This window comes from Symphalangus syndactylus, chromosome 5 (assembly GCF_028878055.3).
Source record: "Symphalangus syndactylus isolate Jambi chromosome 5, NHGRI_mSymSyn1-v2.1_pri, whole genome shotgun sequence".
Lineage (NCBI taxonomy): Eukaryota > Metazoa > Chordata > Mammalia > Primates > Hylobatidae > Symphalangus > Symphalangus syndactylus.
In genome coordinates, this window is record NC_072427.2 from 4,836,555 (window position 1) to 4,980,733 (window position 144,179).

Here is a 144,179-nt window from a genome sequence, read left to right on the forward strand (position 1 = left end):
GATTTCAGTTAATTTATTTTTATAACTTTTAAAATATGGTTTTGAGGGGTTTCGGTCCAGAGTAACAACACGTATTTTGTTTTGCTTATGCTGAAGTTTACTAGACAAATACTAACCTAATAGAATGAGCTCCTAAATCTAGTTGCAGTTTCTTTAGCCAAAAAAAAAAAAAAAACCCAAAACTAAACCCGTAAAAATGGTCCATAGGGTGTATTCCCAATGCCTGTTGAAGAATTTGAAGAAGAAAATGCAGTACTCAGTAAGTGGTGTTCTTTATGAATAGGGCTAATTCCGAAGAGTTTCTTTTAGCCTGTAAAGAGATTTGGGACATAGTAAGAGAGGAATGAGAAGAATGAGAGTAGTAAAATAAACCATTATTGAAGAGATACACTGTTAATGATGTCCTCCTTCCATACAACTTGTTTTTCTTTTTTCTTTTTTTTGGGGGGGTGGACAGAGTCTTTCTCTGTCACCAGGCTGGAGTGCAGTGGTGCAATCTCAGGTCACTGCAACCTCTGCTTCCCTGGTTCAAGCGATTCCCCTGCACCAGCCTCCTGAGTAGCTGGGACTACAGGCACGTGCCATCACGCCCGGCTAATTTTTTTTTTTTTTTATTTTAATAGAGACAGGGTTTCACCATGTTGGCCAGGATGGTCTTGATCTCCTGACCTCGTGATCCACCCACCTCGGCCTCTCAGAATGCTGGGATTACAGGCATGAGCCACAGCGCCTGGCCAACTTGTTTTTCTTAAAAGAACCTTTGGTAAATAATTGGTTTCTGTGGCTTCAGCTATAATTCAGATTACGGTTTTCAAAGCAGTATTTCCTAAAGTTGTTGGTGCAAAATTGTTTTCCATGACTTGAACCTAGTTGTTCTGAAGCTAATATATAATAATAATGGCTTCTCCCCAATTTATAGTAGAAAACAGTACAAAGTAACAGAGTAAATATCTGTTAGTGGGTAAAAGCACATAATGCTTAGTTCATTAGCTTTTTTAAAAAAATCACATGTAATTGTGTTCCAAAAATACATGTATAGTAATGGCATTTCTTGGTATTACTTGGTTTGTGCGATAGAATAAAATATTAGAATTTTATGGTGTTTGAATTAGTTATCTATTGCTCTGTAATAAATTTAGCAGCTTAAAACAACAAACATTATCTCACAGTTTCTGTGGGTCAGGATTCTGTGCAGTTAACCTTGGGTCCACTTGCTCGGCCTCTCACCAGGCAGTGAAGGTGTTTGTAGTGGCTATGATCATCCCAAGGCAGGATAGGGAGGGAATCCATCTCCAGGCTCACTCACGTATATGTTGTTAGGATTTATCTCTCAGGCTGTTGTACTGGGCCTCCGTTTCTAGATGGCCATTGGTCAGACTCACGTATATGTTGGCAGGATTTATCTCTCAGGCTGTTGTACTGGGCCTCCGTTTCTAGATGGCCGTTGGTCAGACTCACGTATATGTTGGCAGGATTTATCTCTCAGGCTGTTGGACTGGGCCTCCGTTTCTAGATGGCTGTTGGTCAGAGCCATATCTTGTCATGTGGGCCTCTCCATAGGGCACCTCATCACATGGCAACTGGCTTCCATCAGAGGGAGCAATGGAAAGAGCAGAAGGGTGACCAAGGCAGGCATCGTTTTGTCCTTGTAGCCTCATCTCAGAAGTGATGTTATTACTTTTGTCGCATTCTCTGTGTTAGAAGTGAGTCACTAGGTCCAGAGGCGGGAATTTTACAAGGGTGTGAATGGCAGGAGGTGAGGGTGATTGGGGCCATTTAGAGGCTGCCTACCAGTGCTGAAGAAAATTATTGACTTCTATGAGCTGTAGCAGCAGACAGTGCTATGCAAGGAGAATGGCTGTCTCAGAAGTCCAACTCCTCACATGGGTTTTAATGTGTTGCCTTTTCCCCCCATACATTTTGTTTAAATCCATGTTAATCTTGCCATTTAGTGGTGTGGTTTAATTGCATATTTGGGTTAGTCTGTATGTAAATGTTTAATATAGGTGTCTCTGTGCTAAACAGGAATCCTATTCATCTTCCTCACCAATATGGTTTGTGGACTCTGATAAGCCAAATCTGACATCAGTTCTGGAACATCTAGAAGATACTAAGAGCAACCATTCGGTGAAGAGAGAAGCCAAGCTATTTTCTCTTTTCCTCGTGAACATTATATTTAGAAATTAAATGTTAGATAATAGGATATAAAAGCATGATTAATGACTATAATCTTAGAGGAATTAAAGTCTGCGTATTTTAAGTCCTTCGAATCTTATTTACTACCTGGTTTCTCTTTATTATTTCCCACATGTATAACTTTAGTTTAGATTAGGAATTCAAGATCTCCTTTTCCCTGAATTCTAACCATTAAGCCAAGCAAGCATTTTGGGTAGAGATGACTAGCCAAGGTGGGAGGTAGAAAAAAGACCAAGGTGGAAGTGAAGGGAGAGATGGGTAGAGTCACACCAGAACTAGTGTGAGGGAATTGCCTTTTCTTTCAAGAGTCTGTAAGTCTGCAGTAAAAGTCAAAGGTATTTAAATAGAAAGTTTTGTTTTTGTTTTTAGTATATAAAGAACTATAACTTTCCATGTTGCAAAAATTTTAAAAACCTTTATTATAAAACTTATAAGCAGCCATAGGCTTATAAAACTCATAAGCAATCAGTAGTAAAATATAGAAAAAAAAGAAAAAAAAGTCTCTGATAATTTTTCTACCTAATATAATCACGGTTGACATGATGGCTATTTTCTACCAGTGTATATTTTTTCTTTGCTAGTAAAATACATAACCCTTATACATATGTTTAAATAGTTGAGGTCATATTCTCTATAGTTTTATATTATTTTAAAAAGCATTTACTAGGCCGGGCATGGTGGCTCACGTCTGTAATCCCAGCACTTTGGGAGGCCGAGGCAGGCAGATCATGAGGTCAGAAGATCGAAACCATCCTGGCTAACACGGTGAAACCCTGTCTGTACTAAAAATACGAAAATTAGCCGGGCATGGTGGCAGGTGCACCTGTAGTCCCAGCTACTCGGGAGATTGAGGCAGGAGAATGGTGTGAACCTGGGAAACGGAGCTGGCAGTGAGCCGAGATCATGCCACTGCACTCCAGCCTGGGGGACAGAGTGAGACTCCATCTCTAAAAAAAATTAAAAATTAAAAATTAGAAAAAAGCATTTACTGTATTTTCCCATGATGTCATAATCTTTATAGAAAAAAATCATTATTTTAAGTTGACATAATTGTTTACCTAAAAATATCCAAAGGAACCAACTGAAAACAATTTTTAAGATTGCTGGTGAAAAGCTCTGTTACTGAAAAATCAATAGCCTACCCGAATATTAGCTATAATCACATAGGAGATATAGTGATAAAGTATTTTTTCAAGTATTTCAGCAAAACTTAAATACCTAGGAATAAACTTCAATGTGCAGGACTTTTATCAAGAACATGACAAAATTTTGCTGAGTGGAATGAAAGATTTGCATTCTATGTCCCTGGATGAGCAGATTTCATATTATAAATATGTTATCACCATGTCTTCATATTAATTTATAAATATAATTTCTGCTGGGCACAGTGGCTCACACTAGTAATCCCAAAAGTTTGGGAAGCGGAGGCGGGTAGATGACAATTAGCTGGGTGTGGTGGCACACACTTGTAGTCCAACTACTCAGGAGGCTGAGGTGGGAAGATCACTTGAGCCTTGGAAACAAAGATTGCAGTGATCTGAGATCATGCCTCTGAACTCCAGCCTAGGTGACAGAGTGAGACCCTGTCAAAAAAAAAAAAATCCCAGCAGATTTATTTTTGGAACTTGAAAAAATGACTCTAAAGTTTGTGTAGAAGAGTAAATAATAAAAAATAATAAAGAAGAGACTTGTTCAACCAGATATTAAATAAAATATTGTGGAATAACCCTGGGCCACACAGATAAAGGCAATAGAAGTTTAGAACCAGAGTCATGCTAATGAGAATTTTAGAAGACAAAGGTGGTATTTTAACTTCATAGGGAAAAGATAGATTATTCTGTAAATAGTCTTAGGAGAACTGACCATTTGAGGAAGTTTGAGTCTTAACTCCAATTTTTGTCAAAATAAGTTATAGTTGGTTTAAACACATATATTCTTAAGAAATGAAGAACAGGGGTTTGAAGATATTTTAAGAGTTAAGGCTGAGGCTAGGCACAGTGGTTCATGCCTGTAATCCCAGCACTTTGCAAGGCCAAGGTGGAAGGATTGCTTGAGCCCAGGAGTTTGAGATCAGCCTGGGCAACATGGCAAGACCCCCTCTTCTCTCTCTAGTTATAGATATACATATACATATACAAAAAAAGAGTTAAGGTTTATATGGAGAGCCATGAAGACAAGAGGTAAAAATTAATTAAAAGCTAGATGGACACATGTTTACATCTCCAGCAAGGGGGTTGATGGGAAAGAATGATAGACATAGCTCCGTTACTGCTACCTCCTTTTAGGAAGTTGCTTCTGAACATCTAAAGATAACAGTTTTATAATAGCAAAAATAAGTTTTTTTTTTACTGTCTAAAACATTACATAAACATGTTCTTAAAGTTAAATGAAGTAGGATATAAAATTGGGCCTAGTGTTTTTAAAAATAAATATATTTGCATGAAGGAGAAACAACTCACCTCCCACTCTTACAGCCTCTGCCAGTTTACCATAGCTAGTTTCTTGAGCAAATAATCTACGTCTGCACCTTTTTTCACTGAATTCATTCATCCAGATTCTGCCTTCATCATTGCACTAAAATTTATCTCCTAGTTGCCAAATCCAGTGGCTCCCCTCTTAGTCCCCAAATTGACCCCTCTGCAGTACTTCCATACTGTTGATTGTTCCCTTGTTGAAACATTCCTCCATTCTTAATGTCCACCAATAAACAGTTGGTTAAATAAAAATTATAGTCTATAGTTTTATCATAGAGTATTCTGTTATAGACCAAAAAAAGGCAGCCAGTCCTTCCATAAGCATGTGCAAACTTCTAAGACATATTAAGTAAAGAAGTAAGGCATAAAATACTGTGTATAATCTGGCCCCTTTAGTATACAGTGTAAAAAAATCCATATCTGTGCTTGTTTATACTTACTTTTTTCTCCCCTGGTGGATACAGCAAACTGTGAATAGTAGAACCCAATTAAAAAAAAAATTGAGTGGCTTCTGTGCCAGGCCCTGTGATAATTGGGTATAAAAGACAAAAAAGGTATGTCCCTGTCGTCTGGGAAGGGACATGATAATCTAATGGGACTTCCATCAGATTCCTTTCTCCTGTTTTGATCTTATCACCCTGCCTTGGTCTCCTCCAATCTCTTCCTCCTTGGCCTACTTCTTTCTTCTCTTCTCATTCTGTGCTTTCTCTGAGTAGTCTTTGACTCCTGTTACTGAAGTCATGACCTGTGTTCCAGGGATTCCTAAATTCATATTTACCTCTAGAGTTTCAAACTCATGTATCTGTCTGTATATCATATATGTTAGGGAATCTCACTTGGAGTGCCATGGGTGTTCAAAATGATGACATTTACATTTTCATGTATCCATCTCTTAGCACTCCATCAGCCCCATCATGTGTTCCCTCAATAATTCTCCTTGTCATTGTGAGTGGGACAAAATGATATAATCAAACTAGTCACCCGTGCCTAAACCTGGGAACTGTCTTAGCGTTCTTTTATATGCTACTGTTCTCTGACCTCCCCAAACTAGTAAATTTCTAAGACCTGCCCTTCTGAATGTCTCTTACTATTTTCCCTGTGATCTCAGTTTCTTCCTCCCATTCCTTCAAATGATTTTTGTGTGTGTGTGTGGTGAGGGAAGGGAGTAAAATTGAAATTTATGGAAAATGTACTACCTTGTCTTTCTTGTTGCTTAGTATGACTCCACCACCCTGCTGCCTCTCTCCCCCAGCACTCCTGTAGCCCCTTCTGTGCCAGAGATCAGTGTCCACGTCTGTGTCCAGATCACCCCGCCTCATCTTCATTATGTAGTTAGCACAAACCGCGTATTGGGTGCATAACAAATCCACACTGGGGCTCGGAGCTTCCTTTTAAGCATGAGGATTTTTGGTGGATCCAAATTTACTGTTCAACCTTCCTTGTTTCCACTTGCTTCATTGCTCACTTTGGGAAGGCTTATTCTTTGCTTTGTCAACCCATTCTAATCCTGTGTCTTCTTTCTTTGTCCTTTGTAAACCTGCTTCTTTCTCTTCATCTCTTTTCTTGATCAGAGACACCCAGGAAATTGTTCCTGACCAAGTGAAGTGAGTGCCTTATTAGATCCCATTTGAGTCACCTTATACATTGAAAATCATTTTAAACAATGAAAACCACACTTGTGCACATAGTTTACCTTGCTTACTTGCTTAAAGTAAATATGCTTACAACACAATTTGGACTTGAATATGGAAATTTACAGTTATTCTTTGCAGTTTCCTAGTGAATCATTATTTTTTAGACAGACAATTACAAGCCTACTAAGTATCCAGTGTTTTCACAGGTTTCATTTAATCTTTACCATTCTGGGAAAGTTTTCATTTCCTTGTTTTACAGATGGGGAGACTCAAACTCAGGGAATTAGATATGATATCCGAGGTCATCTAGATTCCTAGGCTCTGTCTGCTAGATCACATTTGCTTATGTACTTTTAACTGACTATGACTGGAATATATAATTGTATAATCCATGTGTAGAAACACTGCCTATGTGTTTTTTTTCTTTTTTGGGGGGGAGCCTCATTAATGCATTAATGTTCTCTTGTTTGAAGTTGTAAGTTTCTAAGAAAACAAGGTAGCAATGAGAAATTGGACAATGTCTGGAACTTCTTCCTCTGCCTTAATTGTTGTCATTCTGCTAGGTATCAGTTGTAGTGATTGTACACCCAAGCCATAGTAACTTTCTTAAACTAGAGGCTCCTGAAAATATTTTGAAGAGTATTTCTTTAACTGTAAGCTGCAATTGAGCAGTAACAAACATTTTTATTTCCTACTGGATTGATTACAGTAGTCATAACATTATTGATGTCTTCTAAGGGCTCTTTAACATGCTTATTTACTGAAATGTGTTTTGTAGCTTCGTCAGCAATTGAAATGGTTGATACGTGAACTCTGCAGATTCTATAACCTTCCTAAGCACCTGGATGTTGGGTAACAGTTACAATATAGTAGAAAAGGATACCGAGAGAATGGGGGCAGGCCTACCTTAAATAGAGTGGGGAGGTGGCACTAAGCTAAAACTGCCAGGATGAAAAGAAGTCAGACATTAAGAGTAGACAGAGGATATTATCAAGGCAAGACACCGAATGTGTAAAATCCCAGAGGCAGGAGAGAGGGGTGTTTCCGAGGATCTGAGAGCTCCATGAACCAGCACAGGGGTTGCAGGGTTTGGGGGTCATGGTATAATCTAAGAGAGGCCATCAGAGGCTCGATCTTGCTGGCCTGGTAGGTCCTGATAAAGAATTTGGATTTTACTTTATTTGCAGTAGAAAGCTCCTGATGGTTTTACCCAGGGGAGTAAGCATAATCTTACGGATGTTTTAAGAAGCTTACGTTTGAGGCAAACATTTTATCCTTTAACATTTGTTCTCTCTCCTTCTATAATTTTTTTCTGAACCATTTGAACATGAGTTACATCCATCATAACTAAATACTTTGGCTTATTTTTACGAAGAGTGGAGATCTCATATAGCTTTAGAACAATTATCAACTTCATAAATTTACATGAACAATGCTTTCATCAAATGTACCATCAGTATTCCAATTTTGTCAGTTTGTCTAATAGTGTTCTTTATAGCAATTTTACCCCTTCCAGGATCCAATCTGGGGTAAGGTATTGCATTTAATCATCATGACTTTAGTATCATTTAATCTGGAGCATTCCAGATTTTGTCTTTCATTATATAAATATTTTTGAAGAAGAATTCAGTTTCTCCCCTCCATCATTAAAAACAAATGTTCCTCATTTTGTGTTTATGTGCTGTTTCCTTGTGATTAGATTGGGGTTATGTATTCTTGGTATAAATTCTGTACAGGGATGTTATACCTTCTTTAGAATATCACATCTAGAGGTACATAAAGTCCACCTGTTCCTCATAGGTGATGTTCATTCTGATCACCTGATCAAGATACTGCCTGATTTCTCCATTGTATAATTACTTTTTGTTTTCTCCCTTGCAACTGGTTAACAGCCTGTAGGGGAACATTTTATGTCCATGCCAGTATCCTACTGCTTTTCAGCACTGCCCCCTAGATTGAGCATGATGATTCTTGTCTGATCCAGTCCTTACTATGAAGGTGGGCGAAGTGATGGCTTTCTAATTTCCCATTTACCTGCGTTTGCCATTTAGTCCTTGGCATAGACTATAAACTGAGCTCTGGCTTCTCTCCCATTTTTTTCTATTATTGGTTGGACTTGTGAGTTCCCATATTTTTTAATGGTTTACAATTCATTACTTAATTATTTTTGAAGTTCAATTGGTTTGGCTGGTGGGATCCCTTCAAGCTGGTTCCTATGCCCTTGTATCATGTTCCCATCATTTTTGTGGAGAGCGCTTCATTAATTTCCAGCAAAACAAAGTGCTCTAGGCTTATCTTGAACTCACATGTCTGATATCATTTGGATATTTGTCCCCTCCAAATCTCATGTTGAAATTTCACCCCCAGTGTTGCAGGTGGGGCCTAGTGGGAGGTGTCTGGTTCATGAGGACAGATCCCTTATGAATGGCTTGGTGCTGTACTCACAGTAATGGTTGAGTTCTCGCTCTTAGCACCTGTGAGAACTAATTATTTAAAAGAGCCTAGCATCTCTGTCCCCTCTCTCTTGCTTCTGGTCTCCTGTCATGTGACCTTTGTACATGTGGGCTCCCCTTTGCCTTCTGCCATGAGTGGAAGATTCCTGAAACCCTCACCAGATGCAGATGCTGGCACCATGCTTCTTGTACAGCCTGCAGAAGTGTGAGCTAAATATACCTCTTTTCTTTATAAATTATCCAGCCTCAGGTATTTCTTTGTAGCAACATAAATGGACTAAGTCAATGTCCCAGCTCTGGAATAGGCCTTTCTGCCAGGAGCCCTTTAATGGGGAAAGGTATTAGAGGTCAGGACCTTTATCTCTTGGTTATCTACTTGTAGATAACCAAATTCACTGTTTTCTAGTTTATTTTCTGTTTCTTTTTGTGATGATAAGCAGATATATGCATGTTTTCTATTTTCTCTTTTTCCTTATACAACATGTAACATACTACATGTGTACATTACTGTTTTGTTTTGTTTTTTTTTTGACGGAGTCTCACTCTGTTGCCAGGCTGGAGTGCAGTGGCATGATCTTGGCTCACTCCAACCTCCACCTCCCTGGTTCGAGCGATTCTCCTGCCTCAGTCTCCTGCATAGCTGGGACTATAGGCGTGCACCACCACGCCCAGCTAATTTTTGTATTTTTAGCAGAGACGGGGTTTCACCATGTTGGTCAGGATGGTCTCAATCTCTTGACCTTGTGATCTGCCTGCCTTGGCCTCCCAAAGTGCTGGGATTACTTGCATGAGCCACCGTGCCCAGCCTGAACATTACTTTTTTTGCTTCATAAAATCTCCTGGAAATCGTTCCATATCAGTTCAGAGATCCTCTTAATTATTTTTTTAACAGCTTCATAGTGCTGCATTTTGTGTGTGTACTATAGCTTATTGAACCAATCTCCTATGAGGTACTTTACAATCACAACTCTTACATTGAATTTGTGTGCATATGCATTTTTGCATTCTTGTATCTTCGGAATAAATTTCTAGAAGTGGGATTGCTGGGTTGGAAAAGAAATGTATATTTAGTGTTATTAGAACTTTGTCATTGCTTTATTTTGCTGTCATTTTTCTCAATTTTTCAGTTGAGAATTTATTTCCATTCTTTTGTTTTTATCAATATAGGTGTTAGAGTTATGAATTTTTTTCTGATTACTGATCTGTGTATTGCATAGATTTGTAGTATTTTCATTATCACTATTTTAAAGAAAGTCTGTACTTTCCTTTTTCATTTCTCCTTTCAATAAAGAGATGCTTAAGGGTTTTAAAATTTCCATGTGAAAAGGCTTTTTGTTGTTGTTTTATTTTTAATTTCTAATTTTATTGCATTGGGGGCTGAGAGTGTTGTACCTAATGTTTCTACTTTATGAAACCTACTGAGGTCTTTCTTGAGCTCTACAAATGATTAATTTATATGAAGAATCTATACATTTGTTTAAGAGGAAGGTGCATCTTCCATTTTCAGAGTACAGTTTATATAGATAGGTATTTATATATACATATTGATAATGTGAATATATTCAAAATATCTACTTTTTAATTATATTGTTTGGGTCTTTTACATCCTTTTTTGTGGGGGCACTTGAATGTACTCAGAGAGTGGTTTGTTATTTTCCTTTCTTTTTTTTTTTTTTTTTTTTTTGAGATGAAGTTTTGCTCTTGTTGCCCAAGCTGGAGTGCGATGGCATGATCTCAGCTCACCACAACCTCCACCTCCTAGGTTCGAGCGATTCTCCTGCCTCAGCCTCCCAAGTAGCTGGGATTACAGGCATGCGCCACCACACCCAGCTAATTTTTTGTATTTTTAGTAGAGATGGGACTTCTCTATGTTGGTCAGGCTGGTCTCGAACTTCTGACCTCAGGTGAACTGCCCACTTCGGCATCCCAAAGTGCTGGGATTACAGGCATGAGCCACCATGCCCAGCCTTGTTATTTTCCTTTTATTAGTGTGTTTCTCTTTCTCCTTTAGTTTCCTGTAGTTTTTTTCAAATTACAGGTGTATAGCTATTCGTAATTGCTATATTTTCATTGTGGAATGTGGCATTTAACATTACAAAATGTCCTTTGTCTTATTTAATGCTTTTTGGCTTGAATAATTTTTTAGTATATGTCTCAAATATTGCATTGGACATATTTATATAAACATTATTTTTTGTTTATCTGAAGTTCAAATGTAAATGTGCACTGTGTATTTTATCTGACAATCCTAAATACAGAAAAGTCCTAGAAACAAAGACTGCTGCCAGGACCCACATTGTGTGATTTAAATTACAATTCCCATTAAAATGGACTAGGCCACCTTGGAGAAATAATAGATTCCTTGAATATAAGGTGCTGGAACATTTTATCAAACCAAAAATCAAGGAAGCAATTAAATTCTCAGGAGTCAACTTAAAGAAGCTTCTGCTCCACAAGAGTGCAGAACCATCTGTAAATCATGGCCAAATTTTACCTTCCTCAGTCAACTGGTCATATAAAACTTTTCATGAGGCCACAGGAGTTGTGATCATCGGGTGACTTGTTTATGCCAAAAACTCATACATAATCTGTTTGAGCCTGATCTGGCCTACACCTCTTTTATTTAATGATAGGATGCTGCTGTATATACCCAACCTTATGGCTTGATGGGTCAAATAACATTCAATTCATGGAGGGAAACTTGGGTAGCATGGTAATTTGATGGTGCCTGATGAAGCACTCAATCTCTACTATGGCCCAGTAGCAAACCAGAAGCTGCTTCTCAAAAGCAGAATAGTTAATCCCAACACTTTGGGAGGCAAAGGTGGGAAGATCTCTTAAGGCCAGGAGTTCAAGACCAGCCTGGGCAATGTAGCAAGACCCTATCACTACAAAAATTTTTTTAATTAGCTGGGCATGGTGGTATGCACCTGTAGTCCCAGTTACTCAGGAGGCTGAGGTGGGAGAGTTGCTTGAGCCCAGCAGGTCGAGGTTGCAATGAACCAAGAGCTTACCACTGCACTCTAGGTTGGGTAACTCTTATCTGCCACAGACATTTCAAGCACCATCAGATCTGTTGTTCATGTGGCCCACATAGAAAAGTAGCTTGCATAGCAGCATTACCTGTTTCAGAATCTTCTTAGGTTCTCAGTCTTACTTAACACTGGCAGTCTTGAGTTACATAGTAATTGGTTTAGAAAAATATGTCCAAATGAGGTATATGTTGCCTCCAAAAAGGCCCAAGTAGGCCTTATGCCTTTTAGTAAAAGGGACTAATTATCCTCCACCTTGGAACTGACATCTCTGAATGCTCTGAACTACTTAATGCCTGGAAATTTCGCTGAGGTGACAGCCCTCTGAATTTTTACATTTGGGGATATATTTCCTTCTCTATGACCTCCACGTGCCTTATCAAGTTGACTATAGTATTTGCTATTTCCTGCTCATCAGGGAAAATCAGCATGCTATCATCAATGATAGGACACCAGCATGATATCCTATGGAATACAGCAGCAATCAAAGTCCTTGTGGACTAGATTATCACATAAAACTAAAGAGTTTATATTGTCTTGAGGTGCTACCCTGTGAAGGTGTATTGCCAGCCTTGTCAGCTGAAATAAAATGGTGCTTGATAGCCCTTAACTAATAGATATAAAGAAAAAAGTATTAGCCAGCTCAATAGGTGCATATTAGGTGCTAGGGGTTATGCTGATTTACTCCAACAATGAAATCATATCTGGAAGAGCAGCTGCAACTGGAATCACCATCTAATTAAATTTATATTAATCTACTATAATTCTCTAACATCCATTTGTCTTCTACATAGGCTAAACGTAAATGGGATGGTAAGGTAAGGTAAATGGGGTGTGATGAGAATCCCCACCCCTGCATCTTTCAAGTTCTTGAGGGCAGCAGTAATCTGTGCAATTCCTTCAGGAATGCAGTTTTGCTTTTGATTTACTATTTATGTATGTTGATAAAGTTCTCGTGGTTTCTGCTTGGCCTTTCCTACCAGAATAATAGCCTTATGTCCGAGGGTCAGGGAAACATTGTAGGGATTCTGCCAGTTTGGAGTATATCTATTCGAACTCTGCATTCTGGAACTGAGGAAATAACTACAATGTGAGTTTGGAAACCCAGTGGGCTCACTGGGTATTGTGTGATCCTAGCTAAAACCTGGAAATAACCCAAATTTTCCATCAACAAGTGAATAAGCAAATTATGGTATATCCATACAATGAAATACTACTCAGAAAAAAAGAAATAACAATAGATACACACAAACATAGGTAAATATCAAAATTATTGTGCTGAGTGAAAGTAGCTAAACCAAAGGAGGACACACTGTGTGGTTCCATTTGTAGAAAATCAAGAAAATGCAAACTAACCTATAGTGACAGGAAGCAGACTGGTGGTTGCGTAGGGATTGGGAGCGGAGACCCAAGAGAGACAAATTCCAAAGGGTCCCAAGGAAATTCTGGGGTGGCTTAAGTGGGTCCACGACATTCAGTGATGTGTTGGTCATGACAGAATGGCAGAAGCAGAAACTCCATGGCAGTGGATTGAGAAATGATGAATAATGAGGAGCCAGTGGGTCCTGTGTAACTGTATCCAGAGGCTTCCTGAGGAAGGACTAAAAAAGATACAGTGATATTGGTTAGCAACATACTTCATGGAATCTCCTCCTGGGTGCTGTTTGGGATTCCACTTAGCTTAATCCAATGAGCTTGTCCCCCCCGCTCCTTCTCCTGCACTGATTCTGCTCCTGGAGTGGAATTTACCTGCCTTTCCTCCTTGCTAACATCTCCCAACCTTTATTTTCCAGAGCAATTTCTCCCTTTCTCAAACCACACCAGTCCAAGCTAAGCTTTTCGACTTCAGGACTCTTAGGGCATTATTACCTGTATCACATTATATGACATGCTCGATTAAATTCTGCCAAAGTTGAAACGTACCAGTGTTAAGTGCGTAGAAACTGGCATCAGACTATCTGAGTTGGATTCCACCTTTGTCATGCAGTGGCTGTGGGACTTTAGTCAAGTGACACAGTCTCACTGTGCTTCAATTTCTCCAGCTATAAGCAGATATAACAGTATCTCTTGTTACGAGGATTAAAGGAGTTACTACTATTACAGAGTTTAGAACAGTGTTTGTCACATCTAGGCCCTAAGAATAGTGATAAAAATCAACTTGTGTTCCTGCTCCAGGAAGTTTCACGCTGATGGTTAAGAGGGATACAAAGATATATGTGGCATTTGCCCTAGACTCAAGAAGCCAGCAATTTCGTGCTGGTCAGATTTAGATTTCACAGCGATTTTCTATATGCCCTGGCCCAGCGGCCTCAGTACTTGGGCAACTTTGGCATGAAAGGCCAGAAAGTCCATTTATAATAAATGGCCACTTTTTCGAACCTGTTTGCAAGGCAAAAGAATGGTGACTGCTAGAATTCAAGAGGAGGAAAGGGTGAAGCCTTTTTGGAGAACGCAGATGATGGCCTTTTTACAAGGTTTTGGAAGATTTTCTTTTCAACGGACTAAAAACTACTACCAATAGCCTCTAGACAGGCCTCGAAGGGCAGGGGAGGCCCTTCAGACCCCATTTCCCCACTGCCCCTAACCCTACGGTGGGCCTGGCCTCAGGCCCAGTCCCGCGCCTGCAGGGTATCTGGCCTAAGCCCTGCCCCTCCCCTCCCAGCGCCCCTCCCCTCCCCGCCCGACGCCCCTCCCCTCCCCGCCCGACGCCCCTCCCCTCCCCGCCGGGCGCCCCGCCCCTCCCCGCCGGGCGCCCCGCCCCTCCCCGCCGGGCGCCCCGCCCCTCCCCGCCGGGCGCCCCGCCCCCCCGCCCGGCGCCCCGCCACTGCAACGTGTAGGCCTCCGCTCCATCGCCGCCCCATGGTTCCGTCGCCGCCGCATCGCCCCGCCCCTCCCGGGAGCCCTGTCTTCTGCCCTGCGCTGAGTGTCCGCGTCGCACTCGCCGCAGTCGCGGGCACCCCGCTCGGCGTCGGTGCCTGAGGGAGGCCGCGATGGCGGCCGAGGCCCTGGCGGCGGAGGCCGTGGCGTCGCGCCTGGAGCGGCAGGAGGAGGACATCCGCTGGCTGTGGTCGGAGGTCCAGCGCCTGAGGGACGAGCAGCTGAACGCGCCCTGCAGCTGCCAGGCGGAGGGGCCGTGCCTCACGCGGGAGGTGGCGCAGCTCCGGGCCGAGAACCGCGACCTGCGCCACCGCCTGTGCAGCCTGCGGCTGTGCCTCGCCGAGGAGCGGAGCCGCCAGGCCACGGTGGAGGCCGGCGCACAGGTAACCGGGCGGTGGGGACACAGGAGAGGACGCGGCGGGGCGGACCGAGACGGTGCGCACCGAACGGTTTTCAACCCCGGGGGCAGGGGCGGGGGCGCCCCGGGAGAGTGCCCGCCCAGTGCCCTGCCCTGCTCGGTGCTCCCGTGTGACCTGGGGAGCCGCTGGGTTTCCAGCAGTCGCCAGACTTAACCAAATGCTGTTGATTTCTGAATTCGTCCATTAAAGAGCCTGCCACACATCTTCTTCAGTAGCAGAAATAGGGTTTTCATTTGTTTGAAAAAATGCTGGAGTGTTTAAAACTCGTTAGTCCTTCCTTGGGCAGAATAACAGCTGCGTACGTAAACTCTTTCATTCCCTCTGGTTCTTTTTTGTTGTTGGGTTTTTTTTGGACGAGAAGTTTTAGCTCTTTGTGCTCTTGTTTTGGTAGTTTATCTTGAGAGGATAGCTGTATATTTAACATTTTTATTTAATACGGTATTTTATGATTTGTAGAAAGGATAAATTATCTTCTTTTAACATCATAAACTTCTGAGTCCTGAAACTTCTCAGGCTGTGAGATGTTCTGCAGTCCTTTAGGAAGGACAGCTGCGGTGAACTAGCAACATCTTCAGGAAATAGTGCATTTGATGTGGTGGGCAGCAACCACACATTTTCCAGCCACATTATTTGTTTAAAGTTCAGGACAAAAAGTTTTCAAGAGCACGATATATTAAATGTGCTTAGCAACAGTGTGACAGGAAGGACTGAACCCTGGAGGATGACTTGCCCACTGAGAGTTGTAGCTGTTGGTCAGGAGAGCCCAGCTATGAGCTTCTAAATACGGGGCACTTGCAGCCTGCTGGCATGACTCTCTTCTTAAGATGTGTTGCTTTTTCTTGCCATTGATGTGAGTCATTTGTAATTTATCTTTCAGCCTCCTTCTAGTCAAAGCCAAGACAAGGACATGAAAAAGAAGAAAATGAAGGAAAGCGAGGCTGACAGCGAGGTAAGTTGCTGCTGTGGAAACAATATGAAATACTACCTGTAATTTTAAATATGTGTATATAGTTAATTACCTAGGATTTCCAATAAAAATTACTGATTAAATTATTATTTGGGTCACATTAGTGTATTTAAAACTTTTCAAGCCTTAAATATGAGATGTCTTGAGAAATGAGCTGCCCATATTTTATAAACACGTGTATTTAATCTATTTAAGTTGTGCTAGCAGAGTTTTGTTTTTTTTTTTTTTTTTTTTTTTTTTAAGACGGAGATTTGCTCTTGTTGCCCAGGCTAGAGTGCAATGGCATGATCTTGGTCACTGCAGCCTCCACTTCCCGGGTTCAAGAGATTCTCCTGCCTCAGCCTTCTGAGTAGCTGGGACTACAGGTGCATGCCACCAAGCCTGGCTAATTTTTTGTATTTTTTTTTTTTTTTAGTAGAGATGGGGTTTTACCGTGTTAGCCAGGAGGATGTCGATCTCCTGACCTCATGATCCGCCCGCCTCGCCTTCCCAAAGTGCTGGGATTACAGGCATGAGCCACTGCGCCCGGCTTTTTTTTTTTTTTTTTTGTATTCAGGAAACTAGCTACTTTGCTTTTGTATATAAAGCATTAAAACAACCAGTAAGTATTTATCTAGCATCAACATTTGGTAGGAGTGGAGGAGGAATACCTGGGCCCACAGAAATTAGTTTGGTTGAGGAATTCAGGCAGACTCAGGACAAACAACTTGTGAACAGAGTACGATGGTGTACAAGTAAGTGCTGTAATGTGTGACTGTGTACACATTCTGTAAACAGTAGAAAAGGGAGGTGTCATGGGGGCTGGGCGTGCGGCTGTCTCAAAGCAAAAAAAAAGGGGGGAGGTGCCAGCGAGTAAAATAGGTAGAGGAGGCAGGCTTTGAGGTGGACCTTTAGAGCTAAGGAGAAATTAGATAGGCAGAGAGGAGCCTTTTGGAGGTGGGAAGTACACATGCTCTTAGTCTTACACTGGGGTTATGTCCCAATAAAACCAATGTGAGTTAAAAATGTATTTAATACACCTAAGCTAGTGATCATCATAGCTTAGCCTAGCCTACATTAAAAGTGCTCAGAACACTTAGATTAGCTTACAGTTGGGCAAAATCCTCTAACACAAAGCCTATTTTATTATGAAGTGTTGAATATCTCATGTAATTTATTGAATACTGTACTGAGTGAAAAACAGAATAGTTATATGGATACTGAAAGTACAGTTTCTACTGAGTGCATATGACTTTCACATCATTAAAGTTGAAAAATTGTGGCTGGGTATGGTGACTCACACCTGTAATCCCAGCATTTTGGGAGGCCAAGGCAGGTAAATCATTTGAGGTCAGGAGTTCAAGACCAGCCTGGCCAACGTGGCGAAACCCCATCTCTACTACAAATACAAAAATTAGTCTGGCGGGGTGGTGTGTGCCTGTAATCCCAGCTACTCAGGAGGCTGAGGCAGGAAAATCACTTGAACCTGGGAGGCAGAGGCTGCAGTGAGCTGACTTCGTGCCCCTGCACTCCAGCCTGGGTGACAAAGCAAAACTCCATCTCAAAACAGCAGCAACAACAACAACAACAAACCAAAAAACAACAAAAAAATAAAAATCGTAATTCAAACCATGGTAAGTTTGGGACCATCTGTAGAACTGAGAAGGCAGTGAGGGGGTGAGGCTGATTCAGAGTTGAGCAACTGGAAAACAGTAGGCTGTATATATTAATCTCATTATGTTCTAATAATTTCCAGGTGAAACATCAACCAATTTTCATAAAGGAAAGATTGAAGCTTTTTGAAATACTGAAGAAAGACCATCAGCTCTTACTTGCCATTTATGGAAAAAAGGGGGATACAAGCAATATCATCACAGTAAGAGTGGCTGGTGGGCAAACAGTGCAAGGGGAAGTCTGGAAAACAACGCCTTACCAAGTGGCTGCTGAAATTAGGTAAACCATAGTGTGGAAAAGATATTCAATATTAAGTAATTATACTGGAGCCTGGTGAAAATGTTTTCTTAGGGACCGCTAATGTGTTACTTCATTCTCACAATACTAAAAGGACATATCCGAGACTGGGTTATTTATAAAGGAAGAAGATTTAATTGACTCACAGTTCTGCAGGGCTGGGGAGGCTTCCGAAAACTTACAGTCGTGGCAGAAGGGGAAGCAAGCATGTCCTTCTTCACATGGCAGCAGCAAGGAGAAGTGCAAAGCAAAGTAGGGGGAAAATCCCTTGTGAAACCATCAGATCTCATGAGAACACACTCACTATCAAAGAACAGCATGGAGGTAACAGCCCCTGTGATTCAATCACCTCCCACTGGGTCCCTTCCACAAAACGTGGAGGTTATGGGGACTACAGTTCAAGATGAGGTTTGGATGGGCACACAGCCAAACCGTATCAGCTAAATTTTTTTTTCTTATTCAGTTGAATACATTAAATGTATTTAATTTTTTCCTCTGGCTTCTCCAAGGGCCATGTAAATAAGTAGTTGAATATCAGAACACAATCATTTCCTGTTCTAATAAAAATATATAGGAGAGAAAAAAATCTGTAATTCTTGACGGGCCATTTTACACTGAGTTTATTCATCAATCAAGTAATTTCCATGAGTTTTTACAGTCTTAATTATAGATTGAAGATATATGTGTTAGACTTATTATCAGTCTTGGAAAGTGCTTTGACCTTTCTAGAAATTAGATATGTTAGTGAACTTATATTGTTTTGACTAATGTTAATTCTTAGCATTAAATGCCATTGTATAGAAGCTATTATATAAATACAATTATATAGCTTCTATACAATTGTATTAATGCCATGTAAATAAATGTTTATCTTTTAAAAAGCAAACTGTTTCAACAACTGAAATTCTCAGATTTTCTTTGAAAACTATGGCTAAGATTGTATTTCTGAGTCATCCTATTATATTGTTAAATGCTCTCTCAACCTATTTTCATTTTTTCCAGGAGGAATGATGTGCTAGGAGAAAACAGGTTTCGAGGCAAGAATAAGTTTGTTTTCTCATGGAGAGTCAGGTTGCATGTTAAATGTGTTGGGTCAGTATTTCTCAAAGTGTAGTCCCCAGACCAGCAGCATGGGCATCACCTGGAAACTTGTTAGAAAAGCAAATTTGGGGGTCCCACCTCAAACCCCCTGAACTGATCAGCCATCAGTGTTTTTATGAGCCCTCCAGGGGCTTCTAATGCAAGCTAACCATCTAGAAGTGACCAGTCCAGCCTAGTGGACATTTCTGGTCCATGCAGTTATTTATGGACCCAGCCTCCTCCCATCTTGTTGATCTGCTGTCCCCTAGGTAGGGTTTCTTTGTGTCTAGTGGTGGAAGCTGGGTCCTTGCATGGGCCTGCCTACAGTCAGGAGGAAGAGAAGCTGCAGAACAATGATGCTTTGAGGCCAAGACCCCATAGTGGCTGGCTTCAATTTCCACTTACATCCTCTTAGCTCACATTTAGTCACATGGCTATGCCTAGCTGTAAGAGAGAATGGGAATATAGCTCCATCGGCCGCCCAGCCACATGTCCAGCTAAAGCATTCATACCATGGAAGAGAGGAATGGTTTATGGAACAACAGAGTCTGCCACAGTCTGCCCCTCTGACATCCAGATATCTGTGGGTACTCTTCTTTCAACGTCTGACACACTCACTCCCCAAGTGAGACAACTTTTATGTTCCGTAGCTCAAAGCCTGGGATTTCTGAGTGATGTACAGAACAACCCCATCAGGCAGACCACTTGTATTCTAGCAACAAATAAACTAATAGACAAGTCTGCTCACACCACACGTGCATGCAGTACACAGAAGAGAATCACAAAGCGTGTGCTTGGAAAGGAGGAGAAATGTAGCAGGGACTGGTATAGAGAAGTCATCAGATTCTGCTTGAAGCCACTGTGAGGCCCCACAGCCTGGCAGTGGTTAGTGCTTGTGTCAGCCCACCTGTTCATCCTTTGTTCTCTGGAAGCAGCTGTCTTATCCATGATCCCCCATGGGCTCTGATTTTGCACTTTGGGAAGTTCGGAGTTGTCCATTGCCCTCATTTGTCACATCTGAAGTGCACGACAGTTTGTCCTCTTGGGATCTGTGCAGTTTCCACAGCTCAGTTCTGTGGTGCACACTTGGGGCCTGAGGGTTCCTTGAAGGATCACATAGTCACAGATATTTGTGAGCTGGGCTTATAATTTGTTTGGCAATATAATTTCTATGATCAGTTGGCCATAGTAGGCTTCTGGTCTGTTTGCAGCTAATCCGTTCCACGTGAAAGTAATCTCACTTAGACTCTTCTGGGTAGAGACTTCTCACCCTGTTGTTTCATGGCTTTTTTGTTTGGCTCACTCCTGTCTCCTTGTTTAATGGACTGAGATCATATGAAGCAAAGGCTTGTGGGAGGGAGGCACTCTTGCTCTCATCCTTGCAGTTCCACTGGCCTCTGTTGTCTGGATTTATGTGTGGCCTTTGAGAAGGGCTGTCAATGCCTGTCCCTCCTGCGTTTTGGGAAAGAAGATTGTCTTCCCCATCTTGCATAGCTCCATGTTTCTGAACTTTTAGTCAATTGAATTACAGGACACGGGCAGAGGGAGCCTCCCTACCGCTACCATCTCTGCTAGCAAACTAGATTGTTTTCATCTGAGATAACTCATTCTTGTAGCTTCTTGCTGCAAGCAACAAGAGTTACCCAGGGTATACCAACACTGTCCCCCCACTCCCACCCTTCCCCTTTTTTTGATCTTGGCTCACCACAACCTCCACCCTCCAGTTTCAAGTGATTCTCCTGCCTCAGCCTCCCGAGTTGCTGAGATTACAGGCATGTGCCACCACACTCAGCTAATTTTGTATTTTTAGTAGAGATGGGGTTTCTCCATGTTGGTCAGGCTGGTCTCAAACTCCCAGCCTCAGGTGATCTGCCCACCTCAGCCTCCCAAAATGCTGGGATTACAGGCGTGAACCACCACACCCGGCCCTACTCTCCCCTTTTATATCTGCTTGTGTGCTGCAAGCACTGTGACACATAGTTTGCCTGCAAGTTTTATCAAATATTTTGTTATACTATCACAAAGGTTATTGGCTCTCCATATGTTACAATCTGTTTCCTTGTTACTCACTGCCAGTCTGCTAAGCCAGTGCCACTTATTTTGGGTATTTACTTCCAGGTCCTTATTTCTGTATTTCTTAAGATATATACTAAGCTGCTACAACAAACATCACAAAAAACTCAGTTGCTTGAATATGGTCAAAGTCTGTTTTTCATATGGCAGTCTAGACGTGGGTGGTCAGGTTGACTGGGTGACATGTCTCCATATGGTCTTTTGGGGACCCAGATTTTTCCCATCTTGTTGCTGATCTGTCTGTACAATGTTGCCCTTGTCTACATGGTCCAGAAAGAATAGCACATGCGTTCCCATCTACAGAAGGTGGAGAGAGGATGGAGAAGTGCCCTCCGCTGTTTTAATGGTGAGACACAGAAGTGTTACACATGACTTCTCCTTCTATCCATTGGCTCCAAACCTGGCCACATGGCCACATCTAGCTGCAAGGAAGGCTGGAAAACTCTTTGCGTAGAAGAAGGGCAGAATGGGTTTGTGGAACACTAGCCATCTATGACAGCCAGTAAAAATGAAAAGAAAGTTCTACTTTGTTAGTAACATCTAACATTCATTAAGTTCTTGTTATCATATGTACACATTATGTAATCCTGAGTATAAATGAATGAGGAAGGTCCTATAATCCCCATTTCGTAGATAAGAAAACTGAGGCCTAAAGAAGCTGAGTAAATTGTCCAGTATTTAAACCCAGGTTGGCCTCTCACCTGTGTGCTCCTAACCACAATGCTGTACTGCTGCTCAAGTTAATCACAGAAATGTAAATTAAAAGATTCCATTGTAGGCTGGGCACGGTGGCTCCCATCTGTAACCCCAGCACTTTGGGAGGTGAAGGTGGGCAGATCACTTGGGGTCAGGATTTTGAGACCAGCCTGGCCAACAGGGTGAAACCATGTCTCTACTACAAATACAAAAAGTAGCCGGACGTGGTGGCATGTGCCTGTAATCCCAGCTACTCGGGAGGTCGAGTCAGGAGAATCACTTGAACCCGGAAGGCAGAGGTTGCCGTGAGCCTACATTGCACCACTGCACTCCAGCCTGGGCGGCAGGGTGAGACCCTGTCTCAAAAAAAAAAAAAAAAATTATGTTGCAGAGTTGATACAATTTAATGGTACCTAACATTATGAGAACTCAGAGACAAGATGCTCTTGCAACTCTGCTGGTAGGAAAATTTTGCAATATATTCTGACAGAAATCCCTGAAAATGCATTTCCCTTGACCTAGCAGTAGGAAAATTTTGCAATATATTCTGACAGAAATCCCTGAAAATGCATTTCCCTTGACCTAGCAGTAGGAAAATTTTGCAATATATTCTGACAGAAATCCCTGAAAATGCATTTCCCTTGACCTAGCAGTTTTACTTCCAGAATTTTTCCTGAGCAAATAATTGAGTAAGATATATGTTCAAGAATGTTCATTGCAGCATTGTTTTTCATTGCTACTCATCCCCCAAAGTACCCATAAAAAATAATTAAAATGCCTAGCAAATATTAGTTCCTCCGTGACTATTAAATATCATGTTTTGGAAATCTGTCTCCTGTTAGGGAAAATGCTGTGATTTATTGTTAAGTTTAAGAAGTAGATTATAAAATAACATAATTATGATACTATTAAATATTTTTTATTCCTATAAAATAACATGGAAAGATATAAACAAAACATCAATGGTAATTTCTTGGCGGTGGAATTATAGGTGATTTTGTGTGTGTGTGTGTTTCTGTGCTTTCCAGGTTTCCTTTCTTAACTTGTAATTTTGTCAACAATTTTCAAACAATAAATGTTATTTTAAAAATACCCAAAAAAAAGAGAAAGAAAGAGATCAACACCTCACTAGAAGACCATCCTGGCCAATATGGTGAAACCCTATCTCTACTAAAAATACAAAAGTTAGCTGAGCATGGTGGCGTGCGCCTGTAGTCCCAGCTACTCGGGAGGCGGAGGCAGGAGAATCGCTTGAACCCAGGAGGCAGGGGTTGCAGTGAGCCAAGATTGCAGCACTGCACTCCAGCCTGGCGACAAAGTGAGACTCTGTCTCAAAAAAAAAAAGAAAATAGACAAAGGAAGCGGATAGTTCATAAAAGTAAAAATAGCTTGTAAGCTTGAACCAAAATTAATAATTAAATCAAAACAACAATTTTCAATGTCACATTGACAAAGATTTTAAAAATCCGGGTACATGGAAGTGATGTGTTCAAATGACATCAGAAATCTGTCAAACGTACATCCCCTTTGATCTAGTAATTCCAATTCTGTGGATGTATTCCCAGAAAACAGTCACAGAAGTCGCAAGATGCCTGTGTACAGATGTCTGTGCGATGTACTCTGTGAGAGCAAAACTTAGGCGACTTCAGTGTGCAGCAGTGGAGGCTTCATTAATAAATACAATACTTCTAGACTGCTTTGGAAGGCAATCTGAGTCATGACAGAGAAAACGCAAGCTCTACAACTATGTTGGCAACTGCTTTTAAAGACAGCACATATGTGTGCGTGGGGTGGATGGAGGTAGAAAAACCACTGGATAGAAATGTACCAAAATGTTATAAGTAGTGATTTATGATATTTATGTGTGATTTTTATTTTATCCTGTGGGCTTTCTCAGTTTTCCAAGATTTTTTTTAAACAGTGAATGTATATTACTTTTCTACATAAAATAAATATTGCAAAACAAGAAATATCTATCCTATTAGTTTACGTTTGTACTTTTTATACACTTCAAAAAAAAACCCTAGAAATTCTTTTAATCTTTTAAGGAATCATTGTAACAATGATAAAGTTAACTTCCAAGTGGCTTTTGTCTTCCTAGTCAGGAACTGGCTGAAAGCACAGTAATAGCCAAAGTCAATGGTGAGCTGTGGGACCTGGACCGCCCATTGGAAGGGGACTCCTCTCTAGAGCTGCTTACATTTGATAATGAGGAAGCTCAAGCTGTGAGTATTTAAAAACCAGACAGCCAAACTTTGGGTAGTTATGTTGTAAACTACATTATATAAGAGGCCACATACTGAAGTCATGAATGTTGAGTCTTTTGGGGGTTTCTAAGATTTAAAATTTGAATATTGATGTTTAATAAATATTTGTGGCATGAATGTATACAAATACATGTCAGTTTTTAAAATAGCCCATATTTATAATTTCTTTCTTTCTTTCTTTCTTTCTTTCTTTCTTTCTTTCTTTTTTTTTTTTTTGAGATGGGGTCTTACTCTGTCACCCAGACTGGAGTGTAGTGGCGCAATCACGGCTCACTGCAGCCTCAACCTCCCCTGGCTCAGGTGATCCTCCCACCTCAGCCTCCCAGCCACCTGGGACTACAGGTGCACACCACCACACTCAGTTAATTTTTCATATTTTTTGTAGAGACAGGGTTTTGCTATGTTGCCCAGGCTGTTCTCAAACTCCTGGGCTCAAGCAGTATGCCTCCCTCAGCCTCCCGTAGTGCTAGGATTACAGGTGTGGGCCACTGTGCCCAGCCTTATCATTTCTTACAATAATCATTTCCTTAAGTTAGAATGCTTTGGTTATTAAATCAACATGTGTTTGAAATGAATTGTTAAGAGGCCATTAAAAATGGGTCTACTTTATAATTTAATATGTATAGGAGAATTGGAAGAAATTACAAGACTCAAATATCCTTTAAATACTTAATATAATTTTGTATAAAATACCACATTTTTCACATATGCATGTGATACATGATTTCTGATATACATTGTCACCTGAACATTGCAGTCGCCCTTCAAGCTGTCCATTATCTTCATAAAACCTAATTTATGATTAGCTTAGGTTACAATAATTGCAAGGCTTATGCTAAATTTCTTTAAACTATAAGAACCATATTATAATTTCTGTTTAAAATATGCAAAGTATAACCATTAAATATGTAAACAGTACACTATTAATAAAACCATGTTTAAATGTGATTTTCAGAAAGTTCAGTACTGTAAACTGAATTCACAACTCTCCAGCCATAGCTAGCCATGCCTCAGTTTTTATGCAGTACTGTCTATGTGATATCTGCATGTAGATATTGTACAAGAATCTTCAGTACATTCACCATGAAATTTTGGATTTTAACCCCAAAACTTACTTCTTCCTGTTTGCCTAAGTCAGTGCATTACTCCACCACATACCCAATAGCTCAACCCAGAACCTTGGAGGTTTTGTGTGATTCCTCCCCATCCCTCAACTCCATCTCCAGTGATGGGTAAGCCCAGTAGATTTTACTTCCTAACATATCTAGAATCTGTCCACTTCTCTCCCTCTCCATTGCCACTGCCTGAGCATCTGCACTCACCTTGTTATAGAACCACCCAAGAAACTGCCTACTTGCTGTTTTGTCCCCTGAAATTCATTCCCATCAAGCTATCAAATGATGTGTGTAAATGTGAATTTAATCATTTTGCTTAAAACCCTTTAATGCACCCCATTGCATTTGGAGTAAAATGCAAGCTTCTCCCCAGGGCCTGCGTGGTCTCTGGCCCTTCCTTACCTCTCTAACCTTTCTCAAGCTATGCTTTGTCACATCCCCTACGTGTTAGTCACACAGGCCTTCCTGAGTCCCCATGAATGCAGGACACTCACCATTTTTCTGTAGTACAGAGCCCTGTTCATCTCCTTTTAAACACCCTTCTCATCTTAGAATTATGCACGTCCAGGTTTGTTTATTGCCTGTGTCTTCGCCAATAGGATGTACCTGTGTGGGGGCTGTGACTATGTCTGTTTCTTTCACTATTGTATACCCAGCACAGTGTTTGACTCAACAAATACGTAGGTGTGGACAGTGCACCACATGGGAGATTTGGGCTGATGCTAGCAGTCAACCTGCCATCCTAGCAGCATCCAAAGGAGAAGTGCTGTGCCCTAAGGACTGACCCTCTGGGTCTGTCTGCAGATCATATCCCAGCCTATTGCTGTGGGCTGGGATTGCACATAGTGCTCCATTATCTAACTCCTTCTGCTCTGATTCATTTTATCAAACAGCTATTTAATTGTAACTTGCTTTCTATTTAATAAAAAGAAAGTGCTGAAAGATGAGTTGATTATCTTACTCCTTTGGTACCTATATTTATTTGGTGACTTTGGTTAGTTTCAGTTTATCCATAAACTAAAATGAATTCCTTGGGAACTCAAAACAGTATCAACTTTTTGAACTTGGAGGACTGACAAGCGGGCTCTGGACTGTGGCTAATGAACCCATATATACACTTCTCGGGGGTCTCAGGCAGCCAGCAGACGTTCCCTGGCAACACTTTTTTCTTCCTGAGGCATCTTTCAAACTTCCACAGTCACATGCTATTCAATACCCGAAGACTGCTGTGGAGATGCAGGATCTCGTTAACTCTAGTGGTGTCAGGAACACTTCAGTGCTCTGTGTCCAGCTCAGAGAGGGTGCCCCTGGAGAAAAAGAAGACAGCTAGCACCTGGCACTCCTCGGCCTTCCTCCCACTCTGGGCTTCAGTCAGGTTTGCACACAGCTGCTCTGCTGGCTGTTCTGAGGTGTTCATCCCTCGTGGCTGACATGCACAGAGGAAATGGGGTTGTAGCCGAGCTCTAGCTGCCACTCTCAGCAGAGCAGCTTCACACGGGCACTGAGCAAGTGGCTCTGGTGGAATGTCAGGGAGGGCTCAGAAAGCATTCTCTTCTAAGTGGGCATTGAAGATTTTCCTTTCAAGTTGATGTTGCTGCCCTTGGTCTTGCCATTTATCTCCTTAAAATTTTCTACTTGTTTACCTCATTTTACTACTAATTTTCCATGACATACTTTTGGTAGCTAATGGCCTCTCTGTCCATGCCATGCAGGTGTACTGGCACTCCAGTGCTCACATTCTTGGGGAGGCCATGGAGCTTTACTACGGAGGCCACCTGTGCTACGGTCCGCCCATCGAAAATGGGTTTTATTATGACATGTTCATTGAAGACAGGTAACACACTGAATACTAGCTTGTGAATGCATGTGTTTCAATTGTATTGTTTTGTAATGGTTACATACTAACTTAGTAACTATATACTGTTGGCCCTTACATAATGTGGGGTTAGGGGCACCGACGCCCATGCAGTTGAAAATCCAAGTTCAACTTGTGATTCCTCCTAAACTTAACTAATAGCCTGTTGTTAGCTAGACGCCATAATGAAAACATAAACAGTTGAGTACCACAAACTTTGTATCTTATGTGTATTATATGCTGTATTCTTAAAATAAGCTAGAGAAAAGAGATGTTAAAATCATAAGGAAGAGAAAGTGTATTTACCATTCATTTGGAAGTGGATCAGTATAAAGCTCTTCATCTTCACGTTGAGTAGGCTGATGAGGGAGTGGAAGGGTTGGTCTTGTTGTCTCTGGGTGGCAGAGGCAGAAGAAAATCCATATATAAGTGGACCCATGCAGTTCTAACCTTTTTTTGTTCAAGGGTCAACTGTATTGCATAATATGATTATAGATTGGTTGACCGATTTTGAAAATTATTTTTAGTTTAGAAATGGTCTAAGGCATTTAACTAAAAATTATTTTTAGTCAAATCTAGTTTAGATTCAAGAGATACTTCTAAGATTGTTTTCTTATTTGTCCCCAGAAGAATATGATCTGCTATTTATCTAATCTTGGACGTGCTAGAGCATGGTATTAATTACGACCAGAATTGAAAGCTTAATTCCTAGAGAGAGGCTAGTTTAATTCGCTCCATGATAATCAAGGACATCATTAACCTCAGCCAAACATCTCACATAGTTGAGTGCCGGACAGGGATGTTTCACAGACGCTTCACATTCCATAGGCCTATGCTTGAATCGTTAGCAAACAGCCAGCCCCGTCCACCTCCTGCCCTGAATTCCTCATAGCTCTTAAGGGTACCTCCAGCTGCCACAACCAAAACCTCTGATCCTTCTACTTCCTCCCTCCTCTTCACCACCACCCCACCATCCAGTTGTTTCATCCAGTTCTGCCAATTTTATCTCCTAAATAGTTCTCCCACCCGCCTCTCCTTCTCTCACTTCTGCCTTAAGTTAGCCCCATGGCATCTCTAGCCTGGATGACTATGGTGCATTTTGTCTTTACCTTCTCCTGCACACAGCTTAATGACCTCCCCAACCAAGCACCCAACGCTCTGTAGCTACTTACAGACTTGTCCAGTCTGAACCACTATTACTTACAACCGTGAAACTGTGTTTACCTACAACACTTCTGATCTCAAAGGTGTGGGTTTTTTTCCACATCAACGGCCAGCGCTCCAACTCTCTGGACACCAACGAGGTGTCTAATGATTGAACTCAATTCTGACACTATATACCGTGAGTTAGTGCAGATCCCCCAGGTCAAGGGCTCAGTCCCACAAGACTGCCCCCAATTCAGATGCCAGCTGGAAGTCTGGGCCTTCCATACTTTTGACCTACAGGCTACAAATCGGGAGTTCCCATGACCCCATCCTTGGGTTCAGTAATTTGCTAGACTGGCTCACAGAACTCAAGAAGGCACTTTACTTACCTTACTAGTGTATTATAATGGATGTTACCAAGGATAGAGATGAACAGCCTGATGAAAGAGATGCTTATGGTGAGGTATGTGGGGGGGCACAGAGATGCCGTGTGTCTCTGGGCACCATGCCTCAAGCACCTGGATGTGTTCAATAGCCTGGAAGCTCTGTGAGTCTCGTCGTTTAGGGATTTTTATGGAGGTTTCGTTATAGAGGCACAATTGATTAAATCATTGACCATTGGTGATAACCCAATCTCTAGCCCCTCTCCTCTCCCCGAAGGAGGCGGGTGGGGGTGCTGAAAGTCCCAACCCTTTAATCATGCCTTGGTCTTTCTGGTGATCAGTTCCCATTCTGAAGCTACCTAGGAGACCTAGCCACCAGTCATCTCATCAGCACACAAAAGACACTCGTATCACTCCGGAGATTTCAGGATCTTAAAAACCCTGTGCCAGAAATCTGGACGAAGACCAAATATATGTTTCTTATTGTATCACAGTATCACATCCAGTTCATCTCTTGTTAACACGGCTCCAGTATTCGTTCAACAAGGTGTTTTTGCTGCCTGCTGTGTGCTCTGTGCTGGGTGCTGGTGATTCAGCAGTGAAGGAACCAGTCTATCCTCATGGAGCTAACAGTGTTTGGGGGAAGACAGCAAATGCACAAGCAGCCATCTGCTGCCTGGTAGTGATGACTATAGGAACATCAGCCAGGTGTGGGAGGTGTGTGCCATGACAGGCAGGTGGGCAGGAAGGAGCAGGTGGCATTGAAGCAGACCGGAGTGGAGGGAGGGAGCAAGCCCTGAGGATGGGGATACTTATGACATCTCCAGGGAGAAGGTTCCAGGCCTCTGTGGGACTGTCCTGGTGTGGGAATATGTGTGGCTTGTTTGAGGAGTGGCAAGGAAGCTAGTGTGGCGGGAGGGAGTGAGCACTGACCAGGGGGTGACTGAAAGGAAGTTAGTCCGTGCATAGTGGAGGCTGAGTGCCGCTGGGAGCACCCGCTACCCTGCAGTCCACACAGATCTCTCCCCGCCTTGGTTCCATAGCGAGTGAGGGCAGGGACTTGGTGAGCACTCCATTTAGCTCTTGAGCAAAACTAAAGTATGTGAAGGGTAAGGAAGACCACACAAAAGAACAGGCCTCAGAGGAGCTCACAGTCCACCTGGGTGTCTCCTAGCAGGGCTTCCTGCTCCCCTTGCAGCAGAGGAGAAATGAGGCAGGTCATGGCACTTGTTGATGCCCCAGTCTCCCTCATTGAGACACAAGAGTAGTGACTGTATGAACGTGTGACTTTCTGAAGTCCTGGAACAGTAAGACAGCAGATTCAAATGTGTCACTGCTGAGGCTCCAGGACAAAGGAAAGAGGGAATGCATAATATCTGGAAGATGTATGTCAGTTCTCTGCTCTTCTTTTTAGAGCAGTGTCCAGCACAGAATTGTCAGCCCTGGAGAATATATGTAAAGCCATCATCAAAGAAAAGCAACCTTTTGAAAGACTAGAAGTCAGCAAGGAAATCCTCCTCGAAATGTTTAAGGTAACTTGGGGAAACTCCTAAACCTCTTACTAGGAATATTAAAAATCAACGTAGACTAGCTTCCCCACCTTCCCCCAAATAATTAGCTGTTGCTAACCAAATTGTTCTAATTCTGTTAAGCTACTGTGAGGTTGTTACCAGTTACTTGCTGTGACATTTCCCTCCCCATCTATTTCCTGAACATTTGAGGGGAGACATAGGTAGGTAAAGGGCCAGGTGAATAATTTTCACATGTGTGTTTATAAATCTGATTAATTCTGAGTATTGTGAATATCTGTCCCCTAAATTCAACAATATTTATAATCCCATACAAAATGCTGCCTTTTTCTCTTTTCTGTGGGAGTTTTCTATTAACTTTTGTTTCAGATTTTAACCTAGTGTAACCTGTGTAAAACAGTAACTTTCTCTTTATATTTTTTTACCAACATACTTAAATATATTCCTGATTTTATGTTTTAAAACATACATATTGGAGAAAACATACATTTTTTTTTTTTATTTTGGGTTTTTTTTTTTTTTTTTTTTGAGACAGAGTCTCTCTCTGCCTCCCAGGCTAGAGTGCAGTGGCACTATCTTGGCTCACTACTATCTTGGCTCACTGCAACCTCCGCCTCCTGGGTTCAAGCAATTATCCTGTCTCAGTCCCTCAGCTGGGACTACAGGCATGTGCCACCATGCCTGGCTAATTTTTCTATCCTTTTAGTAGAGACGAAGTTTTGCCATGTTGGCCAGGCTGGTCTTGAATTCCTGACCTCAAGTGATCTACCCGCCTCAGCCTCCTAAAGTGCTGGGATTACAGGCGTGAGCCACCGCGCCCAACCAAAAACACGTATTTTGAAAACACAGTATTATTAGTTTTGTGGGCTTGAATAAAAAAATAGAGTTGGTTTTGTAAAAAGTTGCAGTATTCTTTTTTGTGCAGTAAAATATATAACATATAAAATTCACCATTTAATCCTTTGTAAGTATACAGTTCTGTGGCATTAAGTACATTGACAATGTTGTCAATCCATCACCACCATCCATCTCCAAAGCTTTTTATCTTGCCAGTCAGAAGTACCCATTAAACATTAGCTCCCCATTCCCTCCCTGCCCCCAGCCCCTGGCCACCACCATTCTTCTCTGTCTCTGAATTTGGTTCCTCTAGGCACTTCATATCAGTGGAATCAGGACAATATTTATCCTTTTGTGACTGGCTTGTTTCACTCAGCAAAAAGTCCTCAAGATTCATCCATATTTTAATGTGTGTCAGAATCTCCTTCCTTTATAAGGTTGAATAATATTCCATTGTACAGATAGACCACATTTTGTTTATCCATTCATCCACCTATAGACACTTGGGTTGCTTCTACCTTTTGGCTACTATTGGGAACAGTGCTGCTGTGAACATGGGTGTGTAAAGTTCAGTTTGAGTCTCTATTTTACATCTTTTGGGAATATACTTAGAAGGGGAATTTCTGGGTCCCATGACAATTCTGTTTTTAAGTTTTGAGAACTTGCCATACCGTTTGGTGCAGTGGCTACACCATGTTACCATCCCACCAGTGATGCACAAGAGGTTCAGTTCTTCCACATCCTTGCCAACACTTGTTTGTTTGTTTTTAATCATAGACATCCTAATGGTTGTGAAGTGGTATCTCGTTGGGGTTTTGGTTTTGATTTGCATTTCTCTCATGACGGAGTAATGGTGAGCATCTTAATGTGCTTATTGGCCATTTGTGTATTTTCTTGAAGAAATGTCTTTGGAGAAATGTCTGTTGAGCTCTTTTGCCCATTTTTGAATTAGGTTTTTTGTATTTGAGTTATAAGAGTTCTTGATATATTCTGAATATCCATTTCTTAACAGATATGTGATTTGCAAATATTTAATTCTGTGGGTTGCCTTTTTTGCAGCCACTTTTAAGAACTAAACACAATTAATCTTTGTTAAGGAAAATGATTTGATGTGAATATATAGATATGAAACAGGTAAATCATACAGATACGGGTTTTTCTCCCAACAACTAGCTCCTTTAAGTAGTTATTTAATATAAAGTGCCTTGTATACCCTGATAATAGTGATGGAAGCAGACAAGAAAGGAAAAGGAAAAAAACCCTTAGTTTTATAAATATATCATCATTACGATAAACTTTGCTTTTGTTTTTATACAATTTAATAATATAGCTGGGTCCTTGTCAGAATTTTATTGATTAATGTAGCTAAAATTAGATCTTCTAGAACAGTACTATCCAATAGAAACATAATGGGATCCATTAGTCTGAGTTACATGTGTAACCTTAAATTTTATGGCAGCTACATTTTAAAAGTAAAAGTTGCAATTAATTTTAACAAATTTTTTAACCCAATATATAAAAAGTATAATTTCAATGGTAGCCGGTATAAAGAATGATTAACTAATGATTTTATTCTTCTTTTTGCAACATTATACTTCCAAAGTCCAGTGTGTTTTATACTCACTGCACATCTTCTTTCAAATTAGTGGCATTTGAGGCCAGGTGTGGTGGCTCACACCTGTAATCCCAGTACTTTGGGGGGCCAAGGCAGGCAGATCACTTGAGGTCAGGAGTTTGAGACCAGCCTGGCCAACATGGTGAAACCCTGTCTCTACTAAAAATACAAAAATTAGCACATAGTAAAAATACAAAAATAAAATACAGGCATGGTGGTACGTGCCTGTAATTCCAGCTACTCGGGAGGCTGAGGCAGAATCGCTTGAACCAGGGAGACAGACATTGCAGTGAGCCAAGATGGCGCCACTGCACTCTAGCCTGGGTGAGGGAGTGAGACTCTGTCTCAAAAACAACAACAACAACAAAGTCAACAACAAATTAATGGCATTTGAAATGCCCAGTAGCCACGTGGCTTGTGGCCTCCATGCTGCATGGTGTCGCTCAAGCCTGTGAGCTGTTTGTATCCCTCGTGTCTCAGCACCTAGAACATCAGTAGATGACCTTTCAATGTTTCTTGAAAATAAGTAGTTTTCTTCATTTCAACATTGTGTGTAATAATGTGTAAATATGTTTTTCTTTGTAGTACAATAAATTTAAATGCCGCATTCTGAATGAGAAGGTTAACACTGCAACTACCACCGTGTACAGGTTTGTGTCCACACGTTAAACGCTGCTCAGTGGTAAACTTGAAGGTGTTAGCAGTAGAGGCCGAGTTTGTTTTCTGGTTGGAGATCGATTTTTCAAGTTGTGTAGTTGATAATCTACTGTAGTTACAGTCTTCAAGATGTTTTCACTGAAGAGAAATGATGATTTTCCCCTTTTTAGTAGTCAGGACAGTACTGAGACCCGTATTTTGTTTCCTGGGTGTCGGCTGTAACAGGATTTTTCTCCGTGCGAGTGATGCTGTTGGGCAAGGGGTTTCTATTCTGTCCTTCCACGTTCTTACTAATGTGGCAGTGGGGGCCATTACAAGCCGTCTCCTCGGCAGTGATTCTCTGCCTCATACTTACTGTCCAGAGTGCAAGTGTAGAAGAGTCTGCCCCATTGTCCGGAGTCCAAGTGTACAATCTTCATGCGTTAGCAGGATACTCATGATGAGACAAAAAGAAAATACTGGGAAACAAACGCAGGATCAAATGTAAGAGGAGGCAAGTGAAGTTAATACCAGAATCACTTAGCTCTGTTCGTTTAACCTCAGGTTCCTGAGCGCCTTTTTATTTATTCATGTGTATACGCCTTATACGTAATTGCTGTTCCCTTTTCCGTGTGTTCCGGCCGTCTGGGTGCTGCTAGGACTATCACAGTACTGGCTTAGAAGACCTGGTATTTCTTTAATTATAACCACAGATATTCTCCCTCGTGGTACTTATTTTCCACAGTCAAGGACTTATGATTCTCTGGTTTAATTGTACTGTAAGTAAAATCATATCCCCTTTGTGCAAAGCTATGCACGGTGCATTTCTTAAAACTTTAAATGAAAATGTAGAAAACAGGCTAAGTTTTAAATTTCTGGCTTCTAATGCTTGAGCTGTTGGGTTTTAGAACCTTACTTAGGTCAACATTGACACTTTTTGTAGTTTTTCAATTTGAATGGCTTGTGCTTAATTTTTGAAAAAAAAAAAAAAGTAAAGCTTTTCTTTTATGGCTTTCTTTTTTTTTTTTTTTTTTAATTTTTTGAGATGGAGTCTTGCACTGTCACCCAGGCTGGAGTGCGATGGTGCATCCTCCGTTCACCGCAACCTCTGCCTCCCAGATTCAAGTGATTCTCCTGCCTCACCCTCCCAAGTAGCTGGGATTACAGGCACCCACTACCACACCCAGCTAATTTTTTATATTTTTTAGTACAGACAGGGTTTCACTATGTTGGCGAGGCTGGTCTCGAATGCCTGACCTCGTGATCCACCTGCCTTGGCCTCCCAAAGTGCTGGGATTGCAGGTGTGAGCCGCCACACCCAGCCCTGTGGCTTTCTGTTTAAAGGTTCGAGTACTGAAGCCTTTCATGCTGATTTGGCATTCCTTCCCTTATCTGAGTGTTGCTTACAAGCTCTCTCCCTAGAGAACAATACACAAAGACTGGCCATTGAAAGAGATGACATTTTCGTGTTTGCCAGTCTGTAAGCCAGTCCCTTTTTGTATTCATTGTAATTTTTAAGTTTTTAGTCAGAGAATTGCATTGTTTCTTTCAGAAGATGTTCTGTGGTTTTTGAATCTAGAGGGCAGAGTGGACTCTGAGGCTAGGTGAATCGCCTCTCTCCTTCACCCTAAATTAAAAGTGGCATTGCTACATATAAATAAGTGAAGTTCTAACTAAAACATAGGATATTATGGCTTATAATGAATAGTCCAAAACACTGTAACTGTGCCTGAGCATGTCCTAAATATTTCATTATAGGTGCGGTCCATTAATTGACCTTTGCAAAGGTCCACATGTAAGACACACTGGAAAAATTAAAACCATCAAAATTTTTAAGGTAAGGATTGATTTTTTTTTAATACAGTAAACTTAAGGTGCACTAGCTATTAAAGGATTTCAATCATATCTTTTGTAGTCTGAACATCATGATATTTTAAAATATTTCGTTCTTATTTGATGAAAACTAATAAAATCATTTAGAATTTTGATAATTAGAACACTATAGGTAGCTTTTATCATTTTACCTTATTGTAAGTGTTATAACATTTCTTTTTCATACCATATTTTATTTTATTTTTTATTTTTCTGAGACAGAGTCTTGCTCTGTTGCCCAAGCTGGAGTGCAGTGGTGTGATCTTGGCTCACTGCAATCTCTGCCCCCTGGGTTCAAGCGATTCTCCTGCCCCAGCCTTCTGAGGAGCTGGGATTACAGGCGTGCACCACCACACCCGGCTAATTTTTGTATTTTTAGTCGAGATGGGGTTTTACCACGTTGGTCAGGCTGGTCTCGAACTCCTAACCTCAGGTGATCCGCCTGCCTCAGCCTCCCAAAGTGCTGGGATTATAGGCGTGAGCCACTGCGCCTGGCCTTTTTCATACACTATTATAAAATATTGTTCTGTGTACTATGGTTTTCTTGAATAGCCCTGATGTGAACAAGAATATTTGTCTGTATGTGAAAGTAATGTACTGCAGGATAAAGAAAACAGCAGAAGGGGACAGGATGTTGTAATGGAGAAAACGTCGCTCTGGGGTTAGGAGGCAGGGGACTGATTTGGCAGACCCAGCCTTTCTTGGCTTTGATTTTCTTACAGGTAAAATGGGACTGGCTAATGGCACTGTTCTTAATCATTGACTGTAGGTCAGCAAGACCGACCTTTACTTCCCTATACCTACCGTCTGTTCTGCCCCGTCCTTGGTGATTCTGATTGCTGCTTAGCCTTCCCTCCTTTCTGTGTGTTCTCACTGTCATTCCTGGAATCCACACTCTACATAATTTGCTGGTTAATGGTATAATTTAGGCTGGGAAGGTTTAGTTAGAATCCATTTTAAGATTGTTCCCAGCACTACAAAAAGTCTTCTTTAAGCTTTGTTGATTTTGTTTGTTTGTTTGTTTGATTTTGAGACAAGGTCTTGGCTTTGTCACCCAGGTTGGAGTGCAGTGGCACAAACACTGCTCACTGCAGCCTCGACCTCCTGGGCTCAAACAGTCCTCCTGCCCCGGTCTCCCAAGTAGCTGGGATCACAGGCATGTGCCATCATGCCTGGCTAGTTTTTGTATTTTCTGTACAGATGGGGTTTTGCCATGTTGTCCAGGCTAGTCTCAAACTCCTGAGCTCAAAGGATCTAACCACCTTGGCCTGAGATTATAACCACCAAAGTGCTGAGATTATAGGCATGAGCCACCACGCAGGGCTGCTTTGTTGACATTATAGTGGAAAATTGCATTCGTATTTAAGAGCAGTTTTACTTACAACTGAATGTTTGATGTATTTACCAAAATCCTGTTTGATATTTAGAATTCCTCAACATATTGGGAGGGCAATCCTGAAATGGAAACGTTGCAAAGGATCTATGGAATATCCTTTCCTGATAACAAGATGATGAGAAACTGGGAAAAGTCCCAAGAGGAAGCAAAGAACCGAGATCACAGGAAGATTGGGAAGGTATGCCCCACATCTTAATCACTAGAGATGTAATCATGCGCCAACATGGGAATGTTTCTGTCTCACAAAACTAAGTTGCTTTAAAAATAAGATTTCTTCTTCTTCTTTCCCGTTTAGCTGGCGCTCATAGTCTGCTGCCGAGTTCTTTGATTTTAATACCCCAGATGTCTTCTAACCTCTTTCCTTCCTATATCTTTTATTAATTTTTGAAAATTGTACCCTTCTCTTATTTTTGTCGTGATATAAAAATAAAGTTGTTTTTGGTGAAACCCCATCTCTACTAAAAATAAAAAAAAATTAGCTGGGCGTGGCAGCGTGCCTGTGTAGTCCCAGCTACTCTGGAAGCTGAGGCAGGAGAATCACTTGGGCCCGGGAGGCAGAGGTTGCAGTGAGCCGAGGTCACGCCACTGCACTCCAGCCTGGGCGACAGAGTGACACTCAGTCTCAAAAAAAAAAAGAGTTGTGTTTTACATTCTGTGCACTTTATAGCATCCTTTGTATCTGGGAGACAGAGCAGCGTGTAGAAGGAAAAAATCAGATTGGAAAGCAGCTAGGCCTGAGCTTTAGGCCCAGTCCTTGTACTCACTATCGTGTTAGATGATGGGCAAGCTCTGTGTCCTTGTCTTCCTTGCTGGGTAGCCTTGCAGGGTTGCTGTGAAGACAGAAACTGGATGACGGTGCTTGGTTCAGGATAGGCTCTCAGTAAGTGACAGCCATGATGATCGTCATCACCTAAAGCCCACCTCCTGCAATGAACTTTTTTGGTCTTTTTACCATGGTGTCTCCCCATGAGTGCCATACTCCAAGTGTGCCAAGTAAGAAAATTCGCAGAAAATAGCAGAAGGTGAAATAAAAGCTAAGTTCAAAGCTAATTAGGCATAAATATGAATGGAAATTTTACATATGCTGTTGCCTATGTTTAGGTATGTGTTGAATGGCCTTGGAATGTCTATTACTAGAGAAGATGGAAATAACTATTATGTTTTATTCCCAGCATATCGTGTGTGCAGTAAATATTAAGCAATAGCAGATGACATTTGAAATGCAATCATTGTTTCAATCTAGGAACAAGAGCTTTTCTTTTTCCACGATTTGAGTCCTGGAAGCTGTTTTTTCCTTCCCAGAGGAGCCTTCATTTATAATACACTTACGGATTTCATACGAGTAAGTTAGCTTTACAATGTTTTATTCTTATTCAATTCCAGTTTACATTTTTACTATTTTCTGTCATAATGAAGTGGTCAAGCATTTCCATTAATTTTACTTTGATAACATTAATAAGAATTTTGAGGTTAAAAGTGAGATACTGGCCAGACATGGTGGCTCACGCCTATAATCTCAGCACTTTGGGAGGCCGAGGTGGGCAGATCACCTGAGGTCAGGAGTTCGAGAACAGCCTGGCCAACATGGTGAAACCCTGTCTCGACTAAAAATACAAAAATTAGCTGAGTGTGGTGGTGCACACCTGTAATCCCAGCTACTCGGGAGGCTGGCAGGAGAATTGCTTGAACCCGTGAGGCAGAGGTTGCAGTGAGCCGGTATTGTGCCACTGCACTCCAGCCTGGTGAGAGAGCAAGATTCCATCTCAAAGGAAAAAAAAAAAAATGAGGTACTAGATTGTACCTTCTCATAATAACATGGAGATAATTTCTGTTTTCCCTGAATACATTCCCAGATTTCATAAAATTCACTTTTTGTCCATATAAGTTTCCAAACCATGTAGAATATAAAGGTAAGCATTAGACTAAGTGTGGCACTCCCTGTGAAAAAGAAGAAAGGAGAAAGTGTCATCTCTGGTACAGTGTTAAACCATGAATCATTGCTTCTCCAAATGTGCTTCATGGGCCCCTGATGCTTCCCTCTGCCCATAGCATGACTCCCAGGTGATATGGCAGCTCCAGAGGAAAGAGGAAAAAACCAATAGTGCAAAATACCTACTTGTAATACAAGCTCATAGGTGGGAAAGTCCTTAGTATTTACGTGAAAAGAACTGTGGAGACAGAGTTCAGAGGTGATCCGGGTGGGCTACTAGGGTTATGTTTCCATGCTTGCACTGTTTTGTCTTTCCTATAATCATTACCTAAATTTTTCACTTACTTAGTTTTTTTATGTGCCCACCACTAATTCATGCTCAGATTTCTCTCAAAAACCACCAGTCTCCTTGCAACATATTCTGCGATGATTCAGGTAATTGCTCAGTAATTTTTTTTTCAAATGTGGTCCTACTCCAGAATTAACTTGCTACTAAGATTCTTGCAAACTGATGGCTTAGGACTTCTTTTCATCATCATCTTGGCCACTCCCCTCATGTCTCTTCCTATGCTGAGTCCTTTTTTCTGGTCCCTGTCTATCTCTTCATTGCTTATCTTTAATTCTCATTTGAGGATCACTTTCTTCTGTAACTTTCTGAGAAGAGAATACATGGCATGTGGCCTGTGCTGGTTATTCTCTGTTTGCTTCTCCAGTCTTGTTCTCCTTCCTTTTCTTCTCGTGCTGTGCCCCTGGAGGCCGACCTCTATATTCTATCACCTGGGGTACACATCTTCCAGTAGGGACTGGCCAATGTGAGGCAGTGGTAGGAGATCAGAGGGCAGTGGAAGAGACTTGAAGAATCACTGAAGATTATCAGAGATTTACATTTAGGCAGGTGGTGATGACCATCACAGCTGCTGATTTGGATGTGCTGTCTTTTCTGGAAAATCAACATGGCCCCTGGCACCTTGTACTCTCAAGTTGGGAGTACAATAGATGGAGAATGAACAGAAAGCCTTTACGGTGGCATTAAGGGGATCTCTTGTTTTTTATAGATGCAAGACAGATGTGGCTGATGAACAGGAGCAGGGCCTGATTGTGAGGGTCACCAAACTGTAAAGGCATTTAAATGCACAAACCCAATGATCTCTTATTCTAAGGTAAGGGCACTGCTTGGGAAGGCATGGGTCCCTGAGGCTTGGAATGAGAATATTTGACAGACACAGACGACACTGAGAACTTTGAATTTCTAGATACTTTTGTCTGAAGGAACTGGCCTTACCATGAAAAAAACCTTTTAGGGAATTCAGCTGTTTTTTCTGTTGGTTTTTTGTTATTATGGTTGTGTCACTTCCCATATCAAGTAATATTTTACTGGATGCCAAATATGATATTTACTTTAAGTGTAGAGGCTCTAGATGATGTTATCTCCCACTGGAGCATTCACCCTCTGCTACTATTAAAGACTGATCATTCAATTCAATCAGAGATTGCACTGGGTTAGGGCTGGCTTCCATTTTAATAAGATCCAACTTTTGATCCTGTTTCTGGGCCATGACCCCCTTGGGTTTCCAATTGACAGGCTGGTGGGTCTGTGTCTTTTCAGCCCCAAAGGACTGTAGGGAAGTCCATTCTACTCTTCCGGTGTGTTCTATTCTTAACAAATAACTCCCAGGCTCATCTAATTACTACATTGGCTCAAAAATCCCAGATGTCTGAACCAGGCCTAGAGGCAGATGAGGCTCCTCAGGTGCAGTTTCTTGGCAACAGATTATCAAGTACATTTCCTCTACATTTTAAGACCTGTGAACTAAAAACTCAAGGTATCTGTCAGCCACCTCATCCTCCCATCTCCCTCACATTATAAAATGGTGCTTGAGGAAAATAATGCAATAGATAGTCTTATTCAAAAAGGAGTGGGGTAGGGTAGGAGGCACATAGTAGTCACCATCTGTAAAAATTCTGGTATCTACCAGTCATCACTGCCCCAGGGTCAAAAGATACACTTTGATTAAGATCCAGTTTTGCCCTGTCTGTCTGTGATTTTGCCCTGAGTCATCCTTTCTCTTCCATAAGAAATGGCCCATAGGTGCCTTAGGGTAGCTTTCTTTAAAAAAAAAAAAAAAAGTTATTTATTTTTATTTGTTATTTTTTTTTTTTTTTTTTTGAGACAGAGTCTCACTCTGTCGCCCAGGTTGGAGTGCAGTGGTGTGATCTTGCTTCACTGCAACCTCCTGCCTCCCAGGTTCACGCCATTCTCCTGCCTCAGCCTCCCGAGCAGCTGGGACCACAGGCACCCGCCACCACACCAGGCTTTTTGTATTCTTCGTAGAGACAGGGTTTCCCCGTGTTAGCCAAGATGGTCTCGATCTCCTGACTTTGTGATCCGCCTGCCTCAGCCTCCCAAAGTGCTGGGATTACAGGCGCGAGTCACCGCACCCGGTAAAGTGCTGGGATTACAGGCATGAGTCACCGAGCCCGGCCTGGGGTAGCTTTGTTCTCAACCCAATTCCTTCCTGTAGAAGGCTGGGGGGATCCAAAACCCTCATTTCATTTTGTGCTGCCTTTCAATCTAAGCTAGTACAATTCCTTTAAAAACTTTGTGAGGCCTTTTCTATAAATTTATCATCAACACGGTTAGACAAAAGCCACATCCACATCTTTCTGACACAGATCCTTTTTTACCTAGGAGGCTACTGTGAGACAATAGTACACTGCAGAGTCTTCAAAGCCTTCATGTTTAACTGAAAGGGTCTACAAAGCGCGCTCCTAAGACCTTCAGAAGCCTTACTAGATGCACTCACAGTGGATCATTCCGAGGTTTTCAGAGGGTCTTACAGCCCCTCCCTTAAGGTCTTTACTATAAGGCTGTGCTTTGATGATTATAATCTGAATTTGATCCATGTCCTGAAGCCTCGTGAGTCTTTTTTGGGACAGTCTAAGGATAAGAAGGTTTCATTTTTGAACCCAGCAGGTCCTGGTGGCTTTATATTTCCTCTAAACTTGGCTCAAAAAGTTAATTAGTTTATACCTTTGGTTTATACCTCTTTTCTTGTATTTTACCATAGGGAGCCAAAAATCGGCTGTCATTTTCTACATTCTGCCTGGACATCTCCCCAGCTAAGTCCATGAGTTCTTTGGGTACCCTTTCTGTTTTCCATGTTACTTTTGGTGACAGTGTTACCCACCATCTGTTTCTGGCTTCTCGTGATAAGAATCCCTTCTAGCTTCTGCCCACCACCTGGCCCCAAAGCTACATGTTTTAGGTTATTGTTATGTCAACTGAAGAATCATGAGGTTCATAAAATTGTAAAGGAGAGCTTCATTTCTTCTGAGGGGTTGCAGCCTGAAATCCTGCAGGCTGGGAAGCTTCGTAGCTTCTGGCAGAAACCAGAAGCAGGCATTTCAATGGAGGGAAAAGTAAGATGGGAATTTATGCTGATGAGATTGGCCAAGTATAAATATTTAACAGGTTATAAGAAGAGCTATGAATATTCACAAAGGGTGGACATGTATATACATAGTAAGCAAACATGCATGTTACATGCATCCCTTGTTCACTTTGGGGTGGAGACTTAATGCATTTAAATTAGGCTCTATAACCAAAAGGTCAAACGGAGGACACAGAGGCATCCTGTGTGCAGCCTTTGTAAACCAACCAGAACCAGTACATGGTGAGTGGTCTTTTAACAGGAAGGAATGCTGCTCAGTTGTGTAAATCAGTGGTGGAACAAGTCTTTCAAAAGGGCTTGCTTCTGTTTAACTCTTAGGAAAGAAAGCCTAGTGGTTGTTAGTGACAGAGTAGGTATAATTAGGCATGTCCAACCTCCTGTCACTGCCAGTAACTCAGTTTTTAAGGTTTCTCTGGGGTCCTTTGGCCAAGAGGGTGTCTATTCAGTCAGCTGGGGAGCTTAGGATTTTATTTTTATTTCTCAGTTACAGCAGTACCTACATCCAGTGCAAAATTCTGTTCTGGATGGCTATTGCAACATAGCAAAGCATCCCAGAACTTAATGGTTTAAAACTGCCATTTCATCATTACTGTCTTTCATAGTTCCAAATTTTAGGCTCCTCTGGGTGGTTCTTGGTTTGGGTCCCTTACATGACTGTATTCAGGTAGAGTCTTGTGCCAGGGTTATTGATTGAAGAATGTCCCCTTCCCGTCATAGACTAAAAACATCAGGCATTGGCAAGAATGTGGGGCAAGTATAACACTTACTGCTGGTAGGAATGTAAAATGGTAGAACTACTTTGTAGCAGTTTGGCATTTCTTATAAAGATAAACGTGCACATAACATGTGAGCCATCAATCCCGCTTCTTTTTTTTTTTTTTTTTTGAGACAGAGTCTTGCTCTGTCGCCCAGGCTGGAGTGCAGTGACGCAATCTCAGCTCACTGCAAGCTCTGCCTCCCGGGTTCATGCCATTCTCCTGCCTCAGCCTCCCAAGTAGCTGGGACTACAGGCGCCTGCCACCATGCCTGGCTAATTTTTTTGTATTTTTAGCAGAGACCGTGTTAGCCAGGATGGTCTCAATCTCCTGACCTCATGATCCATCCACCTCAGCCTCCCAAAGTGCTGGGATTACAGGCATGAGCCACCGCCGTGCCCGGACTTTTATTTATTTATTTATTTATTATTATTTTTTTTTTTTCCTAAGATGGAGTTTTGCCCTTGTTGCCCAGGCTGGAGTGCAGTGGCATGATCTCAGCTCACCACAACCTCTGCCTCCCAGGTTCAAGTGATTCTCCTGCCCCAGCCTCCCAAGTAGCTGGGATTATAGGCATGCACCACCACATCCAGCTAATATTTTTGCATTTTTAGTAGAGATGGCTTTTCTCCATGTTGGTCAGGCTGGTCTCGAACTCCCAACCTCAGGTGATTTGCCTGCCTCAGCCTCCCAAAGTGTTGGGATTACAGATGTGAGCCACCACGCCCAGCCCCCACTTCTAATTATCCCAAGATAAATAAAAGCATATGCCCACATCTACACAGAGACTTGTATTTAGATGTTCACAGAAGCGTTACTTACAATAGCACAGAACCAGAAACAACCCCAAATTCAGCTTGTGAAAGGATAAACACAATGTGGTAAGTCCATGCTGTGGAATCCAACTCAGCATTTAAAAGCAGGGAGATGCTGATATACACATGAAGGAGGAACCTCAAAAGCATTGTACTAAGCCAAATAAGACAGTCAGAGAATACATAAGGCACCATTCCATTATGTGACATTTCAGAAATGCCAAAACTATAGTGACAGAAAGATGATCAGGAGTCCAGTGGGTGGGGAGAGGGGCTTGACTCCAAAGGCTCAGGAGGGAACTTCCTGGAGGGTAGAAATGTTCCATGTCTTGACTGTGGCAGAAGTTGCATGACTGTATACATTTGTCAAAAGTCACTGAATTGTACACTTAAAATTGGTGAATTTTATGGCATGTAAATTATACCTCAATAAAGCCATTTTGTGGTAAAATACACATAAAAATTTTACCATTTTAACTATTTTTAAGTGTGCAATTCATTCTCACTAAGTACGTTCATGTTATTATGCAGCCGTCATAGTCCATCTCCAGAACTCCTTTCATCTCGCAAATCCAAAACTCTCCAGGACTTTGTCATCATTCTACACTTAATCTCTGTACCCACTAAACACTAACTTCCATGCCTGCCTCCCCCAGCCTCTGGTAACCACCATTCTAGTTTCTGTTGCTATGAAATTGACTATTTCTAGGTGTCACATATAAATGGATTCATAGGCTATTTGACCTTTTGTAATAAGACTATCTTTTTTAAAGTCTACTTTGGTGTTGACATAGGCAAGCTAGCTTTCTTACATTCGTGTTTGCATGATACATCTTTTCCTACCCTTTTATTTTCTGCCTCTGTTTCTATATTTAAAGGGCGTTGCTGGAGAAAAGAATACTGTTGGGTCTTAATATTTTTCAGTCTATCTGCCTGTGTCTTTTTTCCTCTCTGCCCTCCTCCATGTGCCCCAAGGTCCTCCCTGAGGTTCCAGTTGGTTCTGTTAGTCACCAGCCAGTAGAGGGTGTGCTTGTGGGACAGACTCAGTCACAGCTGGGCTGCCTCAGGGGCCATGGTCTGGTCCAATATCAGTAGCCTTTGTCTTGGTGCCGAGTCCTAGTCCAGTCAGTAGTAGCCAGAGTGCTGGGGTTACATGGTGCTGAGCACAGTGGAATATATGGCCGCATTCCACCAGGAAGCATCCTTTTCCTCAGAACTGGAACTGCTGCATTTCTGTGGAAGGGATGTAGGAGGCCAGGATGGGCTGGGTGTGCACACTGTTCCCACTGAGGGAAATTTCAGGATTTCTGAGTTTTTGACTCAGGTAAAATGACTTCCACTTAGGTTTAAATAAAGGCAAGTGAACTTTTGTTGGAATATTGGTTACTGACTGTGTGGACAACTGACAGTGAATAAATCTTTTTGTTAACTCTCCTTGAATTTGTTTTCCTTGCATTCTGGAAAACATCTGTCAGCTGATTCTTTCTGTACTTTTCGTACCTTTTTTTTAAATTATTTTTTTTAAATTGTCATGCAGTAAAATGTTTTGATAACATGCAGAACTGTTATCACCTCAACAATCAAGAAACAGAACAGTTCCATCACCCCTCAAAACTCCCTCATGCTACCCTTTTAAAACCAAACCCTCCCCACCCCTGATCTCAGGGAACTGCTGATTTTTTCTCCATCCCTAAAATATTGGCATATGAATGGAATCATAATTTTATAAAACCTTTAGAGACTGACTGCTTTCACCCAGCATAACACCCTGGAGACGCATCCGAGTTGAGTGTCCCCAGGGGCCTCTGCTTTTGTCCCTGGGCAGTATTCCATCATGTGAACATACCTCTGCTTCAGATCCATCCTGCCGTTGAGGGGCATTTGGGTCGTTTCAGCTTTTGGCAGTTATGAAAACTGCTGTTGTCATTCGTGTACGATTTTTTGTATGAACATAGGTTTTCATTTTACTAAATACCTAGGAGTGTGATTTCAGGGTCATATGGTGATGTGGTTTGGCTGTGTCCCCACCCAATTCTCACCTTGAATCGTAATAATCCCCAAAGGTCGGGGTGGGGCCAGGTCGAGATAATGGAGTCATGGGGGTGGTTCCCCCATACTGTTCTTGTGGTAGTGAATAAGTCTCTTGAGGTCTGATGATTTTATAAAAGGGAGTTCCCCTGCACAAAGTCTCTTGCCTGCTGCCATTTAAGATGTGCCTTTGCTTCTCCTTTGCCTTCCACCATAATTGTAAGGCCCCCCGCCAGCCATGCTGAACTGTGAGTCCGTTAAACCTCTTTCCTTCATAAATTACCCAGTCTTGGGTATGTCTTTATTAGCAGTGTGAGAATAGATATGGTAAATTTAAGTTTATAAGAAAATGCCCAACTATTTTCCAAAATGACTACTGTTTTGCATTCCCACCAGCTATGCATGAGGGTTGCTTTTGTAAAGCTCATCTCTGTCACACCTTTTGCATTTCCTGGAATCTGCCTGACTTGTTGATGCATGTCTTGAAACCATGGAGTGGGGAGGGGAGTGGCTTCTCTTGTTATTATATTAATAACCCACTTGGGGAATTTTGCTTCCTCTTCATACAACCTTGGATGGAGTGAATTTCTAAACCAAGCTTGTCTTTGTGTACATGGCAGGCCTCAAAACATTCAGCTCTTCTGCAGGGAGAGTCCTGAAAGATGCACTCCAAGGGTTTAGCTGAAGAGAGTCTAGTGAAGGAAATATTTATGGAGGTATGGGCCTGGCTAAGGTAACTAACAAGGGATGATAGAGCACCCAGGGATTACCAATAGCAAGAATCCCTTCCCCTCCATCACTAGGCCTGCAGAAGTGTGGAGATGGAGTAGTAATACCAGAACCCACAGAGAGCTTGGAGCCGTGGAGGAGAGGCCGCTCAACAGAAGCTGTAACTGTAGAATGCAGCCAGAGCCTGAATAAACCCACAGCAGGGAAGAACCAGGGAAAGAAATATCCAGACCTGTCTCCTCCACTACCCTATGGATCCTTCTGGAACTTCCCATTGGTCAGACCCAATCAGAAACCATATCGAAAGTATATTAGCATGTCAGGATTCTCCACAGAAACAGAGCCAATAAGATATCTAGAAAAGAAGAGATTTATTATGAGGAATTGACTTGTGTGATTATGGAGGCCAAGAAATCCCATCATCTGAGGGTCAAGAAAGTTGGAGATGTAATTCTAGCCTGAGTGCAGAGGCCTAAGAACCAGGGGAGCTGATGAATCTAAAAAAAGGAGAGCGCTCAGGTACATACACAGGGAATTAAACAGGTCTTACCATGGTCAGGGGTTGGGGAGAAGAAATGGGGAGATATAGATTAAAGGATACAAAATAGCCGATATCTAAGATCAACAAGGTTAGAGATCTAATATAGAACATGAGGACTGAAGTTAACAAAATTATATTTTATCAGGGAGTTTTGTTAAGTAATTAGATTGTAACTGCTCTTGTCACACACACACACAAAAGGTAACTCTTTTACTATTCATTTGTGTCCTATAACATCATGTGAATCTCAAATATATGTAATAAAATTTATTGAAAAAAATTTAAAAGGCTGGGCATAGTGGCTCACGCTTGTAATCCCAGCACTTTGGGAGGCTGAAGGGGGGTGGATCACTTGAAGCCAGGAGTTTGAGACCAGCCTGGCCAACATGGTGAAACTCTGTCTCTACTAAAAATACAAACATTAGCCAGGCATGGTGGTGCACATTTGTGATCTCAGCTACTCCGGAGGCTGAGGCAGGAGAGTTGCTTGAACCCACGAGGTAGAGGTTGCAGTGAGCCAAGATTGTGCCACTGCACTCCAGCCTGGGCAAGAGAGCAACACTCTGTTTCAAAAAAAAAAAATTATAAATACTGAGGTAATATTTCTGCTTATAAGATTGGTAGCCATTGGCCGGGTGCAGTGGCTCATGCCTGTAATCTCAGCACTCTGGGAGGCTGAGGCGGTCAGGAGATCAAGACCATCCTGGCTAACATGGTGAAACCCCGTCTCTACTAAAAATGCAAACAATTAGCCGGGCGTGGTGGCGGCACCTGTAGTCCCAGTTACTCGGGAGGCTGAGGCAGGAGAATGGCGTGAACCCAGGAGATGGAGCTTGCAGTGAGCCGAGATCGCACCGCTTCACTCCAGCCTGTGTGACAGAGCGAGACTCCGTTTCAAAATAAAAAAAAAAAAAAGATTGATACCCATTAAATAATTTTCATTGCTGAAGGAAATGTGAGGAAACAGTTATCGTATACTTAGAGAGAGTTTAAATTGCTACTAAAGTAATCTGGTAATAAATATTAATGTGAAAAAATGCACACTCCTAGCAATATTCTCAGAAAGGAATCTAAAATATACAATTAAAATCACATAGAAAAGAAACTTTACTGCAGAATAGTTTGTGGTATTCAAAAATGAAAAGTCTAATGTTTCTCAATAGTAGAAGGATTAAATACTTTGTGATATGTCCACACAATAAAGCACTATGCAGTTACTACAAAAATATATCTATGCATACTAACTTGAAGGGGGGTTCAGCATACCTTACCGCTGAAAACTGGAAGTTACAGAGTAAATGTATAGTGCATCCTTTTTTTATATAGATAAAAGCAAAAAACAACAAAATCCTGTATGTGTGTTTTGTGTTTGCACAGTCATGGAGAAGAGGGTTGAAATATAGTAACACCAGCCCATTAGCATTATCTCAGGGCAGTAAAGGGTGGAATGAGAGAAAAATGTTCAGGTTTTCTTTATACACCTTATTTTTTTTCCACATGAAACATAATTTAAGCATGTTGTATTATACTATTGTGTTTAAAATAAAAGTATATATTTTATAAAATAAAAAAATAATAATCACAGCAAGTAAGCCTTCTGTGGAGCCCACAGAAGTCAGCTTTGGGGGACACAGTGCGGGCAGAGAAGGAAGGAAAATGGGCCAAGATGAGGCGAGACAGGCAGTGGCAAATGGAGAACAACTAGCCCGGCTCAGTCCCTGTGCCTCTCAGCACATTCTTGCCTTTTGCTTGGAGGACACTGAGGACGTTGGTTTCCTCCCACAAACTCCAGTCAGCCTATGTACCATCATGTGGTGATGTCATTTCAATTTCACCTAAATCTGAATTGTGACATTGGCCACCATGAGTGCCCTTCATGTAAGAATGCAAGGAAAAGACATAACTGAATGTAACTGTTTCAGCCTCTGTAGATGGACGCTAGAGCCAAGCTGATACATCAGAGCCTTCTTTTCCCACCACTCATTCCACGTTCGCCGTATCCTGGCGGCAACCCAGATGGGCATTGTTTTATTTGGTGGGTGCATTAGTTTCCTAGGGTATTATAACAAAATACCATAAACTAGGTGACTTAAAACCACAGAAATTTATTATCTCCCAGTTTTGGAGGCCGGAAGTGTGAAATCAAGGTGTTGATGAGGCTATGTTCCCTCTAAAACCCATGGGGGAACCCTTCCTTGCCTTCTCCTAGCTATTGGTGGTTGCCAGTCATCTTTAGTGTTCCTTGGCTTGTTGAAGCATCATTCCCATCCTCTGTCTTCATGTGATGTTCTCCCTGTGTGTCTTCACATTGTCTTCCCCTTGTATGCATCTGTCTCTGTGTCCAGATTTCTCCTTTTTATAAAGAGACCAGCCATGTTGTATTAGGATCTACCCTAATGATCTCATTTTAATTTGATTACCTCTATAAAGACCCTACTTCCAAATAAGGACACATTCTGAAGTACTGGGAGTCAGGACTTCAAAATATCTTATTTGGAGAATACAATTAAACCAATGATAGTGGATGGCCCCAGTCTGTCCTTAGGATCCAAGTTTTTAGTGATGCTCTTTGTGGGGTTTCAGAGTTTCCACTGATAGTTGTTGCTAGATGTGTGGATATCGAAGGCTCCCCACTGAATTCCAGACATAGCCCTCCTTACTCCATAGTAAGCAATACAACTTCTCCCAGTAATTGCGATCAAGGGTAGTAAGTCTTTCCCCGAGTGACTGGGATCAAGGGTAGTAAGTCTTTCCCCGAGTAACCGGGATCAAGGGTAGTAAGTCTTTACCCGAGTAACTGGGATCAAGGGTAGTAAGTCTTTACCTGAGTAACTGGGATCAAGGGTAGTAAGTCTTTCCCCGAGTAACCGGGATCAAGGGTAGTAAGTCTTTACCCGAGTAACTGGGATCAAGGGTAGTAAGTCTTTACCTGAGTAACTGGGATCAAGGGTAGTAAGTCTTTCCCCGAGTAACTGGGATCAAGGGTAGTAAGTCTTTCCCTGAGTAACTGGGATCAAGGGTAGTAAGTCTTTCCCCAAGTAATTGGGATCAAGGGTAGTAAGTCTTTCCCCGAGTGACTGGGATCAAGGGTAGTAAGTCCTTTTCTGCCTATCAGTTCTGTAGCAAAGGGAGCCCATAATGGGAAAGGGACAATCTCACCTCCCAAGCATGTCTCAGTTTTTGGTGAAAACATACTTTGGGCACCAAAACATGTTATCGAAAGATTCCAAAGCTCCAAGGATAAAGAAAAGAACCTAAATGTTTCCAGAGAGAAAAAAGCCACACACATAAGACTGGGTGTCAGAATGGCATTGAAATTTTCAGTGGAAACACCGAAAAACAGAAGACAAGAACAATGCCTTAGTAATGCGAAGCCTAGAAATCTATACCCAGTTAAAGTAGCTTGCTTCTTGGTTTCTCCCACTGCCAATTTAGTTTTGGCTTTGCTAGGTCTTCTGAGGCAATTAACACTTGTTCACCTACTTTGCAGATTCTAAATTATTATAGCATTCATCTTCTCTCCTATTTTCTTTGTCCTGGTAGATTTATACTCTTGTAAAAACTTTCTTTACTCTTATTTTAATGGGGTTTTGGAAAGGAGCTGTTTATGTGAAATTGCCTTATTTTTTACAATGAGAAATTACTTGAAAACAATTTTATGACACTGATTCTTAGAAGCTATTTAGATGTTTTTGAGTGGCCAGATCACTAGGTATGGGTAGAGATTCAGCTCCTTCTGTAACCTAAACTATTATTTCAGGGATGAAATATGATTTTTAATGTTCCAGATAAGTTACCTGGATTTCTTCAGGAGACTGAACTGAGCTGTGAATTGCTCAGTCACTGAGAGTTTACTCTTTCCCAGCATGAGAGAAAGAAATTAATGGCATGGCATGAGACATATTTTACTCCCCAACTTTTTCTCTTAAAAAGTTCAAATCTAGAGAAAAACTAAAATGCAGTGCAATGAACATCCATATTTCCTTCATTTGGATTCATCAATTGGTAACATTTTGCCAGTTTGCTTTATCTCTCTGTTATTTATATGTGTGTGTGAGAGACAAAACAGTATGTATATTACAATATGGAGAGATACAGCAGCATGATATCTTATATATAGATATCTCCCATATATTTACCTAAAAATATAGTAGTTGTTGACACTTCATCTCATAGGGATTATATTCATTAGTTTGTGCTGCTATAACAAAGTACCATAGACTGGGTAGCTTATAAACAACATAAGGGTATTTCTCACAGTTCTAGAGGCAGGAAGTCTAAGATTAGGGTCCCAGCATGGTTGGGTTCTGGTGAGGGCCCTCCTCCAGGTTGCAGACTGCTGACTTCTTGTAATCTCAGATGGCAGAAGAGGCCCAGAGAGCTCTCTGCGAATCCTTTTATAAGGACCCTAATCCCATTGATGAGGGCTCTACCCTTATGACCTCACTTGTCAAAGACCCTACTTCCTAATACCATCACCTTGGGGTTAAGGTATCAATATCACAATTTTGGGGGGAGGCACAAACATTCAGTCCATTGCAGGGATAGTTTAAAATCATTTCTAAACATCTCAACAAGACATACATTCCTAACATGGTTGCATTCAGAGTGAATTAAAAATGCATTGAGCAGTATCTCCTGAGCTAGGCTTTTTAGTAAAAGCAAACACACACACCCCGCCACACAAACACCCACACACTCACCCTTAATTTCTGGGACGTTGTTTAATCTGAATATATGGAACCATCTGAAATAGCCAGTAATCACTGCCATTCTTAATGACATCATTTTGTTAAACATTTCCTTTCTTTTTTTTGAGATGGAGTCTAGCTTTGTTGCCCAGGCTGGAGTGCAATGGCATGACCTTGGCTCATTGCAACCTCTACCTCCTGGGTTCAAGCGATTCTCCTGCTTCGGCCTCCTGAGTAGCTGGGATTACAGGTGTGTGCCACCATGCCCGGCTAATTTTTGTATTTTTAGTAGAGATGGGGTTTTATCATGTTGGCCAGGCTGGTCTCAAACTCCTGACCTCAGGTGATCCACTTACCTTGGCCTCACAAAGTAATGGGATTGCAGGCGTGAGCCACCACACCCTACCTGTTAACGTTTTCTAATTTAGTAAAAACAAAGGGTAGGTAAAGCAGCTTACTGAATGGCCGAGACCTAAGCTGTCTACCATGGACTGCCAAGATGCCCTGCTGAAGAATAACAGATAACATTCCTTACAGTTATATAAAACCATTGTTAGTAATCTTAAAATGTTATGTTTTATGTTTTTTTAGCTGTGAAAACAGTTTTTCAAATTTGCTCAAAGTATATATGGCATTCTAGATTTGTGCCAGATGTCCATTAAGTGATTTACAAATGTTGAGAATCTAAGGATTCTCAGAATTCCTACTTATTCAGGTTTTTGTGTTCATCCAAATTAAAACTGTCATGCAAAGGGTCCCTATCAAATACTGTCAAAACAATTTGACCTAATTGACATTTGTAAAACAACAGCAGAATATGCATTTTTGGAAAGTGCACATAAAATATTTACCCAACAAAGATCACCTAATTGTTTTGTTTTTAAAGAAAGTTTAAATAAAGCTAAAACTTTGCTTGGAAAAAAACTCTCTTCTCCTGTCTCCAGTGATTCAATTAGGGAAGCTGTTAATAGGGAGGGAGGGAGAGAGGCCAGCTCATGACTTAATAATATCAACTACTTAAATCGTTATACACTAAAATTCTTATTTCTGTTTAAAACTAAACAAATCAAAATTATAACATGCAACATGGCATTCAGGCTTATTAAATTATGAATTTTTTCTGCCTCTTAAATAATAGGAAAAAACCTGTGTATCTAGAAGGAATTTGCAGTAGTTACAGTGAGTTTCTATATATATTGTATTTCAATTACTACTTTCCAAAGAACTAAAACATTATGTACTATATACTGTTATATGCTATAAAATAAATATACTCAATAGAAATTATACTGAGCATATGTAAATCTTTCTTTCAAGATCCAGAAACCACCACACCTAAAACTGAGGGTACATTAATCATGAATTAATATAATATAGGCCATGAGCCCAATTTGAAAATATTTGCTCATAGTGTTACTTTGCATGGAATTGTGATCTGCCCCAGCAGATTTTAACGTTGAATGCATGTGTCTTGAAGGAGGAATATCACAAACGGGACTTCACGGAGGTGCTCTCTCCCAATATGTACAACAGTAAACTCTGGGAAGCCTCAGGCCACTGGCAGCACTACAGCGAGAACATGTTTGCCTTTGAGATTGAAAAGGACACTTTTGCCCTCAAACCCATGAATTGTCCAGGGCACTGGTGAGTATTAAAAGCGAAGCAGAACTTTTCACGAGAGCACATAGCACACTTCATCACAATTAGCTTTTAATGCTTTGTGGAATGAAAGAGTCCCTTTAATCTGAAGAGTGGTGATTACTAATTTTTACTAAGTTGTTTCATTCTGGAGAATGGATTTACTTTTGAAAATATATTTGATCTTTGGCAGGTATGGAATGTTAGCTGGTAACCATTGCATTTTTTTGTGCTGATTAAAGGATAATGTTATGTGTCAATTTTATAAGTTTTATAATATTTGTCTTTCTTATAGTAATGCACTTCAGATGTTCATATTTGCAGAATATTTAGTTCTTTCATATGTTTGGGTGGATTTAACAAGATCAATGAGGTCATAATCAATGGGTTTCTGGATTTCACTGATTCCAAGATACCATTTTTCTTCCACATTTCAACATTTCTGAAGTTGAAATGCATCTTACAGTTGGTGACATCTTAGCATTATATCATAATTTAATTAATAGGTTATTTTCTTTCTTTGTAGCACATAAAATAAAGATACATTTTACAATCAATGCTGTCTTTGATTTTATGAAAGACTAATTATCATAAAGTTGGTATGCAAATTCAACCTTGTAAGATAAACATATTTTACAACTGAAACTGAATAGGCATAATTGTCCACAAAAAACAATCCCAACAATCATAGTTTTTGTATTATCAACATACATAGTTTCAAGTAAATTTATGTAGAAGATAATTATTAAAACCAATAACTGAACACTGAAGAAAGCTCTTTGCCCTTTTAAGTGAAGATGAGTAGAAATTTAACTTTATGATGATGTCATGTAAAAAATATATATAACTTTAATTTTAGGAATACTGGTATGTAAACATTCTGTATCCTCTCTTTCTAAACAGAAGGTAGAAGCTACTCTAGTGTTTTGCATTGTAAAACACTTGTGTTAACAATTTCTTAATTCATTTTCTCAAAGACATCCTTTAAAATTATAGCCTCATACTTTAGCTATAATGAAAGTAGAGAATTTAAGTTTGTCTTTTTACACCTCAGAATAAGAAAGCAAGACCACGGTGGCTTAGAGGCAATGGGATATGGAAGCTAGGAGTGCTTTCTGTAGGAGAGAAGTCTTTCATTCAACAGAGAACATAGCTGACTGCTTTTGGTGCTTGGAGCTAGAAGTGCAGAGGTGATTAAGACACAAACCATTCCCTCATGGAGCTCATGAGCACAGCGGGCAGGGCCATGCATGTAGACAATCTGTTATGAAAAGACCATAATGATGGCATGTTTGAGGTGTTCCAGGAACCTGAGGAGAAACTACCTAGCCCTGTCTAGGGAAATGTCTAGGAGGGCTTCATTTAAGAAGTAGCCTTTGAAATGAATCATAAACAGTAAATGGTGATTCACTGTGTGGATAAGGGGAGGGAACAGCATTTCTGGGAAGAGGTAATAGACAAGCCTCTTTCTCAGGATGCTGCAGTGATGTAAATACAAGGTTCACTAATTTGTGGAAGAATTTTTTTTTTTAACCTGGTAATCTAAGAACTAGAATAAGGAGTTTATGAATCTTGAGGCTTAATTGTAATTTCTTTAAATAATTATTTAATCTTCCTGTGCTGTGTAAAAGCTGTGTGTTACCGCATCTTTTCTAGTCTAATGTTTGCCCATCGTCCACGATCTTGGAGGGAAATGCCTATTAGATTTGCTGATTTTGGAGTTCTGCATAGAAATGAACTGTCGGGGACTCTCAGCGGCTTGACCAGAGTGAGGCGCTTCCAGCAGGATGATGCTCACATCTTTTGCACAGTGGAGCAGGTAAACAACAACACAGAGTGAAGTAGGGTGGTCACAAATTCAGTGTGATGCCCTGAACACATCTTGTATTCTTTCAGAGTTACTGAAACATAGATGTTTGGTCTAGTCTCTGAGATTCATTCAGCTCTAACCTGCTGTCATTCTCTAAATTAGGTCAATAGATTAATCATCTCTTGACATGAAATGTATCCCTTCAGTGATTTTATTAACCTAAATTCCATTAAGTGGAGTATTTTAAGGGATTTGGTGGAATTCTGGATGTTTTGTTTTTCAATATTGCCTAGAACTTAAAATTTACTTTTTCAAGTTTTTGTGTTAATTCAAGTTAAAATTGCCATGCAGAGTTTCACTATCAAACAATTTGACCTAATTGATGTTTATATAACAACAGCAGAATATACATTCTTTGGTTTCATGTTGGATGGGTAATGTGCCAGTGTTGTATCCAATGTGCTTCGTGTTAGATGGGTAATATGCCGGTGTTGTACCGAGAGGTGTGAGGGAGGCACATCTTACACATGTGTGTACACCCAGTCATCACGCTTATGAACTACAAAAGGATAAGAGTATTTGTTCTTTGAAATTGCACATAGAATATTTACTAAAATAGACCATATTCTGGACCATAAAACAAGTCTCAATAAGTTGAAAGGGATGCAATTAAAACAAAATGTTTAATTAACTCTAATGTTTAACCCGAATCCTAACTGACCACAATAGAATTAAAAATAGATAACACAAAATCCAAAGGAAAATTAGATAATTTTATATAACAAATGAAATAAAAACACATCAAAATTTGTAGGATGCCATTTAAGTGGTATTTAGAGGGATGTTTATAGCACTGAATACCTGCATTAGAAAAGAAAAATCAATGACTTAGCTTTTACTTAAGATAGAAAAAGAAGAACAAATTACACCCAATGTAATGGAAGCAAAAGAAAGAAAATAAGAAAGAGCAGAGCAGGAATCACTGAAATAGAAAACAAAGGATATAAATAAAACAAAAGCTGGTTCTCTGAGAAAATCAATAAAATTGATAAACCTTTAGTCAGACTGATGAGGGAAAAAAGAGAAGACAAATAAAAATGTCAGGAATGAGGCAGATGTCATCACTACAGATTCTGTAGCTATTAAAAAGGCAGATTTATGAATAACTTTATGCTAATACATTTGACAGCTTAGATGAAATGGATAAATCTTTGAAAGATAAAACTATTAAACTTCACTCAAGAAGAAGTAGATCATCGCATAGCCCTGTGTCCACTACAGAAATTGAATTGATAGTTAAAAACCTTCCTACACAGAAAACTCCAGGCCAAGATGGTTTTACTGGTGAATTCTACCAAACATTAAAGAAAGAATAATACCAATCTAGAGATACTCTTCCAGAAAATTGAAGAGGAGGAAATCTTCGCCACCTCATGAAGCTAATGAAGCTAATATTTCTCTGATAGAAAAATAAGACAAAGAAATTAAAACTACTGAACATCTCTCATGAACATAAAATCAGAAAATTTAAACAACATTTTAGTAAGTCAAATCTAGTAATTTTTTAAGAAGGACATCTTAATCAAATGGACTGAATCCCAGGAATGAAAAGGTAGTTTAACATTAGAAAATGAATCATTGTAATTCCCCACATTCACAAACTAAAAAAAAGAAAAAAGACAAAAAGCATATTATCTTCTCAGTAGATGCAGGAAAAAGTATTTGGCAAAATTCTACATCCATATCTCATAAAAACTCTCAAAACTAGGAATGGAAGGGAACTTTCTTAACCTGATAAAAGGCCTCTATGAAAAACCTACAGCTAACCTCATACTTAATAGTGAAAGTCTGAATGTTTTACTCTTCAAATCAGGAATTAGGTAAGGATTCTCTCATTACCTCTCTGATCATTGTACTGCAGGTTCTTTCTGATGCAGTAAGTTAAGAAAGAGAAATAAAAAACACCTAGATTGGAAAGAATTAAAACTCTTGTAAATGACATGATCATCTATGTAGAGATTAGATGGAATCTACAGAAAGCTATTAGAAGTAAGGTGAATTTAGAAAAATCGTAGTATGGAATATCAACATACAAAAATGAATTGTATATGCATTTCATAATAAACCCTTGGAAATTGCAAATAAGAAACAATTTATAATAGCATCTCAAAACATATGATAGTACTTTGGGATAAGACTGACAAATACGTTGCTTGGACTGAGTTGTGACTCCCAAAATTCATATGTTGAAGTCCTAACCCCCAATGTGCTGGTGTTTGGAAATGCGGCTTTGGGAAGTAATTAGGTGTAGATGAGATCATGAAGATGGAGCCCTCATGATATGATTAGTGCCCTTTTAAGGAGATGCCAGAGGCTTTCTTATTCTCTCTGCTGTGTGAGGACACAGTAAGACGTCAGCCATTGGCAAACTAGGAAGAAAGCCCTCACCAAGGAACTGAATCAGCTAGCACATTGATCTTGGATTTCCCAGCCTGCAGAACTGTGAAGAATAAATGATTCTTATTTAAGCCACATGCCTATGGTTTTTGTTCTGGCAGCCCAAGCTAAGTAATACATACATACACAACCTATACAGTGAAAACTTTAAAACATTGCTGAGATAAATTTAAAGAAGGCCTAAATAAATGAAGTATACCTTGTTTGTGGGTTGGAAGACTAAATATTATTAAAATATCAATTATCCCCAAATTGATCTATAAGTCAGTACAATCCCAGTCAGTACCCAAGCAGACTTTTCTTTCCCTGTAAGAGTTGACATGCTGATTCTAAAATTCGTATAGAAATCACAAGAACCTAGAATAGCCAAAAGAACTTTGAAAAATAAAAACAAATTTGGAAGGCTCACTATGCTTGATTTCAAGAATTATTAGAAACTATAGTAATCATGCTGGTCTAGATAGATAAATCAGCGAAACAGTCTAGAAATAGACACAAATATATGGACAACTGATTTTTAATTAAGATTCAAAGGCAATGAAATGGAGGAAAGGTAATATGTTCAACAAATGATGCTGGAATGATTGTGTATCCATATGCAAAACATATGAGGATTCATACCTCATACCATATGAAAAAATTAAGATGAATCACAGGCCTAAATGTAAAACCTAAAAACACAAAACTTCTAGAATAAAAATTGGGGAAAATCTTTGTGATTAGGTGATAGGTGATGATTTCTCAGATATGACACCAAAGGGCAATCCATAAAAGAAAAAAGTTAGTAAATTGGATTCCTCAAAATTTAAAACTTCTGCTCTTCAAAAGATACTGATCAGAGACAGGAAAGACAGGTCACAGACTGGGAGAAAATGTTTGTGAGGCATACATCAAATAAAGGACTTGAATCCAGAATGCTTAACAAATATTCAAACCTCAATAGGAAAACAGACAACCCAGTTAAACAGTGAGCAAAAAAGACCTGCTTTGGGAAAGATGAAGTAGGTGCTTTCCCTTTCCTTCCCTCTAAGAACAGGTAAAAACCTTGGATATTACATATAAAACAAACACGAGACTCTGAAAGGTGGTGAGAAAAAAGTCACAACGGCTATGGACATCAGGACCTAAGAAACAACACGGTAGTGAGTTCCTTAGGTGTTTTTGTTTTGTTTTTTTTGCCACATGTATTCCAGACTTGGCAACCAACAAATGCCAACAGGCATCGATAAAACAGACCAACAGAAGTCTGCTTGCTGTAGCCAAAGGACTTGGAAAGGGGCAGCCTAGAAAGATAGAAAAGTTTTAGACGGTATCTACTATATTTCAGCCAGACATCACAGAAAAAACTGTGGCCCTTTATATGCCAGCAAAGGCTAATTGAGGAGCTTATATTTTAACTCTCACCAGGCTCTAAATAAGTACCTCAATACCTGTTGGAATGGGTAAGAGAAGGCTTATTAGGAAGCTGGGACTTCTACTCCTGCATTAACAAGAGCCCATCCCCTCCCCCAATCCAGCAGTGTCGGTGAAGACTATGTGGGGAGCCTGGACTTTCACCCTCCCCTGGAAGTAATGAGGTGCCTCTTCCACTCTTGCTTGAGTAGTGTCAGAAGACGTCCAGTGGAAAGATAAGACTTTTTTACTGCCCATTGGTCATGAGGCCATGCATTCTATGTGCAGTAAAGGCCATGGAGGGGGAGCTAGAACACCCGTGCAACCCAGAAGTAACGAGGAGCTCCTCTCCCCTTACTTCCTTTCCCAAAGGAGCTTGGACTGCTTTTCCCACCTGACAGTAACTGGCCAGTACTGTCCTCCCCCTGCTGGAAGAGTGTCAGTGGCAGTCAGCTAAAACAACATTTAAGATCCAGAGGCATATTATAAAACCCAAAATGTCCAGGTTTAAGAAATTGAAAATCACTCATCATGCTAAGAACAAGAAAAATCTCAACTTGAATTTAAAAAGACAATCTATCCACGGTAACACTGAGATAACAAAGATGTTACAATTATCTGCCAGAGATTTTAAAGCAACCACCATAAAAATGCAATTACTAACTAATGAGCAATTACTAACACTTGAAACAAAAATTACAAAGTCAGTGAAGAAATAGAAAATCTCAGGAAAGAAATAGAAGGTATAAAGAAGAACCAAATGGAAATTTTGAACTGAGAAATATAATATTCAGTGAATAGATTCATAAGCAGAATGGTGAAGACAGACTTAAAGAACAGAAATTACCCAATCTGAAAAACATAGAGAAAACAGACTGAAAGAGAAAAGAACAGAGCCTGAGAACAGTGGGATATAACAAGATATCTAACATTCATATCATCATAATTTTGGAAGGAGAGGAGACTGAAGGTGGGAGTGAGAAAGTACCCAAAGAAATAATAGCCGACAACTTGCCGAATTTGGCAAAAGACATCTACAGATTCAAGAAACTGTTCAGGATAAACTCAAAGAAACCTACACCAAGATACATCATAGTAAACTGAAAACTAAAGACAAAGAAAAAGCTTGAAAGCAATGAGAAGTGATGCATTACCTTTAAAGAGAAAAACAATTTGAATGATAGCAATTTCTCATTAAAAAACAAAAATCAAATATCCTGGAGGCCAGAAGGAAGTGGCACAATACTTTTAAAGTGCTGAAAAAAGAAAAAGGAATTTTCAACCCAGAATTCTATGTCTAAAGAAAATACCCTTCAGGAATTGAGGGGAAATCAAGACATTGGACCCACCAAAAGAATGGCTGTAGGAAGTTTTCTAAACAGAAAGGAAATGATGAAAAGAGGAGTCAGGGAACTTTAGGAAGGAAAAGATTGTGAAAATAAAAACAGGTAAATACAATGTATTTTCCTTCTCCTTTTGCATTTTCTAAATTACGTTCAATCATTGAAGTAAAAATCACATGTTTCTGATGTTCTAAATGTATGTAGAAGAAATGTTTAAGAAAATTATACTATAAATGGGGTAAGGTACAGGGAATAAAAGTTTCTGTACTTCACCTGAGCTGGTAAAGTGACAATATCTAGACTGATAAGTTATATAATACCTAGAGAAACTACTAAAAAAAGCTATAGACAGGGATACACTAAGAGAACCTATAGATAAATTGGAATTGAATTCCAAAAAAATGTTAAAGTAATCCATAGGAAGACAGGAAAAAGAAAACAGAAATGAATAACAAGAGAGAACAAAAAGGAAACAAAAAGGCAGTGTAAAGCCCTAACATATTACATTAAGTGTAAATGGTCTAAATAAACCAATTAAAAGAGATTGACATAGTGGATTAAAAAGTATGACCCAGGCTGGGCGAGGTGGCTCATGCCTGTAATCCCAGCACTTTGGGAGGCTGAGGCAGGCAGATCATGAGGTCAGGAGTTCAAGACCAGCCTGACCAACGTGGTGAAACCCCATCTCTACTAAAAATACATAAATTAGCTGGGTGTGGTGGCACACACCTGTAATCCCAGCTATCAGGATGCTGAGGCAAGAGAATCGCTTGAACTTGGGAGGCAGAGGTTGCAGTGAGCCGAGATCATGCCACTGCACTCCAGCCTGGGCGACAGTGATACTCCATCTCAAAAAAATAAAATAACCCAACGATATGCTTCCTACAAGAAATATACTCCAACTAATAACACTAAAGTCAGGTCGAAAGTAAAAGGATGGCAAAATATTATACAAATATTAATCAAAAGAAAGCAAGGATGGCTATATTAATATCAGATAAAATAGACTTCAAAGAAAATTACCAAAGACAGAGGTTATATAATGATAAAAGGGTCAATCCACAAAGACATAGCAATCCTAAATGTGTGGGCATCAAAATACAGAGCTGCAAATATGTAAGGCAAAAACTGATAAATTGAAAGGAGAAATAGACAAATTCACAATTATATTTGGAAACTGCAACACCCCTCTCTCAAAAAAGAACAGAACAACTAGGCAGAAAATCAGCAATGATATAGAAGAGCTCTGCTATACAATCAACCAGTGGAACCTAACTGACATGCGTAGAGCGCCCCACAACAGCAGACCACATATTCTGTTCAAGTGCCCACAGATACAGTCAACCAGTGGACCCTAACTGACAGGCGTAGAGCACCCCACAACAGCAGAACACATATTCTGTTCAAGTGCCGACAGAACATTTAAACCATAGTGGATCATATCCTGGGCCATCAAACAAACCTCGACAAGTTTAAAAGAATTGAAATTACACAAAGTGTTTTTTCCAACCCCATGGAATTAAAGTAGAAATCAATCACAGGATGATAACAGGAAATCTTTTTTTTTTTTTTTGAGACGGAGTTTTGCTGTTGTCACCCAGGCTGGAGTGCAATGGTGCAATCTTGCTTACTGCAATCTCCACCTCCCAGCTTCTACCTCAGCCTCCTGAGAAGCTGGCATTACAGGTGTGCACCACCATGCCTGGCTAATTTGTGTGTGTGTGTGTGTGTGTGTGTGTGTGTGTGTGTGTGTGTATTTTAAGTAGAGGCAGGGTTTCACCATGTTGGCCAGGCTAGTCTCAAACTCCTGACCTCAGGTGATCCACCTGCCTTGGCCTCCCAAAGTTCTGGGATTACAGGCATGAGCCACCATGCCTGGCTGATAACAGGAAATCTATAAGCCCTATTGATCACTCTCCCTAAACATATTATTACTTCCTGGTAATTTCATTCTTTCCTGAATCCCCTGCATCCTGCACGGTGCTTAGCATGTGGGCAGTTATTATATTGTTTGTATTAGTCAGTGTTCTCCAAAGACATAGAGACAGTAGGATATTTAGATATATGAGGAGATTTATTACAGGAATTGGCTCACTTGATTTTGGAGGCCAAGAAGTCCCATGATATGCCAGTTAAAAGCTGGAGAAAGGCCAGGCATGGTAGCTCACACCTGTAATCCCAGCACTTTGGGAGGCTGAGGTGGGTGGATCATCTGAGGTTGGGAGTTCGAGACCAGACTGACCAACATGGAGAAACCTTGTCTCTACTACAAATACAAAATTAGCCAGGCGTGGTGCCACATGCCTGTAATCCCAGCTACTCAGGAGGCTGAGACAGGAGAATCGCTTGAACCCGGGATGTGGAGGTTGCAGTGACTGTGCCATTGCACTCCAGCCTGGGCAACAAGAGCAAAACTCTGACTCAAAAAAAAAAAGGCTGGGGAACTAGGAAAGCTGATGGTATAACTCCCAGTCTGAGGCCAAAAGCCTCAGTGGGGTGAGCAGAAGAGGGAGCTGGTGTAAGTCCTGGAGTTGGTGGGCCTGAGAGCCAGGAGCTCCAATGTCTGAGAACAGGAGAAAATAAATGTCCCAACTCAAAGAGAATTTGCCCTTCCTCTGCCTTTGAGTTCTATTCCTGCCCTCAACAGATTGGATGAGGCCCACCACATTGGTGAGGGTGGAAGTTGTTTACCCATTCCACTGATTCAGATGCTCATCTCTTTGAGAAACACCCTCACAGGCATTCCCAGAAATAAATGTTGTAAGGGTGGCCAGCTGTCTGGCATCTTTTAGCTCAGTCGAGTTGACACTTAAAAGTAGCCATCACAAGCCATTATCCTCAGCAAACTAACACAGGAACAGAAAACCAAACTCCGTATGTTCTCACTTATAAGTGGGAACCAAACAATGAGAACAGATGGACACAGGGAGGGGAACAACACACACTGGGGCCTGTCAGAGGGAAGCGGAGGGAGGGAGAGCATCAGGATACATAGCTAATGCATTCTGGGCTTCAATACCTAGGTGATGGGTTGGTAGGTGGAGCAGACTACCATGGCACACATATACCTACGTAACAAACTACACATCCTGCACATGTACCCAGGAACTTAAAAAAAAATGGGTGTGGTGCCTCATGCCTATAATCCCAGCACTTTGGGAGGCCGAGGCAGGTGGGTCACTTGAGGCCAGGAGTTCAAGACCAGCCTGGCCGACATGATGAAACCCCTTTTCTACTAAAAAAAAAATACAAAAATTAGCCGAGCATGGTGGCAAGCACCTGTAGTTCCAGCTACTTTGGAGGCTGAGGCATGAGAATCACTTGAACCTGAGAGGCAGAGGTTGCAGTGAGCCGAGATCACACCACTGCATTCCAGCCTGGGCGACAGAGCAAGACTGTCTCAAAAAAAACAAAACAAAACAAAAAACGAACCATCGCAGTTAATGAATGAAAGACTTGATATCTCAAATCCATCAAATTCCTTGCATTTCGGCTGCTTGTCTCTGGTTTAAGCCACCATCATCTTGTTCCTAATGGACTCAGCCAGCTTCCTGACGGGGCTGTCTTCTAATCTTGCCAATTCATTTCATATACTGTGAAAGAACACATTGGGTCATGTTAGTCCCCTGCTTAAACAAAGCAAAACAAAACCCTTCATTGCCTCCCCATTGTTCTCAGGCTAAAAAATCCATACATTCTCCTGGCTTTGAAAGCACACTTAATTTTCTCTGGCCCCTGCCTGCCTCTAGCCTGTTCACCTACCACACTTCCCCTCTGCCCTTCATCCCATCGTATGCAGCCCCCCGACTTAGTCTGCCTCTCTGTCCACTGAGCCTTCAACTCAGCGTGTCCTCTGCTCACAGAGCTCCTGAGGTCCCATGCAGAGCGTTTGCTTGTCCCCTGCTGCAGCTCAGTCTCACTTCCTCTGGGCAGCCCCTCCTTGCCGCTGTCCTGTGCGTGGCGCTGCCTTTTCATAGTACAGTTCCCTCGCCTACTCCTTCTCCATTCCCTGCACCGGCCTGGAGAATCTGCCAGCCTGCACATGCCTAGCACTCAAACGAAGGTTCAACTCAGGATTGGATGAACAACCAAAACAGGATCATCAACTGTACTCCATTAAAAACATGCTTTATTTCTGTCTGACGTGAAGCATTTTATTTTTTAAAACAAATGAATTTAATTTGATGTTCTATTTGAATGTTTCATTTGCTTTGATTTCAGATTGAAGAAGAAATAAAGGGGTGTTTGCAGTTTTTGCAATCTGTTTACTCAACATTTGGCTTCTCCTTTCAATTAAACCTGTCAACAAGGCCGGAAAACTTCCTAGGAGAGATTGAGATGTGGAATGAGGCTGAGAAGGTAAGAGACACACCTTGTGCTTCCTCTTCATTTTAGTCGTATGGAAAACACCTGAGAGGCTGCACGTCTTCACAGGAGGATGCAATAATTTGTAATAGAAATTTTGAACCTGGAAATTATGAGATAGATAAATAGGTTGTAGAATGTGGTTATCCCGTTTTCTTTGTGACGGTGATAATAATAATACCTTACGTTTGCTGCACACTTAAAGTTCATATCTGGCTTTTATTTATAGTCCTTCAGTGCTGGTCACTAACAGCTGGCCCAGGTTTTTAAAGAAATCCTCTGATTGCTGTAACTCTTGGTGGTTTATTTTAAACCGTTGCCTGTTGAGTCATCTTAGTTCGACTGTAGTCCCAGGGCTGCATGGTCTAGATGTAGATGTGCATACTCAACGCTGGGGTCCCCTTCGTAGTCACGTCCTGTCGTGCCCTGCCCTGTGTCTATCTGAAGACACCCACGCTCAAAGACGTTACATCTAAGCTTTGCAAAACCAAGATAAGGAGCTCATCACGTTGCTTTTTTTTCTTAATAAACACTAAGGATATAGTGTGTTTCCCGTGTTCGCTTTTATTAAAAATGAGGATGGTGTCATTGCCAGACACCCTGCTCTGTTAGTTCTCCTCTTCTTGGAATATAATAGTCCCAACTTATCCATGGGGAATAAGACCCCAAGTGGATGCCCAAAACCCTGGATGGTACCAAACGGATGGCAGTCAGGTTAGGATACATATCTGTTCATGCCTTCAACCCACAAATTTAATGCCCTTTCTTTTTTTCTTTTTTGAGACTGAGTCTGGCTCTGTTGCTCAGGCTGGAGTGCAGTGGCACGATCTCGGCTCACTGCAAGCTCCGCCTCCCAGGTTCATGCCATTCTCTTGCCTCAGCCTCCTGAGTAGCTGGGACTACAGGCACCTGCCACCACACCCAGCTAATTTTTTGTATTTTTAGTAGAGACGGGTTTCACCGTGTTAGCCAAGATGGTCTCGATCTGCTGACCTCCTGATCCTCCTGCCTCGGCCTCCCAAAGTGCTGGGATTTAATGCCCTTTCTTTTCCTAACTAAGCACTGTTCATGCACTGTGGCTGGAACTTTTGCAGTGTGAGGTGCAACAGCAAAACTAGCATGAATTTCTTTTTCCTTCTTCACGAATTCACAACTTACCCAACGGATAGAAGATTTTTTTTAACCATAGCTCTTAGCAACTTCAGCATAGGATTTTTTTTCCTTATTAAATGGATAACTTTCACCTTTTCACTTAAAGGAAGCATGTTGTGGCTTCACTCTGGCACATCCAGATTGCTAGTAACACAACTCTTGTGCTTTGAGGCCACGGTTAAGGAAAATAAGGGTGATTGAACATAAGCACTGTGATACTGCACAGTTGATTGATGAACATGGCAGCTCCCAAGTGACTAACAGGTGGGCAGTGCACCCAGCATGGAGACTCTGGACAGAAGGACAGTTCACATCCCAGGTGGACAGAGTAGGACAGTGCTTTATCCTGCTGCTCAGAGCAGTGCACAATTTAAAACTTGTGAGTTGTTTATTTCTGGAATTTTTCCATTTAGTATTTTCAGACGGCAGTTGACTGCAGGTAACTGAAACTGAGAAAAATGAAACCACAGATAAGGGGGACTGCTATACTCATGGGAGCTTAACACACATATACAAGAAATAAGAATCAGAGAAGCCCTGGATTAATAGTGTAACAATTATTTTTACGTGATTAATAGGTACAGAAGCCAAGCAGAGGCTGCACAGAAGCAGTTTAGCCTTGAGCTCTAAGTAGGGCCTTCTCCTCCCCACTGACCGTTGCCCATCCTAAGCTCTTCTTCCACGTCCACTGCATGGACGAAGAGGGCCAAATGAGATAGCCTATCTACCCTGGGAAGGATGCAGACTCAGTTTACCTAACAGCCATGTGGAAGCAGGAAGAGGAAATGAGGACACAGCTCAGCTCTGGAGCCATTTTGCTCCAGACTTTAAAGTCTGAAAGTACTTGATCTCCATGAGTAAATTGTAGAAGATCTCTAAGCATCAGGGTCCAGCATGAAATGGTGATGATGATGACGGTGGTGATGGTGGTGGTGGTGATGTAGCAATAACACCCACTTCCTGAGGGTATGGTGAACTTAAATGAAGTAATTTACATGGAGTGTTAGGCATAGTGCTAGGCACAGGTAAGTGCCCAGTAGATGTTAGGTGTTGGTATCATTGTCATTACTCCATTCATTTGAAACTTGGTGGGGTGTGGGGAGCTGAAAAGGGGATGGACCAGGTGTAGACCTGGCATGGGGAGGATAGGGTGGAAGTCCCAGCATTTTTGCTCTTTCCTTAATTAATGGGGGTAAATAGTTTAGCAGCCAAGCCTGAGGTCACCCAGGGGTGTGACTGGATGGACCTGCTTCCACTTTTGAGATATTTCTCTCCAATAACTAACCCTGGCCTGGAAATCACTGAGATGAGCATTTAAATGTTTTGTCTTCAGAAGTGTCTGAAATGGTTTGAAAGAGACATATCTTGCATGAATCCGATGCTCTCTCGGCTCTGGCAGCTCCTAATGTGCCCTCCTGTCCTGTGTCCTCCAAGGCCCGAGGAGCAGCAGTGACCCCTGCTTTATCCTCTTCCCCAAAACTTGGCCTTTCCTTGGCTTTTTAGCTTCTTGCAGTCCCCAGAATTCTTTCCATCACTTGGTATCTGCTGTAGGAGGGCCTCATTTGTCCTGGAAACATGTACCTGTGTTCCTTCTCCTTTGAGAAACAGAGTGGAACAGGGGAGCGCGGCCTCCAGGCCCAGGAAGTGTCCCCATGGGGTGGCGTCCTCTGGTCGTAAGAAGAAAAGAAGCTGCTTCTGTAAGATCAGGCCTATGCGGGACACTCCCAGGATCCCAGGAATAAAATCTCCATCTTTCTCAAGATCAGATCCTGACTGAGGTCCTGGGAAAGGCTGCCAGGACTCCAGGAGTCGGCTTCCTTGATGATGGCAGCTTCGGCCCTAAGACTCTGCCACGGCTCTGATTTCCCCATGAGGCATGTCACTCCCAAAAGTCTGCCCCTCCTGGGCAACTGTATGTTGGAGGTGATGACGGGAGTTTGGCTTGTGTTTTGTCAGTACTTTAGCCAAGGTCTTAGGAATGCCCACGTGCTTCCCAGGGAAGCTGGATTCATGGGAATACTGGAAGACTCTGGGAAATTTTTCATTAATACACACCTGCACCCTCACCTTCAATGTGGAACATCTTCACTACAAGCTAAGTTGAAGGCATGTAGTGGCTTAGGCTGAAGACAAAAGTGGAGCCTCATGCTTCCACACCCCTGTAAATTATAAGTGACCCTCCCAGACATGTGCAGAGGTGAAGGAATGTAAAAGATGCTCAATAAATATATGTTGAACTAACATAGACTGTAATGAAGAGTTATAGTAACTTTTGTGAGCTGTATGTAAAAATAAAGATACAGTGTATAATTGTATCTTTTTTCTTCTTTTGAAAAAGCAACTGCAGAACAGCTTGATGGACTTTGGAGAACCATGGAAAATGAACCCAGGTGATGGAGCATTTTATGGCCCTAAAGTAAGTCGACCACATGCTTCAAAACAGCAAAATTTAAAAGAAAAATAAATACTCTCTCTAAGCAAACACTATTTAATTTGTAGATTGACATAAAAATCAAGGATGCTATTGGCAGATACCATCAATGTGCTACAATTCAGCTGGACTTCCAACTGCCTGTTAGATTTAATCTCACATATGTCAGGTGAGTGATTGAATGTGATAAATATTATAGTACTAATATTCTAATTTTTTGTCATTTGAGTATTAGCAATACAAAAATAAACATTAGTGAATGTCTAGTATATGTGCTATACACTCAATATATATTTGTTTACCTGATCATAATCCAGTTGGGAATCAACTTGAATTTTCTGGTCTAGTAGGGGGAGGAAGATAAGTAAACGTGAGAGTAGAGATACGAACAAAGTTCCGTGAAAATATGATCCAAGCTGCTGACTCTCCCTGATTACAGGGGGAAGACTTCACAAAATGCTGGCATTGGGTCTGTGACTTAAGTATGAGATGTTTTCTTGAAAAAGCAGGGAAAAAAAGGCAATTTTATCACTGTAAACCAACAACTTCTTTAAAAAAAATACAGTAAAATTAACTCTGTGTGTGTGTGTGTTGTGTGTGTACAGCTTGATGGTTATGATTCTGTGATTCTCTCGTGCTGCTCCTTTGTAGTCACACACCCCTCCTACCCCTAACCCCTGGCTGCCACTAATGCGCTCCCTATCATCATGGTTTTGCCCTTTCCAGAATGTCATGTAAACGGAGCCATGCAGTATAGAGCCTTCCGAGACTGGCTTCTTTCACGTAGCACAGTGCTGTGGAGATTCATCCATGGTTTTGCAAGTATTGATAGTTTGTTCCTTTCTGTCACTGACTAGTGTGCTGTTGTGGATCCAGTCTCTCATTTAAGAGTGTTTGGGTTGCTTCCAGTTCTTGGTGATTATGAATAGAGCTGCTGTAGATACTAGTGTATAGGTTTTTGTGTGAATAGAAGTTTTCATTTCTTTAGGTTAAATAACTGGGAATGGGTCATATGATAATTAAATATTTAACTTTGTAGAAACTGCCAAACTGTTTTCCAGACCAGCTGCACCATTTTGCATTCTCACCTGCAATGTGTAAAGAGTTCCAGATGTTCCACATCCTTGCCAGTACTTGATATTGTCAGGTTTTGTTTGTTAAGCAGTTCTAATAGGTGTGTAGTAGTATTTCATTATCTTTTGATTTTACATTTTTTTAGTGGCTAATGATGTTAACATCTTTTCATGTGCTTATTTGCTATTCATTTATCCTCTTTGGTTAAATGTCTGCCAAAGTCTTTTTGCTCATTTTTAATTGAGTGATTTGTTTTCTTACTGTTAAGTTTTGAGAATTCTTTATATATTCTAGATACAAGCCCTTGGAGGAATATATGATTTGCAAATACTTTGGTCTGTAGCTTTGCTTTTTCATTTTTGGTAATATCTTTACTTTCCCATTCATCCTGAGTTATTAAATACAATAAAGTTTAATTTCTCAATTTTTTTCTTTTATGGATCATGCTTTAGTATCACATCTATAAGCTCTGCCTAAGTACAGGCCATGAAGATTTTCTTCTATGTTTTATATTAAAAGTTTTCTAGTTCTAAGATCTGATTTGAGTTCATTGTTTGTGTAAGATGTGACATTTAGGTCAAGATTCATTGTTTGCATCTAAATGTCTAATCATTCACACATCAAATGATGTGTGAACAGGCCATTATTTCACCATTGACTTGCCTTTGTATCTTTTTCAGAAATTAGTTGGACATATATACGTGGGTCTGTTTCTAGATTTTAAATTCTGTTCTATGGGACCACCGATTATCCCTTTGTTCACTATGTGAACATCACCGAGTGTGCGAGTGTGCTCACACAAACCTAGAGCCTACTACACACCTAGGCTAATATGGTCTAGACTATTGCTTCCAGGCTACAGACCTGTAAAGCATGTTACTATACTGAATACTGTAGGCAACTGTAACACAGTGGTAAGGTATTTGTGTATCAAAACATATCTTAGCATAGAAAAGGTACAGTAAAAATAGGTATAAAAGATAAAAAATGGTACACTTGTCTAGGACACTTACCATGAATGGAGCTTGCATAACTGGAAGTTGCTCCAGGCGAGTCAGTGGGTAAGTTGTAAGTATATGTGAAGGCCGAGGACATTAGTGTATACTACTGTAGACGTTATAAACACTGTTCATTTAGGCTACACTAAATTTAAATAATTTTTTCTTCAATAGTAAATTAACCTTAGCTTACTGTAACTTTTTTACCTTATACATTTTTGACATTTTAAAACTTTTGAATCTTTTATTATAGCTCTTACCTTAAAACACAAATGCATTATAGTTGTACAAAAATATTTTCTTTATATCTTTATTCTATAAACATTTTTCTATTAAAACCTTCAAAAATTTTTTACTTTTTAAGTGCTTTTGTTAAAAACTAAGACACAAACACATACATCAGCCTAGTAGCCTACACAAGGCCAAGGTTATCGATATCACTGCCTTCCACCTCCATATCTTGTCCCAGTGAAAGGTTCCAGGGGCAGTGACACGCATGGAGCTGCCATCACCCATGAGAATAGTGCCTTCTTCTGAAAGACCTCCTGAAAGACCAGCCTCAGGCTGCTTTACAGCTGACTTTTTTATTAAAGTAAGTGAAAGAATACACCTTACATAACAATTAAAAGTGCAGTAAATACATAAACCAGTAACAGCTGTTTATTATCATTATCAAGTATTACATACCGTACATAATTGTATGTGCTGTCCTTTTATACAGCTGGCAGCATGGTATATTTATTTACACCAGCGTCACCACAAACACTTGAATAATGGGAAAATTTTTAGCTCCATTATAATCTTATTGGACCACTGTCATGTATGTGCTCTGTTGTTGGCCAGAACACTGTTATGCAGTGCATGACTGTATATATATATACAGGCACACCTTGTTTTATCGTGCTTCACTGTATTGCACTTCGCAGACATTGCATTTTTTATAAACTGTGTCAAGCAAGTCCGTCAGCGCCATTTTTCCAACAGCATGGGCTTACTTCATGTCTTTGTGTCACATTTAGGTAATTCTTGCAGTATTTCAAGCTTTTTCATTATTATTGTATCTGTTATGGTGATTAGTGATATTTGATATTACTAGTATAATGTTTGGGGGGCACCATGAACTATGCCCATTTAAAACGGTGAACTTTATCGATAAATGTTGTCTGTTCTGACCGCTCCACTGGCCACTCCCTAATCTCTCTCCCTCTCCTCAGCCTTTCCTATTCCCTGAGACACAATAACATTGAAATTAGGCTAATTAATAACCCTACAACAGCCTGTAAATATTCAAGTTGAAAGAAGAGTCATAAGTCTATCACCTTAAATCAAAAGCTAGAAATGATTAAGCTTAGTGAGGAAGGACTGTTGAAAGCCCAGAGAGGCCAAAAGCTCGGCCTCTTGCACCAGTTACCCAAATTGTGAATGCAAAGGAAAAGCTCTTGAAGGACATTAAAAGTGCTACTCCAGTGAACACACATGATAAGGAAGGGAAACAGCCTTCTTGCTGATGTGGGGAAAGTTTCCCTGAAGCCAAAGACTAATCCAGAGCAAAGCCCTAACTTTTCAATTCTGTGAAGACTGAGAGAGGTGAAGAAGCTGCAGAAGCAAAGTTTGAAACTAGCAGAGGTTGGTTCATGAAGTTAAAAGAACCATCTCCAGGGCCAGGTGCAGTGGCTCATGCCTGTAATCTCAGCACTTTGGGAGGCAGAGGCAGGTGGATCACCTGAGGTCAGGAGTTCAAGACCAGCCTGGCCAACTCCATATGGTTGGTGAAACCCCGTCTCTACTAAAAATACAAAAATAAAAATAAAAAAATTAGCTGGGCATGGTGGTGGGTACCTGTAATCCCAGCTACTTGGGAGGCTGAGGCAGGAGAACCGTGTGAATCCAGGAGGTGGAAGTTGCAGTGAGCCAAGACCACACCACTGCACAGCCTGGACAACAAGAGTGAAACTCCATCTCAAAAAAAAAAAAAAAGCCATCTCCATAATATAAAAGTGCAAGGTAAAGCAACAAGTGCTGATGTACAAGCTGCAGCAAGTTATCCAGAAGTTCTAGCTAAGATCAATGATGAAGATGACAACACTAAACAACAGATTTTCAATATATATGAAACAGCCATCTATTAGAAGATGCCCTCTAGGACTTTCATAGCTAGAGGAAAAGTCAATGACTGGCTTCAAAACTGCAAAGGACAGGCTCACCCTTTTATTAGGAGCTAATGCAGCTGGTGACTTTAAGTTGAAGCCAATGCTCATTTACCATTCAGAAGATCTTAGAACCCTTACAAATAATGCTAAATCTACTCTGCCCATGTTCTAGAAATGGAACAACAAAGCCTAGATGACAGCACATCTGTTTACAGCATGGTTTACTGAGTATTTTAAGCCCACTGTTGAGACCTACTGCTCAGGAAAAAAAAAAGATGCATTTCAAAAGATTACTGCTCATTGACAATGCACCTGGTCATCCAAGAGCTCTGATGGAGATGTACAAGGAGATTAATGTTTTCTTATGCCTGTTAACACAACATCCATTCTGCAGCCCACGGATCAAGGCACAATTTTGATTTTCAAGTCTTGTTATTTAAAAATTCATTTTGGAAGGCATACTACACACTACATGTCATATACGTTAACCTCATAAGCAATATTATTTTTGTTTTCAATCATAAAACATGTTTTAAAGAGCTTAGGAGGAGAACATTATATTATATTTACCAAGTATTTACCATTTCTGTTGATCTTGTTTCATTCCTAATGTTCCAGGGTTCCCTCTAGTATCATTTCTCATATATCTGAAGATACAAGAGAATAAACAGTTTATTTAAAGCAGGTCGGTTGAAGATGAATTGCCTTCTTTTCTTTCATTTGAGAATGTCTTTATTTTGTTGTACTTTCAAAGAAAATAACCTTCTTTGCTTGTACAATTCTGGGTTGATAGTTATTTAGTTTTTATATTTTAAAAATATTGTTTAAAAATATATATTAATTTAGTAGTATGGCAAGAGGACGCTTCTGAGGTTAATGCAAACTTTGAAAACTCATCTTTTTTTTTTTTTTTTTTTTTTGGGATGAGTCTTGCTCTGTTGCCCAGGCTGGAGTGCAGTGGCACAATCTTGGCTCACTGAAACCTCCGCCTCCTGGGTTCAAGCAATTCTTCTGCCTCAGCCTCCTGAGTAACTGGGACTATAGGCATGCACCACCATGACTGGCTAAACTTTGTATTTTTAGTGGAGACAGGGTTTCACCATGTTGGCTAGGCTGGTCTCGAACTCCTTACCTCCGCCCACCTCAGTCTCCCAAAGTGCTGAGATTACAGGCGTGAGCCACCGATCCTGACCTAGAACACTCATCTTCTAATTTAAAAACAGAGACATCTATTTTTGTGTTAACCTTTGTTGCATCTCACTTCCAGAGTAAGTAGACATGAAATAAAATTTATGAAGGGAAAATATAGAACAATTTTGATGCTTACAATGAGATAAATATTAGAACATTACTGCTCCAATGATTTAGTGAGGATCTCGAAATAAATTCTGAAGTCTTCCAATGTTTACATTTATTGGAGGGGTTCCTGAGTTCTGTCAACTTGGTTTTTCAAGTCTTGTTCTCGTCTTATGCATAAATGTTAACGCTTCCCAAAGTAAAAACTTAGCTTTCTTACTTTTACTTTTTATCAAATTTAATATAAAATATGACCTGAGTAGTTAAAAAATATTTTACATTATTTGCAGTAAGATGTCATTAGCCCTCTCATAGAGCAAATTTTAAAACTTCAGTCTGGGTGAAAGATTGGCTAGTTTTATAGAAAGATTTGCCATCTTAAACTCAAGCTGATTTTTCTATTTTTATGTAAATAACTGAGTTGCCATCTTATTAATTCTTCCAAGGTCATGTTTGTAAAATAAATATTACATGAGAGCTTTCCTGTCATCTACACTATATGCTAGTGAGAGTGTTGAACAAATTCGAGTTCCGAAGTGGTCATCTGTCCTCATGGTCCATGCTATTTGCACGTGCGCCACTACACACCGAGATGATAACGCTGTACAATTTTAAATCTGTCCTCATGGTCTATGCTGTTTGCACGTGCGTCACTGCACACTGAGATGATAACACTGTACAATTTTAAATGGTAGCAGTTTCTGTAGGCTGTAAGCTGAAATATTTTGATGAACTGCTTAGTTTGGGGGTTTTATTTTTTAAGTTATATAATTTATTTTCTTGCAAAGTAGAAACAAAAAATATTGTTACACATCCTTCTGGCTTTTATGGTTTCTGATGAGAAATATGCAGTAATTTGAGTCACTTTTCCTTTATGTGTCACATGATTGTGATGTGTCTGTGGACTTACTCAAGTCTATGTTGTGGCAGTTTGAACTTCTTGGATCTGTAAGTTACTGGTTTGTGGAAGCTGGAGAGTTTTCAGCCACTGTTTTTCTGTTATTTCTTTTGTACTATACCTCCTCTCCTTCTGGGACTCAGGTGACCTGAATATTAGACCTTTTGGTACTTCTCCAGTTTCCTGAGGCTGTTTATGCTTCCTTCAGTCTTTGTATATCTTTCAGATTGGATACATTCTATTTACTCATCTCCAAATTCACCAACTCTTTACCATCTCTGTTGCTACTGAATCCATCTAATGACTTTTTAAAACTTTCTGTGATTGTAGTTTTCAGTTCTACAATCTCTGTTGTTCATATTTTGTATTTCTTGCTGAGACTTTGGTCTTTCCAGTCACTCCAGGTGTGTTTACCCTGCTTCTTGGGGTACAGTTATAATGGCTATTTCCAGCCTTTGGTAATTCCATCATTTGTGTTTTCTTGCTGCTGGAATGTTGTTTGTCTTTTCTTCTCACAAACTGAGAATTTTCCTAATGTTTCATATGCTAAGTAATTTAGGATTGTATCCTGAACATCTTGAATACTATGAGATGCTGTGTCTTGTGTAAATCCTAAGAGGGTTGTCTTGTTTTGGCAGTGAATCTGCCTGGTTGGGTTCAGGTGGAAATTTCCAACCCACTTTTGTGGGCTGTGGTTCGGTGTCAGTTCAGTTATCAAAGCCTTTGTAGTGATATTCAGATTGTTCCATGTGTTCGCCACCCAGTGGCTAAGTCCCATAGGTCACACCTTGTGCCAAAATGGAAAAGCTTCTGGGAGTTGACCTCTAACTTTTTGCCTGATTGGTACAGTGGAGTTAGTAGGACTCCGAAAAGTCTAATCTCTCCCTTTTGGAGGAGCAAGGGTCAGAACTATTAGTAAGAAAGGATCAGTCCTACAACAAAATTGCTTAGGGCCATCAGAATGCAAGTGAAACTCTTCATTTAAGGAGGACGTGCAGGAGAAACAAATCAGCCCAGCCAGCCATCACAGGTGTTGTGTGGCAAATGGCGAGTAGGCAAGCAAAGGTGGAAGCAGTGGATTGCAGACCAGGTAAGAAATGATGACAGTTGGAGCCACGTGGCATAGAGATGAACAAAGTAGAGGTACTGGGAGTGTATTCGGAGAGAGAGAAGCATCAAGGTCATCACCATGATTGAGTAAGGGTTTTTCCTTAAAAAAGCAGGAGTGGATGAGAGTGTGCTGTTGTCATTCATTACATTCAGCATGCAGAAAGGCATCAGATAAAAGTTAACATTCATACAGAAATTTCCTTATCATGATAAAGAGCCTTTATCAGAAAACAGCAATAACATCTCAACACAGTTGGGAAGAAGATGAATATGACTACTATTTGTACTGTTACTCAAAATTATTCTGGGATTACAAATACATGAAGGCAAGAGATAAAATTATTATTTGTAGATGTTAAAATATAGAGAAATCCAACAGAATCAAATGGAGAAAATGGGAACTAATAATAATGGAAGGTAAAAATGCAAAAATCAATTTGCCTTCATACTATTAGCAATAATCTGCTAGGAAATGCAATGGAAAAAACATTTCAGAAGCAACAGCAACAGCAAAATAGAAAATATGAATAAACTTAACAATAAATATAAATATAGTCATGCATCCCCATAAATATAGTTATGACAGGGATATGTTTTGAGAAATGTGTCGTTAGGCAATATCATTGTTGTGTGATCATCACAGAGTGTACTTACACAAACCTAGATGACATAGGCCACTACACACTTAAGCTATATAGGATAGCCTATTGCTCCTAGCTACAAACCCTTGCAGAATGTTACTGTACTCAGTGGTGTAGGTACTTGTAACACAAATCACTAGATGATAGGAATTTTTCAGCTTCCTTGGGTGCAGCACACCAACATGGCACATGTATACATATGTAACAAACCTGCACGTTGTGCAAATGTACCCTAAACTTAAAGTATAATTTTTTTAAAAAAAAGAGTTTTTCAGCTTCTTTATAATCTTGTGGGACCACCATCATATATGCAGTCCATTGTTGACCAAAATGTCATTAGGCAACACATGACTATAGATGTTATTTGTAAGCATACACTATAAAATTTTCTCCAAGACCACAAAAAAGAGTTATTTAAATGAAGATTCATACCACACTTTGGAATGAGAAGAATCAACATTGTGAAGTTATTCTCTTCAAATTTATCTATTAATCTAATATAATTGTAAGCAAATCCACTGGGGTTATTTTGGGGGAATTTGGCATTCATTCCAATGTTTGTCTGATAGCATAGATGTGTAATCATAGTTTATGTCACTATTTGCTCTTCTTAAGTCTGGACATGATTAAAAGAAATGATGGGACAGAAATTTTGGATACCCAGGCTCTGTGAAAGGATCAGCTTGCTTCTCTTTCTTCCCCACACAAAATCAACATGATGGGATATTTAGGAATATTTCATACTGGTTTCAATTTGTGGGATGAATTTCTTCATATACCTGCATAGGAATGGACTCAAGCCGCTCACCCCTATCCCAGAGTTTCCTGTAGGGTCTAGACAGAGGGTTTTGCCTGCAGTTATTCTATAATGGCTCTTAGCGGAAATGGTTGGCAGTGATGACATCCAGTTACAACACATTTGAAGTAGGTTTAATGAATGAGTTTCTCTGTTTTTATTTGTTTGTTTTATTTTATTATTTATTTGTTAAATGTGTTTCATTTATTGTAGTAGTAGCTAGCTGGTATAATTTTTAGATAAAAATTTACCAAGAGAACTTTGTAAGTGTCACATGTTACATTTGTTGTAATAATGTGAAATTCATCTTTCTGAGAAGCTTGTGCTTGTGCAAAGATCTTGAAGTGGCTTACTTCATTACAATTAAGTCATCATTTGCTTTTTTCATTTTTTTTTTCCTAAGGGGAAGAGGGAATAATTAAATGTAAGGTACACCTCATGAGGGTTTCAGGGAATTTGACCAGCGGACTTCAAGAACACATATCAGGAATATTTTAAAAATGAAGATTATAATGTGGGAGATAGTGGCAAGAATGGGGGTGCATTTGGATCAGATGAGATTGGCTGTGAGTTGACATTTTGTGAAGCTGAGAGAGGGTATGTGGAAGTTCATTATACTGTTCTACTTTTGTATATGTTTCAGTGCTCTGTAATAAAAAGTTTTTAAAATAAAAGAATAAAGATTAGCAAAGAAAGCAATGAGAAAATGAGACAGTCGCAGAACAAATAAGGTTAATGGAGAGATCTGATATCACTAATCTAAATCTATTCTCAAAATTAAATGTAAGGCTAGAAGATAGTTATTGAATCTTAGGAAAAGACTTAAATGTTTAATTTTCATTTTTTAGTAAGGATGGGGATGATAAGAAGAGACCTGTGATCATTCATCGAGCCATTTTGGGATCAGTGGAAAGAATGATAGCCATTCTTTCAGAAAACTATGGTGGAAAATGGTAAGTGATATGGAAAAGAAAAACTATACGACTATTATTCTTTTTAATTTTTATCAATTTACTTATTTTTCCTTTTTAAAAATATTTCTATTCTTAAAAAATCATGTGTAAAAGATAAAAGTAGTAACAAAAGAAAGGGCCTTTCCTGCCTTATAATTAGCAAGTGTCCAAACAGCAAATAAAGAAGTCTTATTCCATTTGCCAGATCAGAAGATAAAAACTAAGGTAGAGTGGTATAAAACTGTACCATTTACCTTTTGGGGGACTCGGTATAATTAAAGTTATCTTTTCACCTATTTCAAGCCCTTCAGAGATCTAGTTGCTGTCCTGAAAACATGTGACCCACACTCCTAGGTACCACCTCTTGCCCTCCAGCCATCCTTCCTTCAACCCATATTGTTTGCCTTTGGATTCCCTACAGCCACTGAGGAGGAAAACATGTAAACCTGATTCATAAATGGCACAAACTCAAGATGGCTCAGCAGCACAGCCCATTTAGGATGACAGTGGGGAAGGGAAGTGTCCTAAAGTGCAGAATTTTGAGTGGTGCATCTTGTGGTCCTTTTTGCCCGGAAGGAAGAATGGCCGGAGATATGGAGTTACCTGTATGCATGGGCTCTAGTTACTGCTTTGGCCACAAGGTCAAAGATTTAGAACTAATTAGATTGAAAAATAAATTACATAGATTTGGGAAGCAGAAATGTGGATGATCACTCAGAATGGGCCAACAGAGGTGGTACTGCCACCAAAAGGCCCCCGCCATTGGGGAACTTTTCAGTGTTCCAATACAAGAGGACCCATTCTGTTACAATCAGCTTCCTTTTTCCCCTAGTTGTTGCTCAGTGGCTCATGGGCAAAGTGGCCGCTGGCGGATATGCATGGGCTCAAAAACATGGAGTTTGCCTCACTAAGTTCCATCTGGCTACATCTCTTCTGAGAACTCAGGTTGCCATCAGTAGTGATTAATTGTGATCCCCCAGGATGGTACCGTAACCTGGGGGAACAGCCAGTGGTCTTGTAGCAGGTTGATTACACTGGATCCCTTTCATCATGTAAGGACCAATGCCTCGTTCTCATTGAAGAGAGACCCACTGTGGATTTTGCTTTGCTCTTCTTTGCTGCCATGCTTCTGCCAGTGGCACCAAATACGTACTTATGTGCTGCCAGGAACACAACAGTGCTTCTGACTATGAAAGAGATTTTATAGCAAATAAGTAAAGCATTGCACTGACATTATGGGATTCACTATCACCATGCATTCAGAAGCAAGTGGCTTTACTAGCAGTTATGGCACCAGCTGGCAGACAACATCTTGTGATGATGTGTCCTAGAATGTGGAAATGCTGCAAACCAGCAACCACCTGTGAAATTTCTACCTCCCATTCCATTTTTAGAAATTGGCTAAGCATCTGCTCATGCAGTTTAGCTCTCTCTTCAGAAACTACTGCCCCCACTGCTGCTATTGCTGGGCACAGTCCCTGCAGCTCCCACTGTGGACACTGGGCACCAGATGATACTGCAAGGGTCACTGCAACCAGTTCCTCCAAAAGCTCCATGTCTCTGCATCACCCTTCCTTGCCAGAATGGATTCCATGTGGTGCCTCCTTCTCCACTCTGTCTTAAGTCAGAGTGCCATGTTTATACATCAGCAGAACCTAGATCACACCCATGCATACTACCATTCATGTCCAGCGAGGCTGGGGAAGCAGATTTTTGAGCAGGAAACGTAAGGTGGAGAGTTTCCCAAACAAAGTGTCTTCCAAAAGTCCTGGGTAGCTAGAGAGTCTGTGTATATTCCTGATATTTTGTGATCATAGAGAAATACACTTAGGTATCATGGAGTTTCTAAGCTGTTGAAGTTACAGTTAAGCCAAAAGTATGGGTGTGAATATGTATACCACCTGAGTATGAGTTAACATGCTTATATTTCTTTCCAGTTGTTTTAAATAGTTTACCATAGGTGAGAGATAATGGTGTTTTGCATTAGAATGGTTGCAGTGAAAGTGGTTTAAAGAAAAGAGAGAGACTAGTGAAATAGGAGATGGAGAGGGAGACAGGAGGTGGTTGGGGCCAGTGCACTGAGCATGCCTTCCTTTGTCACAGAGACTGAGGTATACTCCCTGCACTTCATACATCCAGACTTCAGACAGCAGTCAGGCTTGTGGGGAAATCTCCCCAGGAGCCAAAAGTAAAGATGGCTAAAATGTGGGTCCTTCAGGGGAGGAGGGCTGGGGATGGGATAAGGACAGAGCTCAAAAGGAAACATGTACTTTTCGTTTTATGCCCTGTATTTCTGTGTTCTACCACTTATCACGTTTTGTGTTTGTAATTCGAGAATAAATATATAAATATGCACATTCATAAAATGCTATCTGAAATAGTCCTCCTTGCATGCCCTTTCACCTTCAGACTAAATACTCACTATGACAGGGAAAGGGCAAACATGTCCCACAGCGGACATTGCTTATACCTACCCTGCCATCTTTTTAGGAAAATTATATTTTGAAATAATTGTAGGTTCACATGTTGTTGTAAGAAGTTATTTAGAGGCCGGATGTGGTGGCTCACACCTGTAATCCCAACACTTTGGGAGGCTGAGGTGGGTGGATCACCTGAGGTCAGGAATTCAAGACCATCCTGGCCAACATGGTGAAACCCCGTCTGTACTGAAAATACAAAAATTAGCTGGCTGTGGTGGTGATGGCTGTAATCCCAGCTACTCAGGAGGCTGAGCCAGGAGAATCACTTGAACTCGGGAGGTGGAGGTTGCAGTGAGCCGAGATCACACCACTGCACTCTAGCCTGGGTGAGCAAGACTCCATCTCAAAAAAAAATAAGAAGTTATACAGAGAAGTCCAGCACACACTTTACCCAGTTTTCCCCAATGGTAATATCTTGCAAAACTAGATACAGTATCACAACCAAGAACTAGACATTGAGACCATCCACCAACCTTGTTCAGATTTCTGCAGCCTCACATACACTCATTTGTGTGAATGTGTATTTAGCTGTGTCACATGGACAGATGGTGTAAGACCACCAGTCAAGGCACAGGACAGTTCCATCACTTGTAAGGCTCCCTCCTGCTGCCCTTTTTTCCCCACACTCAAACCATCCCACCCCTGTCCTCTTATCTGACAACCATGAACTTGTTCTCTAGCTCCATCATTTTGTCATGGCTAAATGACGAGTTAATGGGTGCAGGAAATCAACATGGCACATGGATATATATGTAACAAACCTGCACATTGTGCACATGTACCCTAAAACCTAAAGTATAATTAAAAAATAAAAAATAAAAATAAAAAAAAGAATATTACATAAATGGATTTATACAGTACACAAACTTTTGAAGTAGGCTTTTTTTTTTTTTCCCCTCAGTGGAATTCGCTTAAGAGCCATCCAGGTTGTTGTTTTGTTTCGCGATAAATTAGTTGGTTCCTTTTTTTTTTTTTTTTTTTTTTGGCTGATGGTGTTCCACAGTGTGGATGCACCACAGTTTGACCATTCACCTGCTAAAGGACATTTGGGGTGTGTGTTTCCTGTTTGGGGCTATTATAAGTAAAGCTGCTATGGATGTTAGTGTGCAGTATTGTGTGTGAACATGTGCTTTCATTTCTCTGGGACAAATGCCAGGAGTGCAATTGCTGGGGCACACAGTAAGTGCATGCTCAGCCCTTTGGGCTGTCTGCCAGCTCATTCTACCTACACTTCTGCTATCAAAATTCCAAAATTCTCCTTTTGTTTACTTTGCTGCCTTCAAACTTTAATATAATTTGGTTTTCTTCCATGCTGCTCTACTGGAACTGCCCTCTTGTGAAGTCTTTAAAAGAATCTTTGGTTGTTTGAAAATCATTATTACACTTTGAAAATACATATTTTATATATTTTTCAGGCCTTTCTGGCTATCTCCTCGTCAGGTGATGGTGATCCCTGTGGGGCCAACTTGTGAAAAATATGCACTTCAGGTAAAATCAGAGATGTTTAAAGTACACAATAATCTTGCATGTATTCTGTGTAGGTCATCGATTTGGAATGTCCTTCATGGTTTAAAATATTGCAGAACTGACACATTAACTTAAACCATGTTTTCAGCAGTTGGGAGTAACACATGAATCATGTCTCTGCAGCTGTATCAGAACTATTTCATTTCTTAATGTTTTTTGAGAAATTAGTATTTTAAAACATATCATAATTATTCATTTCTCCATGGCTCTATTAGGGAAGAATATTATCTGTTGCTGTGTCACAAGTGACCCCAAAACTTAGCAGCTTTAAACAACAAACACTGATTATCTCACAGTTCTTATGAGTCAGGGTCTGGGAGCAGCTCAGCTGGTGGATTCTGGCACAGAGCGTCTCCTGTCGCTGCAGTCAGGCTGTCGGCCAGGGCTGCAGGCCTTGGGGCTCTCTCACAGTTGGTGGATGCAGCTCCTCATCACCTGGGTGCTTCACAGGTTGCCTGAATGTCCTCACTGCATGCTGGCTGGTTTCCCCCAGAGCGAGTGATCTGAGAGAGATGGGAGCTGCAGGCTTGTATAACCTAGTCTCAGAAATGATGGGCCAACACTTCCGCCATCTTTATGGTCACGTAGACCTGCTCTGGTATAGTGAGCAGGGAACTATACAAGGGTGCGAATACCAAGAGTGGGGAACAACGGGGGTCTTCTTGGAGGCTAGGTGCCATAATGTAACAGTAAAGGTGTTTCATTTTCTTCTAGGTATCCAGTGAATTTTTTGAAGAAGGATTTATGGCTGACGTTGACTTAGATCACAATTGTACACTAAATAAGAAAATACGAAATGCACAGCTGGCTCAGTATAATTTTATTTTGGGTAATTTAAGTTTGTATATATTTTTCCAAATGCTATTTTTCCACTTCAATTCCAAAAGACAAAATAAGAAATATGGTTCAACTACTTGATTATCATGATTTGTCTATTTAATACTTATACAAAAAGAAGAGTCCATAGCGTGCCTAGCTTAGCTGTTCCTAGGTACTGCTTGTTGTGTGCTGGAAGAAGAGTTGTAAAGTTTCACCTGAATCCCCTGGGATAGTTTTACTAGCAGTAGTTAATATTGCAAGCCAACAGTGAAAACAGCTGTGAAAATGATCCCATCAGTAGAATTAGATACTTTATATTTCAGCCTCACAGGCCTGTAATATTTTCCCTCACTTTTCTGGCTTATTAGGAAACTTTGGGATTAAACTAACAGAAAGAAAAGATCCCAAATTTAAAATGATCCAAAGGAAAAGATATAGACGAAAAGTAAAATGTCCTTTTAGCACGTGACTAATTAGATGCAGAATCTAAAATTTAGGCTTTAAAAATGATTCCAAAATTAAGAGAAACTAACACTGATATATTTGCAGGCATAGTATTGCTATTTCCTGTAATTTGAGAGTCTGTAGAAGGCAAAATAATATGCATAGCATTGTTCTATTGACAGTGTTTCATTGATAATATTTGACATCATAGTAGGTATTGTGGTGTTTCAATCAGGCCTCTTATGGTGGCAGAAATCTCAACTTGGTTTAGACAAAGACAGCACTTGTTGGAAGGGTCTTGGAGTATCCCATGGCATGAAAGGTAGAATTAAATAGCCAAACCACTAGAAGAGCAATCAGGAGCTCAACCCTCACCAGGACTATTTCTCCCCATTTCTGGTTCCTGTCTTGCTCTGGTTCTTTATGCTTCTCTTGAATATCTACTTTATTCCACTTATCTGCAGACCGGTTTCTTCCTTCTGTATGGCAAGAAGCATGGCTGTAGATTCCTGCACCATCTCACAGTATGGGTCACTAGAGAGAACAAACTTTTTACCCACATTCCAGAAAGTTCTGGCAGGCTCACATGGGTCTGGTGTCCACCCCTTGGCTCATCAGGTATGCCAGGTGGAGTCAGTGTGAGTCTGTAAGAGCTGCCCGCTCTCATTTGCACCCTAGGACCACAGAGCTGTTCTCTCAAGTGGACAATAGAGAGATGGGATCAGAAGCCATTCCTTCCCTCAAGAAACTTAACTATCAGAGGATGAACCTAGTGCTCATTAGATGATATTTAATAGTAATGAAGAAAAACTTGATAAAAACATGTCATGGGACTGCTGACTTAATGTTTGGTAAACTGCTGATTTAAAATACATTTCTTTACCTTTCTTTTCTGCAGTGGTTGGAGAAAAGGAAAAGGTAAATAATGCTGTAAACGTGCGAACAAGAGACAACAAAATTCATGGAGAGATTTTAGTAACTTCTGCCATTGATAAACTGAAGAATCTCAAGAAGACACGGACACTCAATGCTGAGGAGTACTTTTGAAGTCCTTCCCTGATATTTCCTTCTGTGTAACTTTGTTTTGACCCTTAAAAATGTATTTTTCTTAACATGTTAGTACTTCTAAGACTTTGGAGCCACTGATGGGGGTCCACTCATGGCCTCAGCTGAGAAAGGAGACAATGAATGTGTAGCTGACATGTACAAAGTTTAATTCACTAATGTCCACGGGGGACACTTAGAGGGCACGTGGGAAGTTTTCTAGCAATCAATGCCTTGAGAAACTTAAATGGGGAAATATTATTCATTGAAAAAGTGAAACAAAACACTAGGAAATGATTATGAAATGTTAGGGCTAAGATTTGTGATTTTCAAAAGATGGGCTTCAAATAAAAGTCTGCAGAGTGTTTTTTTTTTTTTAATATGAGGGAAAATCTTATTTTCTAATATGTCTCAGGTATTTTTATGACTTTTACTAAAATTCACACTGAAACTTTATCTTCAAAATTGGAATCATTACTTAATTTTAACCAACAACCACAAAAGCAGCAGCTACTACTAAATATTGGATTGCTGACAAAGGAATTCAGTTTTGTGGAATCTGGTGTTTGCACTATAGGTTAAGAGTTGCCATTTAAATGTTTCTTATTCATAATTAGGTTTTGTTCAGCTTTAGAAAAAAATAAATTCCTGAATGAATTGCATCAGTGTTTCCAGTGTTTCAGCTGTGGGCTTCTACCATGATTAAGTGCTCACCTAGAGTTGTTACCTTTTTGATGGGATGACATTCCATGGACTTACACACTGAAATGGATCTCAGATTTGAGAGAGGAATGCTCTACGTGCTCAGAACTGAATTAAAATGGTATTATGTCAACAGAGAATTCAGCTACCAAGCAAGGATTATTTTGCGATATGCTGTGAAATTCAAAAGAAATTATCTCTTTTCAATATACTGATCATTTAACTTCCTGAGGGATGTGAACAGTGAAACAGTTGGCAAACAAAACTATCAGACTTGTGTAGTAGGATAAGGTGCAGATTGTGTGATATGATTTTTATTTATTTTTTTTTGAGACGGAGTCTCACTCTGTCGCCCAGGCTGGAGTGCAGTGGCGTGATCTGGGCTCACTACAACCTCCGCCTCCCGGGTTTAGGCGATTCTCCTGCCTCAGCTGCCCGAGTAGCTGGGAACACAGGCGCGTGCCCCCACTCCTGGCTAATTTTTTGTATTTTTAGTAGAGACGGGGTTTCACCGTGTTAGCCAGGATGGTCTCCATTTCCTAACCTCGTGATACGCCCACCTCGACCTCCCAAAGTGCTGGAATTCCAGGCGTGAGCCACCGCGCCCGGCGGTGATACGATCTTTAAAGCTAACATTCAGGGCTTATATGCAGGCACTTTTCCATGTATTTTTTAAAAAATCATTCAGCAAACATGCACGTGAGGGGGTGGTAGTCAGAAGACCCCGGAATGAATGATCCCGCAGCACGTGGGTGGGAGGAGCGCACATGTCACCAGCAGGGTTTCCTCCAGGTGTGCTGTGATAGCAACTGGCAAGGGTCTCCGCAAGCTGGGGCCTGAGCGCGGCTCCCCAGACGGCCGCGACCTTCCCCTCGCTTCCCAGCGCCTCGGGCCACCCTGCTTCTCCAGGTCTGAGAGGAACTTTCTGGAAGTGCTGCGTGTCTTCAAAAGGCTGGCCAGAAGTGAAAGCCGCGGCAGGCCTGAGCGCCGGCCCCAAGGGAGGGGTCCCTCGGGCCCTCGTCGTCCCAGAGCCGCTTCCCCGACTGTAAATAAGTGTCTTAAGGATGAAACGCCACGCGATACTGTCCTCAGAACCTTCGCACAAGGTGCAGCACACAACATCCGACCACACACGGGACGGCCAGCCTCCCACATTTGCCCGCCTCTGCTCTTGGTTGCTTCGGGCGTGCATTTCGGTCCACGGATGAACTTTAACAGGTCTCCTGCAGTGAAGGAGGGGTGAGGGCCTCGTCCAAGGGCGTGAGGGGCGCGTGGAAATGGAACAACGTCCCCGGCTCCCATCCTTCTCGGGGACCTCCCAGAAGGCTGAACCCGAAGAAAACCCGCGACCCGCGCGGGGACAGCGAAAGCGCAAACGCCAGCCGCCCGACGCCGCAGCGCGCCTGCGTCCAGTTCACGCCGCAGCCCCCAGGCGCGCCCGCCCCGCCCCGCCCCGCCCCGCCCCGCCCCGCCCGCCTCACGCGCGAGCCCGCCCCCGGCCCGGAAGTGCGCAGGCGCTGGCAAGATGGCGGGAGGGGTGCGCCCGCTGCGGGGCCTCCGCGCCTTGTGTCGCGTGCTGCTCTTCCTCTCGCAATTCTGCCTTCTGTCGGGCGGTGGTGAGTCAAAGGCTGGGTTCAGCGCCGGGTGGGGCTGAGTGGCAGCAGGGCCCCGGGAGCTGCGAGGAGGCCGGGCCCACGGGCAGAGGCTGACGCGGGGAGGAGGCCCAGTGCCGGGCTCCGGGCGGCAAGTCGCTGCATCTGGAGTCTGGCGCCCTGGCCGCCCGGCCCGAGGCCGCCCTTCCGCTCCGGCGACACAGAGCCGCCCATGGGGCTGCGCAGCCCTGGAACGGAGATGGAGCGCTTGGGGGCTGGGCCGGGGAGGCGGAACTGGAGCGCGATGTCATCCTTTGGTCCCTCGTTGCCGGCTGACCTGAACTGGTGTCTCCCTCTTGACGTTTCGTCCCTAAGCTTTCTGTTTTCTGGCTGCCACGCCGTGAGGTTTTCCTGAGCAGCTTATTGGCCTGGTGCAGACCCGCCGTGTTAACCACACAAAACAAGGTTTTCTTGTCCCGGGATAACATGTTTCTCTAATTGTACGAGCCTTAAATTTAGAGCAATCGCAGGCGCTGGCTCAGTCAATAAAGGATCCGGGCCCAACACGCACATTCACAGTAGTTCCCAGGGCAGCAGGTACTAGACGTTTTCTATTCTGGTAAATATATGTATTTATCTCTAGTAGTTTCTCTTTGTTTTTGATAAAAATTTCCTTTAGTATACGAAGTCACTTTCCATTTTTGAGTATTTTATTGTATTTTAGATTATGTGAATTAAGGGCAGATACACAGCCATTTTCAGTAGATAGTCTTGATATTTGGATACCTTTTGACGTTTCTGCCTCATCTCTTTTTCCAAACCCACGCTCATTTGCCTCCTTATTTCTATTATTTTTCCACTTCATCCGTCAAAATAACCTTCAGTCAGTGCTTCTTCCCTTCAGCAAATTTCCTCTACTTCTAAAACCCTGTTCCTGATGTTGGATATTAAGGGCTCCCTCAGGACTGTGGAAATGGAAGGATTACAGCGGGACTGATGGAGACTTGGAATCTAGATCTGGTTTTGCTACTGGGATCTTGAACAAATTATTTATTCTCTTTGGACCTTGGTCCTCATCTTTAAAGCAGTGGGGTTGGTCTGACGGCCTAAAGTCATTTCTGCTTTGTGATTCTAAGTGTCCACCTTCCAGACACAAAGTCATGGGATCAAAAAAAGAGTATTTTTTAGAATTGTTCACTTAATACAGTGAGTAAAGTAGGACCAGTTTTAAACAATCATTAGTGTGTTTTGCTAGGTGGAGGCTTTGACTCTGATTTCATCACTTTAAAGTGACATTACTTCAGTTAATTGAAACTGGCAGAGGTATTTTACGGTTTCTTATTTGGATGTAAAAAACAGCAGTGCACTTGAATTTTAAACTCAGATTACTTTTTAGAGAAAGCACAAGGGTTCTTAACTCTTGCAGGCTTTTGAAAGCCCTCCTTTTCAGGAATACTTGCAATTTTTATCCTTTCAGTTGGTAAAAATACATTGCACACTGATTAGGTTGGTTGGAAATAAGTTGCAGCTCACTGAAGATGTTATTAAAATAGAGAACTATTTTGAACTTTGATAGCATAAAACTGTAAATATTATATCAGCAAATGTGGCTTATCGAAGTACCAGTGTGAAATAATGACATTTTCAAGTTGATGCCCTGAGGATGTTAGTGGCTTCGTTTCTGAATTAGTGAATTCAGATGAAAAGAACACTGGATTGGAAATGGAGAGATTTGGGTTCTAGTTCCAGTTTTGCCACAGACTTCCTCTGTGATTTTGCAAAACCCTCCTGTAAGTTTTAGTTTTTCAACTTACAAAATGATAGTCTTTTTTTTTTTTAAGCCCTTAGTGTATACCCAGAATTTTCTATACATTTGTATATGAGCACCTTTAGTTTTCATGGCCACTTGTGAGGCAGGAATGAAGTAATGTTTTACAAGTGTGGTGCTCACCAGGTCACACAGCTGGCCGTTGGCAGAATTCTGCTTTAATTCCAGGTGTCTCTGACTCCAGTCCCATGCTTCTTCCCTTCAGCGCAGTGTCTGCTTGCTAATGATCATGTCTCTTAGCCTTAGAAGATTGTTCTCTGTTATTCGAATCAGTATTATAGGAGAATAAGCTTCTCTCTTGCCTCTCACAGAAAGTACTGAAATCCCACCTTATGTGATGAAGTGTCCAAGCAATGGTTTGTGTAGCAGACTTCCTGCGGACTGTATAGACTGCACAACCAATTTCTCCTGTATCTATGGGAAGCCTGTCACTTTTGACTGTGCAGTGAAACCATCTGTTACCTGTGTTGTAAGTACTGCAGCTTACTTATTCTAAATAAATTCATTGTAAACTTTAAGTTAGAAGAACAATTCAGACTTGACTCTTGGGAAGAAATTCTGAATAATTTTTGTATTCTTTTTTGATTGCCTTGTTGAGTATGTAAGTAGAAGTAAATTTAAAAACCCATAGACCTTTCCATATTAGCTCACTACTGTTTTAGTTATAATGATAACTGTCAAGCCAGTTGATGTCTGCTGCAAATGCGCTTGACAGAAGTGTTGCTTTGTGGGACTTGAGAACATCTCAGTCTAGTAGCATATCTGAAGCAAGTCTAATTCGTTCAGATGGATTCTGTGTTGTCAATAGTGACAGCTAGTGTACAGAGGAGGTGGCAGTATCTTTCTGCCGTAGATGAGCTTTTGAAGGGCCAGTGCTCATCTGTGGTGAGAAGATGGATTCAGTAAATGCCGGAATGCCTGGTAGCTCTCTAGAACAAAATTAATTGGAATGCCTGTCTTATCCAGAGTAAATTCCAGATAGTCCAAGATGTAATGTGAAAAATGAAACCCTGAAGTACCACAGAAAACACGAAAGAGTTGTTGTTATAATCCCAAAATGGAGAATATTTTTCTAAGTATGAAATAAAGTTTAGAAGCCATAAAATAAAGAATTGATACATTTGACTACTAAAAATTGGAGATTTCTGCATGACCTAAAAAAAAAAAAAAGCATAAAGGCAAAAGACATGGCAAACTAGGAAAAAGTATTTCTGGCATATGTGACAAATAATACACTAATATCAATAATATATGAATACTTCCCAAAAACCCACACGGAAAAGATGACAGTCTTGTAGAAAAACAGTGTTAGGACATGAGCAGATGGTTCATAGGAAAGGAAATACAAATAGGTTTATAACACGAAAAACGTATAAGTTTTCTCATAATGAAATACAAACTAATACATTTTTAACCCTCAGATTGGCAATTTTTTTTAATTTGATTGAGTTTGTGAGAGTATAAGGGTCAGATACTCATATCTTATTAATAGGTAATCAAATTGATCAACCTCTTGTAGGCGATTTGCCGTATCTGTTAAACTTATACATGCACACAATCATTGACCTCGCAGTTCTACATCAAGGAATCTAGGAATTTATGTTATAGATATCATTATACATGGATACAGATAAGTATGCTTATTTTTTAGCTGCATTGCTCATTAAAGCAAAAGATTCAAAAGAAGTGAAATGTCTAAGAACTGCTTAATTTATGGTACACATGTAATAGAAATAAACGCATTGTAGCCATTAAAAAGAACTAGGCAGCTCCAGAGATAATGTACTGATATATGTACAAAATTAAAGTACTGGGGAACGTCAAATGTAGATGACATAAATGTGCCCGTGTCTAGAATAAGCTCTCTCTGGAAGTACAGAGGGTACTTGGCCTGGGGAGGGCAGTGGCTCCCGGAGGCCGGGCCAGACGAGGCCGGCTCACTTCACTCTCCTGTTGTGTCTTGAAATGTGTACCATGTGCATGTGTCACCTACTTTTTAAAAAACTATTAAAGTGTGTTTTAAGCACATCACTGAAAATAGGCAGATGTAAACGTATTTTTTTGCAGATCCAACTGTTTGCCTAAATCAAGTGATGCCTTACCCATATTTGAATGTTTTCCATAAAAAATGGCTTTTGCATTGATAAGAAAATTAATAGTACTTGCTTCATCGGCACATATGCCAAAGTTGGAACCACACAGAGAAGATTAGGATGGCTCTTGTGCAAAAATGACATGCAAATTTGTGAAATGTTAAAAAAAATAACAAATATGGGCCAGGCGTGGTGGCCCATGCCTGTAATCCCAGCACTTGGCAGGCCGAGGCAGGTGAATCACCTGAGGTCAGGAGGTTGAGACCAGCCTGGCCAACATGGTGAAACCCCATCTCTACTAAAAATACAAAAATTAGCTGGGCGTGGTGGTGCGCGTCTCTAAGCCCAGCTACTCAGAAGGCTGAGGCAGGAGGAGAATCGCTTGAACCTGGGAGGCAGAGGTTGAAGTGAGCCGAGATTGCACCACTGCACTCCGGCCTGGGCAACAGAGCGAGACTCCATCTCAAAAAAAGAAAAAAAAAAATGTGTGTGTATGTGTATATATATATATATATGTGTATACATATATATATATATGATGCTTACAGAGATGATTGTGTGACCACATAAAAATGATTTTGAAAAATATGCACTGCAATGTAATGTCAGGTAGAGTAAAAAGACTACAAAGTGCTTTCAGTATAATTCCATTTTAGTAAATTTATAAATATACATGTAGAAGAAATGGAAAGAAGATTAAAAGTGGTTAGCTCTGAACACCTATAGGTTTTTGTCTATAATCTTCAAATATGTAACATACAAAGAACATTGTACTTTTGTAAGCAGAATACAAAATAATAGCTTTTGAAATTGAAATGAAAAAAATCTCTGGCCACCCATGAACACTCACTGAGCCTCCACACATCATGTGGTGCTTCTGAGTTGGGCTGCCTCTGGATTAAACATGCCACGTGCCCTGGTGGTAGGAGCAGCTGTAACAACCCTGAGTTGCCGGGCTGTGCAAGGTAGGAGACTTTAGGGAAGGTGGCAACTCGGAAGCAAGGCGGTGTGTTAACTTACAGAAGCATCAGGCTGGAGTGCAGGGACCTGGATTCCACTCCTCACTTGAAGCCCGGTGACCTTCAACAAATGCATTCATCAGTTCCTTCTAGCTCTCCGTGATTGTGACTTTCTAAAATAAATTTTCCTCTTTTCTGCATTATAAAAGTGTACGTTTACTATGAAAAATTTAGCTAAGCAAAAGTTATGAAATAATTACATCACCCTGAAATAACCTTTGCTATTTTGATGTGAATTTATCTAGTTTTTTTCCCTTAAGTACTTATATTTGGGTGTGTAGTTTTATGATTTATGATATGATTATGGGGTCACATCATATATATTTGTTTTACATACATATTGTTTTGGTAACTTTTTCTGGCACTTCTCTTAGGTCCTAAATACAAGCTTTTAAGGAATTTTGTGCCATGTGACTGTGTAGTCTTACTGACATCTTAACAGACTACACCATTGTGATTGATGAGTTTTGTGTCATTTGCTACATAGGATCAAGACTTCAAATCCCAGAAGAACTTCATCATCAACATGACTTGCAGATTTTGCTGGCAGCTTCCTGAAACAGATTACGAGTGTACCAATTCCACCAGCTGTATGACGGTGTCCTGTCCTCGGCAGCGCTACCCTGCCAACTGCACGGTGCGGGACCACGTCCACTGCTTGGGTAGGTCAGAGTTCAAGGACATTTGTCAACAAAATGTTTTTCTCTAAGTTTATTGAAGGGACTTGAGCCAGAAATTTGAGAGTCAAATTATTTAATTAGAAACATTTATCCGCAGCTTTTTAGATGTGCCAAGCATCATCAATAAACACAACATACTAAAGTAAAGCATCCAGAAAACTGCAATTCTCTTTTAAATGTACTCTTTGATAAAATAAGAAAAATATGTGAAGTATAAAGCGTAATACACAGTAATTGATCTTTACCCAAAATAACAATGAAAGCAGCACCAATACCATTGCGGCCGCCTGAGTGCCTGAGTGCTGCCTTCACCTGGTTGCTCTTCCTCCTCTTCCAAGGTAACCACCCTTTTGAATTTTTTCTTATTTCATTTCCTTTTAAATGTTTTCTATAGTTTTATTGTATATATGCAATAAAATAATAGTACCATATAGTATTCAATAGTGCATGTTTTAGAACTGTGTAAAATGATTTCAGGCTGTATAGTACCATATAATATTCCATAGTGCATGTTTTAGAACTGGGTAAAATGATGTCAGGCTGTATAGTACCATATAATATTCCATAGTGCATGTTTTAGAACTGGGTAAAATGATGTCAGGCTGTATAATACCATATAATATTCCATAGTGCATGTTTTAGAACTGGGTAAAATGATTTCAGGCTGTATAATACCATATAATATTCCATAATGTGTGTTTTAGAACTGGGTAAAATGATGTCAGGCTGTATAGTATCATATAATATTCCATAGTGCATGTTTTAGAACTGTGTAAAATGCTTTCAGGCTGTATAGTACCATATAATATTCCATAGTGTGTTTTAGAACTGGGTAAAATGATGTCAGGCTGTATAGTACCATATAATATTCCATAATGCGTGTTTTAGAACTGTGTAAAATGATTTCAGGCTGTATAGTACCATATAATATTCCATAGTGCATGTTTTAGAACTGTGTAAAATGATGTCAGGCTGTATAGTACCATATAATATTCCATAGTGCCTGTTTTAGAACTGTGTAAAATGATGTCAGGCTGTATAGTACCATATAATATTCCATAGTGCATGTTTTAGAACTGTGTAAAATGATGTCAGGCTGTATAGTACCATATAATATTCCATAATGCGTGTTTTAGAACTGTGTAAAATGATTTCAGGCTGTATAGTACCATATAATATTCCATAGTGCATGTTTTAGAACTGTGTAAAATGATGTCAGGCTGTATAGTACCATATAATATTCCATAATGCGTGTTTTAGAACTGTGTAAAATGATGTCTGGCTGTGTAGTACCATATAATATTCCATAGTGCATGTTTTAGAACTGTGTAAAATGATGTCAGGCTGTATAGTACCATATAATATTCCATAGTGCATGTTTTAGAACTGGGTAAAATGATTTCAGGCTGTATAGTACCATATAATATTCCATAATGCGTGTTTTAGGACTGTGTAAAATGATTTCAGGCTGTATAGTACCATATAATATTCCATAGTGCGTGTGTTAGGACTGTGTAAAATGATGTCAGGCTGTATAGTACCATATAATATTCCATAGTGCCTGTTTTAGAACTGTGTAAAATGATTTCAGGCTGTATAGTACCATATAATATTCCATAGTGCATGTTTTAGAACTGAGTTAAATGATGTCAGGCTGTATAGTACCATATAATATTCCATAGTGCATGTTTTAGAACTGTGTAAAATGATTTCAGGCTGTATAGTACCATATAATATTCCATAGTGCATGTTTTAGAACTGTGTAAAATGATGTCAGGCTGTATAGTACCATATAATATTCCATAATGCGTGTTTTAGAACTGGGTAAAATGATGTCAGGCTGTGTAGTACCATATAATATTCCATAGTGAATGTTTTAGAACTGGGTAAAATGATTTCAGGCTGTATAGTACCATATAATATTCCATAGTGCATGTTTTAGAACTGGGTAAAATGATTTCAGGCTGTATAGTGCCATATAATATTCTGTAGTGCATGTCTTAGAACTGTGTAAAATGATGTCAGGCTGTATAGTACCATATAATACTCCATAATGCGTGTTTTAGAACTGGGTAAAATGATTTCAGGCTGTATAGTACCATATAATATTCCATAATGCATGTTTTAGAACTGTGTAAAATGATGTCAGGCTGTATAGTACCATATAATATTCCATAGTGCATGTTTTAGAACTGGGTAAAATGATGTCAGGCTGTATAATACCATATAATATTCCATAGTGCATGTTTTAGAACTGGGTAAAATGATTTCAGGCTGTGTAGTACCATATAATGTTCCATATGCATGTTTTAGAACTGTGTAAAATGATTTCAGGCTGTATAGTACCATATAATATTCCATAGTGCATGTTTTAGAACTGGGTAAAATGATGTCAGGCTGTATAATACCATATAATATTCCATAATGCGTGTTTTAGAACTGGGTAAAATGATGTCAGGCTGTATAGGTACCATATAATATTCCGTAGTGCATGTTTTAGAACTGGGTAAAATGATTTCAGGCTGTATAGTGCCATATAATATTCCATAGTGCATGTCTTAGAACTGTGTAAAATGATGTCAGGCTGTATAGTACCGTATAATATTCCATAATGCGTGTTTTAGAACTGTGTAAAATGATTTCAGGCTGTATAGTGCCATATAATATTCCATAATGCGTGTTTTAGAACTGTGTAAAATGATGTCAGGCTGTATAGTACCATATAATGTTCCATAGTGCATATTTTAGAACTGGGTAAAATGATGTCAGGCTGTATAGTACCATATAATATTCCATAATGCGTGTTTTAGAACTGTGTAAAATGATGTCAGGCTGTATAGTACCATATGATATTCCATAATGCATGTTTTAGAACTGTGTAAAATGATGTCAGGCTGTATAGTACCATATGATATTCCATAATGCATGTTTTAGAACTGTGTAAAATGATGTCAGGCTGTGTAGTACCATATGATATTCCATAGTGCGTGTTTTAGAACTGTGTAAAATGATGTCAGGCTGTATAATACCATATAATATTCCATAGTGCGTGTTTTAGAACTGGGTAAAGTGATATCAGGCTGTATAGTACCATATAATATTCCATAGTGCATGTTTTAGAACTGTGTAAAATGATTTCAGGCTATATAGTACCATATAATATTCCATAGTGCATATTTTAGAACTGTGTAAAATGATGTCAGGCTGTGTAGTACCATATAATATTCCATAATGCATGTTTTAGAACTGTGTAAAATGATGTCAGGCTGTATAGTACCATATAATATTCCATAGTGCATGTTTTAGAACTGTGTAAAATGATGTCAGGCTGTATAGTACCATATGATATTCCATAATGCGTGTTTTAGAACTGTGTAAAATGATGTCAGGCTGTATAGTACCATATAAAATTCCACAGTGCGTGTTTTAGAACTGTGTGAAATGATGTCAGGCTGTATAGTACCGTATAATATTCCATAGTGCGTGTTTTAGAACTGTGTAAAATGATGTCAGGCTGTATAGTACCGTATAATATTCCATAGTGCGTGTTTTAGAACTGTGTAAAATGATGTCAGGCTGTATAGTACCGTATAATATTCCATAGTGCGTGTTTTAGAACTGTGTAAAATGATGTCAGGCTGTATAGTACCGTATAATATTCCATAGTGCGTGTTTTAGAACTGTGTAAAATGATGTCAGGCTGTATAGTACCGTATGATATTCCATAATGCGTGTTTTAGGACTGTGTAAAATGATGTCAGGCTGTATAGTACCATATAATATTCCATAGTGCGTGTTTTAGGACTGTGTAAAATGATGTCAGGCTGTATAGTACCATATAATATTCCATAGTGCATGTTTTAGAACTGGGTAAAGTGATATCAGGCTTGTGCTCCCCTGGGACTTGCTTATTTCCTGTCAACAGTATGGCTCTGCGATTCATCCATGTGATTTCTCTTCTTTTTTTACTTCTGTGTAATAATCTATTGTAAGATTGTATCACAGTTTATCCTCCAATATAATTGGTTATGTGCTGTTCTTTTGCTGTTGTGACTGTTAAAATGTCTTTGCCTGTCTCCTGATGGCACAGGTGCAAGAGCTTCTTTAGGTTGTACTTTGCAGCGTGTGTTATTCTTTCAATGGCTGTATTAACTTACATTCCCACCCGCGCTACGTAACTGTTCCTGATGATCCATGTTCTCTCCAAGAGTTATTCTTAAATTTGGTCTTCAAGTTGTCTGGACTTCTTTTGTATTTTCGATGTTACCTGTGCTGTCCCTGAAACCATCTCCCAGATTTTGATTTTTTTTTTGCATTACTGTATATTTTCATGAACAGAACTTTAAAAATATAATTACTTTAAATTATTAGATTTAGTCCTTTTTTGTTGTGGTTTTAAGAAATCTTTTTCTACCCCAGGTTTATAAAGACAATTGCTACATTTTCTTTTGAAAGTTTTAAGTTTAACAATTGACATTTAGGTTTAGAATCCACCTGGAATTGGTCCTGGTAGATGGTGTGAGGTAGATTCAACTTTAATTGTCCCCCCTCATGGATGGCCACTTGTCTCAACTCTTCCCTGTTGATCCGTGTGTGACCTGTGTCATACATGAAGTGTTTGTCTATTTCTGGTTCTAGACTTTCTCTTCTTTCCCTATTGGGTGATTTTTATGCCTCAGGACCACACTGTCTTATATACTCATAACTTCCCCGTAAGTCTTGATGTGTGGTTGAGCATTTCATGTTCTTCACGTTTTAATCCTAACTTAGCCAATTTAAATATTACATCTATATAGATAGATGGTAAGCTCTTTGTACTCTTCACTTCAACATGTATTACTGTAAAGAGAGTTGACTTTTCACATTTTAAATTTTGAGGCCATTTGTTACAATTACGTCTTTCTGAGAGTATTTTTATACCCTGTATTTTTCTTTCTTTTTTTTTTTTTTTTTTTTAAGGTAACCGTACTTTCCCCAAAATGCTATATTGCAACTGGACTGGAGGCTATAAGTGGTCTACTGCTCTGGCTCTGAGGTAAGCTTTGTTGCTAGTAAGTTTAAAAGGCCGTTTGGATTTCTTTGGGATTGGTGGAATCTTCCAGACATTGAGCTCAGCCCACTTCATTCTTCACTCAGATCCTACCACGTGTGTTAGACTCTAGGAAACAGCTGGAAGAGTTTAGATGATCAGACCAGTACCTCCGTGGAGTTGACTGGCAGGAATGTTAGCTTTTCTCCCAAGATGCCTGCACATCAGGTTTCCCATTCTGAACGTACCATGAATCAGTAAAATGCTGTGGACTATCCAAAATAGGCAGTTTTATGATGTATATCTTTAATTTTAAGTAACTATTATAAAAAGTAATACATGCTGAACACTGAAAACTGGAAAAATGAAAATGACAAAAACATTAAAAATTACCTATAATTTCACCATCTGCAGATAATTATAGGCTTATATTTCTTACATAGAAATGTGCTGTTTGTTAAACTTCTCGGCAATACTTTAAGAAATTATAGCAGTTCTTCCCACCACAGGGAAGGGCAGGTAGGACCCTGGTTAACTGACTAGTGAAAAGGTTATGCTGCCTACAGTTGAAGTTTTGAGTTCGTGCCTGAGACCCTGAGGCCTGCAGCATTGCAGCCATAGGGCAGGATTTCTCAGCCTCATCACTGCTGACATTCTGGGCTGAATGAGTTTTTGTCTTGGGGCTGTCCTGTGCATAGCAGGATGTTTAGCAGCATCAGGGGCCTCTGCCTACTACTTGTCAGTAGCAAACCCCCCATCCCTTGCAGTTGTGACATTGTGTCTCCAGATGTTGCCAGGTGTCCCCTAGGGGACAAAATTGCCCCTTGCTGAAAACCACTGCATTAGAATTTGAGCTGAGGAAAGAAAGATCTTGCCTGGCAGGAAAAGTGTAACTGAAAAGTAAAAGAGGATGCCAGGCTAGGAAATGAGATTAACAAAAATAAGATAGGCCAGGCGCGATGGCTCACACCTGTAATCCCAGCACTTTGGGAGGCCGAGGCTTGCGGATTGCTTGAGGTCAGGAGTTCGAGACCAGCCTAGCCAACATGGTGAAACCCCCGTCTCTACCAAAAATACAAAAGCTGCCATCGTGGTGCCTGTCTGTGGTTCCAGCTGCGTGGCAGGCTGAAATGGGAAGATCACTTGAGCCCAGGAGGAGGAGGCTGCAGTGAGCTGGCATTGCACCACTGCACTCCAGCCTCAGTGACAGAGTGAGATTCTGCCTCAGAAAAAGATTAGTAACCATTGCTGACAGTGGTTCAAATTAACAACTGGCTTTTAAAAAAAAATAAATGTTTGAAACTTGGAATAATTTTAATTTACAGAAAAGTTGCAAAGATAGTAAAGTTCTTATATACCCCTAACCTGGTTTCCCTACATTGTTAACCTCTTACAGTACTATACTATAACATACTTTCAGCAATTAAAACTTCTCAGCACTCAACATGGTTTTTTTGTTTTGTTTTGTTTTGTTTTGAGACGGAGTCTCGCTCTGTCGCCCAGGCTGGAGTGCAGTGGCGCGATCTCGGCTCACTGCAGGCTCCGCCCCCCGGGGTTCACGCCATTCTCCTGCCTCAGCCTCCCGAGCAGCTGGGACTACAGGCGCCCGCCACCACGCCCGGCTAATTTTTTGTATTTTTAATAGAGATGGGGTTTCACCGTGTTAGCCAGGATGGTCTCGCTCTCCTGACCTCGTGATCCGCCCGCCTTGGCCTCCCAAAGTGCTGGGATTACAGGCGTGGGCCACTGCGCCCGGCCTCAGGGTTTCTTTTAAAATCTTCACTGTAATGAGATGATGCCCAAGGTTTGCTTCAGGGTACTCTGGAGGGGAAAGAGGAGGGTTTTGGTGAAACACGGCTGGCCAAGTGTTGATGATTGGAGCTGAGTCATGGGTACTTTTCTCTTTACTTTTTATTGTTATCTGTTTAGAAATTTTCCATAATATTGTTTCAGTATTATTAGATCTTAGAATTTAAAAGAACCTTAAAAGTCACTTATTCCTAACATTAAGATTTGAGAGATGAATGAAAACATAGACTGAAACCTGGACGACTTGATCAGGTCATCCAGGTGGTGCTGGCTCCTCCTGACTCCAGCCCTGACCCCGTGTTAGTGCACTTCCTGTTAGACTGAGTCTTTGTTTTGACTAAAAAGCAATGAGATTGATCACTTAAAAAAAAAGAAAAAAGAAAACAGTTTTTTAGTACAGCTAAAAATTGTATGTTTACTTTTGACATTTAAACAGTCTTCCTGCCTATAATTATTTGGTGGTCTCAATTGGTGAAATAGTCACTTGTGTTCCAGTTAAGGGCTGTAATCAGTGGACGCCCTTTCTCAAATCTGACATAATGCGGTGATTAAACCATAACTGGCCACAGTTGGGGTGGAGGTGGTCTCACGGAATCCTGTCTGTCTGCCATCGCAGCATCACCCTCGGTGGGTTTGGAGCAGACCGTTTCTACCTGGGCCAGTGGCGAGAAGGCCTTGGCAAGCTCTTCAGCTTCGGTGGCCTGGGAATATGGACGCTGATAGACGTCCTGCTCATTGGAGTTGGTTACGTCGGACCAGCAGATGGCTCTTTGTACATTTAGCTGTGGTATGTGCTTCAGAAAGGAGCAGGGCTTAGGAAAAGCTCTTTTGTCCATAGGAATTTATGTGGTGTGAGTGATATATTTCTATGTTCTTAATGTACAGCATCTGTACTTTGTTTGCCTTGATAAAGGTAAAATAAATGGAACACTGAACTATGCTAATCTGGAATTTGTTTTTATTTGCCTGAAATGTATTTTTTTCTGTGAAAAAATTAAAACGTACGTAAGCCAGGAGAATGAATTATACTATGATTGAAAATCCATTTAATTCCTGTGACTTTTGTTTTGTGTTGCCCAAGTCAAACTACATCACTTGTATCTCCAGCCCAAATGTAGTCTGCCTTGAAAAGCCTTTCAGCTGTGACTGCAGAAGGTAGGAAGTGTTTTTATTGTTAGCTAATTGAAGTTATTTGGCTCAACTTCAGTCATGTGTTAAGTTTTGCAGTGTAATATGTATATGCAGTCTGGTCTGTATATATGAAAATTTGAATTAAACTGCAGAATGTTAATGTCTAGTTATGGTTTAAATTTTCTTAGTAGTATATAAAAGGTAAGAGTACTGAAAAATTAATAAAATTGCAAGTTAAGAAATATTGTGGGCCTGTTTTCTATATTAGATATAATCTTGAATAATCATTACAACTTGCCTTTATTGTTAAGAATAACATTTTTATTTTTCAGGGCATTACTCCATTCTAACAGAGTCATAATTGGCTGGTTTATTCACACAGTGGAAATATATAAATGTTGTTGAGTATAGATCTGTTATGGACCCTTTATTGGGGAAAAGAACTCAGTTATTCAAAAAGATTTTTACTCAAGGTTGCTTTTGAAACATTTAAAAACTTTTAGCATTTTTTCTTTCAAATGTGGGTATCTGAGTTACTGCTTTTTAAACACTTGTGTGTATTATCCAGAAGACTGTTAACTATCATATCTAGAAGCTATAAAATATCTGCATATTTCATTCACCAGATGATTTATTAATTTCAGTTTACCTGAAGGGTTAATTAAATCACTTCAGTGATCACTTGCTGTTCTTTTGAAGCACAGCCCTTTTCTTAGTTGAGTGACAGTTCCATCTCTCGTCACTAGGTGGCGCATCCCCATTACATTTGCTTCTCCATTCTCTTTCCAGAAACAGCCACTCTTAAATTGTTTTTGTTTTGTTTTGTTTTGTTTTGTTTTGTTTTACGAGGAACTTGTCACAGAGCACGAGCACTGCTTCAGGATGGGAGTAACCCGGTTTATGTGGACCTTTCTTTCTGAGAGCAAATACACACTTTTTTTGTATCCGTCAAACTGTTGTGATTGAGCAGGTGTTCTTTAGAAGAGGATCTTTCTTCAAGAAGCCGCCCCTTTGCTAACTACAATAAAAATGTCTCCTGAGTCTCCTTATGTAGCTCTATGTAGAAGAGAATCTAATACTTCCCTGTTGGGCAACCATGCAAGGTGGAACCAGGGAGTCAGTGGGAAGTTAGTATGAAGTATGCATTGCCCTTGGTGGAAATAGGTAGCAGCATCCTTGATTAACCATTTTTGTGGCTCTGGGGCCTGAGTTAGATAATGAAGCTGCAGTGTTTGAGAGAGAGGAAAGCTCAAAGATTCAGAATCCATGAAAGGAGGCATGAATGAACTTGTTCCCAAATCCTAAAAAGTTTGCACAAGGGCATAGCCCTTGGAACCTAAAGGATGTAAGCCAGTCAGGAATGCTTTAGATCAAGGACTTGATAAAGCTGATGGCCTGAGACAGAACTAGCAGGAAATATGAAGAGATTTTCAAATAGTACAAACAAATTTATGAACGACGAACTCATACACAGCCCCAAAAAGAAACTGCAGAATAAAACTATACTTCAAAGGGCACTAGGGAGTGTGGGTGCAATCTCTTGTAGCAAATCCCACAGGCCTCTGCTGGCAGCAAAATGGCATGTTGGAGTCTGACCTTCAGGTTCTATCCTCTGCTGTCTTAGATTTTCAGGATTGCTATAACAATACCATAAACGGGGTGGCTTAACAGCAGCAATTTATTTCTTAGAGTTCTGAAGGCTAGAAAGTCCAAGATGAAGGTGCTGGTAAATTTAGTATCTGGTGAGGGCCTTCCTCATAACGTCTCACATCCTCACATGGTGGAGGCAGGGAAGATGTCTCTCGGGCCTCTTCTATAAGGGCACTAATCCCAGTCCTGAGAGCTCCACCCTCATGACCTAATCACCTCCCAAAGGTCCCACCTCCTGATACCATCATTACGGTGGTGAGGACTTTCACATGTGAATTTGGGGTGGAAAGGACACAAATAACTCACCATCATGTGTGAGCTATGGGCTCTGACCAAGGGATATGATTAGATAGCCATCCTGTTCACACAGGTTGGGGACCGTATCAGTCAACCATCCTCTATAGATGGTTCTCTAGATACTCAGAATCTATCACTGCAGCAGGCCCTCTGTCATGATTTCCCCTTAATCTCTGCCTTGCTTTGTCAGCACTCTTCCATTTACCCCAGTAGTGCCTCACGGGAAGGTGCTGGCTTACTTATTTCTATCACCTCCATTGTCCCTAGAACAATGCCTTGCACACAGAGGCTCTCATTTATTTGCTGAGTTAATGCCACGGGTGTCTTCAAGGTTTTGAAGGGACTGTGTACAATTCCAGGGATTGGCAGTTGAGGTGGCTGCAAGGAGATAATATATAGACATTGGCTTCCAGTAAATATTTGTAACACCATGTTGATCTGATTTCTGCAAATTGCTGAGGAACACCTCTGGTTTATGGTGCTTATAAAAAGATTTTTCAAAGATCTTATGCTTCAAGATTTTAAAATGTAAAAATATCTTCTCTATGCCACACAACTTCGTTTCTCTGTACTTTTGTTTTTAATACCTTATGCCAGACTTGCATTTATTTTGGGCATATCATCAGCTAAGGAATATGCAAATGATTTTAATTCATCCTGTAAGCAATGAGTGGAAAATGAGCTGTACCTGATGCAGCTTCTCAAATACAACATTGAAAAAGCCTGAAAATGAAGGTACTACATAAGCAGAATATGCATAAAAAGGGAAAAAAACACCCAGGAAAAATGAAGGCAGATTCCTCCTCTCCTGCTCTAAAGCTTCCCCTCTGTTCTGCACTTTCGGTAGAGTATGAAGTGTCACGTGAATGTTAGAGGGTAGACACATTTTTTTAACTTTTATTGTATATACATCGTATGCGTTTCTTTCATAGTAAGAGCACTTAAAATCTACTCTTAGCAAATCTGTAATATAACTGTAGTCCTCATGCTGTGCCCTAGACCTATTGCTTAATTTTGTAACCTAGGCAAATTTGATTTAAATTCTTAAATGTAAAGTATTGAAATTGTCTTCCATAAACACAACATTTTTATGCAAAATAAGCTTTGATGGAGACATGTGGACATAATTTACTAAGTTTCCACGAAGGCGGGGCTGTGGTTCTCTGCAGTAGCTCAGCTCTGAGAGCCCTGCCGGCCATACAGCAGGTGCACAGTGACTAGGAGTTTGATGAATGAGTAAGGAATTGCTGAGAGTAAGCTAAACACCTAAAAGTATTGCTGAGAATTTTTAAAGTGGTGGAGTGCAGCTGGATTACAGCATCTCCCTTCTCAAATACTTAAATGATGAACACACTATAGTAAAAGCCAGCACCTCCTTCCTGCCCAAAACCAGCAAACAAATGAAAACTCCACAGCAAACAAGCAAAAGGATACAGCCAAATGCCAAAAATGTCAAAAAATTGTGAATACAGGGAAAAAAAGATTATTGCTCAGGTGTGTAAGATTACTCCCGCAAATGGCCCTGGTGGCACAGCAAAACTCAGAAGGTCTCACTGGCATGGTGGCTCACGCCTGCAATCCCAGCACTTTGAGAGTCCGAGGCCTGCAGATCACCTGAGGCCAGGAGTTCGAGACCAGCCTGGCCAACATGGTGAAACCCCATCTCTACTAAAAATACAAAAAAATTAGCTGGGTGTGGTGGCAGGTGCCTGTAATCCCAGCTACTCGGGAGGCTGAGGCAGGAGAATTGCTTGAACCTGGGAGGCAGAGGCTGCTGTGAGCCGAGATCATACCATTGCACTCCAGCCTGGGCAACAAGAGCGAAACTCCGTCTCCAAAAAAAAAAAAAAAAAAAAAGGGTCTGACTGGTGGGGAAAAACAGGCTAATTGTGAGAAGAGAGGGGTATCTATATCTCCTGTTACTGCTGGGGGAAGTGAAAAGGGCTGCTGGGAAGAGACAGGTGAGAGAGGGCTCGTGAACAAACAGGAGGGACTCTGATGGGTCAGGGGTTCCCTGCTGAACCAGATAAAGGATCCAAAGCCTGGGGTGACCCCCAGGGGTCATTGCATCACTCCCTGGGAAGGAAACTTTCGTTCAGGACGTTTAGAAAATCCGGTCAAGAAACCAGAGACCAGATATTCTAGCAAAGATAGAGTCTCAGCTGAGCTTTTCCCTGCCTCACTCCTAGCTATCAGGGCACAGATGTAGAATAGAACACAAAATACAACTTGCAAAATGCTCGAAGAGAAAACCAAGGGAATTTGTTCACGTATTATGAAGTTGTCCTTTTACACAAGAACAAAATGAAATGACTCACCAACCACTAGAATGACTATAATAAAAGGCATTCTTAACCAGCCTACCAGCCGCGCAACACAGTGACACCTGTCTCTAAAAAAAATAAAATAAGCAGGTGTGCGCCTGTAGTCCCAGCTACTTGGGAAGCTGAGGTGGGAATGATCTCTGAGCCCAGGAGGTGGAGTTACAGTTAGCTACTGAGGACTAAACTCTGACCTTTTTTCCCTCTTGGCCAAATTCCTATCTAAGGGGCTGGGGAGTTGCACCCTATAAATCATAAAATCTCAAAGCAGTTTTATTTAACCCTATGTGATGTGGCTTACTTTCCAACCTGACTCTGGCATAACATCACATGACAGATAAAGAAATCAAAGTATTTTAACCCCAAATATGTTTCTTTGCCATATCTTGAAATGGCCCTGCATAGCTGTCTCGGAAAAATCTACATTCTGCAAAGAATCCCCTTCCCTTTCAGGTCTTTTCCCTGACACAGCAGACAATCAGTCACAAATCTGGCACCTTTTTCAGTCTAAGAAACATTTCCAATCTATTCTCTCTGAAGCTCACAATCTGGAGGCTTCATCTGCATGATAAGAACCTTGGTCTCCACAATCCCTTATCATAACCCAGACACTCCCCTCTGTTGATAAGAGGTCTTTAGACAATAACGCTTTCAACTAATTGCCAATTAGAAAATCCTTGAATCTACCCATGATCTGGAAGCCCCTGCTTCAAGCTGTCCTGCCTTTCCAGATGGAGCCAGTCTACATCTCACATGTATTGATTGGTGTCTTATGTCTCCCTAAAATGTATAAATTCAAGCTGTAGCCGGACCACCGTGGGCACATGTTCTTAGGACCTCTTGATACTTTGCCTCACTCATATTTGGTTCAGAATAAATCTCTTCAAATATTTTACAGAGTTGGAACCCTCATCAACACTGTGACCACACCACTGCACTCCAGCCTGAGCCACAGAGCGAGGCACTGTCTCTAAAAAATAAAAGAAAAAAAAAGAAAAAGAAAACACAGTAACAAGTATTGATGAGAATGTGGAGAAATTGGAGCCTTCATATGTTGCTGGTGGGGATGTAAAGTGATGTAGCTGCCCAGGAAAACAGTCTGGCAATTCGTGAAAATGTTAAACACAGAGTTACCATGTGACTTGGCAAATCTTCTAGGTACACACCCAAGAGAAGTGGAGATACGTTGTGAACGTTGTCAGCACCAAAATGGGGTCACTTAGGTCAAACCCTAGCACAATGAATCCAGGAGGCCCTGAAGGAGGAGGACTCACACACGTGCCCGTGATAAGAACTATTACAAGGACTCCCTGGAAACCATAAACGCTCCATGTTAAGCTGTTTCTGTGAAGACATCTCCCCAGCAGCAGCCAGTGTGGCCGACGAGGAGCTATGAGCTTCAACAGTCAATAGCTTTTGTTTCAAACCAGCTTACATGACTTTCTCCTTTTTGTCTTTATAAAAGTTTGCGTTGGTCCCAGCATCTTCGGGTGTTTCTTGGTTCATCGTGGCATGGGTATCTTGGATTATAATCCCCGTTAATCCCAGATAAACCCCTTTGGAGAGCCTATCTGTCTATTGTTATTTTAGGCTTTAGAACATACACTAAGAAACTTGTTTACAGCACCATTATTCATAGTAAAAAAGTGGAAACAACCCAAATGTCCCACTGATGAATAATGCATAAAGAAAATGTAGTGCATTCATATAATGGAATACTATTTCATCACATAAAGGAATGAAGTACTGATATACACCATAACGTGAATAAACCTCAAAAACACGGTGCTAAGGGAAGAAAGCCAGTTACACTTTAAGCTGGTAACCTTTACAGCATATAAATTACTTCTTAATAAAGTGGTCTTTAAAAAAAAGAAACAGCTCAGCAACCACACATACATATGATAGAAGGGAAACAAGAGAACCCAGATGAAAGGAAAGACAGGAAAAAACACAGTCTGCAAAAGAAAGATGAAGAGTTCATCTTGAGGAAAATATAATCCAAGAAACAGTAGAAAAGCCCCTGCGAAAACTTTGTACTATAGAACACTTGAGTGTATTTCTTCATTCAGCAAAAGTACTGAGCCCCTGTGTGGTGTGCACCCTCCCAGGCCCCCGGGATTTAGCACTAAGCTAAGTTCTTCCTTTCATGAAGCATGTCATATTCTTGTGCACTAAAATATAAGCACAAAAAGATGATTCCACTGAACTCCCCCTGCATCAAGAAGGGGACGTTGATTTGTCCACACTGGAATAGACGCTTACTTTGAACATGGATTTGCCTTCTCCAGCTTTATTCACTGTTTCACACAAGATTGCTTCTGATCAAAGAATTTATTTCACAGTAAAAGAAATGTGGCACCAAAAGTGAGTTCATGCTGGGAAAGTGGAAAATGGCCCTGATAGTAGCCAGGCTGTGATTTTAATCACTAAATATAAAAAATGCTCACACATTGCAAAGAGTATTCCTTTTTTCTCGCTAGTTTCTTAAGGTAGATGCTTGGGTCACTAATTGGAGACATTTCTCCTTTTCTAATATAAGTATTATAAGTAATGCTGTAAATTTCCCTCTGAACTTTGAGTACATTTCACAAATTCTATTGTGTATAATCTAAAATATTTTATAATTTCACTTTTGAATTCCTTTTGGTCAAAAGATTTATATTATTATTATTATTATTATTATTATTATTTATTATTGAGACAGGGTCTTGCTCTGTCACCCAGGCTGGAGTGCAGAGGCACGATCTCAGTTCACTGCAATCTCCACCTGCCAGGCTCAAGAGATTCTCCCACCTCAGCCTCCCAAGTAGCTGGGACCACAGGTGTGCACCACCATGGTGGGCTAATTTTTAAATTTTTTTCTAGAGGTAGAGTCCCACTATGTTGCCCAGGCTCATCTTGAACCCTTGGGCTCAAGTGATCCTCCTGCCTTGGCCTCCCAAAGTGCTGGGATTACAGGCATAAGCCATTGCACCTGGCCCAAAAGATAATTTTTAAATAAATCATTTAAAGATAATTGTTTAAATGAGTTATTGGTCCTAAAAATTTCCTCAAATACATTTTCAAGATATATTTTTGTACTTAGTTTATAGTTGGTTTTCACTGTGGTAAGAGAATAAAATTTGTATTATTTTAGTTATTTTAAATTTGTTGATTTGCTTTATGGCTCAAATACAGCCTATCATGCTGAATGTTACATGTGCACTTGAAAATAATGTGTATTCCACTGGTCCAGGTCATGTGTTTTATAAGTGATGATTAGGTCAATTTGCTTGATAGTATTTTTCAGGATTTTTATATCTTTGCCAATATTCTGTGTTCTTATTCTGTCAATTACTGACAGAGAAATGTTGCAGTCTCCAACTCTAATGGTGGCTTTCTGTATTTCTCTTTTCAGTTGTTTGTTTGTTTGTTTGAGATGGAGTCTTGCTCTGTTGCCCAGGCTGGAGTGCAGTGGTGTGATCTTGGCTCACTGCAACCTCCGCTTCCCAGGCTCCAGCAATTCTCCTGCCTCAGCCTCCCAAGTAGCTGGGATTACAAGCATGCACCACCACACCTGGCTAATTTTTGTATTTTTAGTAGAGACGGGGTTTTGCCATGTTAGCCAGGCTGGTCTTGAACTCCTGGCCTCAAGTAATCCACCTTCGGCCTCCCAAAGTGCTGGGATTACAGGCATGAGCCACTATGCCTGGCCTCTCTTTTCAGTTCTATCGATTTTTGCTCATTTTGAAACTATTTTAGACATACACAATTAGGGTTATGATGTCTTCCTTTTTAATTGTGGCAAAATTTACATAACGTAAAGTGTACTATTTTAGCCATTTTTAGGTATACAGTTCAGTGGCATTAAGCACATTTGCATTATTGTTCAACTCTCATCATAATCCATCTCCAGAACTTTTTCATTTTCCCAGCATGAAACTCTGTCCCCACTAAATAATAACTCCCAATACTCACCTCCTACCCTTAGCAACTACCATCCTATTTTCTTCCTCTATGAATGTGACTCCTCTAGGTACCTCATATAAGTGGAATCGTACAATATTCGTCCTTTTATGTCACTTAGCACAGTGTCTTCAAGGTTCATCTATATTGTAGCATATGTCAGAATTTCACTCCTTTTTAAGGCTGAATAATATTCTTTTGTACGTATATACCACATTTTGCTTTTCTCTTCACTTATTGATGGATACTTGAGTTGCTTCTACTTTTTGGCTACTGTGAATGTTCCTATGAATGCTGATAAACAAATATCTGCTTGAGTCCCTGCTTTCAAGTTTTCAATTATTTTGGGAATATACCCAGAAGTAGGATTGCTGGATTATATGGTAATTATGTTTAATTTTTTGAAGAACCCGTGATGTCTTTTTGATGAGTTTATCCCTTTATTATCAGGTAATGTCCCTCTTTATCCCTAGTATTATTCTTTGTTTTGAAATCTACTTTTTTCTGATATTAGCATAACCACTCCCACTTTTCTTTTATTAGTTTTTGTTTGATATCTTTTATTAGTTTTTGTTTGATATATCTTGTTCCATTCTTTTTCTTTTGTAATCGATCTATGTCTTTATATTTAAACAAAATTTCTTTGAGATCACATGTATTGGGTCTTGGTTTTTCAACTAATCTGACAGTCTCTGGCTTTTGTTTGTTTTGAGACAGGGTCTCACTCTGTAGTCCAGGTTGGAGTGCAGTGGCATGATCATGGCTCACTGAAGCCTCGAATTCCTGGGCTTAAATGATTCTCCCACCTCAGCCTCCTGAGTAGCTGGGATCACAGTCATGCCCTACCATGCCTGGCCAATTTTTCTATCTTTTGTAGAAATGGGGTTTTTGTCATGTCACCCAGGCTGGTCTCGAACTCCTGGGCTCAAGCAATCTGCCTGCCTTGGCCTCCCAAAGTACTGAGATTACAGGTGTGAGCCACCACGCCCTGATATCTCTGACTTTTAATTGAAGATTTTAGACCATTTATATTTAATGTCACTAGTAATATGATTGGATTTAAATCTACCATTTTGTTTATTGTTTTTTATTTGTTTCATCTGTTTCTTGTCTTCATTTTGCTCTTTTCTTGGCCTATTTTTGGACTAATTGAAATTTTAAAAAATAATTTCCAGCCAATTTTTGAATATGTTTTTCAACTCTACACTTTTCCCTCTTCTTCTGAGACTCCAATGATACAAACATTAGATTTTTTTTTTGTTGTTATTGTCCCACAGGTTCCTGAAGCACTGTTTATTTAGTTTGTTTGTTTTTGTCCATTTTCTGTTTATTGTTTAGACTGGAAATTTCTTTCTTTTTTTTGAAACTGGGTCTCACTCTGTCACCCAGGCTGGAGTGCAGTGGTGCAGTCTCAGCATATTGCAACCTCTGCTTCCCGGGTTCAAGCAATTCTCATGCCTCAGCCTCCCAAGTAGCTGACACTAAAGGCTAGTGCCACAACGCCTGGCTAATTTTTATATTTTCAGTAAAGATGGGGTTTCATCATGTTGGCCAGGCTAGTCTTGAACTCCTGACTCAGGAGATCCGCTCACCTTGGCCCCCCAAAGAGCTGGGATGACAGGCATGAACCCCCATGCCTGGTCCAGACTGCACATTTCTATTGATATGTTTTTGAGTTCATCGATTTTTCATTCCTGTATCATCTCTTGTCCACTACTGAGGCAGCCCAGTGAGTTTTTAATTTCAATTATTGTATTTTTGTTATATAATTTCCCTTGGTACCTTTTTATATCTTCTATTTATTTTCTACTTTCTATTTGTATTGAGTGTTAGTAATTGCTCGATGAAACATTTTCTCGATAGTTGCTTTAAAATTCTTGTCAGATAATCCCAACATCTGAGTCACCTCAACGTTGGCACCTTTTGATCATCTCTTCTCAATCAAGTTGTGAATGTCCTGGTTCTTGGTATATGGATTTTTTATTGTATCCTGGACATTTTGGATATTATGTTGTAAGAACTAATTGTTTTTTCTTTTAAATTCTTCTTCTTTTTGGGTATAGTCTGCAGGCCCAGGTGGGGCTTCGTGTTCAGCTCACTAGTGGACTTCATTGACATCACCCTGAAAAAAGTGGATTTTTGAGGAGCAGGAGAAGAACAGCATGAGAAGTGCTGAATTACACTGTTGTGGCACTAGCCTTTAGTCTCAGTTACTTGGGAGGCTGAGGCATGAGAATTGCTTGTTGCAGATGAGTGTCACCTAACCACAGCAGTCCTTGAAGAAGAAAGATGGTCTCATAGGAGCTGCTTATTTAGGAACACATTGCAAAATCTGTGGGTGTCCTGTGGGATCTGAGGGCCTCACTCCTACAACTACAAAGATTTGAATTCTTCTAACAACGAGATAAGGTTGGAAGAAGACTCCAAGATCCAGAGAGGAACACAGTCCCACTAACACCTGTGTTGTAACCTGGTGAGACCCTGAAACAGAGAATCCAGCTAAGCCATGCCCAAAATATTCATCCACAATGTGTTGTTTTAAGCTTCCAAGTTTCTAGTAATTTGTTATCAAGTAATAGAAAAATAATATATCCTTTCTGTGGCTCATCTTCATTCCAAACGTTCCACATTTCCTTCTGTTATCATTTATTTTCTGTCTGAATTACTTCCTTTAGCAAAAAAAATTTTAAGGCACTTCTGCTGGTAACAAATTTTCTTAGATTTTCTTCATCTGAGAATATCTTTATTTCACCCTCATACTTGAAAGTTAGTTTTGCCGAACATAGAATTCTGGGTGACAATTTTTCTTTTTCTTTCAGCACTTGAAAAGTGTTATGACATGTCCTTCTGGCCTTCATGATTTCTGCCGAAAAATATGCTGTCATTTGAATAGTTTTAATGCTGTAGGTAATAATCATTGTTTTCTGGCTGTTTCTAAAAGTTTTAAATTTGTCTTTAGTTTTCAGATATTTGATTATTATGTATTTGGGCATGGATTTATTTGGATTTATCCTGCATGGAGTTTGCTTAATCTCGTAAATTTGTCAACTTATGTCTTTTGCCCAATTTGGGAAATTTTCAATCATTTTTTCTTCAAATATTTTTGGGCACCACACTCTCTTTTCCCGTTGAGTCTCTGATCACATTAATTTTAGATTTTTTTGTTGTTATTATCCCACGTGTTTGTGAGATTCTATTCATTTTAAAGTCTTATTTTCTCCTTAGACTGGATAATTTGCATTGATCTAGCTTCAGATTCATTGTCTCTAATGTCATCTCCATCTGCCATTCAGCCCATTCAGTGACAGTTGCTTTTTATTCACGTATTTTATTTTTCAGTTCTAAATTTTGTGGTTAAGTTTTCTTTTCCTTTGTTTACAGTTTCTATTTTTTCTTTTTTTTTTTCTCCCACAGTGTTACTATTTACTTTTTGGAGCATTTTTCTGCTGGTTCCTTAAAACCCTTGTCAGACAATTATAGTATCTGTATTATCTTGGTGTTGCTGTCTGTTGGTTGCCTTTTTGCATTCAAATTGAGATGTCCTTGGTCATAGTATGATGAGTAATTGTGGATTGTAACTAGGACATTCTGAGTGTTGTGTGATGAAGTTCTGGTTTCTATTTAAATCTTCTTTCAGCAGGCAGTCAACCTGTTTAGGTTCAGAATGCATGTTCTGGTACACTTTTGTAGGCTGTGATTCAAATGCCGATTTAGTTTGCTACCCTGGTCTTCCCAGCTTATGTATGCCCAGAAGCCAATGTGAAATGACAGCAGTATTTGACACCGTAGCTCAGTTCTCCAATCTTCTAATGTATTATTTGACACTGTAGCTCAGTTCTCCGTAGCTCAGTTGATTCTTATTAGGCACGCATAGGCTGCTTGGGGTTCGGCCCAGGAATTAATACACAGGTTCTCTCCTCCGTAATCCTACCCACCCCTGCTCTAATTGGGAGAGGAGGAGGTGCTGCCTCTTTGCTGCTGTTTGCTTCGTGCATGGAGGGGATGGTCACACTCTATGCACCAGTGGAGTGGGAGAGGAGCATCACCTCTTTGCTGACATTTGCTTCGTGCAGCAGAGGGATGGTAGAAAGGATTCACTCTACAGTCTCCACAGTGATAGGTGTTGGGGGAGGGGTGCCACTTCTACCCACGTTAGTGTAGGATTAGAATAGTTGAAAGGGCTTCACCCTGAAGTTTGCTCAAAGTCCTGGTATAGAGAAGGAAGGGTTCTTTCTCCTTAATGCAAGACAGAAATGGCCAAACAGGTCTCCACCTACAGTCTCTGATATGGTTTGTCTGTGTCCACACCCAAATCTCATCTTGAATTGTAGCTCCCATAATCCCCACATGTCATGGGAGGGACCCATTGGGAGGTAATTGAATCATAAGGGCGGTTACCCTGTGCTGCTGTTCTCATGATAGAGAGTGAGCTCTCATGAGATCTGATGGTTTTATAAGGGGCTTTTCCCCTTTTTGCTTGGCACTTCTCCTTGATGCCACCATGTGAAGGACATGTGTGCTTCTCCTTTTGCCATGACTGTAAATTTCCTGAGGCCTCCTCAGCCATGCTAAGCTGTGAGTCAGTTAAACCTCTTTCCTTTATAAACTACCCAGTCTCAGGTATGTCTTTATTAGCAGCATGAGAACAGACTAATAGGGTCTCCCTGACCATATACCCCAAGTGGGGAGAAGAAAGGGTGCCTGATCATTAGGGTAGGGCAGGGATGGTTGACAGGGCTCTGCCCTCAGTCCCGGCAGCTGCAGTGTTGCATGGGGACAGAGGATGGTATTGCTTTCTTTTGATACCATCTGTTCATCTGGAGTAGAATGTGTTCTATCTCTCAGGGCTGCCCTTTATCGATACTTTTGCCTAGAGAAAGTAAGCTTTCCTTGGAGCCTTTGTTTATTGTGCCTGCTGGTATTTCTGAGTGTGGGCCTCTCTGGTACTCAGATGAAGATATATGGGAGGGAAATCATAACAAGGGACTCACCACCTGGTTGTTCCTCGTGTCTCAAAATCCCTGATGGCCAATTCGCCTTCTTTTCTCTGCCTCTCAGTCTTCTGATGGTTGCTTTACAGATTTCATCCAGAGTTGGGTTGTAAATAGTGGGAAATATAAGATGGAATGTGGTTACTCCAATAAAAATGAGAGGAATCTTTTATACTTACTTCCATTTTTTACCATTTCTGATGCTCTTCATTTCTTTGTGTAAACCAAGCTTGTCTAACCATGGCCCATGGGCCACATGAGGGCCAGGATGGCTTTGGATGTGGCCCAACACAAATTCATAAACTTTCCTAAAACATTATGAGATTTTTTTTTGCAATTTTTTGAAGCTCATTAGCTATCCTTAGGGTTAGCGTATTTTATGTGTGGCCCAAGACAATTCTATCTCCAATGTGGCCCAGGGAAGCCAAAAGATTGGACAACCCTGGTGTAGACCCGAATTTCTGTCTGCTCTCATATTCCACGTAATAAAGAGTAAGACTCCATTTTTTATGTTTGACCTTTGACAGCTTTCAAACCTCATTCCTTCTCTAATTACAGGGACCTGCATATTTCTTCCCTTGGTGTCAGCAGAAGTTTGAACCACACAAGTCCCACCCTTTGTGCTTGAACCTTTTCCTCAGTTGCACCACCTACTCACAATACAAGCCAAATCCATTAACTCTGCCTCACTCCCACCATTTATACTGACTTGCACCTGACCCTTTCTCTTCAGAAAGTCCCATGGCATGAGCAAGAAACATTTCCATATCTTCTTGGTGCATGTGGCCTTATCATTCTTGACATTTAAACTATTCCAGTGAGAGGGGGCCCATCCCATCCTCCTCAAGGTGATCATAAAACACTCCTTCTATCTGAAGAAATTTCTTTAAATGAATCGAGAATGAATTGTCTCAGCCTTTGTTTGTTTAAGAATGTTTTTATTTTACCTTAATTTTTTTTAAAAATACTTTTACTTAATACAGAATTCTGAGTTGAGATTTTTTTCCCTTTCTTTCAGCATTTTAAAAATGTCACTCCATTGTCTTTTGGCTTGCGTAGTTTCTGATCCCAGTGTCCTGTAATTCTTATCTTTACTGTTCTGCATGTAATATTCCCTTTTTCCTCTGCTATCTTCAAGCTCTTCTCTTCATCTTCCACTTTTGACGGTTTCACTATGATGTGTATAGTTAAGTGGGATGTTTGCTGGTGGCAGTGTTGGTGTCTTCTTTTTCCTTCCTTTTCTTTTTGGTACTTATTCTGCACAGGGTTCTCTGCGAGTCTTGGGTCTGCGGTTTAATGTCTGTCACTACTTTTGGAAAATCCTTGACTATTTTCTCTTCTGATATTTCTTCTTCTTCATTCCCTCTTCTCCTGTGACTCTGACAACATATACGTTAGCCCGTCTGATGATGTCCTCCAGCTCTTGAATACTCTGCTTTGCTTTTGCCATTGTTTTTTCTTTGTGTTTCTCTTTGGATAATTTTTATTGACCTATTTTCAAATGTGTTGATTTTTTCAAAGCTGTATTCATTCTACTCATGTGCCTGTCAAAAGAATTCTTTATCTGTGATGTCACATATTTAATTTCTAGCATTTCTGTTTTACTTTTTCTTGTAGTGTTCCTCTCGCTGGTGAAATTCTCTGTTGGTGTTTGTTGCCCCTTTTACATTAGATGCATTAACATATTTATTATAGTTATTTTAAAATCTCCGTCTAATGATTCCAACTATCTGGGTCATCAAATCTACTTCTGTTGATTGCTTTATCTCTAGATTGTTTTATCTTGCTTTTTAAAAAATTGTAATTTTTGATTGAATGCCAGATATTGTGTGTTGTCAGTACAGACTGAGGTAAATAATATTTACCTGTCCAAATTATTATGCCTATTATGTCTGACTTCTAGTGTGCAAGGTGAAGTCAATCTAGTTAGGAGCTGAGCTGGGTTTGGGTTTACTTGTTGCTATTGCTATCTTCAGTGCTGCTAAGCCTTCAAGTTTCTGTAAATATGAGATGTTTCTATAATATCTTGTACTAGATTGGGGACGGGGGTGTTGGGTGGTTTTCTTCTGTGTTCCTAATGCTCCCTTTACCCTTTAGCTATTCCCACAAGCCTTTGCCACAGAGGGACTCTATCTATACTCTCGCCTCTTCAGGGATAGACTCTCTTGTTACTCTGTGCTAGGCTTATGGTGAGATAGGGGTTTCTTTGTTGTCTTGCTGCAACCTCATTCTTACACAGATATAAACCTTAGGGTGGAGCTGTCTCAGCACTTCTGCTCTTCCTTCCTATGGCAATTAAATTCTGCCTTGTATCTGTGATGGTCTTGGACAGGAGATTCCTGCTGTCCCCTCCCTCAGTAGTAGCAGACTTCTGGTTGGTACTGGTATAGGACCCTGGGCCTGGAATAGCTTCTTAATTTTATCCCAGAACTGGGACGTTTTTGCATCTACCCTTCCCACAGTACCCAAGGATTTTCTCCTGTGTCCTTGGGGCTAGAGTTGTCCTACCCTCTTCCAGAGGCATTTAGGTTTTCTTCTAGTCTTTCTACAAGAGCAATGGATTTTGCCTGTGCCCTGTGTGTGGGGGGATGCAGTCCCCTCCCCTCAATGTCTTAAGGCATTTACTGCATAGAAAGGAAGGATCCAGCGGAAGCAGGTGGGGCTCTGTTCCTGTCCTCCAACAGCGGCTGATCTTGTCCTGCACACCCTGAAGGAGCAGCCCCTGTTTCCTGCCCACTCCTAATATGTCTCTTGAGAGCCCTCAGTGATTCTGTGAGTGAGTGTGACTCCCTGAATTTCCCAGTTATTCCAAACTTACATCCTAGGCCACGCTTGGACTTTAATGTTTTACTAACGTTTCATCTGATAGCTTCATACCTAATGGGGGCCACACGTTTTTCCTGTGCTCAGGCAAAGGTGAGAAACGCCACGTGTCTCGTGCCACCCTGGAGCCTGCTCCCTCTTTGGAATTCTGCTTATTTGGTTGCCTCGCAATCTTAGATCTTTGATAGACTCAAGAAAAATTATAACTTTGGTACACTGGCCAGATTTTTTTATTATTCTTTGCAGCTTTCTACATCCCACATGGAAGCAGAAATGAGATGTTTTAAAATGAGATGTTTCAAAATCACCATCTCACTCTAGTTTGTCTACAAAGCCATCTATCAAGAACATTATATGAACTTTTAAATACATTCTTTTGTATTTATAGAATGATTTTTAAAGCATTTCCAGCCATGTTTAAAAGCTGGGAATAGTCTTTTTTTGTAACCTAGTAACCAAAGTCATTAATGAAAGTCATAGTTAAACTTTTTTCCTTTGAAAAAAAATTGAATCAGCACATAAAGAGAAGGTTAACATTTTTCCCTATCTTCTGGAAACTCTTGCATTATTTTATTTTAAATTTATATAAGCTCTCTGTAACCAATTAGGACAGCATCTCCCATGGATTTTAATAGACCTTGTAATAGGTATTACTTTTCTTTTGTGGGAGATCTGTTTATCTGTGCTAGTTAGTTCTAGAGTATGCACATCATGATGGAACATTTGTGTCATTACTTAATGTTCTGATTTTTTATGGCGGTGTAACAAATTACCTCAAACTTAGTGGTGTAAAACAGTCACATGTTTTCACAGATACTGTGCATCAGACATTTGGACAGGCACAGCAGAATGGTTTGTCTCTGTTCTGTGATGCCTGGGCTGCAGCTGGGAGACTCAGAGGATGGGGGCTGGAATCACCCAAAGGCTCATTAGTCATCTGCCTGGGGATCCTCTCCGTGTGGTCTCCCCGCAGGGTCTGGTTTGGGCTCCCTTCCAGCATGCTGGCTGGCCATGTGGAAGCTGTGTTGCCTGTTCCAACCCAGCTCCAGAAGCCATGCTGCAGCACTTCTACCACAGCCCATTAATCGAGTGAGCTACAAAGATCCACCCGAAGCCAAGGGGAGTAGACGTGAACTCCTGCTCTGATTGGGGGCGGGAGGGCAGGAAGATTCAGAAAAAGCAGTGAAACTAGAAACCACACAGAGGCCATTTTTAGAAAATACCAGTTGCTATAATTAACCTCCAGAGTCTTTCAAGAGCTAGAGGAAGAGAAGGGGAAAAGAAGGTGAGAGGGGGCTGGCTACAGTCTTCCTTGGAGCCCCTTTCAGAATCCCTCAGAACTCACTAGTTCTTTTTTTCTATAATTAGGGTGGGATATTAATTTCCAGTTGTTCTTTTGTTTGCAATATTGCCAAGTGTTCCTGTCAAAAGAGTTCTATTTGTTGTTTGTGTGTTTGTGTTTTCGAGGATGTGTTAACCCTGTGTCCTTTTCAGGGTCACGCCACTTAGCTTTTATCCAGCAAGGCTTTGCATCTCCTGGGAAATGATCGGTCAGAGGAAGTCAGAAAAGCCTAGAATATAAATGCGTGGCACAAGTCTCAGTTTATCACTGAAATTTTTTCTGACCTGAGTAGAATAACTTAGGTAGATAATTTTAGAATCTGAATTGAGTTTAGAAGTCTCCTTATGCCAACTAAAGAATGCAGGCCATTGGATAGTCAGGATTTTTTTTTTCTATTTGTTTTAGGATGCCTCTCAAAATAACTATTTTGTCTATGTTAAAAGTTACCCAAAGTGGCTGGACGTGATGGCTCACACCTGTAATCTCAACACTTTGAGAGGCCGAGGCAGGCAGATCACCTGAGGTCAGGAGTTCGAGACCAGCCTGGCCAACATGGTGGAACCCCATCTCTACTAAAAATACAAAAATTAGCCACGCGTGATGGTGGGTGCCTGTAATCGCAGCTACTCGGGAGGCTGAGGCAGGAGAATTGCTTGAACCCGGGAGGTGGAGGTTGCAGTGAGCCGATATCACACCACTGCACTCCAGTCTGGGGGACAGAGTGAGTCTCCATCTCAAAAAAAATTTAAAAATGATAAAAAATAAGTTACCCAAAGTGGCCAACCATAACTTCAATTGTCCTTGATGAAATAACGTCATTCACATGAATTAGAATTATTACATGAAAATATGGAGTAGGCAGGTGTTTGGCCTGAGAGGGGCTCGCATTTGGACCAAGGCCATCCCACAAGGACAGCAGTGCTGGGTCAGAACCGTGTGCCCACAAGCCTATGTCCAGAACCTGGACCAGAGCCAGCTGTCATCCGTCGGGGCTGAGGACCCTCCTGCCATCTGTCTGCTTTCCATGTCTTGAGTGTTTTTCATTTGTGAGAGGACATCTTTTGGGGGAGGGTGGACCTGGAGGCTGGCTCCAAGAGAGACTCACTGGACTTAGATCTGCCCTCTCCCCACAGACATCTTCCTGCAGACAGACAGCGCTTGCTTCACTGACAGGCTTGATAAAATATTTGGAACCCAGACTCACACTTACCTCCTATAGACGGTGACTCAAGGGGTGTCAGATGTGTCCATGTTTACCAAGTCAGGGCCCCAGGCTGCAGGATTGGAGATCTTGGCTAAATCATGCTAAAACCCCCACTTGTTGAAGCTCACCAACCGGCGACCACCGGCACATCCTTCACCAAAAAAGGTCAATGTCTTTAGCTAGCGGCTGGGGAGATACTGCACCTGTGTGTGTCTAAAGCCTTGGTGCCTCTGACTTTACTGGTTGCTGTAATTTCCCACTGACTGCCCAGAGCTGTTGGCTGTGGGTACACAAGCAGGTGCCCTGGAGAGCCCCACTGCTCTGGCAGCAGAAGACGGGCGTGGCCACAGCAAGTTCTTTGCCTGCCGGCCTAGCACACTGGGTTCAGAGGTGCAGCACCAGCCCCTCCTCTGAGCTCCCTCGGCTCCAGGGGTCACAGCTGCTTCCTGTAGGCACCAATATCAGGGTCACCACAGCAGCACATTTGCTCCTTTTCCTCTCAGTCCCCCGACTACTCATCTTCACTTCCTTTTGCTTGATACGCCTGGGACTGGAGGTCCTGGCTGAATCGAGCTGGAACTTTTGAAGCCCACCAACCCATAGACCCCTGGAACATCCATCACCAAAAGAGGCCTCTTGTGGTTTCTGGTTTTGTTTTGTTTTGTTTTGTTGGATGGGACCAGACACACCACTCGTTTGGAAGCCGTGTGTGTCCTTTCTGCCTGTTTCTCCTCCTCCTTTCAGGCTGGAGTAGGGATGTGTTTGTCACAGAAAGGCAGACACGAAAGATGTGCTGACCCCCGGATACAGGGAGCTTCCACCCCAGCTCTGCCTTCTTTCCCACCGGAGAGAAAAACAATTCGTTCTTGTTTAAGCCACAGTTGGCTACTAGCAGCCAAACGCCACTCCTAGCTGGCCTGGCCCTTTGGGGTCAGCTGCCGTGTGTCGTGGATGGGGGACGGCTAATGTTGGCCTCTGTAGGAAAGGAAATTCTTGGAGGAAAAATAAGTCAGCTAATGTTTGATGTGATCATGAAAACATTTTGTAAGTAGATAATGAAATCAGACACTGAAAAATCTTTTCTGATCAGTAACCCTGATGAGAGACGTAGCAGGTTACGGTGCTGGCTGGCAGGGCAGCGTAACTCCAGCCCTCTCTCTCCTGCACCAGGAGCAAGGACACCGGGGTGGGGGATGGAAGGAGGTGGGGAGAGGCGGCTCACAAGGAGGCAGGTGGCAAAGCGGTGGGGGGCTAAGGCCCCAGAGCTCTCAGATACATCAGTGTGGTCTGTAGCCAACCAAGGCCTCAGTTTCTTCATCTGTAAAATGGAGGGATTATCAATAGCTACCTCATGGGATTGCAAATGACACAATCCGTGTAAAAACAATTCGAGATCTCCTCATGTGATATTTATAATCCACTCTAATTTACAAACACAAGAAGTTTGCCACGCTTTGTGCTTTTACTGTTATTAGCAGCAATGGCCTGTCTTTATTTTCAAGCTTACCAGGCCCTCCAGGGTGACAGTCACCAAGAGCCAGGGTTTCGGCTCAGCTTTGCAGCTCCTGGCTCTTGGTTTAGTCTAGATCCCTAAAGGAGCATCAGCAGCCAGGGAGAACTGAATCAGCTCTTCAGGTCCTGGAGGCAACCGCAGAAACAGAACAGTGCAAATGCCAGCATTTCTGCAGGTAAGCGTGGCCCGCCAGCTGCAAACACCCCTGATACGCAGCCGTCTGTTTAAAATCTGGTTTCCCAGTGCAGCCAGTGGAGCGCAGAGGGCTGCCTGGCGGGTAAGGACTCCAGGCACACAGCAACAAGTGTCTGCCACCTCAGATCCCGCGTGGAATATGATGGGGTCCAAGCCAGCCAGTAACTGCAAGAGGGCTGCAGTGTGTAAATTCGGCCAGAGCTTGCAGATATAATAACACCGGCCCCACGACGTAGACCTGTGGCTGCCCAGGGTTAAGAGACGGGTGCAAACTCCTGCTTCCCTGGATCTGGCTCCAGCCCTCTCTCCTTCCTTCTGCAAACTTTTAACTAGATGGATTACGACTCGATCGATTACGTGTCAGCCGAGCCGGAGCAGTTCAATTGATTAGGACGATGCTCACCTCGGCCATTTTGCTGTAATTGATCCCCATGTGCCGCTGTGAATCGCTTCACTCACGTGGTTACGACTGACCATTATGAGTAGATGCAAGGCTGCAAGACGCGGTGACCTAGAGCCATTTTCTGTGGGGCCAAGTGGGCACCCTGCTGGAGTCATCCTGATAGCAGCCCCAGGGAATGACCATCTTCCACAGCGAGGACCCAGAGTCTGAAGGAAAGTTAAGTTGTCCTTTGAACACTTTAGTTCAGGATAAAAATGTTTCCAACAAAACGCTCATTTGTAAGCTTGCGTGATTATAGGGGTATCTCATGATATCTAGAAAAGTTAGATTTCATTGTTTCCTGCCAGGGCTGAATTAATGTCAGTCAGTGAACTCACTCCTTCCTCAAGGTCTCCTTTATGATGTATAATCAGAGGGTGATGGGCTCACAGCAGCCAGAGCCATTCATCCTGCAATTCAGATTTGTCTGTTTCTACAAACCATGTGTCTTCTCAGATACAGGATAAAGGACTATGCCTTATCCTGTGTCATCAGCATCACACACTCACACACACTCACACGTGCGTACACACACTCACACATCACGCCTCCCCTGGGTGGTAAGCTACATTTTAGTTTACCCAATAGTGATCAATCAGATCGCAGTGTACATGTTGTATATGGGGTTTCCAAGTCTCTGTTTGCTTTTTGGTCGATGGCAGTGGTGAAAGTTTATGAAGCAAGAAAGGAGCGCGGGGGAGGTGAGGAGAGAGGTGGGGTGGAAAGCCTTCAAATGAGGCCAGTTCCTTAGGAAAGGAGGCTCTGTCGTTTTTCCCTGAGTGGCCTAAACCCAATGTTTACTAGTAGCATCTGTGCAATGAGTTCAATATCACACTATTATATTGGATCTTGATAGTCTGATATTTTATGGGACTTCTCCTAGATCTGCTTTGCTGACCGCGGTGGTCCCAGCCCAGATTCCAAGCTGAACAAGTCAGGCTGCTTGCTCTGTGAGCAGTGGAGTCCCTCGTGAGCTTGGGCAGGTTTCCGGAGTCCGCACCCTCTGGCCTCCTGCCCTGCTAAGAGGCACGTACTCTGTGGATGGGACCCTGAACCAGTTGTCTGTGTCGGGGGGAATTTGCTTCCAGGAAACTCCCCTCTCCTCCCAACTCTGTCCATTCATTCCTGCGGAGTCTGCACGTGGCCTGCGCTTCCTCTGGGTTCCCACCCCTGAGGGCACAGAAGGCTGTGACCACGCCCCTTTTGGAGCCTTCCCCGGTTCAGGGAGTGGCTTTGCCTGCTTGCACGGCTCTGCCTGGAAGGAGGCACCTGGGACCGAATGGGCTTGGGCGTCACTCATGCATTCTACCGACATGGACATGGGCCCCTGGGAGGGTCTGAGCTGGGGTGGAGGGAAGCCCGGACACAGGTCTGGCAGAAGAGCTCCCCCACCCCAGACAGGATCTCAAGGGTGGGGCCAGGAGTGCAGGTGGGGGCGCTGGCTGGCTGGGAAGGGGATTTCACATAGGACCAGACAGAGGGAACACTACGTCCACAGTGTATGCAGTACTCAGGGCACGGGACATCCCGTGACTACGTACAGTGTATGCAGTACTTAGAGGGCAAGGCATCCCCAGTGACACTGGGACCGTTCCCGCAGTCCCCAGTGCACTGATATTTCTGGGACTCGTCAGGGCTTCCCATAAGAGCCCAGGATTAAGAGCTGGCAGGGCTCTAGCCAAGGACTAAACACCCCATTCCCTTCCCAGACTTTGATGCAGTGTTTAGGGTTTTGCCTCATGATGGGCCATGCTGAGGACACCAGTCAAGATGACCTGAACTCAGACCCCTTCCACAGTGTCTCCTTTGTCCTACTGAGCAACTCTGCTGTTCTCCTGCAGCCCCTCCAGGCCAGCCTCCCTCTTCCACTCAGGTCGAGGTCCAGTCAGTGCACCCAACTCCAGGGCCAGGCTCCTCGAGGCTCTCCTCCCTGCCTCTGATCTGGGCTGAGGTGGAGCAGATGTGAGGAGAGGTGGGGGGGAAGCCCCCTTCTGCACTCCCCATGGTAGGAGCAAGGTTGACGTCCCCAAAGCTCCTGCAGAAGGACTCCTCCCTCGCCATCTCCCTGATCAAACTCACCCTTCCAGAAGGGCTCAAAGTGGCTTCGGGACCTCTTAGCAAGTCTGCCTGGTGGGACAGCCTCTGTTAAGGCCCTCATAGACTATCTGCTCTGGTGCACGGAGCGGCATCTTTAGGATGTGAGATACTCAGCTCTTATTGCCCTCAGTATGGGGGCCACAGCTGGGACCACACGCCCCATCACAGCCTGCTACACGCACGTAAGCATTTTCCCGAGTCCGACTGCGGAACTGTAATGAATCTCAGCTGCCACTCACAGCTGCTCACCCGCATTCTCTGCCGCTTTTAGTGGCTTTGTAGGTTTCCATTGCAGAGCTCGAAATATTTAAGCAGCCCTGGTCTTGGGTATGGAATTTTGCGGTCACAACAGGCTGGGAGGAGATCTTTTGCCGATTCCCTTGTGCACAGGTGTGAAGAGATGTGTAGGAGAGTCCTGAGGGTGCTTTCTTATCTTACCTGCATCCGTGGAAGAGTGCGTCCTGCTGCCTGGGTGTCGGGACCCTGTAAGGACCGTGGGCAGCCCTGTGCCAGGGCTGGGACTGTGGATGGTCACTTGCAGCCCAGAGCCACGAGGTGTTTCCCAGGCATGGTGGCACCTCCCTGTAGCTGTCCCTGGCTCCTTCCAGCTCTCCCCAGTGGCCCATAGGCTTAGAAACCAGTAGAGTGTGTCCCGAGCAGGGGGCCAGCCTTAAAAAATGCCAGCCCATCTCCTCCATCCACGATGACGTCACCCAAACGGGCTTGTGTGTAGGTGACCTTTGGTGGCCTGATCCTCCTGCCCTCCGCCTGGTTCCCTGGGCTCTGGTGGAACACAACTGCCCTTCCTAATTTGGTCTTAATCAGGCTGAGCTAAGCCAGTCTGTATTTGAGGAGTTGGAAGCAGATGATTCGGGCACAAATTTGAAGGCTGATAAACGGCAGCAGTCGCCCGTGCAGTCAGAGCGGCCAGGAGTCCTGCTCCTGGGGAAGGAGGAAGGGCGCAAGGGCAGTGAGCATGTCGCCTTGCCCTCGGGCTGTGCTGTTTCTGCTCAGCCCCCTCTTGCAGCCTCGTTTCGAGTGTGGGAATGGCCTCCTGACTCCCAGTCCCAAACAACTGCTGAGCACAGAAGGCAGAGCGGGGCCCTGAGAGTCAGAGCGAAATGCTGCCGCCGGACTGGGGGGCCCACCGGGTGACTCCCCAGAGATGCCAGCAGGTGCAGAGGCTGGAACAACAGGAGAGGCATGTGGGACCAGGAGGCCGGGCTGCGGGAAGCAAGGCATCCCCAGGGACACTCAGACCCTTCCTGCAGTCCCCAGCGCACTGATATTTCTGGGGCTCGTCAGGGCTTCCCATAAGAGCCCAGGATTAAGTTTGTTCTCTTCCCTCCCCCCAACACCCAGTGCTGCAGGAAAGTCCCTCCCGTGAGACACTGGGGGATTGGGTGACAATGTGCACGGCTGCCTCCTCACTGTCACATGCTCTGTTGGCTTGTCTCCAAGCTGTGCTGCTCATGTTCCAAAGGCTCCCTGGAGGCTTTAGTGAAAAGCCCTCTCCCCGGTGACCTGGAATGTCTTGCTAGATGGAGCTGGCCAAGCCTGACGTCTTTTCCTGGCCGATGCCTCAGTCCTTATGCAAGTAGGTGGAGCCACCATTACACAGGAGGCACCTTCATGTGAGTTAGGAACAGGGGATGCCAGGGCTGGGTGTCTGCACCAGTGACTGCTGGTCCAAGGAGCAGACCCGTCTGCAGACCTGCCCAGGCAAATCTGCTCCCCAACTGGGGTGGGCCGGGGAGAGGGGAGGGCTGCACAGACCCCTGCGCCCAACATGCAGCTCTTTTGGACACTCGGTGGGGAGGAAGTGGGCTGGCATTTCTTTAAGGCCGCTGCCTGCTTTGGACACACTCTCATGGTTTCTCAGCCCGATGGCCACTAGAGAAAGGTAGAGGGACCAGAGACTGCTGGAGTAAGAGTGCGTGCACAAGGGACAGCCCCAGAGAGGTGTTGCCGTGCCTGGGAAATGTACCTCATGGGGCTTAGGGGGACCATCCACAGTCCCAGCAGCCCCAGCCCCTGCACAGGGGTCACCCGTGGTTTTTGTGGGGTCCCAACACCCAGGCACCAGCACACGCTCTTCCATGGAGAGGGATGCCTGCATGGAGGCTGCAGCACTTCTACCAGACCCTGCCACCAGCAGCCAGGCTTGGGAAATGGGGTGGGGGTGGCGGTAGCCTGGCCTGGTCACCAACATTAGCAGTCACCTGCCCAAGGCCATGTGGTGAGTGAGCAGTGAGGGGAGGCCAGAAAGCAAGCTGGGGCCTCACCCGGCCCTGGGTGCCCTCCCAGCCAACATCCAGAGGTGCCCGGCCAGAGGGCCTCACTCACCAGGGCCAGGGCCTCAGCCAAGCCCCAGGTCCCCTCCCCAGCACCCATGGAGGTCATCTTCGGAATTTCAAACATTTGTCAATGAAGTGCTCCCAATGGAGGCCTCACCAAGCCTCAGTTTGGAAGATCTGAGCAGGCGCTGCTTCCAATTGTGCTTGGCTGTCTGGAGAGTCTCAGAAAGCTCCTGCCCTGGGGAGCAGGGGTCAGGTAATAGAGCAGTCACCCAGAGAGGAGGCTGGGGCATTGGAGGACAGAGGAGGGACCAGCCCCGAGCTTGGGGCTAGGAGAGGGGGAGCTGCGTGGGGTTCACAGCCTTTGCAGGCCCCATCAAGGGCCCTGGTGTTGCCTTAGGAGCTGGGCAGCCACAGCCAGTGGGATGAGAGTTAAGTTCTGCAAAGAGCAGCCTGGCTGCACTAATTGGAGAGTGAGAGTGGGTATGACCCAGGGTGGTGGTGATGCCGACAGGTGGCTGCACGGGGAGCAGGGGTGTCCGGGAGCACCCAGGCTTCTGGATGCACGTGGGGAGCAGGATGCTGGAGGGGATTGTGGGCCCAGGGCGGATGTGGAGCCGTGCTGAATCTCTGGGTCTAGAGCCCAGGAGCCGTTGGGCTGGACGTACAAACGGAGAGTCCTCAGCACCTCAAGCACACTAAAGTGACAGCAACGTGAGAAGACAGCAGGGCCCACAGTGGCCTGCGCTGCCACCAGGGGCATGAAAACCTGAGACATTCACCCCCTTGGCCTGGCGCCTGCAGCGGGCCACCTGCCTTGCGTGTCACAGAGGCACTCGGCCTTGAGGGTAGAATGTTCTGGGAAGGCACTGCCTGGTGTTTGGTTAAATGACAGGTCAGGCTGAGCCTTGTGCATTTATGGGAGTTGATACATGTGTGTCTAAATACATATGTATATATACACACATTTATACACATGTGCACACACACGTACACACACGTATATGCATAATATATAGTCATTTGCACATGTATACACATACACCTATCTACAGTACGGGTGTATGTATACATATCAATATTTATTTGTAATTTCTGTCCTCTCTCCCTCCTGAATAACCTAGCAAGTTAGACCTTAGCTTTATGCTTTATTCATCTTTCATCTACTTTTTTTTTTTTTTTGAGATGGAGTCTTGCTCTTTCGCCAGGCTGGAGCGCAGTGGTGCAATCTCTGCTCACTGCAACCTCTGCTGCCCAGGTTCAAGCGATTCCCCTGCCTCAGCCTCCGGAGTACAGGTGCTCACCACCACGCCCGGCTAATTTTTTGTATTTTAGTAGAGACAGGGTTTCACCATGTTGGCCAGGATGGTCTCGATCTCCTGACCTTGTGATCCACCCACCTCAGCCTCCCAAAGCGCTGGGATTACAGGCGTGAGCCACCACGCCTGGCCCTTTCATCTACCTTTCACTAGTGAGACCATGAAAGGGGGCATGTGGAAGCCAAGCCACTAACAGGCCCATGAATTCATGACTGAGTGACACTTTGTTTAAGCACAGGGAGATGCAGCTAGGGGTGGCCAGGGCAGACTGCATACTGGGCTCCTCGGACACTGAGCCACCGCTTTCTTGAACTAGGTCAGACATCAGACGCTGTTTTAAGGAGAAAGGATGACCCGAAGGAGGGCCTTTGGCTGAGGCCTTGGAAACAGTGGGGAGGAGGCGCAGGTGATAAAATGAGCTAGTGGGGGAGGGTGGGGCAGACCTTGGGCAGGGCACTGGTGAAGGGCAGTCGGAGAAACGAGAGTCTCTTCTAAGAAAGTCCACTCTGAGCAACTGCTTTTGAGCAGAATCTCTCTCGGAATGCAGCGTGGAGCTCGTAAAGCCTTCACTAGTTAGACCTGGGACGTTGGCCCGAGCATGACAGCAGGAATAGAGAGGGGTGTGCAGAGGGTGACACGGGAAGGGGAGGACCGCACCTGGGAGGAGGGGACCGTCACTGGCCCCACAGTCTACAGGCTGCATCCCAGGCCAGGGCGGTCCACTCACCTCAGGTCTTTCCGACGCTGTCCTTGGGTACTTTGAGGCTGTCTGCATCACCCCCATACTCACATGTCCTGGACTTGCTGTTTCTGGGGTCTTCCCTTAGCATCTTGCTCGTGGGAGATGTTGGTCCTGTCTGCACACTGAACCTTGAAGACATCCGTCATGCCGACCCCCGACCCCAAGGGGTCCCCTCTGTTGAGATTTGCTCCGAAGCGGGGGGTAGCTCTCGTCCCTCATTAGCACAGGCTCTGGGCAGGCAGGCGCTGGGACCTTGGCCCCACCAGCCCAGCCCCCTTGGCGGAGAGCTCATGGGGCTCCCTGCCAGCCACCCAGCACTCAGCATTGCCCTAGTAGGGGGGAGGGCTTGCGAAGGGTTTTATCTCTGGGAAGGGACTGTCTCCTCTGGGTTTTATTATAGAGGCTGGTTGGTCCCTGGGAAAGTGGAAAAGGAAGATCAGATGACTGCCTGCATTTTGTTCTCTCTTGGCGAAGGCTGAGCTATCTGATGGCAGGTCCTGGGATCAGGGTCCGGGGCCAGTTCCCAGGGATAGGCTTTCCCAGCAGGACCGCAGCACCTGCTGATGCCCCTGCAGCTGCCAGACCCTGGGAGGTGGCATCGCTGTGCCTGCCATCAAGGTGGACCTGAGGCAGGACTTCATCCTGGAGATGGAAGAAGCCTCAGCATCATCAGTCCTCAGAGTCGCATCAGGCCCACCCTCACCGCACAGGTGGGGCCTCAGGCCTGGGAGTGTGACCGACTGGCCCACAGTCTTTCCACCAGCCGGGAGTAAGGTCAGGACTAGACTTCTGACGCTCTGACCACCATACCCACAGCCATTCCCTCACTCTCCTTCAATGACCTCAACTAGGGGCAAAACAGCAGCTGCCATGTCCACAGGGACTCTCAGATGCATGGCAAATGGCAGGTCTGACCATGCTGGAAAGGGTCCAGGGGAAGGCTGCTGCCTCCAAGCTCAGGCCAGGACATGAAGGGGCATCAACATCTGGGCAGAAATGGGAGCAATGGGAGGTGCTGAGTGAAGCCTGCAACAGAGAAACTCTTGCCTGCACCCTCTCCTCTGTCCCCCTCCACCACCCCGTCCCAATGCCACAGGCTGAACCGAAGACCTGTCTTGATACCAGAGGGGGCCAGCAATTGCCTAGAGAATGCAGAGCTCCCCCTGGTTTGTTGCTGGGGGCTGTTAATCCCAGTGCCGTGCTGGAGCTGGCTTGTAACATTCAACAGAACCAAGCATTAAATGTTCTGGGATTCTGTGAGCCAGTTGTAAATAGAGGCATTATTCACAATTAATCATATGAACTTATAATCAAATATGTCAACAAACATCTCTTCCTAATGAGTTTTACTACTTTTGCTATTTTCTATGCTTTGAGGGTTACTTGCATCTATTATGTCAATACAGTGGGAACAGTATATAAAGATGGCTACTGGGCATCTCTTCCCAAGCCCACAGTCTGTGACGCCACATTGAAAGCTTGGGATTGGCCATGATAGGAGTATTTACACCATGGAAATTGGCAAACACTGCAAATCAGAGCTTGTGTTATTGTTTTGTTGATTTTCTAGACTAAGAAAGTAATAAAAAATTGTTAATAATACAGATTCAACTTACAAGTGGGTCGTGTCTGGGGCCATTTGTAGCAGTCTGGGTCTAATCGGGAGACAGAAATCACATAGCAGGTTAAACAGGGGAAATTTAAGTTAAAATTATTAATTGTTATAAAAGAGTAAGATAGGCCGGGTGCAGTGGCTCATGCCTGTAATCCTAGCACTTTGGGAGGCCGAGGTGGGCGAATCATGAGGTCAGGAGTTCGAGACCAGGCTGACCAACACAGTGAAACCCCGTCTGTACTAAAAATACAAAAAGTAGCCGGGCGTGGTGGCAGGTGCCTGTAATCCCAGCTACTCAGGAGGCTGAGGCAGGAGAATCTCCTGAACCCAGGAGCAGAGGTTGCAGTGAGCCGAGATCACACCCCTGCGCTCCAGCCTGGGCAACAGAGCAAGACTCCATCTCAAAAAAAAAGAGTAAGGTAAAAAGAAGCTCTATGCAGTATCCTAGGGCTGAGGGAGCTACCAAAGTAAAAATGAAGTTGTTAGGGTTTCAGACTTAGCTGGAGAGGGCACACAATAGGCCACCCTCTGGAGGGCAGGCAGGAAGCAGGTGATTAGTAACCAAAGGCATGGACTGCAGTGGGGAACTGAGTGCCCCCAGGGCAGAAGGCCTTCCGGGTGCTGAGGTTGCGTGGGGGGTGGGGAGGCTGCAGAGGAAGTGGCAGGTGCATGGTGAGGTAGGAGCCTGGCTGCTGTGTAGACAGTCATCGCCAGGCATGGCCACAGAGTCACTGTGTTCTGGCCCTGAGGCTCCGGCAGACTCCACGGGATAGAGTCTCCACATGGCTGACCCTTCCTGGAAATTGCAGGAAAGTCCTTCCCGCACCGTCTACTGAGAAAGCTTCACATCATGTTCACTTTAAAGGCAAAATGGTTAAAAGGTTCCAATCTTTGTCCTAAAGCACATATTGAAAGGTGCATTCAGAGCTGAGATGCAATAAATTAAAAACTGCCTATGTGAGTTTCCTGTGGCTTCTGTAACAAATTACCAAAAACCTGGTGCTTACAACAAGGCACATTTGTTCTCTCACAGTTTTGGAGGTCAGAAGTCCCAAGTCAGTTTCAGCAGGATGGAGTCAGGGTGCCATGAGGGCCGCTCCCTCCAGGGGCTCCAGGGGGTCTGTTTCCTTGCCTTTTCCAGCTTCTAGAGCTGCATTCCTTGGCTCATGGCTCCTTCCTCTGCCTTCAAAGCAGTGGCTTAGCATCTTCAAAACTCTCTCCACGTTGTCTTCTTATGGCCTACTCTTCTACGTCAGATTTCCCTCTACCCTCTCTTATCAGGACATTTGTGACTGCATTTGGGACCCATCCTCGTAATCCAGGATAACATCTCCTTCTCAAGATCCTCAACGCAATCACATCTGCAGAGTCCCTTTTGCCACATAAGATACATTCACAGGCTTCATACATTCAGATCTGGATATATTATTTGAGGGCCATTATTTAACCTACTACACTGATGCACCCCTATATTGTGACAAGCAAAACAATTGAGGATTTATTCTTCCAGTACTTAAAAACTGTGGCCTGATTGATTCAACAAGGAAGTCACTTGTGACATTGATGAATAAGTGAACTTCTGATATTCGCCTTCATTGTCTCACTTTTGTCTTACTTGTTAACATAAATGAAAATATCAGCCTCATGAAAATGAAATGAAATGAAAATAGCCAACCCTCATGTGTAAAGCACACTTAGTCATCACATGCAATCAGACATAGGCTGCAGATACAAGAGTTTGGAAAAACTCAGCAAAGGCATTCTGTGAGGATCAATCAACTGTATGCAGCTTATAGTGAAGGATATTGTATGTTTTATTATGTTTTGTTATACATTCTTTATATCAGTAACATTTATAATAAATTATCTCTTCATTTATATGTGTATGTACACCACACACACACACACACACACAATCTTTTCCTCCAGAGGGCCAGCTGTTGAGCATTTATCAGCCCACCACTGCTTAATACTTATTTTCAGGAGGGAGGTAGAGGGTGCCTGAGGCCCCTGAAATGGTAAAGTGCTCTTTGCACCTGAGGGTGGACCTTGCAGTCCCGAGCTCTGTGATGAGTCTGTCACCCACCGTGGTCAGCTACCTCCATCCACAGACAGTTAAATGGATCTGGTCAACCACCTCCGAGGATGCCTGTGTTTCAGCAGAAGATGAGGCTGTGAGTTTTCTGCGTTTCTTCCCAATACAATCCATCGATGGGGGGTTGTTGTTCTCTCTGTCTTCACTGTCTGTGGCTGGCCTATGCCAGGTTACTATCACCCCCATGTTCCCACCTAACACAAATCTGCAGCTTCCTGCCAGACTTCCCGGACCTCTCGTCTGGCCTGCCTTTCCTTTCTCTTTTTTTTTTGAGACGGAGTCTCACTCTGTTGCCCACGCTAGAACACAGTGGCACCATCTCAGCTCACTGCAACCTCTGCCTCACAGGTTCAAGCAATTCTCACGCCTCAGCTTCCTGAGTAGCTGGGATTACAGGTCTATACCACCACGCCCGGCTGATTTTTTTATTTTATTTTTTTAGTAGAGATGGGGTCTTACTATGTTGGCCAGGCTGGTCTCGAACTCCTGATCTCAGGTGATCTGCCCACCTCAGCCTCCCAAAGTGCTGGGATTACAGGCGTGAGCCACCACACTCAGCTGCCTTTCCTTTCTTGAATGAACAGTTGATGAGATCAATGGGACTTAACCTGGGGTTGGGTGGGCCTTGGGCTGCCATTTCCGATGGTGCCCTTTCTGTTTTTAAAAGTACCTAGACTCAACTGGATGCAGAGCTCATTCAAAAGGCCTTCAGGACAAGGGGGAAAGATTTTGTAAGGAATGGAAGGAGCATCATCAGTGGAAAGCCTGCCTCCACTTCCCATCCCTGTGATCATGACAGACATCACTAGCTGATCACTGACTGAGGCATTCTTTCCCACAGAGTGTGAACTTGGCCTTTACGTCCTTCTTGGTAGAGCACTCCAAGCAGCCAGTCCCACTGGAACGTAAGATGAAGCTTTTGTTCCCATGGCTGGATACACTTTGGATCTTGGAATGCAAAAATTACTTCAGCTGGATCTGGTTCGTGGGGTACTTGGCCAGGGCTCTGCCTCCTGCCATGGTCCTACAAGATACGGGAGGAGGTGGACATCTTTGCGTAGCCCTCCTCCAGAGGCAAATGGATTCCCTCCATAACCCAGAGAAGGCCGCTTGGGAATGAGGCTGAGAAGCCAGACTTTTTGGCACACAAAGAAAAAGGGAGTTTTCAAAGTTGCTGCAAATCATACAGGAAGAGAAAACAGGACATTAGTAGACACTGATTCTTCCCCTCTGCTGAACTCTGAGTCCAGTTTAAATCTCTAATAACATAACACATGGAGAAAATGCTTATATAAAATGATCACCTTTCTTTTTAAAAAAAAATTATAGAGACTGGGTCTTGCTCTATTGCCCATGCTGGAGTGCAGTGGCTTGATCATAGCTCACTGCAGCTTTGAACTGTTAGGCTCATGTGATCCCCAGGTCTCTGTCTCCTGAATAGCTGGGACTACAGGTGGACACTGCCTAATTTTTTAGTTTTTTTTTTTTTTTTTTTTTTGAGATAGGATCTTGCTGTGTTGCCCACGCTGGTCTTGAACTCCTGGTCTCAAGCAATTATATCACCTCAGCCTCCCAAAGTGCTGGGATTACAGGCATAAAGCACCACATTCAGCCAGAAGAAATTATCATCTTTCTAAAATCAAACTTCTCTTATATTCTGGGAACCTACTGAGGAAGGCACAGATTTATCCTCTAGATGCCAGAATGTTAGAATTAGGGGAAAGCTTCGAAGCTTAAATAGGGTAAAGCTTAGGTCATAGAAGAATGTATTATCTATTGCTATGCAACAAATTACTCTAAAACTTTAAAATCACAAACATTTATTATCTCTCAGTTTTTCTGGGTGAGAATCTGGGTATGGCTTTGCTTGCTGCTTCTGACTCAAGGTCTCTCACCTGTCAAGGCTGCAATCAAAGTGTCGGCAGGGGCTGCAGTCTCATCTGAAGGCTTGCCTGGGGAGAACACACTTCCAAGCTCACTGCCATGGTGGATGGAAGGCCTCAGGGGTACTGCAATTGAGGGGAGAAGATGGCCAACTTGAGCCAGGGTGCAATGACATCAAGAGGCCTGGGAGCTGAGGAGGAAAGACTAAGGAGCCTGAGGAATGGATGTGGGTCTGGAAGAGAGCTGGAAGATTACATAGTCCTGGGAGCCCCCTGGGGAAAGTGCTTTAAGTAGGAGGCAGAGACCAACTGGTTCCCGTAGTGCCAATGAGTCATGGGAGATAAGGACTGAGAGTTGACATCAGGAGTGGCAGTGGAGGGGCATCTAGTGACTTTGACTAGAGCCATTTCCATGGCATGAGGAGGGCGAGGGAAGCTGACTAGTGTGGGCTCAGTTTATACTGGAGGAGAGGAATGGAAGAATAATGCTCCTTCACGTTCCTCAGTTATGCTGTCAAAGGGAACGAGAAACAGTAGCCGGAGAGGACTGGGGGAGGGGGCGTCTAAGTTTCATCCATGCGTCTGATGGGAATGATCTTGCAAAGGGGAAATGAACAATGCAGGAGAGAGAAGCAAGCCCTGCTGGACACATCCTTGAGTAGGCAGAAGCCAGTGTCTGGTGTGTAGGCAGAGGGCTGGCTTTAGGTGGGAAGGATGGGTGGGAAGATGAGCCGGTGCAGAAGGGGGTGGGTGGGGACTTGCAGGAGCACTTTCTGATGGTGTCTGTCTCTTCACTGAAATGGGAAGCCAGGTTGTCATTGGAGCCACCTCCCAGTGGGGCAAAGAGGAGGGAGTGAGATGCCTCATGAAAAGCAGTGCTCGGGGTCTGGTGTAGAGTAATAACTCGGTAAATCCATTGTCTTCTTGCTTACCTCTAAGTTATAGTGATCACATTTTCCAGACCAAATATCTGAACCTGGAATCTGGCAGGTGCCTTAGGGGCTGATGGGCATGACCGATTGAAAAATCAGAATGTCTCAGAAACACCTAGACTTTTAATTTCCAAACAACAGACGTGATAAGTATCCAGGGCCTGTCACGTATATTATGGAACCTAATGCCACTTTCTTTGGCCCTTTTCCAAAGCAGATGATATCCTAGCACAAGGGAAAACGGTTTCAATATCAAGTTGGGTCAGCAGCATTTTCTACGTATTTCTGTCTTCGTGGTCTTTACATTTGAAATAATCATTACTATTTTATGCATTCTCTCCCCATCCTGCATTACAGAAGGAACATTCCCAACAAATGTTTTATGTTGCATCTGCTGGGAGTTTGTATTTTTGAAATAAAATTTTAGTTATCCTTTCATTTTTTGATCCTGTAGATATATACAAATTTAGAAACTCTGAAAGAACACCTTAATTTATATTCTGTGCCTATGTGGGTGAGGGAAGAAGAGGCTGTTTGGTATATATTGTATTTTTAGGTTTTTAAATCTCTCTTCTTTTTTGCAAATGTGATGGAATGTAACATTTACCAGAAACTGAGGATTCCCGAGGCAGTAGCCACAGCAGCGACAGTAACTCTAAGCTGGAGATGGTCTGCCCTGGTGCCAGAGAGGCCAACCCTGGACTCTACTCTCTCATGATCAACCAGCTGGAAAATCACCAGTCCATGGTCCTCCCTTCCCATAAATCACTGTCTGACTTTGGCGCCTGTGGCTGGAACCTGTATGCTCTCCTTTGGGGCGTCTGGGTACCACTCTGTCTGACCCACGCTCCTGGGCATTCTGGAAGTCGGGCCTCTGCCTTATTTACCTGTCTGTGCTTGGAACTCAGAGGATCCTTGTTATGTACTAGGTGTAGTGGACATTGGTCAGTAGGGAGGCCTATCATCTTTTTACAAGTGTTCTAGACGTTTTCACAACCCCCCACTTTGTCAACCCTGCCTTTCATGCTGACATCTTTTCCCAGCCTGATTTGGCACCTGCCCATCAGACACCATGTGAGTTTGTGGCTCAGAATGGAGTCCGGGAAGCACCACGCAGGGTGGACATCCATGTGGAGAATGCAGGAACAGCATGGTGGAGGCAGGGTGGCCTTGAGGGCAGTAAGGCTGGCTTTGCCATTCTGTGGTTCCAGAGGCACAGCCCAGAGCTGAGTCCTTCAATCCTCCCCGACAGAACTGTGAGATTTCTCAAACTAATCAATAAATCCCCTCCTGCTGAAACCAAATTGATTGGCTTCTGCTGGTTCCAACCAGGCCCCTGGCCAGTGCCGTGGATGTCTACAGACCCGAAGAAAGGCCTCCACACGAGCAGATCCAGCTGTGTGGGGCCCAACGCTTCTATCGTTGAAAGATCCTACAGAGTAAAAGAATATGAAGTTTTACAAACAAAACTACATACAAAGGTGAATATTTAATGAGAAAATAAATCACAAGAAATTATAAATTTTAAACCTCAAATATCTTAAAAATATAAAATTTTAAAAATTAATTTTCTACTTTCACATACCTCTAGGACACTGGTTTCTTATGCTTTTGACAATATTTTGCAATGGCATTTTCTATAGAGAGAACTAAACGATAAATGAGGCTTTCCTTTAACACTGTTCATTAAAATTTGATTTATTTATTTATTTATTTATTTATTTTGAGATGGAGTTTTGCTCTTGTTGCCCAGGCTGGAGTGCAATGGCATGATCTTGGCTCACTGCAGCCTCTGCCTCCTGGATTCAAATGATTCTCCTGCCTCAGCCTCTCGAGTAGCTGGGATTGTGGGCGTATGCCACCATGCCTGGCTAATTTTTTATATTTTTAGTAGAAATGGGGTTTCACCATGTTAGCCAGGCTGGTCTCGAACTCCTGACCTCAGGTGATCCGCTTGCCTCAGCCTCCCAAAGTGCTTGGATTCCAGGTGTGAGCCACCGCGCCTGGCCTAACATTTGATTTTTTTTATTGATAGTTTAGAAAAGTTTTCAGCTTCATACCTTGTCATTAACAAAATGTCATGTAAAGTTTTGGATTATTTCAAATTTAGAGAAATCTTTATCCAGTTTCTGAGATATCTGAGCTGTGAGATTTCAGGACACTTCAAGTTTTCTTGAGCAATGGCCAATCTGAAATATATGTTTTTTGTTTGTTTTTGTTTTTTGTTTTTTTTTGAGACAGAGTCTCACTCTGTCACCTGGGCTGGACTGCACTGGCATGATCTCAGCTCATTGCAACCTCCACCTCCTGGGCTCAAGTGATTCTCCCGCCTCAGCCTCCCACGTAGCTGGGATTACAGACGCGCCACCATGCCCAGCTAATTTTTTCTATTTTAGTAGAGACGGGGTTTCACCATGTTGCCCAGGGTGGTTTCGAACTCCTGAGCTCAGGCAATTGGCCCGCCTTGGCCTCCCAAAGTGCTGGGATTACAGGTGTGAGCCACCGCACCCAGCCTGAAATACACTTTGAATTGATAACATTTGTTATCCAATTAGTCATCAATATTTTCTTGTTACATTGCCCAGCAAGTCAACACACTGGGCAGTAAGGAAATTTTTGAAACATTTTTATACCAGATAACTTCCAATAATTTAACTATAGATGGAAATGAGTATTAATCACATAAACATGTCTCATTAAACCTGAATTAAATGTATCCCCTGCTCCCTTCCCCTTAATGAACGCCCAAAGTGTCCATAGTCACTTCAAAAATTACCCAACAAGAGGGGACATATAATAGAGAGGATGTCAGAATGGCAACAAAAAGTAGTCACAACCAACTACAAATAAAATCCCTTATTCTTGTAGATTGTATAAAATGTGTAACCATGTGAACCAGGGATTTGGAAAGGCCCATGATAGTGGGGGTTCTGAAACACACTCAACATCACTCTAATTCTACCTCCATCTCCAAAATAATAATGATAATAATAATATTCAATACAGCAATTTGTTCTGAGACTTGTGTAAGAATCAAACCACAAAGCGTTGATTTAGTACCCTGAAATTCTCGGTAAATTGTCTTATGTTTTCATGGGTTTTATATCATGGTGCTGTATCCTAACTCTAAAGTAAAATTTGTTTCTGCCCTGCAATTTCTCCTCAGAAGCAAAGCAATATAGTGTGGTCGTGGAGATCTCCCATATATTTAAAGAACAGCCTCTTTGTAGTGTGAGAAATCAACTTAGGTACCCAATCCTGGGTCGATGCAGGAAAATTCACACCTGAAAATCCAAATTGTCCAGGAAGATGGCACAGACATACTATCCCTACTCCTCTTACTAAGTGCAATGAAAAACACGGGTTATTATAAATAAAAGCAACATAAGAAGACTCCGAAAGATCGAGGGAAGAAGGCAACGGACCAGGGACCTCAGGACCCAGGGAATGACTATGATGAGTTCCCTGGGCTCTCCTTTTGCATCACACGTCTCAGACGTGGAGCTTGAAGAAGCAGGCAAACTGGAAACGCCAATGGTTACAGACAACAACAACAACAAAAACAACAACGAAAGCCTTCTCTCTTTAACCAAAGGACCAGGAAAGGGGAAGCCTAGAAGGACAGAAAACATTTAGTCAGGGATTGCTGCTCCAGTCAAACTCCACAGAAAAACCCTGGCATCTTCCACCCATGCCGAATGGGTGAGCCTAGACTTCCACCCTCATCAGGCTGTAGAGCAAGGTGCTCCAGCTCCTGTGATGCAGAGGTGTCGGAGATGGCTGTGCAGGAAGCTGGGGCTTTCATCTATGCTAAGCAGTTATGAGGCACCCCCTCCCACCTGCAGTGTCAGCAGAGGCCATGTAGAGAACAGTGGTGAGACACTCCTGCCCCTCCCAGCCAGCAGCTGGAATTCCCACCACTGCCCAGCAGTAACGAGGAGTCCTTTCCCTTCTTAGTGTCAGTGGAGGCCAGAAGGGAATCTGGGCTTGACAATAACAAGGCAGTGACTTCTCTTCATTTGCAGGAGCAGTGTCAGAGAAAGCCAGCTAAAACAGAAGGTTTAGATAAGATTCAAGTCCTCATAACATAATACTCAAAGTGTCTGGGTTCCCGGTGAAAATCACTTGTTATACGAAGAACCTGGAAAATCTCAGCTTAAACAAACAAAAAAAAACACAATAGACACTAACACCAAGATGACAGAGATGTTAGAATTATCCGACAACGATTTTTCAAGCAGCCATGATAAAAATGCTTCAATGAGCAATTACAAACACATTTGAAATGAGTGAAAACTGAAAAAGTCTCAGTAAGAAATGGATAATCTCAAGGAAGGAAAGACATGAAGAAAAAAATGGAAGAAAAAAGAACTTAAAAATAGGGCATTGGGAATAAAAAGCTCAGTGGATGGGGTCAACAGGAGAATGGAGGGTCCAGAAGAAGAAAACCGGTGAACTTGAAGACAGAACAATGGAAATTACCCAAATCTAAACTGCAGGGACAAAGTGACTGGAAAACAGTAAGCATCGTTTCAGTGACCTGGAGGACTATGTAATAGAAGATCTAACATTTGTGTTATCAGAATCCCAGAAAGAAAGGGAAAGCGGTGTAGCTTAATAAGTACTTGAAGAAATAACTGCTGAAAAAAAAAAAAAACCCAAACTTGGCAAAAGACAGAAACTTGGCAAAATACAGATTCAAAAAGCTGAGGGAGCTCCAAAACGAATAAATTAAAGGAAATCCATGCCAAGATGCATCATAATCAAACTTGTGAAAACTAAAGACAAAGAAAAAAGCTTGAAAGCAGCAAGAGAAAAACATCTTATCTGCAGAGAAAAAAAACAATCTAAAAGAGAACACTTCTCATTAGAAACCATGGAGGCTAGCTAGAAGGAAGTGGCACAACATTTAACAAGTGCCGAAAGAAAAGAACTGTCAGTGCTGTCATGCCAAGACCACCCAGGATGGCTACATGGTAGAAAGGAGAGCTTTATTGGCGATATCAATTTCTAAACTGGGAAGAGACAGTTTCTGGTGTGGACTGAAGGTGCTCTCTCTTTGAAGAGGAGAAGGGAAGGTTAGGTTTTATGACTTACAGAGCCTGTATCACACAGTAGAGTCAAACATATTCAGCAGATTTAGGGGAAAAGCTGTTCATATTAATAAGGGAAGTTGGGCACATGTGCAATAGGTAAACATGTATGTAATATATATCCCACGTTCACTTTGGGGCAGGCTTTTAGCATTAAAATATGGTGGAATTTGGCTCTTTACATCAAAGGTGAAATATAGGGGCAAACACCATTCGTATGCAGTCTGTATAAGCTGCTGAAACTGGCTTAAGGTCTGCAGTTGCTTATCAGGAAATAATGTCTGTAAGGCCAGTCTTCTGTCCATTCAAAGTTGTAGTGGTCTGGATTGTAAATCAAAGTTATGAAGGGCCTGAGAATTTGCCCCATAGCTCCTATTGTTTTGGAGTTTAGCAAGAGTGATTTTCTTGTGGTTGTATGAATTTAGAAAGTTGCCATGCCAGCTGAGCCTTTTACCCTCGACCTGAAGGTAACTCACCTTGACTTGGGGTCCATCTTAGTTGATGAAGGGGCATCTATTTTGATCTCTTAGGCCCCAACCCAAAATTCTATATCTATAGAAAATACTCTTAAGGAATTAGGGGGGAATCAAGTCATTATCAAATAAATGAGAACCAAGAAAATTTGTTGCCAGGAGACCTACCATAAGAGAGTGGTTAAAGGAAAATCTCAAACAAAGAAAGTGATAAAAGACAAAATCTTAGAACATCAGGAAAGAAGAAGGAACAATGGAATGAGTGGAGATCTAGGTTAAATATACTACATTTTTCTTCACATCTTGAGTTTTCTAAATTATGTATGAGAGTTGAAATAAAAATGGTAACATCATTGATGAAGTTTTAAATGTACTATAGAAGAAATAGTTACTTATACTATAAATGGTATAGGACAGAGAGATGTAAGGGAAGGTAAGATTAATACACTTAATTCAAATTGGCAAAATGTTGACATCAGTAGAATAATAAGTTATGTATATATAATTTAATACCCAAAACCACCACTTAAAAAACTATACAGATGTTCACTAAAAGAGAGAAAAAAAGATTCATTTAAAAACACTATAGGTAAATAAAAATATAAGTCTAAAAAATGTTCACTTAACTCACGAGAAAGCAGGAAAAAGAAAACAGAGACACTGGGGATCTGGGAGGGAAAATGGCAGATAGGAGGCAGGACTAACTTGCAGCTCCCACTTGGATGGACACAGCAGTGTGTGGAGACCCACATGGTGAACTTTGACTCCACGAACTACGGCAGGAACATTCCAGGAAAGCTGAAATAATCCACAGACCCTTTGAAGGAGATGGATTGCAGCTGAAGCCTCCATGGGACAGCAGAGGAACTCCAAAGACAAAGGACATAATATATCTTGGGAGCTCTATGGCCCCACAAACCTCCCGATCCTCCTTGTACTACTGTAGCTGATGCGATCTTGAAAGCACTGCCTCCTGGCAGGAGGCCAACCATCACACCACCAGTGCACTTAATAAAAATACAAACAAGGACCCTCACAGAGTCTTCTTCACTCCCCTGCTACCTCCATGAGAGCAGGTGCTGGTATCCATGACTGAGAGACCTGAAGATGGATCACATCACAGGATCTGCAGACACTCCCCAGTACCAGACCACAGCCCAGTAGCTCTTCTAGGTGGCTAGATTCAGAAGGAAATAACAAGCACTGCAGTTCGGCTCTCAGGAAGCCTCATTTCTAGGAAAAAGGGGAAAGCAGCACATTAAGGGAGCACCCCATGGGACAAACTAATCTGAACAGCAGCCCTTGAGTCCCAGATCTTCTCTCTGATACAGTCCACCCAAAAGAGAAGGAACTAGAAAAACAATCCTTATAATATGACAAAACAAGTTTCTTTAACACCCCCAAAAGATCACACTAGCTTACCAGCAATGGGTCCAAACCAAGATGAAATCTCTGAATTGCCAGAAAAAGAATTTAGAAGGTCAACTATTAAGCCAATCAAGGTGGCACCAGAGAAAGATGAAGTCCAACTTAAAGAAATAAAAAAAAAAATACTGAATATGAATGGAAAAATGTCCAGCGAAATAGCATAAATAAAAAACAATCACAACTCTGGAAGTGAAGGACAAACTTAGAGAACTGCAAAATACACTAGAAAGTCTCAACAAGGGAATTGAACAAATAGAAGAACTTCAGAGCCAGAGCACAAGGCTTTCAAATTAACCCAATCTGACAAAGACAAAGACAAAAGAATTTAAAAAAAAATCAAGGGCTCCAAGAAGTTTGGGGTTATGTTAAATGACCAAACCTAAAAATAATTTGTGTTCCAGAGGATGAAGGGAAATCTACAAGTTTGGAAAACATATTTGAGGGAATAGAGGAAAACTTCCCCAGCCTTGCTAGAGATCTAGACATCCAAATAGAAGCAGCTCAAAAAATGCCTTGGAAATTCATCACAAAAAGATCATCAGATTAAACCATCCCTGCAACACTTGATCATGGTGGATTATTGTTTTGATATGCTGTTGGATTCAGTTAACTAGTATTTTGTTGAGGATTTTTCCATCTATGTTCATCAGGGATATTGGTCTGTAGTTCTGTTGTTGTTGTTGTTGTTATGTCTTGTCCTGATTTTGGTATTAGGGTGATACTGGCCTAGGCACATAGTCATCAGGTTATTTAAAGTCAAGATAAAGGAAAAAAATCTTAAGAGCTGTGAGGCAAAAGCATCAGGTAATCTATAAAGGAAAATCTATCAGATTTCTCAGCAAAAACCCTACAAACTAGAAGGGATTGGGGTCCTATCTTTAGCCTCCTTAAACAAAACAATTATCAGCTAAGAATTTTGTATCTGATGGAACTAAGCTTCGTAAATGAAGAAAAGATACAGTCTTTTTCAGACAAACAAATGCTGAGAGAATTCACCACTACCAAGCCAGCACTACAAGAACTGCTAAAAGGAGCTCTAAATTTTGAAACAAATCCTTGAAATACACCAAAATAGAATCTCCCTAAAGCATAAATCTCACAGGACCTATAAAACAACAACACAATGAAAAAAAAAAGGTATTCAGGCAACAAATAGCATGATGAATAGAATAGTACCTTATATTTCAGTACCCTCAAAATCATGCAAATACATGGAAATTAAATAACCTGCTCCTGAATGATCATTGGGTCAACAATGATATCAAGATGGAAATTTAAAAACTCTTTGAACTGAGTGATAATAGCGACACAACCTATCAAAACATTTCGGATACAGCAAAGGCAGTGCTAAGAGGAAAGTTCATAGCATTAAATGCCTACCTCAAAAAGCATGAAAGAGCACAAATAAACAATCTAAGGTCACACTTTAAGGAGCAAGAGAAACAAGAACAAACCAAACCCAAACCCAGCAGAAGAAAATAAATAATCAAGATCAGAGCAGAACTAAACGAAATTGAAACAGACAACACAATAAAAACATGAAACAAAAATCTGGTTCTTTGAAAAGATAAATAAAATTGATGGACCATTAGTGATATTAACCAAGAAAACGAGAGAAGAGGGCTTATATTCCAAATAAGCCCAATTAGAAATATAAGGGGAGGTATTACAACTGACCCCACAGAAATGCAAAAGATCATTCAAGGCTACTATTAACATCTTTATGTGCATAAACTGGAAAACCTAGAGAAGATGAATAAATTCCTGGAAATATACAACCCTCCTAGATTAAACCAGGAAGAAATAGAAACTCTGAACAGACAAATAACAAGCAGTGAGATTGAAATGGTGATTTAAAAGTTGCCAAAATAAAAAGTCCAGGACCAGACAGATTCACAGCTGAATTCTATCAATCAGACATTCAAAGAAGAATTGGTACCAATTCTATTGAGCGTATTCCAAAGATAGAGAAAGAGGGAATCCTCCCTAAATCATTCTATGAAGCCAATATCACCCTAATACCAAAATCAGGAAAAGACATAACAAAATAAACTACAGACAAATACCCCTGATGAACATAGATGCAAAAATCCTCAACAAAATACTAGTTAACTGAATCCAACAGCATATGAAAAAGAGTCCACCATGACCAAGTGGGTTTTACAGCAGGGATACAGGGATGGTTTAATATCCACAAGTCAATAAATGTAATACACCACATAAACAAAATTAAAAATAATAAGCACATAGCCACTCAAGAGACACAGAAAAAGCATTTGACAAAACCCAGCATCCATTTATGGTTAAAACCCTCAGCAAAAACAGCATAGAAGGGACATACCCTAAGGTAATAAAAGACATATATGACAAACCCACAGCCAACATTATACTGAAGGGGGAAAAATTGAAAACATTCCCCATGAGAACTGGAACAAGATGAGGATGCCCACTTTCACCACTTCTATTCAACATAGTACTGGAAATCCTAGCCAGAGCAATTAGACAAGGGAAAGAAATAAAGGGCATCCAAATCAATAAAGAGGAAGTCAAACTGTCGCTGTTTGCTGATGACATAATTGTATGCCTAGAAAACCCTAAAGACTCATCCAAAAAGCTCCTAGAAGTGGTACATGAATTCAGCAAAGTTTCAGGATACAAAATTAATGTACAAAAATCAGTAGCCCTGCTATAAACCAACAGCGACCAAGCTGAGAGTCAAATTAAGAACTTAACCCCTTTTACAGTAGCTGCAAAACAAAACAAAACAAAACAAAACTTGGGAATATACTTAACCAAGGAGGCGAAAGACCTCTACAGGGAAAACTACAAAACACTGCTGAAAGAAATCATGGATGACATAAACAAATGAACACACATTCTATGCTCATGGGTGGGTAGAATCAATGTTGTGAAAATGACCATACTGCCAAAAGCAACCTACAAATTCAATGCAATTCCTATCAAAATACCACCATTATTCTTCACAGAACTAGAAAAAAAATCCTAAAATTCATACGGAACCAAAAAACAGAGCCTTCATAGCACAAAGCAAGACTTAGCAAAAAGAATAAATCTAGAGGCATTACATTACCTGACTTCAAACTATACTATAAGGCCAGAGTCACCAAAACAGCATGGTACTGGTATAAAAACAGGCGTATAGATCAATGAAACAGAATAGAGAACACGGAAATAAAGCCAAATACTTACAGTTATCTAATTTTTGACAAAGCAAACAAAAACATAAAGTGGGGAAAGAACACCTCATTCAACAAATGGTGCTGGGATAATTGGCAAGCCACATGTAAAAGAATGCAACTGGATCCACATCTCTC

General features: G+C 41.7%; 2 protein-coding genes and 2 non-coding genes across 7 annotated transcripts; 3 read left to right on the plus strand and 1 right to left on the minus strand.

Annotated features, from left to right (window-relative positions):
- Positions 1-14,571: 14,571 nt before the first annotated feature.
- TARS3 (threonyl-tRNA synthetase 3) lies at positions 14,572-84,923 on the plus strand. The gene is made up of 19 exons (XM_055277035.2): positions 14,572-15,049; positions 15,963-16,034; positions 17,788-17,984; positions 23,953-24,076; positions 26,946-27,067; positions 30,032-30,149; positions 33,184-33,248; positions 34,993-35,071; positions 36,534-36,680; positions 37,746-37,844; positions 52,921-53,087; positions 54,738-54,900; positions 64,305-64,442; positions 67,939-68,016; positions 68,100-68,200; positions 77,843-77,947; positions 81,843-81,915; positions 82,669-82,783; positions 84,116-84,923. The coding sequence occupies exons 1-19, from the start codon at positions 14,780-14,782 to the stop codon at positions 84,262-84,264; spliced, it is 2,382 nt and encodes a 793-aa protein (XP_055133010.2). The 5' UTR covers positions 14,572-14,779; the 3' UTR covers positions 84,265-84,923.
- LOC129483806 (small nucleolar RNA U13) lies at positions 55,359-55,462 on the minus strand. The gene has a single exon (XR_008658298.1). It is a non-coding gene; the product is annotated as a small nucleolar RNA U13 (small nucleolar RNA).
- Positions 84,924-86,439: 1,516 nt separating the features above from the next.
- On the plus strand, positions 86,440-110,985 carry TM2D3 (TM2 domain containing 3). 4 transcript variants are annotated; one of them, XM_055277036.2, is made up of 6 exons: positions 86,440-86,579; positions 87,075-87,152; positions 88,695-88,852; positions 91,983-92,157; positions 97,135-97,210; positions 99,630-100,386. In XM_055277036.2, the coding sequence occupies exons 1-6, from the start codon at positions 86,489-86,491 to the stop codon at positions 99,793-99,795; spliced, it is 744 nt and encodes a 247-aa protein (XP_055133011.1). In that variant the 5' UTR covers positions 86,440-86,488; the 3' UTR covers positions 99,796-100,386. The 4 variants fall into 4 exon arrangements, with proteins under 4 accessions (XP_055133011.1, XP_055133012.1, XP_063496130.1 ...); XM_063640060.1 differs by lacking the exon at positions 99,630-100,386 and adding an exon at positions 110,424-110,985 and having other exon boundaries at positions 86,445-86,579; XM_055277038.2 differs by having other exon boundaries at positions 86,445-86,579; positions 97,312-100,386.
- On the plus strand, positions 90,542-90,648 carry LOC129483628 (U6 spliceosomal RNA). The gene has a single exon (XR_008658143.2). It is a non-coding gene; the product is annotated as a U6 spliceosomal RNA (small nuclear RNA).
- Positions 110,986-144,179: the final 33,194 nt, after the last annotated feature.

Bases quoted from the DNA above. Each gene is read 5' to 3' on its own strand.
- TM2D3 (XM_055277036.2), top strand. From the start codon at position 86,489: ATGGCGGGAGGGGTGCGCCCGCTGCGGGGCCTCCGCGCCTTGTGTCGC. The intron at 87,153-88,694 runs GTACTAGACGTT...TGCCTCTCACAG, and splicing joins AGTAGTTCCCAGGGCAGCAG to AAAGTACTGAAATCCCACCT. The intron at 92,158-97,134 runs GTAGGTCAGAGT...TTTTTTTTTAAG, and splicing joins GGACCACGTCCACTGCTTGG to GTAACCGTACTTTCCCCAAA.
- TARS3 (XM_055277035.2), top strand. From the start codon at position 14,780: ATGGCGGCCGAGGCCCTGGCGGCGGAGGCCGTGGCGTCGCGCCTGGAG. The intron at 16,035-17,787 runs GTAAGTTGCTGC...AATAATTTCCAG, and splicing joins AAAGCGAGGCTGACAGCGAG to GTGAAACATCAACCAATTTT. The intron at 36,681-37,745 runs GTATGCCCCACA...GTTTCAATCTAG, and splicing joins ATCACAGGAAGATTGGGAAG to GAACAAGAGCTTTTCTTTTT.